Raw genomic sequence first — 113,312 nt, 5'->3', positions numbered from 1 at the left:
AACCTTATGAACTGCCTCAAGCATTTCCTCTCATATTCTGCTTCTCTGTCAGATAAATTGGCATATAAACTAATGAACTTTAGAGAAATTAGCTTGCTGAGACCCTGTTTCCTTCACAATTCCCAAGATTTGTACTACAATGAATTACAGAATTCATTGGTCTCTGCACCAGTACAAAAATTTACATTACTAGCCACTATCAATGCCCTAGCCAATTTTCAGTCTTTTCTTCAAATCAGCTTAACCTGGAAATGCTTCTTGAATGAGTGGAAATTGCAGGGTCTGTTCTCAAATATAGTGGTTTCATTGTATACCACATCAAACCTACTACAAGTTATACTTAGAGTGGATTTTTCTTCTTGAATTTCCATCAGTGACTTCTCAAGAGTTGATTTAAAGACATGAACAATAGCCAGTAGCTGGATTAGTCCTTTGACATATGAAAATGTCAATTATTTTCTTCTTTGGGAAGTTAAGTGTTTCTATAGTAGGACTCTATTCTTGTATCCTGAAAACAAATAGATGTCCTACTGCTAGAGATTGATATGACCGCATCTCCCTGTTTTAGAACTTCTAGCATATTTAAGAAACATCAGAATTCTACCTGCATATTTCTGCTATTTCTAAAAACAATAGTTTGTTCCCTTGGGTTTATACAACATATTTGTTTTATTCTGTATCTAAATAAAAAATGTGTATCTATTGTATCTAGAAAAGTTTCCTCTAAGAGCTTTCTTTTTGGCTGGCTAGCTTTTACTTGAGTTGAATTTCTGAAGCTGCAGAATCTATGTAGCTTTGTAATTTGCTTCTTCAAGTGTTATGTTTTTGACATGAAGAGGGAAATGATTTTCATCTTAATTTTGTGGACACTAGGCAAGTGCAAAAGGCAAGATGCCCTGTTCAGCTTCCAACTTGTAAGGGTTGCAAGGATAAAAATTTTCTAAGAGTTTAAATGAACTAGAAAACCCTTAGGTGCTTCAGAATATCACGTTCTGTACATCCTTTTTCATGACTCTCTGTAATTCTGCCTACTGAAGTCTCATCTCACACAATTTCTTCTCAGCCTCACCTTCTCTCCATTTGAGATCATATGGTCCGCTTCCCAAGTTGGCATTGTTTTCAGCTTGAGATCGGATTCACAGGGACCATTTTTGAGTGGTAAGTTGCTTGGAGGTTTGCTGGTTTAGGGCAGCTCTGGTTTCCAGTATGTCCAGGAACAAATGTAAAGCTTTTGTAGAGAAATGATACCGTGATGTTTTTTATAAAACACAAGGAAAAGATCTTGCCCAACTGGCAATGCCTTATCAGAAGGAAAAAAAGTAAAGAGACTTTTGGAGTTTCCAGGTTAATTTGTGTTAAGAAGGTGAAATCCATGATGGAGAATTCTGTTGGTCTGCAGAGGTAGTTCACTCTGCTTCCTTCCTCATTTAGCCTTTGCTTCAGCTTTCTCCATTCTTGCTGACTCCCCCTCTTTCATTGTTGCATATGCACTCTCCTCTGTTCTGTAGTATTCGTCCATTTTTAGGCAAGTCCATCAGTTTCTGCTGTGCTAGAGCTTATGGGTAGGATGAGCTGTCAACCTAAAATAGACCAATTCTGTTAAGATGCACTTTCTGTTATTTGTCGGAAAACAAGGTGAAATGTGTTGGTCAATTCTACTTTGACATTCTTTCTGCTGCTGTTGCTTCAGCGTGTTGGGGATACTGCATGAAGCCACATAACAGAATGGATAATGACAAAACGAACCTTGCGTGAGATAAATGAAACCTTATAGGGAGAATGTTGCCTTATATGAGATATTCCTGCTTTAGGGAAAAGGATTGGCAGCTTGACTAACTCTCTTGTTTATTTGCTGAAGAAGTAACTTATGACTTGGCAATCTGGTTAATGTGTTCAATTTAGAACAGTATCTAAATACTTGTAAATGAAATGTTGATTTCAATTTTTAAAAAACATGGATTGTTGTTCTTTTTGTAAGCCACAGACAGATGCTAAATCCTTTTGGTTTTAATCTAGTTGTTTCTGTGATTAATATTTATGCTAGCTGTTTACTAGCAATATGTCTTATTTATTTTGGCCTCTGTCCATCTGAATACTGGTCAGTTACTTTTGTTTTCAAACACTGCCTAGCAATGCTGAACTCTGTCCGTAATTGGCACTATAGCATTGTATATTAATTTCTCCAGGGCTGAATCATTTTTTTCCCGTTTCATTTCCTGTTGTTCTTCTCATTTTTGTACTGTTAAGTTACAGTGATTAACTTTATCTGTTTCCTTTCTTTTTGATGCAGACTACCCCGTGGCTTGTATGTGTGTATTTACACACTGCCTTTACTGGAAAAAAATGGTAGTACTTAGAAACTTGTCCAGCTTCATTGTCTTGATCGTAGAATCTGTTTTCACGTTGATAAACTGAAATAAAACATGGTCTTTATATTTTACACAGAGACAGGAAGTTAGAATTCAATTACATATCTAAGTTGTATGAAATAGTATTATAGAATTTTATGAAAATGTATAGAACTTTTCTGTCCTTCAAATCTAACTTACCTATTTAATGGTGGAGATTTTTGCTCCTGAGTCACTCAGTTTGTTCTGAAAATCCCACCTACCAGTATTTGAAGAATTAATAGTTTCATATAACTGCCTTCAAGTAGTCCTCCTCTGTATTTTAAGATAAATTCAGTGAGGCAATTCTTAATGTCTGAAAGTACAGGCATTCAAACTAAGAGTAAAATGATAGAATCAGATTGTGTTATCATCTGCTTGGGGATTGCCAAACCTTACGAATAGTTATATAATATTTTTTAGTTATTTAGATGGTGCCCTGAGAATCATTATTTATATTTATATTTACTGTATTTTTTAATATATTTTATATGTTTATATTTACTGTAATATTTAAGCATACCATTGAAGGCTATGAAGAAGAGAAAAACTGGAACTCAATTATATAGTATATACACTATACATCAACCACTTATCCTATAAATAGGAAATAGCTTTTCTGAATTTAATGTTTTTATAAAGATAAATAATTCCACTTTTTTTTATGATTAAATTTTTGTCTGGGTAGTCTAGCATTTTTATTCCAATTGAGATCTACTTTTAAAAAAGCCAAATGTAATCATTGTTTTTAGTATGACTTGTGTGTCATATGGATGCTGGATGCCAAATTGCTGAAGGTGTTTCCTTGTCTCCAGTTTTACTCATTCAAATTAATAACCTTGCTTTTGCGTTTTGATACTTTTTTATTTTTAAAAGTTGATGAATTATGTATTATTTACATTGGAATTTTTATATTTGATCTTGAAAGATTGTAGTCTGCGATAATCAGAGTAACATGAATTTCTTTAACTCCAGAATGTTCTAGTCTTTCTATTCTGATGATTGGAGGGAAATCTTTGGTTGCTTTTAATAGTTTCTGAATGTAAGCATTTTACATGAAGCTTTGTTATGCTGAAGGGTCTATGTTTGCATGAACAATTTTTTAATAATTGATTTTATCTCAAGAAATGTGAACAGCAGCTTCTTCACCGGGTTTGTGAAATCAGGAGTTTCATAGTTGGCCTTTACATCTGACCCTACTGCCAGATGCAGTCCTTTTAAAGGCAGCAAATTTGCTAAGTCGAAAACGTAGTAGTATCATTTTGATGAAATACAGTACTTTAGTGTCAGAAAAGGAGAATTAGTCAGATCTTGAATATTGGCACACATATTCCTGACTAGTAATATTTACCGAAAAATACCTGAAATTATTTTAAAACATTTCACCAGAAAGATATTATTCCAGATTTTTATTTTTTTTACAGCGAGTTAAAAATATGAATCATAATAACATCATTTAGGGTTTGCCATAATAATTATTTATATATCTTATGCTTGAAATCTGCTCATATCTTATTTTCCTCCCTGGTTTATTATCTTCGGTATTTTAATTTATTCTTTCCCCCTCCTTTTCGTTTGAAGATATTTATCGCTACTAATGTGGTTACAGCTGGTATCACAATTAGATGTCCTATTTAGCAAGCAGAGCACCTGTGCCATATCTTCAGTTTTACAGTAGTTTGCACGTGTAATTATTAAGTATACAATTCTAAAGACAAATGCAAGCTCTGACGCTGGTCTGGAGTTTCTGGTGTTTGGGTGACTTGATGGGAAGTTTATCTCTGCAGGCTAATGGTCATAAAAGTGAGAGCAGCACAGATCTGCATAGTGCCTGCTGCAGCATCAGCTCTGGCAAAATTCCCCCCTGCCCTGCCCCTGCGCTGCCCAAAGCTTTGAACCCTAACGTCCCTGACATTTTTGCAATATGTTTTGCCACCTTCACAGGTGTGCACAAGCCTGAAATTAAAAAGCACTGCTTGATTTGTGCTTCAGTTCCAAACACGCTTGTTGCGATCAAGGGGCCCCTTTTTCTTTTCCCGTTTCTGTAAGCTAAGAAAAGTCACAAGGGCTGGAGGGCTTTCCAGGTACCAGGCATGGCTCAGTGCCACCACATCATTATGCAAATTTAGGGCTTAGAGCAATCTTGATAAATGGTATGTTATGCACGTGTAAATAGTTAACAGTTCTATTTCCTCTTTTTGTTTTTTAGAAGTAACTCCCTTGTGAGCATCCCAGAAATGGCAGGTATCCAGTGGGTTCCTGATACCTTCAAGCAACACTTTCTCTTCAATCAATTATATCCTTAATTTAATGGCTTCTAACAATAAACTCTTTTGGAACCCCTTTCCCAATGGGTAGAAATACGTGCTGCTTTTAAAAGTGTCAGGCTATCAGCTGTGCCAAGAAATTCTCTGGCAAACAACTAATTATGTCCACAGATAGAGCCTGACAAAAAATTTGCTTCAAGCCACAAGTCAGAGGCTTAACCATTCTTTGTGTCAAGTAACTTTAGGGCTGGTGATTTCAGTTAGCTGGATGGGAATGTGGCTGTGAAGCAGCGTCCTTTGTTTGAGACACAGGCCCCCGCTTTAGCCAGCTTATAGAGCCATACGTAAAATGGCCTCTTTGCTTTCACTTAACAGGATGCCGTTCACCTTTCTGCTCTGCTGAGCACCATTTCATGACTTCACAGCCCAGGAATTAAACCCAACACACAAAGCAGCTTTACCAGTAATTGTCCGCAGATTAAATTAAATGCCTGTTCTCGTACAGTGTATCTGAATCGTATCAGACCCACTTCTCGGTTTACGCGCTTGTTCCTGTCAGTAAGAGGCAGCTACTGAAAAACGCTGCCATCCTTGGGAGCCTGTCTCTCAGTGATTCTGTTAAAGTACTGGGGATTTTGTGTGTTCAACATGATGTTAATTCTATTGTGTTTCATCATGAAAAAAAATAGCTTAGTCCGCTAGTGTAACACCAATGTCTTTTATTGATGTAGCTGCTGTCAGTAGCTCTGTTTTATGCTGCGACTTCCAAGTTCCCACTGTCACAGTGTTTGGCAGTTTCAAATTTTGTTTTTATTTTTGTTCAAAATTTTGAGGAATGAGTAAAAATCAGATTTTTTAAAAATCAGATAAATTGGTGTAAAAAAATAATCTTGACTAGTTTAATTAAGCTGTGTCTTTTTCCTTTCACTTTTGTGCATTACATTTTCGTATGTGGAGAGTATAAAGCTATTAATTTTAGGAAGAAAACATTTAAACATAATCAAAGACCCTGACAGTTTCTGCTGAAGTGGATTTATGTATGTTTTTCTTCTATTTTTATTTTCTCGCGATTGTTTACTGTATAACTGGATTGTGCAACTGTTCCAGAAATTCTTGACTCAGAATGTGCTGCAGCCTGCTTTTTGCTTAAAAAATTTGTCTCACCACTGGCTGTCCACCTGGTGTAGCTGATGAATAAGAGTTTGGGGCTCATCATCTTTCTTAAAATTTCACAACCTCTAATTTCTCATTAACAGTATGCTTCGTGGTTGCCAAACTTATCCCACCAATCTTTCAAAGTACATTATCACATTGCTCAATATACTTTTTGCATAGTTTCTGTAATGACGTTATATGTGAAAGTCATCTCACAACTTGAATTTGGTGCTCTATTCTGTAAAGATGCAAAGAGAATATGAACTTACCTTCATATTTGTTAGTGCAGAGGAGTCTGGTGAAAAGTTGGTCCTAATTCATTCAGCCTCAGACAGATTTTACAAATGCCCCTGAACTGTGATGGTTTTACTTGTGAAAAATGCCAAACATCGCTCCTTTCAAAAGAATAATGTAGTCTTGAATGGCCAGACAGCCTTTAGAGTGAGTTGGTTTTTAACGTTAAGGTTTTAATTCCTCCAAGTTTTAACATGTTCTTGTGAAACAGTTTATTGACTGGACAACGCTTAGTCAGTTTAAGAGTAGGTCAAGAATTAAGGTACTTTTTTTAATTGCACCCTGCTTTCCAGTCAGAAAAGGAGATAGAATAGACTTTTGAAAATTAAATGCAGGTTAATTGTTTTCTACTAATGTTTTATTTTTTTAAAAAAAGGATTAAGCTTTTTAGCTGCATAGAATATGAAACTACTTGCTGAAGGAAAAAACTTTTTTTTTATTTTATTTACTCTTAAAATTGGTGGAGAAGATTTCATGCATATCATGCCAGGAGTCTCATGTACTAGCATTATAAAGAAGACTTATAGTAAATGAACTGTTTTGTTTACTGCTGTGCAGTCATCTTCAGACCACTTTTCTTGCCTTTCTTTCAACTAATAATTCTGGAAAAGACTGGTGAATAGGTGGGGAACACAAGGTCCTCTCTGAGAGCTACTGCACTTAAATATTTAGGCAGAAAGACTTTCATTCCAAAATTATGGCAAGTTTTTACAAAATGGTTCTAAAGTGAGAGAATATTGACGTATCCTCTCCTGAACAAAGTGCCCAGATCTATCAGATGAGTATCAACACACTTTAAAGTCAGAATTTGGAGGGGAATATTGCATTACAGCACTGTAAGTCTCCATCAGCACAATGATGAATATATTTTTGTCAGCAACACAGGAAGGACTTCAAGAAAGAAAAGGAAAATATGAAAACTGTGTTTCTACCAGGACTGTGACATCAAAGTACTTTCTTAGAAAATAACCTGAGCGTGTATGTCTTGTGTCTGCAGAACCAGCTGCGTAGTCTCCTTCCAGCGCGTCATTCATATTCACTCAGCCTGGCTTGGCCAAAGGTATCTAGTTAGGAAGCTGAAAGTACCAGCAAAATGAGAACCTCTGAGAACCATTTTGTTACCTTAAATGCCATGCTATCAGGGCAGTAGGTACACGATCACACATGTTATTCTATGCTAGACTTCACTGCATTGCCTTTTTTTTGATATTGCTAACATGGTAGATTTACTTCTTCCTACTCAGTCTCGGTCTGATTCAGCCTTTGTTCTCCATTCACATGACCAGAACTCTCACCCAGGACCTTATCATTTCATGTCTTGACAACTCCAGTCATCTTCGTTCTAGTCTCAACAAACACTGGCTTGCAACATTTGTGTCTTTTTAAGCATTTTCTTGTTATTTTGATGTTCCATTGTTCCCTCTCTTGTACTGTGGGATTATTTGCTTTAACTTTTTAGACCGCACCTTACCATCTCTTACACACTTGAACTGCTGACTGTATGGCATCTACAGTACCAGCCTTTATTGCCCTTTTAAGCGTTTCCAACAAGTATCTTTAAATTTCCCTGTATGCTATTTAATGCATGGTATTAGCAAAAAATCCTCAGTGCTATTTCATTGTCCTTTCATTCCTTTCTAATTGGGACTTCCAAATTCTACTGCAGTTTGACTATATAATAATAGTACTAACTTATCATAATACTCTGCAAAGCATGTGGGAATTCTTGGCTACTACCAAATGAAGCCCTGGGACTAAATTCAACCAATACCAAAGTCGGCATGACTCTTATTAAATACAGTGCAGTTGTATGCCTTAAGTACAACTTATCCATTACAATATTACTTGTATTAAAGCTTACCAGGAAAATGGTAAGGACAGGGAAAAGGACATTCAGAAAACTGAATGTCTCATCCATATCAGTCCATGTAATGTACTTTTCTTGTCAGTAAGTTGATAGTAAGAATGTATTTGATATTTTTTTGGGTGCATTAAGAATAACAAGTAAGTTTTTCAGATATGGTTATGGTCCTTTTCCTTATGCTTGCATATATGGATATATGCTTATAGCATAAGCATCTAATTGCTATTTATTTCCCTCAGGCTAACATTAGATTCCTCTGAGATCCTCAAAACTGCTGCATACCAACAGCTTAAAAACAACAGACACCTAAATTCCCTGAATATTATCTATTCTTTTGGATGCCAAGTTAGCTAAAAAGTTTGCCATGCACAATCAGCTCCTGTGCACCATGCTGACATGCAGCTTGGCAGCTTAGTCCCTTACGGGTTTTAGCACAGCGTTCTCCTGTCTCTCTCCCTCCTGGTAGAGTTCTGTCTGCCAGCACAATGAATTTCTGAGGCTGACGTGCTGCATGTTCTCCTTGCTTGGGTTGGGTTTTGCTTGGAGCTTTGTAACTGTGAGGTAAAGGTTGACATGGCTCAGGTTCCTGGTGCCAAGAGAGGAGATTAATTTGAGACACAGGTAAACTAGGCATGGAGCTGGATCTGAACTGTCAAGTTATCTTCATAGAATCATAGAATGGTTAGAGTTGGAAGGGACCTTGAAGATCATCTTGTTCCAACCCCCCTGCCATGGGCAGGGACACCTTCCACTAGATCAAGATGCTCACAGCCCCATCCAGCCTGGCCTTGAACACTTCTAGGGATGGAGCATCCACAGCTTCTCTGGGCAGCCTGTGCCAGTGTCTCACCACCCTCAGAACAAAGAATTCCTTCCTAGTATCTAATCTAAATCTACCCTCTTTCAATTTCAAATCATTACCCTCATCCTATCACTATACTCCCTGATAAAGAGTCCCTCCCCATCCTTCCTGTAGGCCCCCGTTAGGTACTGGAAGGGGCTATAAGGTCTCCCCAGACCCTTCTCTTCTCCAGGCTGAACAACCCCAACTCTCTCAGCCTGTCATCACAGGAGAGGTGCTCCAATCTTCTATATTTTTTCTAATGACTGGAAGAGTTACCTTCTTCACTTTACTTTCTGTCCTTGATGTAAGGTGCTTCGTGTTGCCCAGGCATTTTGTACCGGTCTCGGGTTCCTGTCTCAGAGTGCTGATTTCCCTTACATTGCAGGACACTTAAAATTAGGCATTGCAGTGTTGAATGGAACAATAACAAACCCCTTTTGTGGATTCTGTCATAAATGCCTTCTGAGAATGAGAATTAGGGTCATATTTACAAGGATCTTGAGATGTCTAATGATGAAGATAGTCAACTAATAGTATTTTCAAAGAAGTATAAGCAGTGTTTACTGTTTTTACATCATTTGCTAATTTCATAGTTTTGTAGGCCGCTCTCCCCGGTTTCTATCTGCCTGTGAAATCCCACAGTTTTGTAAGAGGCAAAATATTTGGGCAATGAGCAAGTGGAAGAGAAACTTATCTACAATTATCTACTTACGTATCACAGCGGCTTTGAACTACTTCATTACATGTTCATTAGTTCATGTTACAGTTGATACCAAGTCAATCCTATTAGTATTTAGTATGTTACACAGCTTTGGAAGTGATAATATGAGAGGCTTCTGGAAGGAAGTAGTTTGTAGCCTTATATTGCTATGAAAGATTTCTTATTATCTTCGTTCCAAGCTGGGAGAAGGAAACCATGGGCAAAGACTCTTAGGGATCATGAAGGAGATTACGTTATTACAGAAAACAACAGTATTTTTGTTAGAAAGAAATGTGCTATAAGCACATAACACTCAAAATAGTAATGGATTGAACTAGTGTGAGTAAATTTTCCAAATAGGCAATGCAAATTCATAAGTACTCTTTCTAATCAATGATAGCACTATCCAAGAAACTATCTCCCATATGCAGTAAATCTTAGCTTTCACTTCTGATTTAATTTTGAATAGTGCATTGTATTGAACTTCTCTTCAGCAATTTAGTTGAGATTTCTGTTTAGCCTGCACAAGATAGTCATGGAGACTGAGTTTAGAATATCATGGTTAATCACTACAGTGGTAGATGAGAAGAGAGAGTAGAATTTTTAAGTCAACAAATGTTAATGTGTTTAATTTGCAAATGTAGAACAGTGTTATATGTCAGTGATTTCTGATGACTTCTTTTAATTGTGAAAGGCCTATAGGAAGGTCATCGGAAATTTAAATACGCAGAGAAGTATTGGACCAAGAATTAGTGTAGGATTGTATGGAAAGTAGAAAGTAAGGAAAAGGTGTCAATAAAAAATGTTGGGATAAAGGCTGTCTGTAAACATTCTGTAATCATTAACAAATGCAGTCTGTGAATAGTCTACAAAGCTTTTATTGTATTCTAAGACTATGCAAAACTGCATTACAAAGTGTTTAGGTATAAGTTTAGCCTATTTAAAGAAACATTCCTTAAGAATATTTGTGATTGAAAACAACATTTGTAGACAATATGATAAATGCAAGAGGGATGTTGTGAAATGGACCTTTATTAAGCTTGATCACTGCAAAATAAAAATCCAATTAAGGCATTGAAAAGATAAAGAAAGACCATCTGTGAGGGAATTTGCCACAAATCTAATGGTAAGCTAATTTTTCAGATAAAGTGGGTACCATACTTTGCAGGGGATGATGCAGAGAAGTTAGAAATAATTTCAGATTGACTATTTGCCAGGAATATGAACGAATTGGATAAAAGCAGTGGAAACAATGCTTGTAGGTCAGTTAAGAAACAAGGTTATAAACACATTCTTTCTTTCTAGATGGTGACATTGCATTCCATCCTGATTCTGAAAATGCTTGAAGCAATGTTGTGGGAAATGTATTTCTTACCCTAAGACATCTTACCTGATTTCTAAAAACCGGTCGTGATCGTATGAACTAAACTTCATTTTGTCCCAGAGATAATATTAGTGTGCATGGCATAATGAGTTTCATGTGATGGAACAGAGGTAGCTTTTGTATTGCTTAACTGAAGACTGTTTTCCACTAAGAATCTGATTCTTGGTTGATTTTGCACTAACAGAGGAAGATAAAGTCTGTTTTGTTAATTTTTTATAGATAAGTTTTCAGGTTCTTGTAAACAAATTCCTTAACCAATAAAAAAAAAAAGATTGTATATGTATAACTTCATAGAGAACTAATTAGGACGCAAGGTTGAGAGGTGATTAGAGTGCTTCTCATGGCCTGGTCAAGGTTAGTATAACAGTATATTGCCCTGACCTGCTTTGTTGCTCTGGCTACACAAATGAGGTTGCTGAGAAAAACTGAGACATTTGCTTAGAGGTTAGCCTAGATTAGATGAACGTAATAGTATGGTATTGTAGGTGCTTTCTCGACTGCTGAACTTTGCCTGTGCAGATTGATGAGTTAGGTAAATGAGAGTTTGATTTGTAGATGAAAAAGTTCCAAAATTGTCCTATTAGTAAAGGTAGGAGATTTTCTCATTACAGTACCTGTGAAAGAAGAAAGAATTGTTGATCTTCTGCAATGTAGACCTAATTTATTCAGTATCTAGCTATCTAATACCTAGCAAGTATGCTTCAAATTCAAAACATTATTTAAATACTATTTAAATCCCACAATCTTTGAGTCTGTGTGTTTTGCAAGAGCAGCTGTGTTCCACATGATCAGGACCAGTAACTCTCCTGAAGTGTTCTTTAGATCTTGACTGACTGGAGGTGATCAGGAAAATTAAAGGTATTAGGACTATGTGTGTGATTGAGGAATTTTAAATCCCACCTCTTACTTGCTGTATATCCCCTTCTCTTCAGTAAGCTTTACTAAAGATCTTTAACTACTTAGCTTTCATTAATATTGTGTATTTCTGTAGCAAAGAGCTTGCTGTGTAGTGATATATTCTCTAATTAGGGTAAAAGGACTTAAAAAGAACAAGTAGAAGGAGCCTGTCATGGGATATAGGAAGATAAAATATATTCTACAAGGAACTTAAGTATGATAATAAACATTGAGATGTATGTTTAATCTCTGTATATAAAATCAGCACCCTTCTGATCACATCATTCTACTTTTTAATAATGTTAAGCCTACATATTTGACATTTTTGTACTTCTGTAGTGGTAACATTATTTCAAGGGTGGCTCTAAATATGTCCCAGTCATTGTAATTGGCTTCTTTATTTTATCTAAGCTTTTTAGGTATAGTTAAATATGTTTCCTATGATAATCAAAACTACAGGTGCCACCTGCCATGGCAGGACTCATAACTAATCCAGTATTTGCTGGTCAAGTGAAAAAATTTAGTCTTACTCTAAAGTAAGCTGCTTAAGTACTTTGTTGCACCCATCTGCTCCTTTTTTTTCTTTTCTTTCCAAAATACACATCCAGACCACGGCTACTTTTGATCCTGTCAGCTATTGTTCATGTCTAACAGAGAGAGAGGTATGTTGCATGAATAACACTCGAAGTTTGATTTCATTGGCCAACACGTGTCTCTTTATTTTAGTATCATTTGTTTTGTTTTGAGTTTCTCTTACTTTCTTGATTCCACGGGAGTAACTTTAGGACACCCTATTGCAGAGTGTCTCTGCTCAAGTTCGTGAAATCAAGAGGCAGTGCAGGAGACTCATTCATTCGGATAAAGCTTGCAGAACTAGTCTCTGAAGCTTTTTCCCCCACAGATGTTTTGCTTGAAGCTGTTTTTAGGTATAGAGCCTCAGTTCTGACCTTTGTGAGGAAACAATGAACGGTAGACAGTTAAAGGCCAAATGCCAACCATATTTGTTCCCTTTTGCAAGACTGCTTAAGTAAATTAAGTTTGCAAGAGCCCTAAAGCAGCACTTAATCCAGAGGTGGCTGGATACGGAAATTGCGCCATCTTTCATAGCAGTTTTGGTTTGTGGCTGGCCGATCTATGAGCCACAGTAGTCAAACTGAATCCAAAAGAGTTGTTGTGGATTAGATTAATGTCACTAAGGTCAGAGGCTGGACCTGAAGTACTTACATGCATGAATCTCCGTTCTTTGTCTTTTACATTTTTCTATATGAAAGCCTGCCCTAATATATTCACCTATTTTATGCTTTTTTCCAGTCCTCAGTGATGATAAGTACTATGCAGGCCTTAATACACACTATGTAATACATGTAGTATTTGTTCTATTCTTAACATGCCTGATTTATTTTAAATCAACCTATTGGCCTCTATCTCCTAAAGCACTTAAAGGATTCCATAATATAAAACCAGTGGATAATTTGTTGGCATTTAGTTAGCGTGAGTACTGGATGTATGTAAAACTGAAACTCAAAGAAAAAGTGTTTTATGCTGTGCTCACCTAGTTTTGATAGCCCAACAAATCCTTTTCTTTAGGAACAATTGTCTTAGAAACGACGAGATATATTTTTCAGTTGGGACACAAATTCTTAGTAATTGAAAAGAAAATGGAAGGGATTTGCTGATAACTGGTCCTGTCAAAAGAGAATTCAAAATACAGGAACTACGTTTCTGCGCTAATGATATAAGATCTGATTTTATAGAAGCCTCTCAGATTTTTTTTGTGTTGGCCTCAAAGATGCCTAGCTCAAAATTTGATGTCAGTAAGCCTACTGGCATTTTACAAGCAAAGATGATCCCTACCAATTTCAGATAAAGCGCTTAAATCTATAGTCCCACAGAAAGACTTGTTTTTTAATAGTAGTAATCCTTTAATTGACTGGGTGACAGGGCCTCTTTTGGGTTCCCTGGTGAGAGGCTTTCTGTGTATAATCTGTTGCAGATGTTTAAAAAAAACACGTTATAAAGCTCAGTAAGTTTTTAATCTTTTCTTTGAACATTTGTAAAGCTATTATGTTCAATACATTTAATGATACAAATGCACTTTATGCAATGAATATTAAGTTGTAGAGTAAGTATTGGATGAAATAAAAGAGTTAAACAGAAGCTAGCAGAAGGTTTTGTCCATTGGGAGAAACAGTGCTTAGAACTGCATATAAAGAAAATACAAATTATTTTGGAAAGAGGAATAGAAGATAAGAATATATGCGTCTTCATTTTTATTCCCATTTGTCACCTAAGAAGACATTTAGAGAAAGTATAAAGCTGCAGTGGTTTTGTGGCTTTTAGACCCCATTAGCTTGTCCTTTCATTGGGCTCCAAACTAGTTTCAGGTGTCCTGCAAACAAGTGTGACATATTTGTAATATTAAAATGTTTACTAATAATATTGTTTGCTATGCTGTCTTTTTGAGCACCTTAGCGTTAAAGTAGTCTAGGAATAACCAGTGTTGGTGAAACACTGGCCCAGGTTGCCCAGAGAGGTGGTGGAGGCCCCATCCCTGGAGACATTCAAGGCCAGGCTTGATGAGGCTCTGAGCAACCTGATCTGGTTGGAGATGTCCCTGCTGACTGCAGGGGGGTTGGACTAGATGGCCTTTAAAGGTCCCTTCCAACCCAACACATTCTATGAAAAAAAAAACAGCAATGTTGCTTGAAACACAGCAGGTTGAACCAACAGAATAATACAGTTATCCTGGCTATCAAGAGCTGGAAATGTTGTATTGCTTTAGGAAATCTTATGCGATATCTGCCAAGCGTGTGATCCTATTACAGTACATAAAAGTGCACTGAATTGTACCTTATTTAGAATAAAGTACACTAAATACCTTCCTTAGAACTTTTTTGCAATGTAAGGTATCTACAGGTAGTGAAAGTATTCTTTCTTCATACTCGTGGAGTTTTAAAGCTCATTTTACTTGACAATTGTTTATTTCAACTGGAAATTCCATAGCCCTTTTATAGTAGGACTGACTAGAGCTAATTTTAAAAATGAAACTTAGTACTTTAAACTCAGAAAAGATTATTGGTAAAATAGGGCAAACATTTAAGAAGAAAAGCTACCATCAAATTTTTAATTTTAGTTACTTTTTGTAACTAAATTTCTGCATTTGTAACTAACTCCTGCATAAGTAAAAATATTGGTATCTCTTTCTGTTGGTCTTTTCAAATATATTTTAAATAAATAAAATATGGTAATTTCTCTCAACATGAATCAAGAGAGAGAGATATATTCAAAAGCATCAAACTTTTGATGCTCCTTACCTCTTCCCTCCTTTTTCCTTTTCACTGACTTCGGTCTTTTTTTTCCTAACCCTCACAATTCTGCATAATAATTCCTTTTTCATTTGCCCCATTATGAAGACTATTTTTCCTTTCCAAAGCAAGGAATCATAAAGAATGGTTTAAAGTCCAACCTACTGTAGATGGCTGGCTGCATCATTAAATCATTAAATCCCTAAAATATCTTTTAACACTGAAATCTTTAACACAAAGAATAATATTAAACTCCTTTGCAATTTCTTGTTGTGATATTTGATGATCTTTTCGTCAAATACTATATATAATTTTGCTCTAGTATTCTTTTTCTGGAATTAGAGATTAATCCACTGTTTAACATTTCCTATTTGTGCTAGATACTTCTGCCAAGATGAGATATTTTAAGAGAAGAAAATATAAGATTTTTATCTGTAATACATATGAGAGATGCACCCGTTTTAGAAGCTATTGATTCTATAGTTATATTGGATTTACAAGTCTGATTTGGGGAAAAGCTCCAATCATGTCAAAGAACTATCAGGAAAATCCTTATGTGAACGTTATGTGCATCTTAATTCAATTTCAAACATCATTATTTCCTAGCTATCACTGAAATTGTTGTTAGCAAAGACTAACAGCTTGCCATGATGGAAGAAAAGGTAAAATACAACTTACTGCACTGTGCAAATATGCAGTGCTGTAGTAAGCATCTGAAAGACGTCGAAGGTTTTCCTGGACAGCATTCTTCTTGCAAAATAACTGAAAAATTTGAGATGCAGTAATTTGAGTCCTGCTTGAGGCTATAATAATGACTATCTAATTCCTCTAAAAATTATTAAAGATGCCGCTAAACAATTTTTTAATGAAACTAAATGCCTAATTACAGTTTTATTAAAACTAGCACTGGAAGTGGAAGTTCCCTGGTGACATTCAGTGACATAACTGACAATGATTAGGAATTTCATGCTATACTCTTTCCTTTTACATTTTTGAGACGTTTGATCTAAATCAAATCTGAATTAAATTAGAATTTAAGCAGAAGACCAGGAACAGGCTTTTTTTCTGAAAATTAATTCTGAACATTAAATCTGTGAACTTCCTTGTTCAGCTTCCTGATCAGTGGAATGGGAATAATACCACGCTGGAAATGTTTTTTAGAGCTGAAGTTTTTGAGAAACCTTGAAGATTAAGTACAAAATATTATTATTCATTGGTTTTGAAAGCTAATCCATGAGCGAAAAAGAGGAGTGAGACATGCCTGAGGGAGAAAATGCTTTTGTCAGGTGCACATATGGTACAAACTGTTCTTTATGTAGAGAGATGGGGCATTATTCTTGCCTGTGTCACAGAGTGCAGGACTTAAGAGTTACAAGTGCAGTAGTTTGGTATTTTGGGTCCAGAGTAAAGGAAATCCAGGGTAGTGATTGTGTTTTGGTTTTATTTTTTGAGTGTCTATCACAGAAGAAAAACAAAGCATAGTGGCTCTTAAATTTTTATGTCTCCTGTTTCTGTCCCCCAGACTGCTGTTTGTCTCATAGAGATTTATCTGAACTGGTTATACAACTCTTAAGATGTTGGGCATAGTCCTCCCAAGTTCTTGTGTCCCTCAAGTTATACTCTGAGAGCAGTTATTCAATGGCATGCTGTCAGGGTACTGACAGACTCTGATTGCCCTAGCCAGCCAGTAACCATCTATCGCTGTAATTTTCTTCTGTGACCTCTTTTCGCCATCCCAGGGGTTTAGAGGCCCGTGGCTGAAGTCAGCGCTGGTGCAGCATAGCTATGTAAGCTTTCATCAGGCAGCTGTGAAACAGTCGAGGTTGTGAGAAAGAGATGTGAGAAATGGAAGGAACTAAATGGTGAGAAAGAGCTGTGAGAAGCCTCACCTGCGTTCTCCAACCTTACATCTCTGCCCACTGGCTCAGGAGCTCCATTTGAACTTGGCTTCTTGGCTTGGGCTGGCACCTGCCTCATTGCCACAGCTTCTCTGGCAATCTGGACTCTTGCCTGACTCCGTTACCATCACTGGACCTGATTTGCCGTTCTTGTTTGAGCAGTGGGGGCTGTGTACCGTGTGGGGGAGGTCACTGCCCTGCCTGCCGCGCTGTCACCCTCGATGCCTGGCTGGCCTTCCCTTACAGAGCAAGGACAACTGGAAATGTGAGATCATCAGGCTGTATTTATTTTGGAGCTGAGAAAGTACTAGAAACATCTCTGACTGCTTATGTCTTTAAACCACCTTGTGTATTCAGGTAGCATGCTGGTTTGCCTGTTGTTCTAAACGCTGCTTAGGTGGGGTAATAAGACTCAAAATAATCTACTTTTTAATCAGGAGGAAGATGGTTTTCTGCATTTTTGTAAAAATACCTGAGAAATATACAAATAGTTAGATTGGCCTGGATGTTTTTGTAATTTAAGTAGAAGCCCATCTGAAATACATGTAAACATAGAAATAAAAAGCATAAAGCCATGTGTATGTTCTACCATAAGTTAGATAGAAAAAATAAAATTTGATATGGAGAGTAGCCGTCCCCCTTCTGTGCTGCCTTAGTGCAATGATCTCAGAAGTCTAAGTGAACAGGAACTACTACTTTGGATGTTTTTCATTCCTATTGACTCATTTTGGGGGAAATTCCATATAAATCAGCATTTTAATTAAATTGTTAAGGTAAATCTTTCTAATATAAGGATAGCTGATTTAATATAGATATATATCTTGTGCATGTATTTTCAGATTAATCATAAATTTATTTTCTGAAAGTTGGAATTCTACATGTTGAAACATGAACTTTTGTTTGTGTGCCAGAAAAGTGAATTTTTGAACTATGCTGCTGTTTGTAGCTGTTAGAGAAGCAAAGTAACAATGTAGACACATGCATGTTTACGAAGGTACATATTGCTTTGAGGAAATGCCAGTATTAATTTCAAATTGTTTGTGAAATATTTCTGTGATTGGTACTGTGGTTCTACCCTTAAGTACTTAGTTCTTCTGGTCATGTTTTATTATTAAACACTGGAACCTGCAATAATTAGACAGGCCAAAAGTAAAGGTAATTTTATTTTACTGGATATTTCCTTTTGCTCTGTTTAACCTTAAATGGAGTAACATGGTAGCATACATTCACTTCACTTCAAGACACACCGACAGGGTCTACTTTTGCTATTACATTGGCTCTTTGTCAGTCTCAGGAAAAGGAAAAGAGAATGCCCACGCTTAACAGAAAAAGGCTGTATCAAGTTTTACACGTCTCTAAACAAAGCATTATTTGTCCTCTTTCCAATTTTTTGCCTTTGTTTTGATTTGTCTTGTTAATGACTCTAGTTGTACTTTTGTATTTGGTCAACGAACACAGTGGATCTCCTTTTTCATTATGCATAGAAGTTTCTCTTCATGCCTAGTTTAGTGAAGCATTGCTTCTCTGGAGTCTCAGTAGCTGTCCTCACTCTCATCAGCACTCACTACCACTTCTCTAAGTCAGTCCTTTACCACCTCCACACTATCAGTATCAGACGGTTTTACTGTTGCCTAGCCTTTTCTACTGACACTGACTCTTTGCCTAATTGCCCTGCTAGGCCTTCGGCTCTAGGTTTCTTCCCAGCTTCGAGTCCCAGTACAGCTCCAGCTTCACATTAACGCACTGCTTCTGTGCTGACCTGTATGTTCCTTTATCGTCTGTTTGCCACATTTCACTCCCACTCTTGGCTTGAGTCACAAGACTGCATGATTTTCTCACACTTTTTCACTTGTTTTTCTGCTTCCATGCCTCACTGATCCTTCTCCTGCTCCTTTCTTTCTGTCTTAACTTTTCATCTGTCTCTGTGTTCATCTGTTGTCCTATCATCAGGAACGTATTCTCACTACTAGCTCCTTGTCCATTGCGAACCAATCTCCCTTATTTCTTTCCCCTCTAAATAATTTCTGGCAAATATGCCATATCCAGCTTTCCTTTTTTTTTCCCCCTCTTTTGTTGATCACATTGACTTGTCCTCATCTTAAATTATCAAGTTGAAAGGTGAGAAATTTGAAACCAACATGAAATATTATTTTGGGGTAGTACATTGTTCATACACCATCAATATGGCCTGGATTGTGTTTCCTTTCAGTCAACAATAAATCATCTGCTGATGTGGATAGGAGCAGTTTTATGCTTTGTATTACTCTAAAGCATGTATTCATATCATGCACTGTTCAGCTGTGGGACTCTTCCTTTGTGTTAGACACAAAAGCAAGTGAGACCTGGACTGCAGTCCTACGTCTTGAGAAGTACACATCTTCTACTACATAACTACACAATAGAAGTTATTAAACATCTGCTCTGATGTTTAATAACTTCTAAATGTCATATACTTTATAATCTGTAAATATTTTCCAAGACATGAATCAGTTACCTTTTAAAGAAGATATGAGCAGATTAGAGAATAGCTGTTGCTATGTGTTCTTGATATTCTTCAAAAACATGCGTAACCAGTAAAACTGCTATCTGTTCCTCTAAGTGTTAAGGCGAAAATTATAATTCTGGTCATAAATTTACATTAAGTTTTAAATACTTCAGAAGAGATAGCAAGTAAAGTACCTCTACGAACACCTACAAAAAAGCTCAATTTGTGCTCTTGAGTAAAATTATTGTTGTGCAGGCCATGCAATAAAAACAGCAGATAGCTGATATGTTGTGGCTTAATTGTATGCATTTGCAGTACTTTTGTGACTCATAGCCTTGTTCTAGAGTAAGTTCCCAGTGAACCATTCCTTTTCATTTTGTAAATGTGTGGTAACCCAGATTCTATTTTAGAAAAGTGACTTTTTAGAGGCCCTCTGTCAATGCGGCATGTTGACTTCAGATTATAATTTCCATGGAGAAATTCTTTAACTACCAGCTCTGCAAACTTGTTCTGGTTACCTGGAGTCAAGGTTGTGCAACCTGCAATAGTAAGGTTCAGACAGAATGGAGATACCAGTCGCAGAAATTGCTTCACACTGCTTGCAGACCTGGGACACTAATTAACAGTTCTGTTAATGATATATGAGACAAAGAAGCTATGTAAATAGATAAGTCTAAATGCATAGAGAGCAGAAGTTTATGGTAGGAACGAACTAATTTTATAGAAACACTTCTCTGACTACGTTTTATTTTATTAGTTTAATTCAGAACAACAAATTTTCCATTTTAAAATGTACCTGACCAAATGAGTAGGGGTAGGGAGAACCTTGCAAAGGGAGAGGGTAAGAGAAAGGCAGAGCAGGGGTACAGGTATTCCCTGGTGGATGATTTTTTTGTACGCACAGCATGAGTCAGTACCAATAGCGGCCTTAAATCTCCTGAATCCCTCTGCTCCTGGTAATTCCACTCCTTACGTGTGTGGGCAGCAGCAAGTAAGAAGATATTTTCCTGTTGAAGAAGAGAAGAGAAAAATCTGCTGGGCTTTACTCAGTGCCACATTAAAAGAAGGAGAGCTTGCTTCCTCGTGACATTACTTGTTACTGTCTAAGCATATTATCCTTAGTGTATACTAAATTATTTTCTTTCCATGTGTCATGGCTCTGAAGCATGGGAAATAATATAAAAACTGGTATTACAGTCTTAGTGTATGAGGAGAGTTTCTGACTATTAGCTGACTTGGCATTGTTTTCGTTTTCTAGCAGACAGCATCATTCCATGGTCAAAAAACAGTTAGGAAAAAATAGGATCAGACTTGGGAAAAAAAATAGGATCACAGTTTATTTTTCTCATAGGTTTGTGTAGGTGACCTAGCTTAGCTGCTGGCATTTCATTAGATCAGTGTATTTTGGCAGAAGCTTTTGTGTCATATAGACTGTTCTGTATGGGATCCCAGCTACTGTGAATTTGGAAAATACCCATAAGTCTTACACATCCACAGACTATTGACACTTCTCATTTTCTACTTGTCCGTGTGCTCAGAAATCAAGTATATTATTTCTCCAAACATTTAAGGACTGCTGAAGAAGTATAATGGCCATTTGAATCAACATCAAAGATGTTTCAAATAGACGTACTGTTTACATCGCAGCTGGTTAGAGAAGAATCCCTGTACATCTGCCATCTGCCAAAGAGGATAATGTGTTTTGTAACCGGCGTTCTTATTAATATTGTAGGCAGCAAACCTTGCAGACAGGGCAGGAAACAGGAATAGGACTCATGGTCTGATCCTGACTCTGATGGTGTTTTGTGTAACCCTGGGAAAATGGCTTGAGCTGTCTGGCCTACTGGCTTCTTACATTGTGTGATCAGAACCATTTTGTACTGTTTCGTCATTTTCCGGTGAAAAAAAAAAATAGCTACATGTCTTTTAAAACATGCTGTGATGAAAAGCTACCTATGAACTAAAATAATTCATGCCCTTGTAGAAAAATTCAGCTGCATCTTTGAAACTTTAAAATAAAGTGAGCCTCACTTATGATAAGGGAAGGAGGGGATCTTGATGATATTCCTGCTTATCGCTTAGTTCCTATCATGATTAACAACAAAGTTGACTGTGATCCTCAGTCTGCTTTTACAGTCACAGTATTGCTGAGGTCTATAAGCTAGCAGAGAGCGAAACAAAACTGGTCACTGCCTTCTGAGCGGACTCTCTAATAACCATTTTAACAGTCCTTCTCTCAAAAAGCAGTGCTTTCCCACAGAAATTTGCAGAGAGCAGAGAATTGCTTTATACTAGTTAGTATTTAGACTGCAGTCCAAGGCTTTGAGATTTTTCATCTAGCACTGATGATATCTCTTTGTAGGTCATTAAGCTCTGTAACCCTAATGAAAGACGCCAAAGGAGTTGTCTGTGAAGCAAATGCACGCTTGCTTTTTGCTGTGGTGTTACGGTGCGCTGAATGCTGTGTGGTTATCTTGAGTGATAACGTATTTGGCAGCGAGAAGAAAATACCTCTGTGTGAGATAGCGGAGAGATATTTTTTTTTAGTGTGAACTCATGTCACCCTTCTTTTTGTAGCTTATTGTCTGTTGATGAATTTTAAAGAAGCCCTTAAGGATTTGGCACAGAATAAAAGTGTTATGCTAGCTTCTCAAGTCAGACTATCCCTTCACCTTACTGCACACCCAAACCTGGTTTGTGTTGCTTGTTTTTCTCTCAGCTGGACTGAAGAAGGAACTTGCATAAAGAAGAGTGAACTGGAAATTTTTAGTATTGTTCTGAGAGTAATTTTCTGACATTCTGATTTAAGATATTTCTGTAAAACTCTCTCCACCCATTACAGGGAACTAAGATTTTTGTGACTGGTGCCACAAGCAGATCAAGTGTTTATCCAGCATTGTAGTAGCTCATGCAGGCTGATCTTCAGAAGCAATCAGTTTGTTCTTATAGAATTAGACATACCTATGATGAGTAGGACGCAGGCTGGAGGTAGCCACTAGTTTCAGTCTCAGCATTGCTGAAGTTTTCTTGTCAAACTGACAGTGCTGTGCTGCTTCTCCATGTATCATGTTTAATAAGTACTTGATCTGTACAATAGGGTGCTGCTATTTGAAAATCAGAAGTTGATTTATATTATTAACTTAAAAGAGAAAATCTTTTTTTCACCTGTGTTTTAGGTTCTGATATAGCAGAGGCTGTTTCCCTTCAGTACACGATGCTGCATGTACCTAAGACCTGCCTTATTTGCTTTTCCATGGCCAATAATTTTACTGTCACTAATTAGGCTCCATTTTTGTCAGAAAACCTGGTGTAAGGGATATTCACTAACCATTTAACAACCATAGCAGATTTACAGTAGCTGCAGTTTTGGCAGTGATATCAATACATTTTCATGTTTTTATCACGCAGTAAATCCTTGTTAGCTGCCTTTGATAGTTCTGGTGTGGAGCATTATGAGGTAAAGAGGGGAAAGAACACCTGGAGCAAGGAGGTTGAACGATGAGTGGAATTCTTGCTTACAACAGACACCTCTCACTGCCCAGGCTTTAACACTGCTATTACCAAAGACTTCTTTGGTGCAGACAATCCAGTAACCAGACAACTCAGTAGCACCATTTCTACTGTTCATTCCAATCTTCCCTCCCAGAAAGCCCCTCTCTTGCTCTCACAGCTGAGGCTGCTAATTACAACTGATACTTAATGCAAAGCAGGTGGACAACTAGGGGAAGGTTTGCCTCCTTCAGCCTTGTTGGAAATTTGGGCTGGTGGCTTTCTACGTAGTGGCTGACCTCCAGTGTTAGTTGTACTGGAAATGTGGGCATTATTGGACTTCACAGCGACAACATCAGAGCAGAGCTCTTTAGGTAAGGACAGGTTGACTGTGCTCTAGCACTTTTCTTTAGTTAGTAGGTAGAAAATGCAACTGGAAACAACTAAAAATGGTAGGATTTAACTTTTTCTAAGTATAAGTTGATAAGCAGGTACTTTAAATTCTTCAGGGTTATTTAGTTCTATCTGCCCTTGACAAGACCTGAAGGTATTCAGTATCTCTGGGAAATGCTGAGGCATTTTAAAGCTAGTCCTTAGTATCTGTGTTGGTGTATCTCTATTAAAATGGCCTTCTTATTGCTATATATTGTGGTAACTTAATTACAAGCATAGACATGTTGCTGTGTTAACTGCTAATGGATAGATTGGTCTCTTCAGATCCATCTGTACTAGATACTCTTTGGAATACTTACTTGCGCTATTTTAAAATAAGTGATGGGCCAGAAAATGAAACTGTTTGTGGGAGTTCAGTAGCTGATCTGTAGCAGCTGTGATTGTTCTGGTAAATTTTAAAACAACCTTTGGGCTCTAATGAGTTTAAATCAAACTCTAAAAGGTGCTGTGCAGGAAAATAGTAGTGCTAAAAAGTTTATATGGGGTAATGAGTCCTGACTTTGTTCTAGAGGTTTCTCGAGGGTTTTGTTCATATGTCATTGAAGTGTAAGTCTCTGGAGACTATCTGCTTAGATTGTGATACCCCTTCAATCTCTTCAGCTTTCTGTATGTCTGATAACCTACTATTAGCATTTTTGATGTTTTTCTTTGCAGTGGTAGCTAGAATTTGGGGACCTCTCTGTGCTGGTGTTAGAGCTTTGCTACATAACCAGTAGCCTTATTGCTGGGCTTTGAAAACAGCGCTGTGTTCTGGAGGGATGACCTCCACTTGTACCACATCCATGCAAAGCTCTCTACTTCATTTTTTGCATCCTTTGGATTTAAGACCTACTTACAGCTGGAAAGGCCTGAATTGCTGGTTTACTTGATCTTGTTCTAATGTAGTGCAGGGGTTATGCTGGTGGAAACACTGCAGTGATGTGCTTATGATTCAAATCTAGGTTATCTGATCTGTAACTGGCATCTAGTTTTGTGGAAGGGGAAAGAAAGGGGAAAGGTTGAAACTCTAAGGGCTGGCTGGGTTTGTCTTCATCTGACTAAAACAATGAATGTATTTTGATTCATTATGACTCCTTGAGCAATATCATGTCCCCAAACTTCTAAGCACAGGAAGATTCTCCAGTACGAACAAGCTCTGGGAGAGCTTTTCCAGTAATGTTTGGTACAAGACTTCACTGATGGTGAAGTTTACCAAACTACCAATACTGTACTAATCCTCTTGGAACATGACAATTATCACTTCTAACATCACATTAATGTTGAGTATGTTCATAAGGGTTTATCATCTCTCCCTCCTCCCCTTCCCTGTTTGAGTAGGGGAGGAGCAAAGAAAATTGCCATTAGCTATTGAGGAGGAGGAATAAAGTGGAATTCCTGTGCTTGATCTTGCAGCAGCTGCTGGTAGCAGGGAGTGAAAAAAAGGTGGTGGTGCTGGGGCTGGGCTGGCTGCTGTTTCCCAGGAAAGCAAAGCTTTGTGTATTCCATGGGAGATGCACAAATACTACATCTACCCAGTCCTTCCATGTCTCTTGAAACTGGAGAAGTCTACAGAGTCTCTCAAATCCCTGATGTTTAAAAAAACAAGCTAGACCCAAGCTAACTTCCCTTGAAACTCTGTCCATAGTGAACTGTATTGTGTTTTGTTGTGTGTGTGGCTCTGGCACTTTTTTAAGGGGCAGTAAAGCTATAAAATTTTTTTCCTACTTCACATTTTTCATGTGATAGGATTTAACATGAAATTCTGGTTTGTTTTACCCTTTGATAGCCCGTCTGAGTGATTTATAAAAACTTTTACAGAGGCACCACCATCTTTGATGCTTTGTTAGGAAGCCAAATCCCTCCAGGTGGCTTAGACAGATGCTAGCACCTTGACTACGCCCTGGTTTGTATACTGTTTTAATAGTTACTAATTACCTATTCAATGTCATTACCACGTTTCTGGTTTTGGCACAAAATTACAGAGCAAGTTACAACAGTCACGCAGAAAGATCACTATGTGTTCTGCCAACAGTAGAAAATCAGAATTGTTAGGGTGCTTGCAAGGTATGTTGAAAAGTTAGTGTGTGTACTTAGCTCTTAGAATGTGTGTTTATTTTGGCCTTTCTGTATTCTTTATGATTTGTTCCTTGACTGGAATTGAAGAACCTGAACAATAACCTCTTCTTAAGTGCTAAAGAGCAGATCTAGTTTGGAGAAACAGCATCTTTTTTACAGTTTGGGATCACTCAGCGAACAAAATGAAATCTCCTCGGACATTCTTCAGAAATCTGTGAATTTTCAAAAGATGTAGTGATGAATATTATTCCAAGATCAAAGTTGTTATGGCAGAAAAACTGATCCCAGCCACTTATATTGTTAGATGATATTCTGTGTAGTAAATTAAATCTTATTTTACTGTGGAAGGGAATAATCCTTAGCAAGATATAAAGGAGAATAAGGGTTTTTTCTTTTCCTTTATCTCCCCCTGACCCTGCTGTACGAGTCGGACCCATTTCATAGCAGGGGTTTTAAACCCTGTTAATTTCCTTGTTCGTACCCCTTTCTGAAAAGTATTTCCGAGTGAACGTCCTGTAGAGGGAGATGGTTTCCGCAGGGCTAATTATTTGGGGCAGAGCACCACGTTGTTAAGGCAGATGCTTCTAGTTCTAGCACTACCTTGTCTGACGCTGCCCTGTGGGTATGTGCCAGTGCTGCACTGCACAGGGTAACCACACATGAAATACCTTTCATTGCAGATTGGGTAGAACATCTGATCTGATTAATTGCATGTCTACAGCAGGAAGTTTTCCTGGCATAACTAAGATGATTAGTGGTGTGATTTGTTTTGGGAGCATAGCTATGCTGATAACAGACTGGTTTATTTTTATAAAATGCAACAGTGGAAACACTAGAGGGTTTTGGCTGGCTTAGTTAAACAGGGAAAAACTTAGTAAGAAGTCAACCAACCCTGCTCTAGTAAGATCTTATCTAGAGTGGAATACTTAATTTTTACATCTAAATTGCAGTTTAGTTTTCAGAGTTCACTTTGACGTGAAAGATGCAATTAATAATTACCAAAGCTATTGTCTGCACTGTCTTTGAGGCAAGAATCCCTGTGCTTGAATTTATCAACTTGTAGACGATTCACATTTTGAAATGTAGCTTTTGTGTCTATGTGTTCTAGTGACTCTTTAATTCCTTTGTCCTTCTTGGTTTACGAATAATCCCTGGAAGAATAAGAGTAGTGCTCACTGAATAAAAGTAAAGGAATTGAGCCCATCATCTATAAAACAAAGCACAGATTCTGGATCACAGGTCTTGAACCCAGCCCTTTCCTTTTACTGCTGCCAGTGGGGAGCAATATGCCTCAATTAGTGCTTGAGGCTTTCCCATATGGTTTTTCTGTCATCTATCATGCTGTTCATTTTTATAAACCTGTGGCTTCTTACTTCTCATTGGTGCTTTGCCTGAATTTTCAACTGAAAAATAGTTAAATACTTGCAAAAACAGGGAGAGAGATTTTGTGTCTGACAGTATGTTTGCACTGCAGCCTGCCATAAGTTTGGGATCAGGTTTTTCTTGGTGGTGAGTGCAGATTAAAAGTTTGTTCCTTATTTTCACAAACGTATTGCATTTTGCTACCCTGTCAGTTCTCCACCTGTTTTCCGAAGCTGGCTTCTAAGCTGAGCCAGTGTAGTCATTATCCTCTGAGAAGTGCAAGCTGAGGTGCCTTGGGAGGGAGGGAGTGGAGAACTTCAGCTGGAGGTTGTGGTGCAAAAGATATGGGAGATACCAGGGAGCTCTAAGCTGGCTCTTCCACCTGCAGGGATGTGTGTGGGGCTGTACGTTGCAGAATGAATTTCCAGAACAGCCCAGTCCTGCGTCTTAATCATCACACTGCAGAGATTTATTTGAATTATTGTGTCCTCAGTGGTAATCCTGTGTGTATCACTGGTGCTTCTGAAAATGTAGCTCTCTTCTTGCACAGGGGGGAAAAATAATCAAAGGTACCTTTTGGCTTTTTCACAATGAATTGTGGGGAAAGTTTGTCTCCCGCTAAGTTCATTGGGGAAATTATGTGGGAGGTCAAGTAGCAACAATGTTTAGCCTTAGGGTTACGGTTATTTTAAATAAGAAAGGACGCATTTATTTTATTTTGGGGTGAGAAAGGGCAATAGCTAAATAGGAGCCTAGGGTAACTCTGGAGTGAAGGCGTATCCTCAGGGGGTCAACACTGCCATGAACACAGGATACACAGTTCTCTATTGTGGTGATTTTTGGACAGTATCCTCTGATTTATGGACTAGTATTCACTATAGGGCTAAATCAGAATGGAAAGTGAAAGTATTCTGAAATGGGAATATATGAAATTCAATGTGCAGGGTAAATAACAAAGTGTGCTGACTTTTTTTTAAAAAAAAAAATTCTTTCCTCTTTTTGGCCTCTCTTTGAATAAAGTTGTCTGCTAAAAACTTCACTTTAAAGCTTTATATTGTTGTAATTATTGTTGAGGCAGTGCCTGTTTCTTGGCTAAATGAAGGCCATGCAGATGTACTTAGAACGCTCCCTGGCTTTAATGGAAATGGGAATTGAAAGTACTTGGAGACGGTACGTTTCTTGTTTTCCAGTTAAGGAAGCTGGCAAATGATGTTACAAATTTTTGGAAGAATTGCGGTTTTACAGACAATGAAAGCAGTAGTTAGAGCAACACAATGTCTAGATAGTACTGCTGAGAACATAATTATGATTGGTTTTCTGTTGTATAACTGATAAGTAATATGAAAACCTCAAATAAATTATAATTGTAGGATGATACAACAAACAGCCCTGAAGTCTGACATTTGCAAGATCAAAAAGGCTATGTGAGATCTTGCATTTTTCTTGTTTAAAGAAACAGTTCCATGACGCAGTAGCTGTAGGCACTGTACCAACCAGGCAAAAATTACTTACAAAGAAACTATCTGGTTTAGAAGTGAGTAACAGTTTGCAATAAAAGCTCTAAAAATCCAACAGAGTTGAGATTTGTTTAAAATGTTGATCATTTGGAGATTATTAATTTCTATAATTAATAATCTTATTTATTTTTGAGTGCTTTATTTTTTTATCATATTTACATCACAAAAAAAAGCCCTGTAAGTGCCTTGCGATTATTCTATATGCTAAGATGTCTTGAATGTTTTTTATAAACAAAATCAGCTGGCTTTGCTTTGCAATTATATGGAAGCAAAGTGGGTTTGGGTTAAAATGTTCCTTTGTAGTATATTTCTTCATGCAGGGTTATTAGCAAATCTTGCACAAGAAAAAATGCATTTTATTTTGATAATGGGAAGTTAGAAGTGCTCTGAGAATTGAAATAAGATTTTAATTTAAAGATTATATACCTACTGTATACTTTGTGTTACTTATGATTTTTTCCCCACTCTTCTATAATAATCAATTTGTCTTCTCTCCATATTTCTTTAAGACAATGATAGGTTCTAGGATTTTTATTTCTGAAGGCATATGATAAACTAAGAGAAAGGACTGCTGTATTTTAAGTTATAGTACTTGCGTACACTAAGTGTTTATCCTAACCTATACATAGATAAAAATTAATTTCAATTGTAATTGTAAAAGTTAAAAAAAAAAACACAAAAAACATCAACTTGAAAATAGTGGGAGAATTGTTATGTGCACGTAGAAACCCTGTATTATATGGGACCCCTGCCAAGTATTTGAGTTTCCCAGGTTATAAGCTGAGGGAAGTGTGTTTTGGCTTTTGTTAATGGCTGTTACTTTTAAAAAGAAACAAAAAAAACCAAAAACCCCCCAAAACTATTTACACTTATAAAGCTTCTGAGATACCCTGATAGATAAAGGTCTAAGGCAGCACAGAGTAGCATAATCTTAAGTGTAGTGTTTAGCTAACTTGTCTGCTTCTCAGTTCATGATGGAAGGTGTGAGTGATAGACAAATGAACTAGGTGTATTATCATCAAACCAGAAATGTGCAAACACCTAGGCTGCATCTTGGTATAGAAGAAGGTAATTTAACCCTTCTTGAACATGGATTTCTAAAAATCTTATTTTGGCTACTCTGAGAGTTTCTGCTGAGAAACCACATGAATCTTTAAGAGGATTAAAATCTCACCTTTATTAGTTGCTGCTAAGGTATTATTTAGTAAGAATTTGAAGCATACTAGGACATGACTCTCTAATAGATGGTATTTTTAAAAATAAAAATACGAAAAACCTCCCCTATTGTTAACATACTTTGTCCAGGCAAACCTTCTATCTAGTAGCATATTAAAGTGTCTGCAGGAAGTGTTCCTGTAAAAAATCGGCCATAAATCTGTACTTGCTTACCCTGTTGCTGATCATTTCATGTTGTAAAATAGGCATGATCCCAAGAAATGAAAAGCTGGGAAAAATGGTCATAAGAGCATTTGTATGTCCTCGCTCTAGCTCAAAAACTGCAGATTTGCTTGTGGCTGGCACCTGGTACAAATGGATTGCTTGTGAGAACAGAGGCATGCCCCCAACGCCTCCAGGAAATTCAAATTATAGCAAGGATATCTGATTTTCATTAATAGTTATTGCTTTTGCATGAAGAAGTTGTTTGTAGCTACTGGCTTCTCTTTGATTAGAATGGAACAGGCAAGTTCAGCTCTTTGAAATTTTGTTTGTAGCTGTTCTTGGTTTGCTTTGCAAATGTTTGCATCACTGTGCGCTCTTAAAATTAAATGAAAATGCTATAATATCGAACAGTGATTATTTTCATAGTTACGTATGCGTATTGGCAAGGAGCCCGGATACTGCAGGAGCTGAGACAATATGCCTATGTAGGTAGGCAGATGAAATACTCTTCTCCAACAAACCAAAAGGAAAATGAACTGACAGTGAAACTTCTTAAATGTTCTTGGCCAAATAGGAAAAAAATACACAAGACTAAAATAGAAGAAAAGGCTATAAAACATAATTTCTGAGACTTCAGGAGTTTTAAGGGAGTGATTTCTCAGTTGCGTGGTGATGGAAGTGCTAATTCTTTGCAGAAGCCTCTCCTAATGCTGTTAAGATAGTTGGGCATCCTGCTGTCCACTTCAAGTTGATTTTTAATGGATAACTTTTGAAAGAGAGAAAACCTAGCCCTTTGTGTAAGATTAGATACCTGTAAAGATAAAATAACTGCTTGAGACCTCCAGACAGAAATTCACAGAAGTATTTAAAAAAAAATAATAAACCAAACACCACAAACAAACAAAACCACAATCTCTGTTTTATTGCAACCTGAAGGTGATATGTCGCCTCTCAGAAGAGATGGGAAGTCAATACATATAAGGTATGTGAGCAGTTTTGCTTACTGAAAGTCTTTCACAAACCAAGTGTTTTCATGCAGCCTGTAGGAATTTATGTATTTATTCAGTCTCTTGTAATACCACAAAAGAATTTTTTCTGGTTTCCTCTACCAATGCCTTTATCTCCTCACTGCTTCTCGGGAGTGGTAGTGAGTATGTGAAGCTGAGTCCAGCTCCAGATCTGGGTTTGAAACTCTCTTGTAATTTTGGCCAAATGGCTTGTGGCTATTGTGCACACTGAAGCTGTTGAGAGCAGCAATGATCAAGCTACAACACAGTTGCTCTGTAACTGTCAGTGCCAGCTCCCCAACTTGCTGACACCTCTGTTACCATATGGATAGTATTTTCAAAAGGATTTGAACAAAATATTAGATATTAGTTGAACAGCAAGATGACTTTCATCTATCATCATTCTGTTACCCATAAGGAACCTCATTGTGGTGGAAGGGAACCACAGTATCTTTCAAATTCATCTAAGTTAATTTTGGGATTTTAATGCTGCTTTTTTCTATTGAGTAACTTATACTGATTGGAGGATGGGAGAAAAAGGCAAAGTCTCCATTAAAACACTGGGGAATGGTGAGGGACAACCTAACAGGCAAAGATCTCCTCAGCATCAGGAGTGGTCTGGAGCCAAGAGAGGACATGTGCTTGCAGCCTGAGACTATAGGCTAATCATACACATTTAGCTTTTCATAAACTGGGCAAATGAGGACTCTTGACGTTTAAGTAGTCCCAAATAATCATGAAAATTACTTCAGCAACTGAAGTTCTGTGTTGCTCTATGGCGTAATGTTGATTCAAAGGAATATAGGTAATGTTAGAGATCCTGACTTTATCCAGTGTTTCAACCAAGTTCAATATAACCACTTCTTAGATTTGACACTTACGTGTTACTAAGGCCTCTTTCCACTTAAAATACCTAGTTTGCGTACACATAAACCTCAGGTAATTTGATGTAGTATGTCCCCCATCATGACTTTATGCCAACATCTACTAGTCCCCTTAGCAATACCTATATAAAGCGTACAACCAAGAACGTAGACTGTAATGCAGTAGTGAAAACTCACAGACGATTATATATTGTGTTCTAGAAGGGAAAGGGTTAATTCATGACAGGAATGCATTTTTAATTTTAAGGAATAAATAAAGGAAACTGTTGGGTCTCAACAGCTGGCCAAGAGTACTCAGAAAGACTTGCAAGCTCCTACAGCAATTAATCCAGATCAAGAGAGGATTAACTTTGAAGTTTAAAATATCCTCCGTGCCTGAGGAGGGACCAGTTTAAAGGGCTCATGAATGGGGCAGATAGCTGATTTGTAAGAGTGGGAGTTAATTTATGGATATGAAATCTGCTTTTTGACTTTGCAGCCTGGACTTTTAGATCTTAATCTTCTGTAGTAGATCAGTAGCCTGGATGAATATGGAGTGAAAAATGTATCATAGATCATCTTAGATTAGTATAGACCATAAGAAATATAAATTACTTGACTTGCTATATTTATTGCCAGAGCCAGTTTTCCAACTTTTGATAATCAAGGTCTCTAAGTAGACCAATAGTAAACTTGAAAAACTTAAAATTCTTTTGGTGTTCTCTTACAATTTTACCCTATTTTGGCTTGAAAAGAGGTTGACTTTCTTAAAAGGAACTTTTGGGGAGAAAGGGAATATCTATAATGAGTGGAATATCTTGCTCATCATAGAGTAAATCTTGGAAACGAACCTACAAGTGTATTGGTAAACTTCATGCCAATTTCTGAAGATTTTAATTTTTCTGGAAATAAAATTACAAGACTTTTTGTTTTAATAAAAAAGCTCGTTGAGATAATAATGTGTATTATCACATCAAGCAGAGCAAGTGACCAGTCATATGGAAAAGATGATAGTTTTTTATTTGACACCCATCTGAGCTTTGAAAATTATAGTGAGATTTTTCACCTTTTTGAGCGGGAAGCTTCCCCCAGTCTTCGTGTTACGGCTTTACATTTTGGTGGGAATATTCTGTTCTCAGTCCTTGCCAGTGTTTGTAAGAGGCACTTTGACTTTTCTATACTTATTTTCTGTCCTAAAATGATGAAACACCTACTGCTGTCTTCCTTCCATCAGCCATGTTGTAAGTAGAGGGAACTAAATCCTCTGACAGCTTTCCCCTGCAGGCTGGAAGTCTCTCAATCTTTGCCTCCCCACACAAACTTCAGGTGTCTTTTTTGACATAAACATATGCTTTTGTAAAACTCTCCTTTGTGCAACTTCATGAAATTATGCCTGTTGTTGTCTGTAATGCCAAGAGCTTCTAATGACAACAGGAAATTGAGGAAAGAAGGTTTGGAGAAAACGCTTGAGCTGACGTGTCTGTACCCTGTTTTACTAATACTTACTGTGTGATCTCCGATTAGGGGGCATGATAGCATTTAGCTAGTCTAATTACTTCTCAACCTGTATGACAAAGGACTGCAACAGAGTTGAAAACGTTTTAAACATCTCTTCACCAGACAGACATTGATGTATCATTACATTAGGCACTGACAACTCTGGTACGTTGGAAGGGAAATGGGAAAGGCATTTAACCTCAGATAATGTGGAAGGGTGTGGGAGATGGGAATGGAGGCGTGATCATCACAGCCACTTCCAATGAAGATCTCTGTGTCATCAAACGATATGTTCCAGACAAATAAAGTAACAAGAATACCAACAAAGCAGGATGCTAGCTTTGAATGTCAAGCTGGAGAGGAAGGTGAGGAAGAAGAGGTTCATCTTGCACAAAAGGACAAAGAGGGTAATTGGTTCAGAAAATTCCTCATGGCTGGAGCTAAATAGCCAAGAGCTTAGGCTAAACAAGATCCTGGAGGAACAAAGGATCTTACTGTAAAATGTAAGCTAATATTGCCTTTTCTTGTTCCATTTTCCTTTTTGTAGGTTGTCATTTGGAGTTCAATGTCCTGCATGGGGTTAGGATGCAGCTACCTGTGTCTGTGAAGCAGGGCATGGGAAAGGAGGAGCTGATGTGTATCATATGTCTGTCTTATGCTGACTTGCAATGCAGTTAGGTCACACGTCCAGATTCAAGAATTGGAACATACTCCTGGAAAGCATAGAAGAAACCCAATGTAGTTACTTCACAGTAAATGAGTCTGTGTATCCTAACGTGCTGTTGTAGGCAAGTGGAAATGAATGCAAACCATAACGAATTTAGGAAGTTCACATTTAAGGGAGGGTGCCCTGGTTTCAACTGGAATAGAGTTAATTTTCTCCCTAGTAGCTGCTGTGGTTTTGATTTAATATGAGAATACTGTTGATAACACATATTGTTTTAGTTGTTACTAAGTAATGCTTATATGAAGTCAATGGATTTTTCAGCTTCCCATAGAAGCTGGGAGGGAGCATAGACATGGCAAGCTGGCCAAAGGAATATTCCGTGCCATAGACATTATGCTCAGTATATAAATGGGGATGAGCCAAGAGTAGGGCAGGAAATCTGCGATCACTGCTCAGGACAGGCTGGGCAATCAATCATTGAGTGGTGAGCAATTGTACTGTTTCACTCATTTTCTTCTATCATTATTGTTATTATTATCTTCTCTTCCATACCGTTCTATTAAACTGTCTTCATCTCAACCCAAGAGGTTTCCTTTTTTTTTATGATTCTCCTCCCCTATTCCAGTGAGGAATAGGGGTGGAGGGGGAAGCTGCCAGCTGGGGTTAAACCATGATGGAGGGTTAGAGAAGTGAGAGTCTTCAGAGCTGGAATTCCCCTGCAGCCCTGCTCAGCCAGGGAAGTTTGGATGTGGGCTGAGCGTGGGATGGGTCTGCTGCTTGGTGCATTCTTGCAGCTGCACTTGCCTTTCTGTGCTTCAGTCTAGGTTTAGGGTTAGGGAGGCAAGGTTTTCTAATCAGGATTCCCAGTGGAGTCCTGCTCCACCTGGAGAGCAGGGATGGAGGCTTGGCTCTGGATGAGGCTGTAGGTCAACACATATTTGGAGCTAGATAAGCACCGCGCACTGCAGTAAGGTTGAGGGCTTTCAGAGATGGAATTGCATTGGAGTCTTGACCAGTCCAGAGAGCTGATGGTGCAGTGTGGAGTTTGAGGGCTGGTATGACTGAAAATCATGTCACAGGAAGAATCTTCCTGTATGCGAATGCCCTACTGTGAGAGAATGAGCAAACAGTTCATGCTTCTGGCGAGATCCGAATTCACACGTAGACAGTTATTACTGTTTCTCATTTTAAAGATCTTTTCTTTTCAAATCTGCATGATAAGATGAATTGAAGATTTTATGCAACTCTAGGATATTTTTTTGTCAGCTGTTAGTGTGTTGAGTGATGTATCTTTATCACCTACTTAAGCCTGAAATTTTGCACTTACTTTTCATGTTATTTATTTTGGATAACATATTAAAGTCCTCTTCTCTCACTAGTTTAAATACAGGAGAACAACTTGGCATTTGTAATAATTGAACTGACGCTTAGGGTGGAATAGCAATTTATTCAGCCCAAGCCAAAACTGGTAGATTTCAAAAAAAAAAAAGGCAGCATCACCATGTAATGAGAGAAACCATGACAATTCATGAATGCAAATCTTTTAAAAGAAAATTCTGCAAAACTTGCCCTGTATCGTGCATTAGCCCCTGGCTGGTTTAATTTATCTGGCACATACTTAACTCTGACGCTAGCTGATCACATAACTCAAAAAAAGGGGAGGAAAAAGCGTATCATCTCTGCACCACTGTTTTTATATCCATACCCCTTCTGTGTCATAGAACAATATGCTGACAGATGGTACTTAGTCACCTGTTATGTCTGTTGATTATATGCTTTGATCTAAAATTTATTTTGCTCGTTTTGGCAGTTAAGCTGTTTCTTAATCCATTGATAAAACCTGCTTAATAAGCACTTACCAAACACATTGACATCACCAGAAACAGACTGTGTTGGTGAAATCATGACGTGATGCCTGTAAACCCAAAAGAAGCCTTGTGTTCAACACTTAAAGCAAAATGCTTTCTTTTGAGAAATAAGTAACAAGGAGTTTTATTCTTGCTTTGCATGGATAAATCTGATGCTTCCTTTTATTTGTTTGAAATGTATCAACAAGAAGACGACGGTTCAAATAGCTGCTTTCTTATGAGGAAGTTGTATCTTGCCATGCTAGAAGTTTACTTTTCTCTGTGTTAGGACTATTTGAAACAATACTTGATCTTCCTTAATTATGTGTGTAAATATAATTTTGTTGTCATGAAACAGCTTTAAGAGAGCCATTACCTTCTGTTAGGGTGGCTCACTGTGACTAAACAGAGCTGACAGTTTGCCACGAAAGTGTAGGTAGCTAAAACGTGGCGTGCTCTTTTGTTTTATTTGGGCTTTTGTTTGGTTTTGTTGGGGTTTTCTGCAAAAAGGGAAAGCTTTCTGGGTTTTTAATTTGAGGGTCCTGTTACTCATTAAGTTCCTTTGGTAATGGACAGTGTGACTAATAAGAACCAGTTACAATAATCTTTTATATATAAACCTTGGCAAGGGGGAGTTATAAATTTTTGATATCTGGAGGACTTTATTGCATTAGCATTTTAGCAAAATCAGGTCTTTCCTATTAAGCTGCATGACCATCTCTGGCCAACTCATACTGTCACCGCGCTTCCTTAAGAGGGTCACACAGTGTGGTTTCACTTGCCATCAGTCAGCTGGCAATTCCCTTCATCCAATTACCACGGCATATTTTGTCAGCGTGGAAGCAGCGTCTTTTGCCAGCTCTGGGAGCTTTCCAGTCTTGCAGACTTGCAAGGCTGCAGCATAGGAAAACTGACTGTCGTTTAGCGTTCTCTTTGCCTGGCCAGCTTGCTTGATGTCCTGTGAAGGAGCATTGGAGAGAGCCTGGGTAATTAATTTAAACTAGGTGGGTAAAACTAAGTGGCATGATACTATAAGAGATTGTCTTCTCTTAAAGCATCTATCCTCAAACAAAATACTGAAGTTTCCTTATGAAAGCTGTTAGATTCCCTACAGGGAAATTATGTTTATTTTAATGCAAGAAATACAAGTTAATGGAGGAGATGATTATAGATGTAATTCTGGAATATTTAATTGTGAACCTGACTAAATAACACATTGAGATTTGCTACTTAGATTCTCATTGAGTTGTGTTCAGAATCACTCTTCTGTCTTTGAAACTAAAGTGTCAAGGAAGTTAGTACTTATTTTTCTCTATTGCCCCTGTGACTGTTCCCTTGAAAATAGGAGTATTTTTATAAATTTTGCCCTAAATGATTATATGCATGAAGTACTTATAAGCACCAAAGTTTCTGTAACTTTATCTTTGATAAAGCAGAATCTATTAAAAATCCTGAGCAGAAGTTAAAAATACAAGTTCAAATTCAAATATCTTTTTTAAATTTAAAAATGTGCTATTTTTTCTTCTTTTTTGGTTTGGCACAGGAATGGCTGATTTTAAAATATAGGCTAGAGGACTACTAGTTAAACTGTAAAATACTGAGAAGCATGTTAAGGCATGACACTGTTGCACAGTTAACGATCGTTCTTTTTTGGCTTGTTGCCTCTAAAGATGTACTAAAAAGGGGAGGAGAGGGGGGTGAAGCAAGCAATTTTGAGCTTATTAAATAAATAAAGACAGGTTTAAAAAGAAAAGGAAAACAAACAGAAAAACCCCGACACCCCCCCCTCCCAAAACACAACAAACACAACCCTCCAGAAAATCCCCAGCCCGTGGAAATCTATAACAAAAATACTCCCCAAACACAAAAATGCTGTTCTTCATCAGATATTTTTGCCTGTCAGACCTGGGGACATGTGAACTGCCAGACATGCCATCTGTCACGCCGCCCTTTTGGTGTTTGGCGCTGCCAAGAATGTTTGCACAGCGCAGAGAGTGTACAGCAAGGGGTGGATGAATGCTATTGTGGAATTATGCTTACTTGAATCTTTTTTTTTCTGGGAGGAGAAAAAGGAATTTTTAGGTATGTATTAGGAGAAAAAGTGATGTGTATTTTATCTTAGGATGTTCTCAATTGAAGAAAGAGAATCGACTTTGGGGGGATGGGGGTTGCTTTCTTCTTGGGAAGGTTTTGCGCTTCCACATGAGGTGATGTGAAGAACATGAGAGGAAAAAAATCCCCACAGTTTAAACAATAGACTTCAGGTATTGTTAAAAATTAGTAGTTAGTTGTGATAAATGTTCATCCTCTCTGTAGTGAATAAGTGTCCATTAGTTTGAATATTAAAGAATCTGATGTTTAATTTCTGGGTGACAATTATGCATGTTTAAGTGGTGTAAGAAGTGAATATATTGGGAAGGCATTTAATAATTTAATTCAGTTGGGTTTTATTTTCTTTCTATCCTTACTTCATTTGTGAGAATATCCCAAGAAACAGTAGGCTAGGGGAAGAGAGATTTTCTTCCTTCCCTGTCTGACACTGCTTCTGCCAACCTCCCAGCTCGTCTTTTGTATTCCTTTCTTTGTTAGGACCCTTCTCCCACTTTCACCCAGCTGCTTCCCTACCCACATCCACACTAGGATCTTCAGTTGGATCTGTCCTCTCTCATGCACAAGAAATGTTCGGTTACTGCTTCCACCTCTTTTCTTTCCCACAGTTCTCCAAAGGCCCGATGAGCATCCTTTCACATACCATTTCACAACATCTCTCCGTTCATCGTGTGACACTGCCCGTGCCTGCTCTGCTTCCCATTGCTGGCACTGCAACGCTGAATTTTGCTACCCCTAGTTCAGGTTGCAAAATTAAACTTTGTCTATGTGAACATGAATCAGTTCTAGGTGTAGCAGAACTCAGCTCAGCTTTGATATTGCTGTGTTTCAGTGTCCACAAAGTTAACATCCTCATTTAGAAGCTGCTGTAGAAAGACTCCCCAGTGAGCCAGTCCTCAGTTCACAGGCAAGGAATTAAAAGTTTTTCAGGGCTTCAGATGAAGCCAACTATGCAGTAGTTTTATATGAAGGATCTTAATGGAAGATGCAGTCGTAAATAAAACAATCAATGCAGTAATTCTGTATTAGCTAGAACTGTTTTTCTTGATGAGGTTCCCACATTCATGGAGTTTTAAATGTTTTAATGTTCATGTTTTGTAGATAAGTTGTCATGGTTGATGTTCTGGCATCCAAAAAAGATGGAAAAAATTGTGATCATGGTACAAACTAGATTATTAGCTAAATGTTACTGTGAGAATTTTACACTTTGACACTGAAGTTATCATCTTGAATTGCACCACTGGCAGTCCTCTCAGATGACTGAGCCAGTTCACTTTCCCAGCGTGTCCACAGACTTAAAAATAGAATATCTTGTCTACTACCATCTTCTGATTAGAAAATACTGGTTTGCAGCTGTAAAGAAAAAGAAAATGTTTAAAATTCAGATTGGAAACACATGTTCAGCTGGAGAGACTACTAGGATAAATTCAACAGCTGTGGATTTGCCATAAGTTTAGGATGATGGTCATGAAAGCTTGTAGTATTCCTGGTTTGGTTTTTTGTTTTTGTCATTTGGGGGTTTTATTCCTTGTAGATAAGAGGATTTTAATAATTTTTTTTGTTTGTGGGGTTTTATTTTTTTCCCTCTTTACAACAATAGTGATAACCGTGACATGCTAACAGGAAAACTGGTTGCAATGCGCATGCTAAAGAGGGAGGCCTGGGCCAGGAGTCAAACATTCCACATCAGTCTGCAAGATTAAAATGTTTGTAGTTTAGCATTTTACACAGTTTTTATTGGAGCCTATCCAGGTATTTGCATGCAAAGAATTATTGCTCAATGACAAATTGTGTTGATACAATCTAGTATGTCGGGAAATTTCCACTCTAGTATGGTCGTGTGCCAAGTATGATACCTTTTGGGAATAAGAAAATAAATGACGTACTTCGACCTCAAAAGATAAGTAGACAGCAACAGCAATTTTCTATAATTTTGGAAACATCACAGTTTCTGTATCCCTAATTGGAGGCGATTAGCATTTTTGCTCGTTTGTGCTAAGATTGTACTACAAAAAAGCTAAAACCATAAACCATCCTTCAGCATCTGTAAAATATTCCTCCTCTTATGAAGAGGAGTCTCTGCACAGATGCCTACCTGGGCTAGTTATATTCCACGGTGTGATTCTGCAAACATAGTACTCTCTCCCTAAGCAGTTCAGATACCACTGTGAAATTTGCTTTGTGGATGTTGTCTGCAAAATTGGCATCTGGCTGCGTGGCAAGTCCAGTGTAAAAGCTGAGGGCTGGACTGTTTCACCACGTTCATCATCTGTGTGTGCTGGAACCAGTTTCTTTTCAGAGCAGGGACTGTTTTTTCCTTAATGCTCAGGAGATACTGTGTGGACACTGTTACTCAGCTGCAAGCTGAGTAACTGCTGGTTTACACAGTATTTTCAAAAGTATTCTAGCACATTGTTGGAATGATAATCAGAGCTGCGCTAAATCAGAATAGTTTATTTGGTAACTAACCAGAGCTGGCATTAGTTGACAAGAGAAAATGATACCTGTTATACAGGAGCTGGTGGGCTCTGGTAGCTAACAGTTTGCATTTTAATTCTGCTCTTCTCTTAATCTTGTATATTTTCTACCGTGTAAATACTATTTTGGAGTTTGTTAGTGGACACTTGTTTCTCAGTCTTATCACCTCCCAGAGCTCTGCTGCTAACCGTGACAAAGCTACTGAAACTTCTTGGTGACAGTAACCCCAGTCCTGCAGCAAGCACAGCACATCTGGTAGTACAGAAAGATAACTTCATAAAGCTTCTTCCAAACCTCTGGGTAAGCTGCAGTGCTATAAGGAACAATCTTATCTGAGGTTTTTCAGGCAAGGCTGGGGCTCCACCGAACACGCTGTGGATGGTGAGAACTGGAAGAAATTACCATGTTCTGGATTTTAGAACCAAGTATGACAAATCAGGCACACAAGGTCAGGAGGTTTTTGCATGAAGTACTTGAGGTCTGCAATGAGCTTGCCTTAGAGGTAGTGCTAACAGGTTTCCTAGAGTTTGTCTCTCTAACTGCCTTTGCAGCAGAATCTGTGCAGGTGAAACTAAGCCTGAAAGAGCTGTGTGAAAACGAAGTCTACTTGTTGTACATAACGGTAGCATTCTTTTGCCTTTTAGATAATATAAACACTTCAATGACATAAAATGCTGGTTTTTAAGTTGACTAAGAGAGGAGGGATCTCACACCTCTCAAAGTTTTGAGGCTGAAAATTCAGTTTTCTTAACTGTATATGAGATATCTGGAATTTCAGTATTAACTCCGATAGGGACCTTTCAGATAATTTTATTCACTTGTACTCTTCACAGATGTGTGTCTTTTTTTTTTTATTTGGCAGTAAACCAGTTCCAGGAACAAGGATTAGTTTGTGTGTTTTGTAAAGAGATTACACTTACCACTTACTGCATTTCATGTTTATGTTGGAATACTACTGACATTACATAGTAAGTCAAAAAGGCTTAACTTTTAAAATGACAGCTGAAGTCTTAACACCCAAAGCTCTTTGATGATTAGAAGAAATGTTTTCTCTTGAGGAAGAGTGATATGGGAAAAGAAAAAGGTGCTAGTGGGATTCAGGTCTCTGTCAACAACTTAATTACACAGCTCGCGGTTTTTAGTCACCGTACTGAAGTCTTGCTTTGTGCGTAGCTTTTATTTACTTCCGTTAGGTTATTTTGTAGTTGTTACCTACTGACCACTAGGCAATGTCACACTAATGTAGTAAATAATGATGTTATTACTACTTAAAGAGCAGGGATTGTGGGGTTTATTTTGCTTTTGGTTTGGTGGGGGTTTTTGGTGGGTTGATTGGTTATTTGGTGTTGGGGGGGGTGGTTTGGTGTTTTTGTTGTTTGGTTTTTTAGACGCAGTGAAGGGAAACACTTTCAAGGTAAGTTCTTATGAGTTGGCAGGCATATGATTACAAACATTTTGTCAAGTCCTGTGTAAGCTCCTACTTTGCCTATTCTGTTCCTGTGTGATGAGTTTTCTTTTGTGTACCAGTTTGAATGGTGATAGCCCTGTATGTGTTTGGTCCCATGGTTGCATTTGTTGACACAAAATATTGGCTCACATGCCTTGTGAGGAAAAGATAAGTGTCTTTGGTTTCAAGGCCTAGCTCTGTTTCCATGGAGCAGGTGATAAACACTTAACTTTTTAACCTGTTCAACACCTTTCTTAAACTGACCCACCAGCATATGGGTAGTTTCTCTACTTGGCATGAAGCACTTCAGCCATTGTAAAAATCCCAGAAACAACTAACAGAAAACTAATCTATCCATCTCTTGGGACACTGTTGTTAAGCAGGGGTTCTTGTCAATCCTGCCTACTTCATGTCTTATAGTCCTGAAAGGCTGGAAATAACGACATTTAAACCCAGTGAATTAATTTCTGTTATAACTAACTAATACATTTTAAGTAGCTTACTAACAATTCATTGTCATTTATTAACATACTGAACTCCACAAACAGTTTTATCTATTTATAAACAGGATGTAAAGATGCAGCTGCAGAAATCTGTCCAAAGATAATGAAAATTGGTCAAAAATTGAAAGAAAAGGAAAATAATGAAGTTTTACTTTGTTTAGTAGTTTAGAGAAACTGGTCACTCTTGTCATTGAGTTGACATGGGCACATACAACTTTCATTTTCAGAGACTAGCCAGGGTTGCGTGTAGCACAATGTATTTTCTAATTCATACTGTCCTTTGAACTGTGTATTTCCTTTTTTTTTTCCTTAATTTTCATTGCCTCTTTTCCTCTGTTTCTTCACTTCTTAATATCTTTTCTCCAACTCTTTCTGCCCATTTCTTTCTCCCCTAACTCTTATTTTCACTTGTTACTTCTCTGTTTCCAATTTCACACGCTGGAAGCGCTGCTGGAGTAATGTAGAATTCCCGCAAAATAAGGTCCAATTTCTATCAGAGACTTAATTTCTATTTCCTGCAAAATAATGGTATTAAAATTTGCTTTAAGGATATAGAGTATGCAACCAAGTCACACGGACCTGGAGATCAGGAACACTTCTGATCTAGTCCTCTTTTGTGATATGTTGGTGTATTCATGACTTGAAAGAGCGTCCTCTGCCTAAGGAAAACAGTTGTGTAAAGGCCTCTTTGCCATAGCAAAACCATTGTGATCCTGCTGCTTGGCCTGTGCCAGGGCCTTGGAATGCCAGCTGCTGCTCTGAGGGGGTCAGCATATAGGCAGAGGCACCCCAAAAGCCATGCTTGGTGCCCAACCCTTCCCATCCACGTACCTCTTCAGCTGGCTCGTCATTGCTCTCAATTCCCTTTCCTCTTCCCATTCCTGCAGGAGATCAGGCTGGCCCAGTCCCTTATTCTCATGGAGGCTTGCTTCTGCTGCAGATGCCCTGAGATGATTCTGTTTGTGTCAGTTGCTCAGTGGTTTATGTGAAATGAGTTACTGACCTTTCTGCTTCCTTAGAGGCAGATGATTACTTCACAGCTGACATTGCATGGTGTAAATAACATAGCTGAGAGCTGTAAGAATTGAATGAGTGCGCAGGAAAACTCGGTGAGCTTTCAGTTCAGCCCAGGGTGATGCAGCTGGTGTGTGGCTTTCAGAAAGTCCTGACTTTCCTTCTCTTCAGCACTAAGCAGAGGAGTTCTGCTGCAGGGGTGAACAGCCTCACACCTTTTTCTCCAGAGCATGTAGTCAATACCCATATGATGAAATAGAGCATACGATCTCCTTGATCTATAGATGGCATTATACAGTACTGCCACTAGTAAGGATATCTCCATGTGATATTATTTTATAGACCTTGTTGCAGGATATTTCAATAAGAGGAATAATCATTGGTTTGGGCTGACTCTTAATATCTATTTTTGTTATGGAATGAATGACCTGCTGCAATTTCCTGTCAATATACAACATATAGCAATCTCCTGTACAGTTACCTGTACTTTCCCTTGTACTTCTGCAAGCTCTTTTCAATTACCTTGCTTTCTGAAGACTTTTCAGGAAACAAATCTATTTATACGCATCTACCTATACACGAGGAAAAGAAAAAAATCTATGATGAACTGAAAACCAAAAAATCCTCTGTGCTCTAATAATGAAACAACAATAACACAACAGTTTGTGTACTGCAAAACACTGCTGCTGCCACTTGTTACTAAATATTACGGAAGGATGCTGAAGGGGGTACATAAACTGAAGTCAGTTATTTTTCAATAGTAGATCTCATAGTATTTTTCTTGGCAATCATACTCATCCTCCTCTTTCAGATCATCTTTTTTGGTCTTTAGACAAATAGCTCTGCTGCTTCAAGATACACTTAGTTATTTAGTGGGCTCTCTAGTAGGAGTTAGCATTTCTTGCTACAGAAGTTGGTAATGTTTTAAAAATTCACCTCAGTTACTTGCTCCTAAGAAAAAATTCTATTTTTGTTGCTCTATTTTTCTTCCTACTGTGAGATTTTTTTTTTCAGTGATTCATATCTCTTTGGAAGTATTATTGGGTTTCATCTCATACTTCATTTGCTCTGCATTTCTCATAAGCTTGCAGTGGGCTGAGAGCTTGCTGGTTTCAGAAATGTACCAACGTTAGTTTTGCATTTGAATTGGTTGCTGTTTACAAGCCAAAAGCTAAGAGGTGGCTACAAGAGCCTCACTGTTGTATTTGTGCAAAGAATGTTGATTTTTGTGGTGGTGTTTATGGGTATGGTGGTACCAGGCTTATTTGTGTGCACAGCGGAGGCTACACCAGTGATACAGGACAAGACCTTCCTGGAGTTATAAGGCCTTTTGAGAAAAGTTTACAGCTCCTTTCAGGGCTTAACAAAGTTGCTCACATGTGAGAGCTTTACCAGCAGCAACTTGTTGGAAGGAACGCAGATCCAGATGGCTATTGTGTAAATGTGAGGAGACCTTGTCTGAAAGGTTGTTAAAAGGAGAGAAAAATTAGAAGAGGGAAAGCAGGTGTTTTAGCTTGTCCTCAGTTCCAGGGTTGTTTATACATATGAGAGAGTTGTCAGTGAGAAACTGAATGTCATAATTGTGACTAAATTTTGTCATGTCATAGTTGTGACTAAATGAATTTAATTAAAGTTATTTATTGCTCTTTCTCCCTGCTCCCACAAACACTTACTCAGGATCTTTATGTGGCTGTTAAAGGGTCATTAGAGTGGAAAAGACAGCATATGTTTTACTCTCCTAACTATTGGGGGGAAAAAAACCACTGGCTGTAACTAATAAAAATGCCAGGTTTTAGGTACACTCCAAACCACTGGGGACATGTAAGTGAACACTGATGGAGAAATGGCTTCAACTTGCAGCTGTCTGTTGGCTATAGTCCTTACTTATCAGTTCATTTTGATCATAGATGTTTTGAAGGAACTTTTCTTATTACTACATCTTTTTAGGATTTGTTGGAGGGAAGATACCTACTTTCTTGGAAAAACAAACCAACTATTTTTTTAAAAGAACTACTTAATTTCATCCACTAATAATCTTATTTTCCGCTCGGGTGAGCGTAGTTTCATTTCGAGTAACATATCGGTTGCTACTTTGACCTATTCAAGAAAGTGCCTGTGTGTGCACATCACACACAAATAGCTGTGTCAGTCTTGAGGCAGAATATCAGGCCTTACTTTCCAGAATCTTGGAATTCTAGCATGGTACTCTGTCAGCCCTGGTCACAAAGCTGAAATGATTTCAGAATTTCCATTATATCTGTATTGTTGACAATTATTTTTCTCCCTGCAATATGGAGAATTTGGATATAAAGTCTTTGTTCCAAAAAAAACCAATTTGGTGAATATTGTATTTATTTGATGTTGAAGAACAAAAATTCATAAGTAAATAAAAGAGCTATAAGAAATAATTTTTGTAATAGATTTCTTAATATATTAAAAGGTTTTAACAAGCTGATTTACCTGGTTTTGGCTTTATATACTATACTGAACTGATGGAGAGCACCTGAAAGTTGACCTTGGGTTTTGTGTTTTTTTTTTTTAAGGAGTGTACATTCTGAAAGCAAAGTTTAGTCAATGTTATTTAGTAGCAAAGTAGCTTTGCTTTTTCTACAAGTGCATGGTCTTCCTCTTCATGGCTTGTGGAGCAGGCTTTTTGTGGAGTTATCTTGTGACAGCTGTGGACTGTAAATGCCAGGTTACTGTTCTTGGATTTGAGTTAAAACAGTAGCTTCCTTTCACAGATTTAGTCTCACTCTTTGTTCCCGCTTATCTTGCGTGTTTTGTATAGGGCAGGTGGTTGGGAAAAGGAGGAACAGCTTAAAGTGTGGTCAGTATCTATTGAATTAAAAAAAAATTACCCTTATCATTTAGATGAGTACAATTAAAGCATGTTACCCTGTTTAGATTTCGACTGGTTTGGGTTGAGCTGTGCAATGTGTAGCTGCAATTGTGCTGGACTGGAAGTATAACATTCCCTGAGAATTCTAGTTTCAGGTCAATAACCTTGTGTCTGTACAGCGTATAAGAATTTCAATGCATACTATTTCATTAGTCCTTGGTAAGCTGAAATCAATATGGGTTCTTGAACTTTTAAGCAATATACGGTATAAAAAAAAAACACATGCAAGGCAATCTCTTGGGGGGTTTCTTTTTTGTTGTCACTTGAACTATATGTAACAAGAACCACAGGAAAAAACCCCAGCTCTTCAAAGAACATATTCACGAATGCTCGGTGTGATTCAGCATTACTTTGAAGGCCAGGGCAAAAAATACCCTAAAAGTACAGGGGGAAGGAGGGAGGTACACAGAAACATGATTGTATCCAGTCATTTGAGATAAATGTCAACAGCTTCACGCTACACAAGTCAGGTATTTGTGTCATAATGCTTATATTAAAGAAAAACAAGTGTTTTCTTTCAGGATGAGAATGTATACAAGGTATAGAAGGATTAAATCATGGCCTACATCTACTATTAAAAAAAAAATATATAACAAGATGAAGCACTCCTTGCACTGTCTTATTGTTTGTATTCCACAGACAAAAGTATTTCTATCTGTTGATGTTAAAATAAATAATGTAATTTGATTTAGAGAAGCACAGTGAATTTAAACAAAAAACCACATGCTGTTTATTGAACCTTAAGTGTTGGAACCTTTCAAAACCTTAAGTGTTGAGGAGGTGAAAAGTAGTTAATAGCAATTAGAAGAGAGTACTCTTCTATTTCAGCCCTGCACTAGCAAACTTGGATACTGTCATTTGAGCAGAGAGAGAGAAGAGGGGTTTTTACTACAGTGGCTACTACACCATATAATAGTGTCAGTTTTGCTTTTTGTTTGGTGTTTTTTTTAATTAGTGTGATTTTTTGAATCCTTTTTGTTTGTGGTATTCCCTCTTATATTCGTGCTATGCCCTTTGGATCGTTATTCTCCAACAGATGAATGTACAGCTTGCATGTCTGGAGCAACTGTGAATCTTTAACAAAGCTGTTTTTCTTAATCAAGTGAATAAATTTAAAGCATGACATTTGTTTGACTATAAAGATAGGTGGTGTGAAGTAGTGCTGAATAAACTTGCTTGCTTCTGAGTAACTGGTGACTTCCCACTGTATGCAAGGTATGGAGTCACAGGAGAGCTTTTCCTGCAGACCATTCTTGTGCACTGAGCCACGTAGAGTTTGGGCATCTTCACAGCAGTAATTTCAATAAACATCCATATGCTTTCTGAATGTGTATCCGGCATTCTCAAAGGGGATATGAAAAAAGAGTCCACTTCCAGCTTCTTTGGAGTGGAGTAAATATCAAAAGGAATTTAAGGGGAAGAGAATGTTAATGTGAGTCTGCAGATGCAACACTTCACATTGCATCTGTGATTCCCTATCTAAAGTCACTGTCCTATTGCTGCAACTTTTTTTCTATTAATTTCCTGAGAAAATGTTTTTTCCAGAGTTAATGCATGAGATCAACTCTGGAACAGGTATTAAATTTTCTGTCAGTCAGTAAAAAGTCACTTGCTACTTCAAAACTTATTCTGCAAGCTTAGGGAATTTAAAAAAAAAAAAACAAAAACAAAAACAAACAAAACCAAACCAAAACAAAAACCCCCAAAACCCACTTGAACTAGCATGTTTTCTTCTGTGAAATATTAGAAGGCAATCTGTGGAAGCTCATACTGTCCTAGTTGGAAAAGCCACATGATTTTTCTCATACTAGGGCTTTGGCTTGTTCCTGGAATTGTTTATCTCTTTCTTATATATGGAAATATTTGAATATACTTTCTCTTGTTTCTCTTATTTTTAGGATGAGTTGATTCACCATCATCTCTTTCCCTGGAGCTCACAAATAGTCTAGGTAGTTTCTTAGAAGAAAATTTAGTTCTTCTCAAATAGTAAATTATATCTGTATAGATATTCAGATGGTGCTTTCTGGTGTTTGTCAGTGTATGGGAAAATATGGGATCCATAAATTGATAATTAAGAGAACTGTACCCTATCTTTGATTTTTGGAAAGTGGAGAATGAATGACTTCACTTCCCTTGTGAAATTTGTCTGTTCTGTAACATAAATGCTTTCCCTAAGTTACTCGTACTACTTTGAGAAGAAGGATCGAGTAGGGACTTGGAAGGGGATTCAAATGGGACTTCAGTGACAAAAGCACCTCACAACAGCGTAAACAAATACAACTTTTGTTAATAAGGTAATCATTATGATAGTCAAATGTAATGAATTGCAAATGCAGTTGATCATAAAGTGTAAACTTAATAATTTCTAATAACATTTATGAATAATTTATCAGAAAGTCCTTTTGTATTTTTTTGTATATTTAGGTTATTTCTTTTTTGGAAGTAAGAGGTATGAGTTACTAATGTGTTCTTTAAGAAAATTAATTTCTTTTTCATGATGATTCCAATCTCAATGGTATGAAAGCAATCGAGATTGTATTGTTCATATCACACCCTTCCTTTATGTGCTTTCCTGTGTTTAGAATTTCTCACTACTTTCTCTGTTTAGCATTCAAAAATATTACGTGTTTTTCCAAACTGACTGCTGTAATGCAGTCTGAAATATTATTTTCTGTATTGGAATGATATAAAATAGCATACATATGTTTTCCAAGTGCCTTGCAATGAAATTGCTGAGCACAATGAAAGAAGCAAACATCAGAATTATTTTTTTCCTTGCAGACAGACTTGAACGCGGAAAGAAAATGATAAATTTTGGACAGGTTGGAAAATTAAAAGCAATGTGTGTGCATGGTGCATCTCTTGGGTTTTTGTTGGCTTTTTTCCCCCTTGTTCCTCACAGAGTCTGCATCTAAGCATTAGTTATGTTTATCCTTTAATCCTGCTGTCTGGGTTTGTTTATGTAAGATTTTATTATATAGCCAGGGTGGGTAGTTAAATTAAAAACAAAACTGACCCTCAGCCATTGCAAGAATACCTAAAACAGATTACTTCGCATAGACAAGTTAGATTTATTCTGAATTCATTATGTAAGAGTTGGGTTCCACATTTTCTGAGTCAACATGAGACGGAAATTACTGCCAGTTGTGTCTGCCTTTTACACCGAGCTCTCTAATGTATGAACAGCAAAATGAGGAGGAAGAGCAGCTGTGTGCTTATTCTATAAGTATTACCTTAAAATAGAAACTTGCTCAATGACCGTGTTTCGTTGCTCAATTAACTAAAAACACTATTATAACTGAATATACTTACTACTGGCTGTGTACAAATCTCACCCATTAGGATTTTTGTTGGTCCCTGGTAATGTTTTCTTTATAGAAAACAATTAATAGATACAAGAAGCGTAGGGCTTGAGTTAACAAACATGAAAATGATAACATTGTGAGTGCTACAACCCTTTTTTTGGACACAAAAGCTATTTTAATAGGTATAAATTAATTAGGGATTGAATGTATTTACCTTGAAATAATTGTTGGTAGTACAGCTTGTTCTGTTAGAGCATTGTAGTTTGAGGTTGGGTTCCTGGTGCTTTTCGGCATGTTTTTGGTTTTTTTTCCTTTATTTGATGAATATGCTGAAATAGACTGGAAACAACCAGATTGCCTCGTTGTCTGGACAATGACTGAAGTAATGGTTGTGGAAGTCACTGATGATTTCACTCAGTGTGCATTTTGCATTCTGTACTCCATAGGGCAAGTATGAAAAAAAAAAAATTGTGGTGGGCTTGTCCTGATGTGTGCTAATAGGAGCTACAGATTAAATTCATCCTAGTTTAAAAGACCTACATGAGGCTTATTCATCTTTAAAATCCCACTTAAATCCTGTTTTAATGCCTTAAGTAGGATGGGATGACATCTTGGCGGCCGGTCACCAGTGGTGTCCCTCAGGGCTCAGTTTTGGGGCCGGTTTTAATATCTTTATCGATGATCTGGATGAGGGGATTGAGTGCACCCTCAGTAAGTTTGCAGATGACACCAAACTAGGTGGGAGTGTTGATCTGCTTGAGGGTAGGAAGGCTCTACAGAGGGACCTGGACAGGCTGGATCGATGGGCCAAGGCCAGCTGTATGAGGTTCAATAAGGCCAAGTGCCGGGTCCTGCATTTTGGTCACAACAACCCCAAGCAGCGCTACAGTCTTGGGGAAGAGTGGCTGGAAAGCTGCCCAGCAGAAAAGGACCTGGGGGTGCTGGTGGACGGCCAGCTTAACAGGAGCCAGCAGTGTGCCCAGGTGGCCAAGAAGGCCAACAGCATTCTGGCTTGTATCAGGAACAGCGTGGCCAGCAGGAGCAGGGGAGTGATCGTGCCTCTGTACTGGGCACTGGTGAGGCCTCACCTCGAGTACTGTGTTCAGTTCTGGGCCCCTCTGTACAAGGGGGACACTGAAGTGCTGGAGCGTGTCCAGAGGAGAGCTACCAGGCTGGTGAGGGGTCTGGAGACCAGGTCATATGAGGAGAGGCTGAGGGAGCTGGGCATGTTTAGCTTGGAGAAGAGGAGGCTGAGGGGAGACCTCATTGCCCTCTACAACTACCTGAAAGGAGGCTGGAGAGAGGTGGGTGTTGGCCTCTTCTCCCAGGTGAATAATGACAGGACCAGAGGAAATGGTCTGAAGCTGCGGCAGGGGAGGTTTAGATTCGATATTAGGAAGAATTACTTTACTGAAAGAGTGGTCAGGCAGTGGAACAGCCTGCCCAGGGAGGGGGTTGAGTCACTGTCCCTAGAGGTATTTAAGAAATGTGTAGATTTGACACTTCAGGGCATGGTCTAGTGGCAGAGATTGGTTTTTTTGTGTGTGTATGGTTGGACTCTATCTCAAAGGTCCTTTCCAACCATGAAGATTCTATGATTCGATGATTTAAATGATGTCTAATATAGGCCCTTTAGGGGAGAAAATGACCCTATAGGTTACTAGAAACATAATGTTTGGCACTTTCATTAAGCTATATGTAACAGGATTTCAGGGCCACTGATGGACTAACTTTTTGTGAAATCCTAACTGTATATTCTTTGAGTAAATGTTACTTCCACTTTCCAAAAACTAAAGGAACTCAAATGGTTAAGTGACCTAGCTTAGCATCTTAAACAATGGACGTTGCCAGCTGCATGTATTCTCTGACTACTCCCTATGGCTCCCTACACATTTATTTAATTTCAAAATTTTTTGTTTTGTTTTAAAATAATGTTTTTGGAGGCTTTTTTTATTGCTGCTTGTGAAACACCCACAGAAGCAAAAGGCAAAGTAAATTAAAAAACACTGCAGGAGAAAAGCTGAAATCAAAGTTGTGTGAAGTGACTTGTGGGGAGGGGGGGGAGACACCAAAAAAACCACACACACACCCCCAAAAAAAACCCAAAACAAAACCCAAAACAACAGGGGAATCCCCCCACCCCAGCTCACTCGCTTTGATGCTTCTATCACTGGTTGCATATTCATGGAATTGGTCATGAAATATCTAGGTGGAAATTTCAGTTTTTCATCTTGAAGTGATGCAAAGAGGTTAAAAATCCTAGTGATGACTCTGTAAACCTGAAAGCAAAAGCTTAGTGGAGTTCTACAGTTATTCTGGGCTGTGGTATTAGTCGTATAGAGGAGACATAAGCTTATCCTGAAAATATGTTTTCATTAAAGTCATGTTTCTTTGCTCGGAGTGGAGCAGGTTTTTGGGGTGGTGTGGGTGTGTGGTCCTGTGGTTAGAACAGGAGAATACAAGCAGGACAGGAACTCTGACTCTGCACCAGCTCTGCCATCAACCCTCTGTGCAATCCTGGGCAAACCACGAAACCTCTGCTCTTCATTTTGCCCATTCATACTGGGTAAAATGCTGATTTTGGAATAGGCCAAGAACCTTAATTAACAGACATTTGACTTGCTTGAGATTCTTGGAGAAGAGGTGCTGTGGAAGTTTAAAAAATATGCATAATTATTCACTGAGAGTACAGAGCTTTGCCAGTATCCCAGCACAGCTATGCAGTGAAAGATACTACATTCTCTTGCTGTGTCAAAAGGAGGTGGGTTTGACTTTTGAAGGCCAGAGTGGTGTTTAATTTACAGTTTTAAAAAATGAAATACTGAGTCACGCATCTGTACACTGTAGTATTATTATTATAGGCTATATTTAGGATTATATTGAGTATTTTTGTCAGCTCACAGTTGGTTTATTATAAAGTAAGTCTAAATCAAATTAATTGCTGTCACAAGCTTTTTAAGGTGTGGTATGAGTGCAGATTTTACTGAATTCTCCCCTTAGGCAAAATATTTATGTTACTTAATTATGTGTAATAATTTTATAACTTTTTGCTCATCATCTTGGGAGCACTAACAAACAAATCAGGACATATGTTTGTCAGAAGCGTGGACTGACAGAAGAAGAACAAATCAGTGGGTGGGGACATGCAGGAAATGTTCTTTTGAGGCTTTATATTAGGAGAGATTTGAATTGCAAGACTGACTTTCTGCATCTGAAACCATTGCTGAAATGAAGAATCAAGCTTGAGGCATAATTTAGGGGAGGGTAGTTTTAAAGCGATGCAACAGGCCTACTAGGAAACTGGGAGTCTCCAAAATGATTAAAAAAACGAATAAAACAAAAATCTGCCAGAGTAGGTGGGCTGTCTTTATTTTTTATTTTTTTTCTCCACGTAGTATTTTGCTGAAATGGAAAAAAAAATACATTTAACCACATGCTCATTAGACATTACTTTGGTCGATGCATAAAATGAGAGGAAGGCAAGGTCATTACATCAGCCAAGATGTAATTTATTTGGTCTTTGCTAAATACAAATCTTGTGTGCATGGCAAAAGGGTTGCTGATACAGATGTTCAAATGTGATTGTAAAGCATGTATTCTCCATGATTGCCTCTGCTAGTTAATGAGAAAAGTGTGTTGCTGATTGTCTTATAAAGTTGGGCTATAAGTCATTAAAGTTTTGAATTCACAGGAAGTCTAGCTTCTGTATGGGCTACCACTTGTGATATCTATGTTTGCATCATGTATAGCAGTTGAAAGTAACTTGGATTTAGAAGGCTTGCACTCTGTTTCCTCTGTGATAACAGGAACTTACAGTTTCAGTTGGTGGTCAAGCCACTATAGGAGGCACAGTACATTGTTGTGAGTAAACACTGGTTAAAGTGTACCGTGTTTCCCTTGAGGAGCTTAAAACTGAAAGATGGACTGACAAACTACAGGCAAGATAACAAGGTGCTGCAGACAACAGGCTGATATAAAATACAGATGTGTTTGCAAGAATAAAATTGGGGTTTTTTTCTGTTTTGCTTTGTTTCAAAGGCAGCCGTTCTGTTGATGCTCAGGAGTTCCAGACCAGGACAAGATGAGAGCGGGGATGTCAGAAAAAGCAAATGTTGAGAAAGGTGAGTGTTTCATGAGCTCTTGTTGCCTGACATAGATGGCAGGGTCTCTTGCATTGCCCAGTCTAAATTAGTTAGACCAATAGCAGTTCCTCAGAAGATCTGACAGCATATAAATTTACTGACTGCGTTTTTACAAGCTGTATCTATTTAAGACATGGCTTGGTTCGTTATGATACACCAAGTTCACTTATAGGTTCTATTAAATCCAATAACTTGCTAAGGGGATCCTCCATGGCTCGAGTCCACTGAAAATCACAGCTTTGCCAGAGTGTGATGTTTGTTCAGGAGAAGTTGGAAGGGAACCAAAATCAAGTCTAAAGTTGGGATTTTCTTGATACGGTGAAATATATTCCAGATAAACTAAGATCTACTACATTTTGAGGAGGGGGATAGTTTTGTCTCTAATTCCTGTGGAACAGGAAAAGTTCTCATACCCTTTTGCAATCTGAAGTGTAAATTTCCAGGTATTTGAACACATGCAGTCAAATAAATAGTAACTTTAAACTGTAATTTCATGCATCCTGGATCATCTAGATCATCCTGGAAAAGGGATATAATTTCAAAGACCTACTTAAACAGTGGCAAGCTTTTGAGATACTTTCATGTAATATCTCTAATGTCAACCAAGAAACTCAAGCAAAAATCTTCATAGAGAAAGAATACAAGGAAGGCCAAAATGTGAAAAACTGGTTGGATGGTAACTGACCTGTGTCTCTAGAGCTCTGTCTTGTGCCAGTGAAAGGCAACTACTAGGAAACTGTGTTTAACGAGAAGCCAAAAATTCTTCTCTAGTTGTGTGTCAGGTTTTTAGGTGGAGTTACATGAACCAGTTTGTCACTGGCTCCCTATTGTATTCTTCCAACCTTCTCAATAATCCAGGCTATGAATTATAGATTATTTTATAGCCATTGTTTCAAAGAACTGCTTATCCCAAATAACTACCTGCAAGCATGCTGATACTAATTGACCTAAAAAAAAAAGTGCATAGATATGACCTGAAGAAAGCAGACCTCTTGGACTGCTGTCAATCAGGTTACATTAGGTAATATTTCATTGCATTACATCAATTGTTAGGAAGCTTAGGATGACACCATTTCCTAGGGCTTAAATGATTAATTAGAAGCTTGGGTTGAGATATAAAATTAAATATTTGTACTAGTATGGTCAGCTTTAATTTTGCTAACTGAAATGGTAATGGACTGCTCTGTAAGGCCAGACATTCCCACCTCTGGCAAAAGTGGAAAAGCAACTGGTATGCAGCTCTTCAGCAAGAGATAAAACAAAACCTAATTGCTTAAATAATGCTGCAGTTATATTTGCAAAATATTTATAAACGACCAGACTGTTTCCCTTTTCATTTTCATTACAAGATTTAAAGATTTTTGAGTGGGCTTTTTGTTCTTCTTATCCCTTTACTTTTATATCTAATACATATTTAAAATGTATTTAATCATCTTTATCACCATTGAAACTTTGGTAGAACTGAGTAAATGAAGATGCTGTGAACAAAGCTGCTTTTGACCAGAGTTGTAATTAGCTGTGTTCCCTGGATGTTAACAAAAATAAACTAAATTTGCAGCTAGGCTAAGTATTCCTTTCCAGTTCAGAATTTGAAGACTTTCCTATTGTTGCACAAAAATTTGTAGATAAAAGCACCTCCAAGCTGATTTCTCCCTCCTTTAGTCCTGGGTCTAGCCTGAGTTGGGCCATGGGATCCTGTGGTTATACTCAGTACAGTGTGGCAGTAGCCTCGATTTTTCCAGTATGGAAAGGCAAAGAAAAGCCAAGCAGGGGAAAATCAATGAAGAAACCTTTCATGTTTTATTGAGGCCTATTAAAGGGTGCAAAACACGGGAGCCTTATGTCATTTCCTGGGCGGTTAATTTCTAATGGAAAAAAAATAATGAAAGTTGGCAGACATGATATTTGAGTTACTTCTACCTATTTTTCATTTGGCCAGCAAGAACTTCTAGATCAAGGAATGTAACTTTCAAAGCAAGTATGTTACTGATTATTTTTTTTAATATACAAAAATGTGATGGTCCTAGTCACAGGTTTTAGAGGTGACATATCCAAGCAAAACTTCGGACAAGTTTATAAGCACACTTTTTATGACTACGTAGGCGGAGAGTGGCAGCGAGGAGCTGGACAAAAGAAACAGTTTTTTTTAGAATAAGCAAGTCTGAAGCCACAAAAGTCACAGCTATGCTGGTGAAGTAATAGTTTACCCCCCTGAGGGCATTACCTTATACTGAGTGAGGATTGTGTGCTGCTAATGACTGCTGTAAGAGGAACGTCCTTTATGAGAGGTGGGGCTTGGTAGAGCTCTGAGGCAAAGTCTCTCATGTTGGGGCCTCTGTTAGACCATTTGCTCTGCATCTCCGGTGGGCTTGCTTTTTCGCGCTGACGTTGATAGTGTAATTTGGATGTTGTGTGTCCCACCTCTATGCTTTTGATGCTTGGGGCATTAGAACAAGAAGTTTCTCCCCTACCAAGGTGGGCACTGGTGGTGGTGGCGAGTCTTCCAAAATAGCTTTCTATGACACAAACAAAGTTCCTTTTCCCTGCCTAATAGTTTAAGTGAAAAACAACACTAGGTGGGGGTCGGCAGGTATTCTCCCTGTCATACTGAGGAAGGACAGCTTATTCCATTCAGTCTTCCCTCCCCCACAATATCTTTTTTCACAATTACTAGTATTTTTTTAGTGCTAAAAGCTACCTTGAGATTCCAGGCAGGTGTAATTCAAATACAATGTTAAATCATGCTAGATTATTTGTTCCATAGTGCACCACTGCACAGTTTAAATAACCACTGAGGTAACATACCAGAAAGTCCACGCTGCAGAAATACTGGTGATTTTTTTTCAACTAGTAGTAGTTAATTTGGCTGAACAGTTTCTGCCAGACTGCCCCAGAGAAATTATCATTAACAATTAAAACAACAATACTCATGCTAGCAAAGACATTTTCAAATATCAAGAAGTTACTTAACTATCAATTATGCTTCATTAAGTGATTCTTGATGAATTCATCAGCTAAATTAAGCTTCATTAAGTGATCCTTGCAGTATCCTTCAGAAATGCTATAATTATTTCTCTTTTAAATACGGGGAAACTGAGGTAGACAATTCAGGTGGTTTGCTAATGGCCGTGTACAGCATTCACTCTATAACCAAAACTGAAGGCTAAGTTCCCAGGGCTTCTCTTCTGGTATTAAAACCACTAGCCCTGATTTGATACCCGTTTAAAAAAAAAAAAAAAAAAAAAAATAAAAAATGCAGGTAGGGTGGGGACGGGGACAACAAACTGAGAAAACCCAAACACACACATCCCCCAGGAAAAGCACCCTTCCATCCTGTTTTACAAAATCTTCAATTTGACTGTGCTGGCTACCCAAACAATGCCTGAAAATGATTCCATTTAAACAAATATATTTTAGAAAGAGCTTTGATACCTGATAGAAGCTAAAACAAACTTTAGTTTTTCAGACCAAGTTTTATTAGTGATAGTTTTGCCATGTGTAGGCTCTATGGTATAAGTATGTTTTACAACTGTTTCTTAGGCTGGAAATGCAACATCTTTTCTGTCAGGAACATTTCTGTAAAGTATGCATTTTGCCTGTCCACAATTCAGCACAGTAATGCATCCAATTTATTTAAAGACTTCTAAAACGCCAGTGGCTAGATAAAAGCACCCACCGCAGAACTTGCCTCCACTTTAGTTGAATGACCTGCAGAACTGGTAGTATAAAATAGCTGAGAAATAGCATCCTAAACTTGATTTCCCCTACCACCCCTTTCAGATCCTCAACTCACTGTAAAAAGGTGGCAGGACTGAACTTGTGCAAACAGGCTGATGTCTTTCCGAGTGTGGCTGAGAAGCACAGGGAAAAGGATGAACAGAGTTTCTCTAGCTCTTGCATAACTGCATCAGGCCCATCGGTACATGCTTCCCCCTGTCCCTGGGCAAACTGGGGCAGAGGAGCAAGGCCGTGACTCTCATGGCTCAGCCAACAGTGCTAGTATTGCCTTCTGTACATGCCTTTGTCTGTCTTCAAGCACAAAGAAAGGTACCCCTTGCTGAGAATGTATTTTAAGAGCATAATTTAACCCATAAATGAAAGCTGATTGTGTCCTTATACAGTGATTAATACTGTTCTCTGGAGCAGGGGGAGGAAGCAGCCCTTCAAAGCCAAGTCATTTCATCTCAAACTTTATTGAAAGCGTATAGGAACGCGATTCTTACTGTCACCTAGTTGTGGTGTCCTCTAAGACGTGACAATTGTAAGCAAGCAGTGCTAGCTCATGGTATGTTGGTGGGTTTCACTGCTGCTGTTTAGTTGGACTCTGTGACAGGCCGCAGTGAGTGCAGAGAACAGGTACCTCAGTACATGTAACAAACTATTATGCATACAACTCTTATACATAAGACAAAACAATACTGTTTAGAAAATAATAATCTATAGGATTATATTATGGCACAGGGCAAGCGGATGAATATGTTAGTTGGAGCTTACTTTACTTTTTGAGTAAGCAAAGACTGTGCTGGTGTTCTTGTTCAGCTAATACGTAACTGACAGTCATGGCTTTGTTTTGAAGAGCAGAAAAACAGTAGTTGATTATTTACTTAGAGCAAACTTTCTTAAACTCTTAATCTGTTGCATATCCGATAATGTAACACATTGCCCTTCTGTAATACATAGGTAGGTTAAACACTGCAACTATCTATAGGTCGTGTCCCTTCCTTTCCTGAGGTAACTCAAATTCTCTTTTGATAGAGTAATAGCTTCCTCTCTAGCATGTCACAAATTAGTTAGCTTTCTTTGCGAACAGTCCACCTCTGAGTATTCTTGCACACGTATATTTCACTGCTTGATGTGACAGGTTTTGTGCCAAATGCCTTGAAACTGGTGATTTATGGAGTAGCCCTTGCAGGGCCAACACATACAGCCCTCTCTGCCTCCCTGTGAAGGGGCAGTGGTGCTCCACCCTTCCCTTTCTCCTCGTGACCAGTGTTGCCTGTTGCTGAAGTTGTTCTTGCTCCAATTGTTTACATGTAAATAACTTGTACACTTTGTTAATTAATGCAGTTGGTGTAAGGCAGGGGCGGACACCAAAACTCGTTTTCTTCTAAGTGTGAAGGAATTTTATTTTCCTTGGAGCCCTAGGGTGTTTTATTTGATACTCTACAGTGTTAACATCTCCATATTTCGAACATTGCCCTTCTTGCCAGGGTGTTTTCCTTCAATACTGATGAAGGTAAAGTATATCTAGAAAAGCGTATCACTTAGAAAGAAGCTGTCTGAAAGACAATGAAATATTTGTAGGCTTATAGGCAGGTTGCTGGATTGGTGGAAGGTCTTGATTGCTGAGGCCCTCACAGCAAGATACATGCCCCGTATTTGAAAGATGGCAGATTTGAAAGATAAGGAGAGTCTCATGTGTGCTTACTTGGAGAAGAAGTTTGAAGCCCCTTTCTAATGGGGTGCTTAGGCTGTTAGGTACTGTAGCTCCTAAACAGGCTTTGAGTATAAAAGTTGGTAGTTCCTATGACTGGTAGATGGAGGGGTGGGAAATCCAATAAATCAACCTACAAGCTCTTAAATGCTGAATCAACAGCTAAGCTTCACACAGCCCCCTGTGCTGTCAGTAGCAGTAAGTTCTTCAAGTACACCTCATGGTGGGGTGATTGGTGTCAACGCAGGACAAGACTGCAGCCACCCCAATGTCTCTCTGTCCCCAGGCCGTGGTCCCTGTGGCCACCCCTACAGCTGTGCCTCCTGTCTTTGGATCCCACCAGGCACATGTATTCTGTTAAGTCATGTGTCTTGAGACTTTTCATCTTCTATTTCATTCTGTGCTCAAACAGAATCAGTATGGCTGTAAGTTGAGGGAGTTGGATCCTAGGCCTAAGCATCTGTGTAGGGCTTGATGGCCTCAGGTCCGAATAGGTACCTGCTATGGTTCTAACTCTTCTCACTTCTCACTCTATCATGTCTTTGTTAGCGCTTGATTTCAATGAAGGGAAGGACAAGCTGAAGTACTACAGAAAAACACAGAAATTACTAGTATCCTTCTGCGTGAAGATACTCCAGATGTAACACTTGTACATCAATATTGCCCCTTTGGACCTTGTAAAAAGGCATTTAGCAGACCTCAGGTCCTCTGACTTGTATAGCTAAGAATGAAAACAGTGAATACTAAAGATCTGAGGTGTTTCCTCACATCTGACATCATGCAGTATAATTATTACTGCAGCAAGTAAAAAAGCCAAGATGGATGCAGCTTTCCTATTTGAAAGGAGCAAAATGTTTCCAGACACAAGTAGTAAGGCTTTACACTTTCTTAAGGATTCTGGGATAATGCTCTATGCCTTAGGAAGCATAATGTGCTCCTGGAAAGGCAATGCAAACTTCAGCAACAGCCATCAGGACTAAGACAGGAATGCTGAAATCTACAAGGGATGTCAGAATTCTGAAGGAAAAAAAATACCAAATGGCACTTGTTCAGCCACACTGCTGCATTAGTTGTCTACTATTTTGAAGTAGCTTGAACTGTAGTTTATTAATTGTCTGTATTTCTTTGCTCACTGTGGTTCCACAGCATCTGACACTTGATCTTCAAAGGCTGTTGGATGTCAAACTCTCTGATGTTAGGTGAAATCATACTGCTTTCATCTCTTATATTTCCACCATATACAGGGATCCAAAGATGGTATGGTTTAAATGACATGAGTATGCTTCAACTAGAAGCTGTGGAAGACGTTTCATAAGCTTCAAGAAGAGGATGCTTTGCCTCCAAGAGACAAAATGAGATTGGCTTGCTTGACCTTTCCGTGTTATCAGAAACCAGACATCTGAATGCTAAAATGAAGTTTCAGTTGGTTTCCCTACCATCCTTTGCTTGAGTCAAGGATGTATCAAATCGATGACGTTGAGCTATATAGCTGTGAACAAATAAGCTGCTAGAGGACTGTGGAGAAAACTTGGCAGAAGTCCTAGTTTCTTTCCACTGTCTATTTCCATTTCTATTTTAGAAGGAATTAAGCAGCTGGTGTTTTCCATCTAACTAAAACTAGGCTTTTACACGTACCTCTACAGTGTAATTTTGACTTTATGAAAAGGGAATAAGTTATGTTGGCATGATTCTGGTTTCTGCTGTTTAAAGCCAGGCTTGCGGGACTAAACTGAATCAAAACAACTTTTATTTAAAATAGCTGCTTGAAAGTCCAGGTTATGAAGAGGTATGTGGTGTTATTTAAATGTCTCATAAATACTTGGAGATGTTGCAAGAGCTGGTACAAATGCCCTCAAGTCTGACAGGTTGAGTTTGCTCTGTTGGGGGCCTTGAAGAGCTGTCAGTCCTTTAAGTCTGACTGGATTGACCTGGGAGTCTGTGAAGATCACCCTTAAAAGAGAAATAAGCAAAAATATATTGTGGTTGAACTCTAAGGATTAATTGTTTCAACAGATCTAGTTACAAACGCAGGTTCCTTCTTCCCCTATTACTTGTGAAGATTGTAGGTCTGAGCAGTTGGAGACTAAGAGTAAAGCCTATATTTTTCTCCTGGATGGGCTGTGGGCATTTTCCATGGCTCATGTATTACAGCTGAGCTGTATTTCTTCCATAACGATTTAAGAAAAAGGTTGGAGGATGTGATGTCGCTTGCACAGAACTGTAACTTACCTAGTCGTCATTGCGTGTTTACGGAAAGGAATTCTTTCAATGCCTTAATTCCTAAGGAGCCGCAAGTAGTAAAGACAGTAATAAATTATGTTTGCTCAAAGTTTACTTTTAGTTGAATGTTTATTGAAAGAAGTAAACTGAAGAGGGATTATCAAGTACCGACTGTTGTGGTCTTAAAAAATGCTAAAAGCAGAAGCGTGTGACCCTTAAAAACCGTGATTGAGAAGAAGAGGAAGGCTTTGCAGCTGGTTACACAGTGGGATGTTGCTCTGTGCCCTCCATTTAAGCATTAGGTGGCCACTTACAAAATAATGTCACTAAGCTTCTGCCCCTGTGATCGTGGAGGCTTTGTTATCTTATTACATGACTTTTAAGGAAACAAAATGCAAAAGAATGTGTGAAAGCCTCCTCAGTGCATCTCTAATGATCTTTTGTAGCTTCACAACTTTTCAAGGACAGGCAGACAAAGGCGTCCCCTCCTGCCATTGTGCCTGCTCTCAGTCAGGAAGCACTGGCCGGGCTGCCACCCTCCGAGAGAGACCTGGGGGTCCCAGCAGGCAAGGGGATGGAGAGGTAACACTCTGGAAAAACTGATTGCCATCCTCTCTGCAGATAGGTGTGCACACATATGAGCGTGTTGGACACTACCTGTTGTAAACTAGGCTTTGACATCACTGAATCTATTAATTACCTTTAAAAAAACAAACCCCAAACCTATAAAAACTATCTACATGTCTATACTTTAGAATTAAAGGTGTATTGCATATTTGGGGGAGTGGTGTGTGTGTTTATTTATTCCCCCCATAGGCATAGTGTTGATAATATTTTTCACTAGTTTTTAATGAAGGCAGAAAAGTTTTGGTGTCCGTAAAATATCTCACAAAAGCTAGCACTCTGTAGCTTTTGGTCGAGTAGATGGGAGCAGGAAAACGAAAGTGCTTGTCTCGTTGTCTAAACTGAATGAAGTAAAAAAAAAAAAAAGTAAGCAGTGAGAGTATGGAAAATGGAAGAGTCTCTAAGCATTTTCATTTTAATAAACCCATGTTAATGATATTAGAAAACATTGAAAATGTTATTATACAGCTAAGGTTACGATTTGATTCTATTAACAGAATAACATGTTCTGAGTAAGAAGACTCAGAACATAATTTTCATCACCTTGTTTGCTTCTTTTTCTTGGAAAATAATTGCCGTTAATTTCAGGAAGGAGTTACCAACTTCAGTTCGTTCTTTCTCACATAAAAAAAAATGTAAGGATTGTTTTGTGGACTTTTGTGGAAAAATATGGCTCTGTCCAGATCCTGCGTTTCCAGTTAAAGATTTTGGAGGCAGTTTTGTCTGCATAAAGCCTGTAGAATTTTGATTGGTATTTAAAGCACAGCTATAAAAAAGAAAGATTCATTCTCCTACTCATGTACAAAGCTTACGTGCTTTGATTTGTTGTCTTTTCTCCAGAATCTGAGCCTTTTGATATTGAATATGTTATTAATTATACTTCTCCAAGTGCAAATAATTTTTTTATACAACTTTTTAATGCAAAAAGGTAGAAATTAGTTCTAGATAGGTGGTGATTGTTTTAAGTGCCTTGAGTTAATTCTAGTGAAGATAACGTAATCATTTTTGGGGTGTTTTTAAACTGAGAAGGAAGACCAGACCCTGGCCTTAGCTCTAAAGAGGCAAAAAAACTTTTCATAACTGCATTTAATGTGTATAGTTCACATGAACAGTAATTATGGATTGTGTCTATAAAAATTCCACCTCTTTATACCTGAGTAGAGAAGGCCACTCCATCCAAAGCATTCCCGTTCTTCGCCTCTTTGAATTAAGTTAAGAACATGCTGTGAGTTGTATTTGATTAGAAACTTGATGTGTAACCTCTGTAATGACTTTGGATTTTTTTTTAAATTACAGTAGAGAAAACCCAGTATGACCTGAAAAATTTTGTAAACTAGACAATCCTTCTCTGCTTCAGTCAGATAAAATAAATTAATATATCCTTCACATCCTAAGATATGAAAAAATTTAAAATAGTTCTGTTTAAAAAAAAAAAAAACAAACCACAAAACCAACAAACTTTAGCTGTTACTGTAACTTCAAATCTGGCCATTTTAAAACTAAAATATCCTACTGTAAAGCTTGGCTTGGAGCTGTTGTTTATTACCTGACAGTACAAGTGCAATGTAGCATCAAGACATCGTTGTTATCAGTAGGAACTGGCATAGTTATGGCAACCCAGGCAGGACCTAGCAAACAAATACACCTGCATTTCTTGTTTTTCCTTTATAGAAAGGTGCTGTGCTTGTTGGCTGGGTGGTGTTCATTGTACTAGGAGTGTCAGATAGTGACTGTGTATATCTTAGAAGAAATCATCTCTTCGAGTAGGTTGTTAGTTCATCGCCACCATGGTATTCATGTACTGTTAGAATGATAAAAGCTAACCCATCCTCACTCCTACGTACTGCCTTCAGAGTGTTTTGTCTTGCAGCTTCTTAAAAGTTATTGTAAGTACATGCATCTGAGGGGGAGGGGTCACTAAAGGAAACCCATTTTTGGTCTCTTCCAATTCTTCAGCTGGATTTCAGGCAGTCACCGTCTCCTCAGGAGGTAAATGAGATCTGTTCTTATGGAGCGTCTGCAGTCAGTGCAGCCTGAGATGCTGGGCAAAGGACTCTCACGAATAATGTTAGGTACCTCTCTGTCCTGCTGTTTCCAGTAACAAAAAAATGGAGGAAGCATCTGATACTGGCAGAATCTGTTGTGAGGAGAGGAACAGAGAAGAATGATTAGTCATTGTTTTAATGACCTTTGAGCAGGAATGCATTTGGTGTTCAACTGTGAACTGGACCCAAGATGTACTGAGGACAGTCTTGGAGCAGTATATCCATGTGGCATTGTGGATACTAACATACCATAATTTATTCTGAAACACGAATGGTACTGCTGTGAGGTAACACTTCTAGGTATGTGAGCATGCAAAGGAATAAATCAGAAATTAACCCCCTTTCTTCCAGCTTTCTGAGTGGTTGATGTCAGCTTTTTCTCCCCACGAAGTAGGGGAGCAGATGATGCTGTACCTGCTGTGGCTCTACCTCCACAAGCAAGCATGGGCAGTGGTGGGGTGATTGCCTTCACAGGTTAGCAATGGTGCACTGAGGCAGGTTAAAAGTAGACACACCATGGAAAGAAAAATACAGATCTACTCTTTCCATTATAAAATTCTGCTCCTCTGAAGTTCACTTCCCTTGCTCTTCCTTCAGTGATAGGGCTGTAGGCCCTTACCTGCTGTAGAGCTGTAGGTAGGACATCGTGTAGCTGCTCTTTGCAGTGTTACCAAGAAAACTCTCTAAAACATAAAAGCCTTAAAAGACCTGCATGAGACTTTATCCATTTATCTTCATTCTCATGTGTCACTTAAGATGACTGGCTCTAATACTGGTACATCGAGCTTTAAACATTCTCTTAGATAGACTACACGAGGAAATATAAGTATGATAACACCTATTGGTTTATCTTACTATTAATTCAGTTTTTTCTGTCTGACTGAAGTATTTGTGGCAGAGATTTTTTACCATCTCATCTAATCCCCACTGATAAATTATGAAGGCTCCTGCTAGTAATCCTTTGTTAGAATTGAAAGAATCTCTGCCAATTCATTATTGATTTGCATGCAAAGATGTGCAACAGCTTCCCTTCAGCGCTTGATTCTCCGAATTATATAATATATATATTATGTGTGTGTGTGTGTATATATATATTTGCCACCTAGTTACCTGCAGATATGAAGACAATGTAGTATTCTGCTACAGAAATGTTAATTAGAGTCTGCAGTATGGTGTGTGTGTTGTTTTTTTGAACTAATGTTTGCTTGCAGATGATCAATTGTGACATGTTGTGACCTTCCTTAGGTAAAGTCAACACGTACTTCATACTACTGTTTATAAAATCCTCACTGGTCTGTAACAGAAGTGCCATTCATTCTCTTCAGTTCGTCATGGCTAGCCTGACAGTGGAGGGCTTTCACTCCTGTTTGTATGGCCGTCCCTTGTATACAACTGCTAAACAATGGTGCACCAACTGCAGTAAATGATGTGATCCACTTATAGTCTGAGCCACCAACAAATATATCAATTTTAGTAAATATTACACTTAAAATGCCATTCGTTGTGCTAATGAACTCAACGTGTTAGTGAAGTTGCTGCAAACATCAGGCTTATTTCCTAGCTTTTCTTATATACATTAAAGAAGGTTCTTTAATGTGTAAAGAAATGATGCATAAATTATACAGTTAACATTGTTAGTGTCTAAAAGTTAGTTTCCTGTTTCACACTGAGGTTTTGATGCATCTCTGTATTCATGTGTGCCATTTAATGCTCTATTGAGCAATATTAAAATACCAAATCATCCAATAATACAAATCATTCAGCAATAACATCTAAAGCCTATTCATGTTTCATTGAAACCAGGTGTTTCCTGGCTTGTTTTTTGTTACCAGTTGCATGTGATGCTTTTGACTTCTACATTACACCTATTGCCGTTTGTATTTGAGTGATACCGAAGGGAACACCCAATTTAGCAAAAGTGGAAGAACAAATTCAGAACAATAGTAATGAAAACAGTCTTTATCTCATTTTCAGTTCTTGAGGTGTTTGCACATGTTTCTTGGTGTTCTTGCTTATTGCCTTCCTCCATGCTCCTACAGATTCATAGGGTTTATTTCATACAGAACCAGTAATATTAAAATATCAAAATCGGCCACTATTTCTGGGTTTGTTACTATTTCTCAGGAGTCAATCAATAAACAAATGAAAGCTTTATCAACCTTCTTTACAGTTGTTGAAATTCAAAGAGTATTAATATCTACAGAAAAAATTTGTTCTTTGAATATTTAAGCAAAATGCTTGGGACCAGGCTCTGAAAATATCTCACAGCAATTAATGAGTCATGACCTAATTAAATGATTTCCTACTTCATTTCACACAGCCATGACCCTCATGACATCTCCGACTGTGACATCTCCATCACTATTTCCATTTAACTTCAGCCAAGAATTTGGGATATTTGTCATAAGGGAATAGCTAAAGGAGACTTTATCTGTGTGATTCTTACCACCACCAAGTCCACTAGTGTCACGTTCCTGGTATGCCTAGAGGCGCTCAATGTAAAGTGGAGCTTTTATAATAATTAGGGCAGCAGAAGAACAATGTATGTACTGTGGTCTTACAAAGACCTCTTTCATTGGACTGTAATATTGTACATTTTGCGATGTCCAAAGGGTTAAAAGTAGCTGTTTTCTACCCCAATAATAAATGAAAAATTTTAACGAGAAATTTCTTATACATCCATTTTAGTGTGAAAGATCTTAAAAAAAAAAAAAAAAAAAACCAAAACAACCAAAAAAAACCCAAAAAAAACCAACAAAAGAAACACAAACAAACAAAAAAAACAAACCACAAACACCCACAAAAAAAACCCAAACCACCACCCCCTTGAAACACTTTGTCAAGCTGGTTTTTTTTTTTGTTTTTCAAATTGAATATTTTTATCAGACTTGAGAAAATTAGCAGGATGAACGTTCTGAATTTGTGTTCGTGCTTTGCATCATGTAGCAGGCTTTTTGTTTCTTTTGCATGTAACTTGGCATTCTCTCCCTTATTCATTCCTCTTGTTTTTCCCAGTTTCTTTCGTTACAGTTACAGCCATTTGTCACATTTGTTTATTTCCAGAATCTGCAGGAATTCTAGGCCAAAATGTTATCTATCACTTTTTTTCTTATTGTCAATGTACAAGCATTTATTCCTATATATCCATTTTTCTTACACTCAAGTTGAAAAGAGGTTTATTGCTTTCTGCTGGATGCTGTAGTGTTAAAGTGCTGCAGTTGAAGGGTATAGGGTTGAATGTTCTCCTGGTGCTCTGGGCACGCTGTGGGGAGAGGCTATGCAGCACTGAATGGCTTCATCTTGGGAGATTTTAGGAGTCTTGTGCTGAAATTTGGGGATGCTCTTGGAAAATGTTTCCCTGGGTTCTGGTCAGCTGCCTCTTGAATATTTTTTTTTCTTTTCTTTTTAGGGGCTGACAAGTAACACACCTTAAAAGTAACACTTTTTTTTTTTTCTTAGGGTGTACTGTGTGTCTGATATTTTTCCTTAAACTATGAAACCTTCTCTTCCTACTCCCCACTGTAGACTGTTGGGGACCTGTTTGACTCTTTCCCTCCGATCACGCAGTTTGAACACTGTGCTATTGTACCAGACTGTCAGCTTTCGTGCAGTGTTTTTCTAGAAGAAAGCCTAAATTATTCCAGTGAAGCTCGTTTTCTGTTTGCAATGATGGTTTGGGGTTTTTTTCTTAATATAGAGCCCTTTAATTGGGAGACCATTGATTTCACATACCTGTTAGTGCTGCAGATGTAAACACCCAGAAGAAAAGTTTTTTTTAACTGGCCTGGAAATGATTTTGTGGGAAGACAGTCAGTTCCTGTGTGTGAAGGGGTTCATTCAGTACAAAGAAGAAACTTCTGTTGTTGCTTTTCTATAACCAGAGACTGAGAAATGAGGGAAAACTTATGGATCCAATAAGGAATCTGAGACACTGTCTGCTAGTCTTAAACTATCTCAACAGACACTCGTATCTATTCTTCTTTCTCTTTTCCCTCTTGACAGCTCCCTGCTCACTCAAGAAACTATATTATGATTGGATTCCATTAACTTGCATCCTCTGCTACTTCTCACAAGGTTTGTCTTTTCTCTGCAAGCATCTTAAATAGATGAAAAATATAATTATAAGCAGGAGATATTGCTTGAAAGTGATCTGATGTGAATGGACTTAAAATACTGCACGTCAGTGTGTTTGTGTCAATGACTTCTGAAGTGTTACAAATAAGCGTTTTTGTGACAACAATGTAAATGCAAATAAATACATCCTTCAGGTTCAGTGGAGACCTTATATGCAGAATGCTTTGGTCTTGTCCCTTCAGGATATCCTGCACCTTTTCCCCTGACCTTTTGGTTACACGGCGTTTGTACGGCAAGGCTTGCAAAAACAGGGAGTTGTGCGATGGGGAGCATGGCCGGCTGTACGCGCACAGGCTGCTCTGCATCTCTACGTGGAGGGGAATTCTTCTCCCCTTCTGAAAGGGAGCCTGGTGCATAGGAGTGATTTGAAAGACTTGCTTTATATCTTGGAAGGCCTCGCCTACGATTTGCCTTGTTTTGGTAAAGTAGGTACGTTAAATCTGGATGTGTAATATCTAAAATGCTTTGTAATTAATGCTTAATGATATAATTATATCAAAGCAGTTTGAAAACAAGATAAAATCAAGAACACTATGACAAAACATTGATTTCTAGATGAGTTATTTCATGCTCCTAGTTTCGTAAGCATTTAAAATGGAGCTGGGGGGGCAATTGTCTGTTAACGCTTCAGATCTCTTCTAGAAGTAATCTTTTCAAGCAGGCCTGAACTTCTCTGCTTTTGAACGCTAACTACTGGAAGTTGATCTTCATTATACTGCTCCTGTATTATACAGGTTGTTCTAGGAATTGAATGTCAACTTAGTGTCCTGTGCAAGACATTTCTGTGTGTCTACCTATTTTATTGTAGTAGTTGAAAGGGTGGTTGTCTGTTTAAAATCCTTTCCACTGCTCTTCTATTCAGAATCATCTTGTCCTTCTGCCATGTCAGATGGTAAGATTACAGTTCCCGGCCATTACCAAATGAAAGGTATTCAGACAAGTTGTGGACAGTCACCAAACAGAGGAACAATGAAATATCTGTTCCCTGGGTGGGAGCACAGGGATTGATCCTCTTTCTTTTGTCAACTGGTGGAACACACTAAGCTCTTACAATTCAGATTTTCTGTTTTCTCCTTTGTTACTAATCTTTTAAGTATAGCAAGAAAGAAGCTTGCTTAGAGACTTCATCTACTGACCATGTCATTCTTAGACTGACTAATAAATCTTTTGAGCCTGTTAACATATTTGCTTATGAGCATTAAGGGGAAAAACAAAAAGTACTAAAAAGTATTTAAAAAAAAAAAAACAAACCCAAACCTTCTAATTTCCAGAGTACAAATCTTTGAAAGGAAAGGCACTGAAGCTACTGCAAGAAATTGGGTTATATTGAGAAAGAGACTTACCTTATTCAAAATGTGGTTATTTTTTGGGGTGTATCTTTTTGCATTCTTATGAGCCTGAACCTGTACTCACCAAAAAAAACTGATTCTTTTTTTTTTTTTGCCATTGACTTCAGTGGGAACAGATTAGTACCAGTAAATATTAGAGCAGTTATGTAGATTCCATGATGTTACTAAACTAAAAGAAGTTCAGTGAGTGAAATATATTTCTGAAGTTTTCAAAAGCTTAAAAAATTAAAAAAATCTCAAAATAAGTGTATTTTATTATGGTTGTTAAGCAGAGCTAAAGGGTGAGCACTAATGGATAATGAATCCATTAGTGGCACTTAAATCCTTCACCAGAATTTTTCAAAACAAAACAACTTGGAGAAAAGAAATGCCATATATTCAAACGAAAGCTTTTCTGTTTTAAGTGGAACACTTTCTTGTCCTGAGCAGTTTTGGGCTTCCTCCTTGCAGTCGTATCGCTTAAATAGATTATGGTTAATGTAACACTGAATTTGCACTAATTAGCTGTCTTAATTTTACGTTCAGCAAAGCCTATTGGCACGGAGAATAATCAGCCTGTGCAGTTCAGTGCCCTCAGAGGTGCTCCCAGCAACCTCTAAGTAACCTGAGAGATGCTTTTCTTTTCCCCCTACAGGACCTGTATCAGACTTAATGCAATTAACTCTGTGGGCTTGGGGCCCTTGGAGGAGCAGAGCTCCAAGGCTTCTTTAGCGTGCGGGCAAACTTCTTCTGGCACCTCTGCTCTGAGCCAGACTGTGCTTCAGAGGTGGTGTATGAGGCACTGGGGGCTCTTGTGTCTTTCAGTCTATCAGTCTTTAAAATATTACCTGGTTTCATGCTAGGACATCTTAGTTCTAATGTATTTTTATCATCAGAAACCCTCAGTGAGTTAGTGAAGTGCTGTTTCCTTTCAATACAGGAGAACTGAGGCATGAAGAAGGGGCTGCTGAGGTGAGTTGCAGAATCCCGAGCGCAGCTCCTCATGCGGAGTGGAGTGTGTGAGGGGACCCTGCTGATCAGTTGGTGTGCACAGCCCTCCAGAGAGCCATTAGGAAGCATGGAGTGAGGGGGGTGTGTAAAACCACACCTCAGGGCGTGTGAGTGGGAGAGGAGGAGTAGTCCCAGCTTTGAAGTCTCATCCAGAAAGCAGGTTACCCAGGTTTAGGTCCCTCCTTTGCCTAAGGGGATCCAAACCCACTGCTCCCACCTCCTTTCGGAGCTCCTTAATCTTTGTGCTATGGGCTGCTCTTGGGTGGCAGTTACCTCCACCCTTCCTGCTGAAGCTGTGCCCACCAAAGGTCCTTGCAAAAGATCCCTGACCTTTCCCTTCTCCCGTGCCTTCAGCGAGTACCAGCAACTGCCTTATGTACCCGTTCCTTGTTGTAGGCTGACCACATCCCACTGTAATGGAGGTGGTGGTTAAAGTTGGCCTGAGCAAGCAGGGTGCCAGCCTGTGCTTAAAGGCCTCCATGAGATGTGTCATGGCAGCTTGGCACATACACTTTGGAAAAAAACCAAACCAACCAACCTGTTTACTAGCAGCACAATATTGGATGAGGTCCTTCAAGCATCTTTTTTGTCTTGAAAAGGATATGAAACAAATTTAACACCCCCCACCCTGAGTTTCAAAAGGTTAAACATTTGTTGGGAAGCACCTATGCAAGCCTTCTGACTTTTGGCATATTTATACGTGTATAGATGTGGCTTTGATTACTGTGTGTTCCTTATTTTTCAAGTGGAACCCTACACTCTGAGGCTAATTAATGCCAGTGTGAGAAGGAAAGGCATCTAGGACTTTGTTGTTCTGATCACAAAGTTAATGTAGGTCTCAATACTGAACGCTTTGGATGGGTCACTGGATGAAAATTGATGCCATTACAATTTGCTAAACCATGACATTTAACTCAGCATTTATACACAATGTCACAGCTCTTCTGGCTGATATTATACACTTGAGCTTTTCATCTGGAGATCTAAGAATGCTATACAAAGAGTAATTTATTCGAACTTTCCTGTGTCCTGAGAAACTTCAAATTGCAGCTTTTTAAGAAATAAAAGTAATAAAGTGTATTTTCTCTAGCAAGTAGTTCGGACATCTAACCTTAACAATACCCTAGCGAACTTCTATTTTTGTTTGTATTGAAATAATTAAATACACAAGAGAAATACATAGTTAAGGAAAGGTCTTTTGTTCCTTCACAACCATCCTCTTAAAATCAGAAGTTAGCAGTTAATTGTGAAATATTCTGTCTGATTTGTGTTGGCAAGAGCCAAATGTTTTTCATACAAGTTGCATTTAATTCACAACTGAGCCTATGAACGTGTATCCCAGCCTTTTCCCCAAGGTTGTGGGGGTGCAGAGTAACGCAATAAATTCCTTAATAAAAGGAGTTGTTGTGCCTTCTTGGGCTCTTCTTGCTGTTACTTCTGTATTAAAACTCAGTGATGTTTTGCATAGTCCTCTGAGCACAGCCTGTTTTCATGACTAGAGCTCCTACGTGTATAGCATGGATGCAAATGTTCAAAATGAAAATACGTTTTGATCATAAGATCAAAGTGCGTCTGGCGTAGAGCAACTAAAGGAGCTGGTATGCAAACTCACTGTCACGAACATCTCGCCTAATGGCCAAAGACTGATCCCCTTCCTATGGTCAGGGAGGGGAAAGGCAGGGCTTGTTTTATAGAAAACTGGGTAGGGAAGGGAGAGGCCGCTGCTTCTTCCTTTTTCCTTGGAGCTGAGTTTATTGACATCCTTAAATGTGAAAAAGGGATTTAAAGATTTCTTGGAATTAATTGCTAAAAATGTATTATGCTAGACTACTGTGAAGAGACTGTAACCCACACAGCCGGCTTGCGCATCCACCTGTTTTTTCAACTCTGCTTTTCATGGGTTGCAAAATAGTGCACAGCAAAGATACTAATTCAAGCTGTGTTAGGTGAAGGAAGGAACCCAGTTCCAGAGTCCAGGATATATCCAGCCACTAGCCCCTTTTGTTTAAACTACATTAATATTTAATTTTCAGCTAGTGTGTTGAAATTGAACTAAGTAAGAATTATAGATTGGTTTTATGGACCATAAATTCTACGACGGATATATCCTAGAGATTGGCTGGGAGTAGTGCCAGTAACAGCACTTTCTTTTTTTAGGTGAATCTTCATGATTGCTTTAAGAGCTGCCACCTTTGTGTCATGTGTTACAGTAAGCCACCATTGTTCATCATAGAAAGAAATGTTCATAATTTTACAGTATAGAAGGGGAAAAAAAATATTTTTTGGCTAATACCATAATCTGAACATTTGGAATCATTAGAAAAGTCAATGATAGTCCTAAGCCATGCATTTCCCAAGATGGTGAATTTGAGAAATGCTCACTAAGACATAATATATCATCCTCGTAGTTTCCTGTGGTTTCTTTCTCAACCCTTGTGGGAATGAAGTTGTGAGACTAAGCTGCAGACAGTGCTACTCCAGGTCTGTAGCTCAACTAAGTGCCTGGTAAATTGCTCAGTTACGTAGTTCTGTTCTTGGTTTAACAGCAACAAAGTGGAGCTAAAAAGCATCTGAATGAATAATTAATGTACTCCTATAAATGTGGAATCTCCTAGGGAGCGTCTCTATTCAGAAGAAGAAATATTGGGCCCGATTATTACTATGGGGCTTGTACTGTTGCACTGTGCTTTTCCAAGGCCTTGAATTCCTGAAGAAACATGGAGTTTTGTGTGAGGAGTTCCCCCTCCTACTGCTTACCTTCTCCCAGGAGCTGGCTGCCTGCTTCCTTCCCCCCTGCTCCCAGTCCCCCGAGGTCACTGGCACACGGTGGAGTTTGAGCAAAAGGCATGCTGAGGGGACTGGTGCCTTGTGCTAAGGCCTGGAAAAGCAGGGGGCAAAGGGAGAAAGCAAATATAAGTAGCAGGGAGAGAGCATGCAGATGAACGCAATTGTGTCGAGAAGATGCAGCCACGTGAAGACAGCAGATGTTATCACTGCTGGCATGGATACTGGATGAGCGGATGGAGTTGTTAAGTATAGATTATATCTTGTAGCAATTCTCACGACTCCTAAAACACGTCAAAATTGCCTGCAACACAGTGGATGATTTATATAAGAGATTAATATATTTCGTTTGCCTAATAAGAGACCTTGCCAAGATGCTGCAGCTCCTCTATGTCTTGTTTTGGCTTCCCTATTGAAACAAGATGAGGAGGAGGGTATCTGTCATTGTAACACACTCATGATGAAATGGTTGGCCCCTTCGGCTGCTCCATGCTGGGAAGGGAGACAAAGTCCTTGGGCAAGCTGTGTTGGATGCTAGTTAGCAACAGCTCTCCTTTGTCAGAAAAGCCAGGACTTTTTTCAAGCACTGGAACAATTAGCTGATGAGGTGCCTAATAAGGAAGGAATATTTTGAAACATGTTAAAACTGATGCTGCTGCAAATCCCACTCTGTAGTGGCCTTTTTCCACATCTCTTTCCTTGAATGCTGTCGTGCAGTTGCTTGGGAAGAGAGTAATAAGTGCCCCAGTCAAGCTGTTGGCTACTCCTTGCTTTGTTGCTGTTCAAACACATTTCTTCCCTCATGGCTTTTCTTCAGAGCAATGGGGCTTCTGCTTGCTTCCCAGAAAAAAAAGTTATTTCTCCACTCAACCTCAGTTCTCCTCTCAGCCAGAGGGAATGAAACACAGTCTGGATTTGGGCATGTCTGCAGTATAGTTTCACCTTGAGTTAATTGTTTGCTGTTTAGAAAGGCTAGTCTGGACACTTCCTGAATCTTTGTTTTCAGGCTATAAATGTTTGCAGGTCATGCTGAAGATGAGGATGTATGAATTTTCTGTATATACAAAATTGACTGGACTCCCATATATGAATATGTGGTGATATGTTCTTACCTTTTGCTGACATAAAGTTTTGGCAGTTTTTTCTTCTGTGAAATATATACTGGGCTAAGAGGGGGTTTTTTTGATGATTCTGGCAATCAGGTTTGGCTAGAAGTCCACTCAACAGTAATGACTAAGATTCTTCTCTTCCCTTTGCCAAATGATAGAAAAAAAAAAAGGCATATCAATGCCTTACATTTGTGTATAAGTGGATTTCTTCTCTCTGTATTGCTTTACCAGCATAAGATTAATGTTAAGGCTTTCTGTAAACATCTGTTCTCATGCAATTTTGCTCCATAAACATCTCAAAACTCTCAATGTGACATATCTTAGGGATCTGTGTGTGCATCTATCTTTCCCACTTTTATCCACTGTAGTAAAGTCAGGACAGGAAGAATGACAGAGGATAAAATGGCACATTATGCGGCTCAAGTTGCGCCAGGGGAGGTTTAGACTGGATATTAGGAAAATATTTTACACTGAAAGGGTTCTTAAGCATTGGAGCAGGCTGCCCAGGGAAGTGGCTGAGTCACCATCCCTGGAGGATAGACATAGTGCTTAGAGAGATGGTTTAGTGATGGTTTTTGTCAGAGTTAGGTTGATGGTTGGACTAGATGATCTGAAAGGTCCCTTCCAACCTAGGCAATTCTATGATTCTCCAAAGTCAGATTACTATTCAAGTTTGCTCTGTGTGGATGCATCTTTTTTCACAGTCGTGAATATTAAACCCCTTGAAGTTGGTGGAGTTATGGGTTCTAGCTCTTTTGCAGGGTAGGCTTATAACAGAAAATAAATACATAATAATTATTCACTTCCTTGGCCAGTATTTGAAGTGTGAACCTTAGATATGGGTTTGGTCTAGTTTGTATTACAGTTACTGATATATAATTTTTATTCAGTGAAATCATACTTGATTAGTTTATGCCAGTAGAAAAAGACTGGGCAGGACCGCAGAACAAGGGCCTGTATCAGCCTGTTCACTATTCTTGGGTCCACTAGCAGCGAATCTGTGAGGTAGTGTCAGGAGCATAGGAACTCAGGCGGTAGCCCCACTTGCACCCTCTGCCCCTCTGTCTGTCAGCAAAGTGGGGCTGTTGCGGGGATCTGTTAGTGATCTCATTTGTTCAAGGTGCCAAAGCAATTCTGTTATCAGCGCTGACACTCTGTAATGTTAATTACAGTAGGTTAAAACCATTGCAATCCTGAATGCGAGATTGCAGTGCTGAGGTTTTTTCCTTGATCAAGGGCATTGATAGGTTTCCAAAGCGAGGGAACCAGGGATCAAGCATTCACGTGCAGCCTTGTTTCTTCTGGCTACCTTTGGATATATCTCATTCTGAGCATCCTGGTGGAGCAGTAGAGCTAAGCTTATGCCTTTAGTAGTGGCAGCTCTTGACTTGGGTTTAATTCTGTGAAAGTAAATTGGATGCGCGAGCACTTCTTAGAAGTCAGGAGCTGGAACAATTGGTTGTTGGGTTGGTTTTTTTCTGTAAGTTTGACATCTGCTGAGGATCAGCTAAGTCAGGCAGCTGGATTTGTGGAAATCTAGGCTTTCACAACAAATCTTTGCTTATCTTGCTCAGTTACTCTGTGGACCTGGTCAGATCTGGCACTGAGGTGTGTATGCTCAGCAAGGAGAATACTACAGTGTTACAAATGTGAGCTTTTAAAAAAAAAAAAACAGTTCAGTGGGACAGTGCTGACTTAATTCACTTTCTACCCATATATTACCATGACCTAGAAAAGGTGAGCTTAGGAAAGATCCTAAATATTTCCATGCTTGTCCTCAGCCTGTATTTTAAGCAGAACTGGATGCAATTCTTCAAAATTGTGCGAAAGTCACCAGTGGCAACTCCAGACAGGTTTCAATGTATGAAATTGCAAAAATTCTCCATGCAAAATTTTTCTCCTGTTCTAAACCAATATGCTTCTCTTCTTGTTAGTTTACAGCTTTAAGTATCAAAGGCATAATGTTTGAATTATGTAGCATGGTTACAGTTTTCAAAAAGAGTCTAAGCAATTTTGAACTGTTTTCACATGTGATTTTCGAAAGCAACAATCTTTTGGAGGACAGGTCTCACTGGTAGTCCAAGACACTTAAACCTGCACCTCTCCGAAAGCGGGACTTGGGCTCTTAAGTTGAGAGGTGGCTTTCGGTGCCTTATCCACACCCTCTTTCCCCTCAGCCAGTCTCGCAAAGGAAGCCCCTGCGGGCACACTCTGGGGTGGAGGTGATGTTTGATTTGAAGTCAATGACTGTCAGTCCTGCCAGACTGGTTGGCTTGTGCTAATCCTTTTTCAGAAACAGGGCCAAGCTTAGGCATGATACTGCAAATGGCGTGATGTTTGCTTAGCATCAAGAAAGATGTCTGAATGCAGTCGCTTGGGGACTACTGTTCTATTATTTTTTGAAATGAGTAATTGCTTCAGAGTGGGGGGTATACAGGATAATGCTATTTGCTGAAAAGAAAATTAGGCGTGGGTGTGCCCAAGTGACAAGTGAGCAACAGACTTCTCAAACAGCATTGGAGAATGTCTTCTTGTAGGCTTATATTTGCTTATGGATAGACTGCATTCAGATGTGAATGTATGACACTCGTGAATGTCATGGAAATTTTAATGTTTGTACCTTGGGCTGGAATTTGACCCTTATTACTCCTACTGAAACATGCAATGGATTGTTCAGCTGCGTTTCATACCCTTAAGGATTAAAAAAAAAAAAATCCAACTGAAAAAAAAAAAAAACCCAACCAAAAAAACTCCACACAGACAAAAATACATTTTTGGCCAATGTTAATGTACTAAAAGTTCTTTCTATTAGAATGCTGAATGTAGTTGAATCTTTTAGCTTTTGCACTTGTACATGTTTAGGCTCGATTTGCCAGTGAACATAATAATAGATTATTTAATTAAGAGTCATTTAATCTGAAGACTGATTACACGCTGCTTACAAACATTCCACACTGAAATTAACTTAATTTTTCTCCTTAGTAATTTGAATTTGTACTTGTCCTTCATTGACATACTTTTCATCTACTGATGTCTAAATGATATTCATAATTTAAATATGGGATCAGGAAGAAAAATTAAATCAACCTTAGTCATCTTGTGTTTGACTGAGCAGCTTATGAACATGAGTTATGAATTTTTGCAAATGTTATGCTATTGGACAAAGTTTTGGGGAACTGTGAGGTACAAAGTGGTACTTTTGAAGCCTCTTTCTTCAATTTGAAATGTATGTTAATATGCAAAGAATTTCTTTATTCCTAGAGAAGTCTTGACTACCTGTCAGCTTTAAAGCAAAAGATAGAAACAAGGCCTTTTTTCACTATGTGATCTCATCTTCTCATGACTGAGCAGGATTTTAGTTGTTTTGTTCAATAATTGACTACATCATGATTAATATGTATAGTTGTATTAATCATGTTCAGTTAATCAACATCTAAATACACTTATTGTACTTGCAGTGGTTTTTAAGAAAGATTTTGCAAGGCTAATCTGTTTTAGCTAATGTCTCTGACTGCTATAAGAGGAGACACAATCCAAAACACAAAGCTGCAGGAAAGGGCATGTGTATGTCACATAATATATATATAATGCCATATGAAACGCTGAAAGCAAGTTCCAATTGCACCATTTTCTCATGACTCCCATTCCACAGCAACCTGATCTAGTCGATCCCCTGCTCATTACAGGGCAGGTTGGACTACGTGACCTTTAAATGTCCCTTCTAACCCAAACTATTCTATGATCTTTTTTTTTTTTTTTTTCCATCTAGGAAGTAAATATTCAGGGCCCATTCTTATTAAAGCTCATAATTCAATATCTAAAATACTTGCAGACTTCACCACTAGGTTTGGTGCTTTCTATTCTCATCTTTGATATTATTGTTTTCGTTAGAGATTTGAATAAAAATGGAAATTTCTCAGGTTAAGTATATACTGTGTATCATGGCTACTTTCCCACATACAGACTTTTGGTGAGGGACCAAATTGTTTGGAACTTGTAGAGCACTAATCACAGTGGGTTCCTAGACAACAGAGCTAGCCATAATGTTAATTTGTATTATATAATAACTAGGGCTTTCATCTAGACAGATCAAAAGATACATGATAAAATATTTGGAGTTGTTCCTTTTAGGCACTAGCGAAAGATATGATCTTTCTAAGTATTGAATATTTGTCTAATAAAGCCTCTTGTAGCAATACAGATCTCCATAGCAGTGCCCTTCAGTAACTTAAAAATACTCCATTTGTGTTTTTTAAAGTAAAGCTGAGAACCTCAGGACTGAGCTTAGTTCAAATGGCTGTACTGGCAATAGTCTGTGTGAAGGAAATAATCTTCTCTTAGGTGCCATAGCCACCGATACTGATTCTGATACTCCTTGTCACCTGAATTTTCCAGCTGTAGGTGATCATAGAATCATAGGGTTGGAAGGGACCTCTGGAGATCATCTAGTCCAACCCCCTGCCAGAGCAGGGTCACCTAGAGCAGGTTGCACAGAAACGCATCCAGGCAGGTTTTGAATGTCTCCAGAGACGGAGACTCCACCACCTCTCTGGGCAGCCTGTGCCAGTGCTCTGCCACCCTCAGAGTAAAGAAGTTCCTCCTCATGTTTAGGTGGAACTTCCTATGCTCAAGTTTGTGCCCATTACCTCTTGGCCTGTCCCCGGGCACCACTGAAAAGAGTGGTGATGGAAAAGGAGAAACATTCACATTGGCAGCCGTGTCCCAGGCAGAACAGCAACAGCTAGAGAGCTCATGTGAGAGAAACCTGGGTAGACTTCGGAGTGTTCCCCACCCCCTGGGTGAACCACCTTTGGCAGTCAGTCTTCCCAAAGTGTTTTGCTTTTGCTGGATTGGCAAATTAAAATAGAACAGCCTTGTCTGAACTTTCCCAACCAACTCTCTTCTCCACTGTAACTCATGTGAAAATTAATTTGCTTTTCATTGAGGCATGTTTCAGTGCACTGATTTGGCTGTTTTGAATGAACAATGTGAGTATCCCAATTTCTGATATCGCGTGACAGGTATCTCAAAAGTTAGGACAAAATTCTGTTTGTGTTTCTGTGGAGCTACTGAAAATTTGCTAGTGTCACTTGAACCAAATTTGAGAACTCTCCAGACTCATAATTTTGAGTAGTGTATAACACCAATGCGTAACAGTAGTACATAGAGAAAAAGATGAATGGTGGAGTTGAGGCCCTAAGTGAACACAAGCATCGTTTTATTATTTTTTTTACTGAGTTACAAAACTATATATTTTCTAAGTATATCTTGCTAACAACATTGAAAACACTTAATTGGAAAATTTACACATGGACAGATCTTTATAGCATTTGTGGTTCTCCTTGTTCTGGAAAGAAATACAGATATCCAGGAGATGGTGAATAAAACACAGTTATAGAAATAGCAGCTATTTATGCCACTAACATGTAAATGATTCAAAAATCTTCCTCAAACCGTAAATTCTTAGAGCACAAAATTATAGGCTTGAGACTATTAAGAAAGGTGGTTATGAAATGTAGTAGTCTAGTACAATGCTATACTAATACTCGTTGACCTCCTGTGTTTCTTCAATAGCTTGAATAAGTCTCCACATGTTACCTGGTATACGGCTCCCGTGGCCGTAAGGGGTGGAGATGAATTTATACCTCGTCTTTTGTCTGTACCACATCACAGGCTGGAAGTGTGGGTCTAGCAGAGAGGAAAATGGATTGGGAATTGGGAGAGTTGGCTTCTGTTCCCGTCTTTGTTACTAACCTGCTGTGCACCCAGTTCAAGTCACTGCAGCTCCTACGGCTGTTAACTCGATGATGTCTGGCTTGTCTGTCTGTGCGGTGATCTCAGCAGAGCAAGGGCTACCTCGTCCTGTGTCTTCTAAAAATACGTAATATAATAACTTGCTATCTTGTGTGGTCCTATTGCTATACAAATGCTAATAAGAATGATATTACTTAGCTCTAGCTGAAAATGTTGTACAAATTAATCACTGGGTTAACTGGGTACGTCTTCAGGGTTTCTAACTTGTCTCCTTCTACAAGCAGATTCTGATAACCTGGGCAACACAGCAGAGCTTGTGCCCTTTTGCATAGGCTGGTTGTCTGGTTACCCATCATTGAACTACGAAAACGTCCATTCTTCAGTTTTATAAGTAAAAGAAATCCCAGAATACTGGTGTGAAAGCAACTCGGCTGGAATGACTGTGACTTAGCAGTTATAAGCCTTGAGTTGAAAGTGTGTGGCAGACGAGTTCTGAACAGGCAGGTAGGTATCTCTCACCCTTGTTATTTGCAAAGATGAAGCCCAATTGCTAATGACTGGAGGAAAAGAAAAAGGCTTGGAAATTCTGTGGGGAAAAATATTGGAAGGAGGAGCAACGAGAGAGACGTTAATAATGAAATATATTTTCTATAAAGGTAAACTATTCCTTTAGGCATACTAAAGCCATAGGAGTTGATAATTATGGAGGTGGTTTTGAAGGTGAAATGCAGAAAGGAGTGTAAGTACAGGTCCAATTAATATTGTCAAAACATGGTAATTGTGTTCGTTAACTAGATTAAGTGATCTACACGTGAATCACTTCAGTGACACATGGCAAGAGACTTTAAACAACTGAAACTTGAATCTGGCTCAGTTGGCTTGTTTTACACAAACTAGTTTGCAAAACAGAAATGCCATTGCACATGCTTTGCGAGCTGGCTTGTGTAAACTGGAGTGATAGGTCTGGATTTGCTTTTACCTTAAGCTTGCCTGTTAAATTAAGCTAAATACCCTGTTTACTTTGTGTCACTGTTTTTGGCAAATCATGTAGGTAAACACTTGGAGCAACATGACAAGATCCCAGATCGTAAAACGGCAGCTAAGGCTTCTAGGAACGGACTATACTGGGGAGAAACTCTGATGATGTGAGCTATGGATCATCTAAGGAAATGCTCATTCCTCCATATTTACCATTTATAAGTTAAAACAGAAGGAAAAAAACCAACTTGAGAGTGACATTTTATCCTCAAATTCTCAGCACTCTAGCCTATTGCAAATTCTGCAGTCACTGGCCTTTACAGCTGAGCTAACAAAACCTCAGGAAAATCACAAGATTCTCTTGCTCTCTCTTTCCTCCTGCTCGCCTGTCTGCAGTGCTGATCCACTGTGAAGATCCCATGGCATGGACTCCTGCCCCTGCCAGGCTGCTGTTTGTTAGATGGTTGTAGTGAAACAGCTTGGAGCACAAGATGCGCAGTGGTTATCACAGGCTCTTGAGTTTTCCCCCTTGTTGATTCCTGCTGCCTGCGACTTCCCTATTGTCCAGGCTTCTTGGTGGTTTTCTGTCCTTCCTTGCTCATTCCCTTCAGTTGCCTCCTCTCCAGTTTGTGTTTCTTGGGCTCAGTTCCGTTCTCTCCTGACACAGTTCCGTTCTCCACGCTCCTGTCCCTGTCCATCCCCAGTTTGTTTAGGCAGTGCAGAAGCAGGAAAGTTTTCCGTCCCCACCGGACCAGAAAGCAGCAAGGTCCGTGCTCGTTACTACCCTGACCAGTTTACAGATCACTCTAAGCCAGAATGCCGTTTTCTTACCTAACTGTACACCTGACAGGTAGGGAGCAGGGGATGCCATTTTTAAAAATCCGCACCCTGAAGTCACTAAATGTGTAAAAATTAATTCAAAATAATCAGATGATCAGGTTTTTCTGTTTCACATTGGAATCATCTGCTGAAGATCATTAGTTACCTGTATCAGGGCTAAGAATAAGTAATTTACAATATGCTGACTTCAAACCTGCCTCTTCCTGTATTGGCCTGGGAAACACATTTCTAATCAGCTCATTTCTGTGGATGGGGCACAGCTGTATGTAGTGTTCTCTGTGTTACAGATACAGGACACCTGGAGCTGTGCATGCTGTATCTTCCTTTGAAGGATGGCAAAATTTGAGTGCCTGACCCTCTATTACCTGGTCAGAGTAATATTTTTTTTTTTTTTTTGAGACAAAGCAGGAAAAGTGGGAGATATAGAAGTACAAAATGCGCACGGACAGGATTATAGAAAAAGATGATAATCATGGCTTTAAGCTTTTAACCTACTGGTGATTCATGAGTCATCCGGTCACTTCAAAGAGGAAACTTATAGGAGAATTATGGAGAGACCTTATGGTGAGAAAGTGAAGAGCAACTGTGAAAGAAAGGGAAACAGAAAAAAGCTAGAAGTTTGCAGTTGAAAGCAAATAATTTGCTTCTGTGCTAGTGGTAGGAAGAACAAGCACCGACATTTTCAAAAGGTGATCCACATCTCTCTTAATTTCCAAAATCACTTTTCATCTGTTCTTAAAATACGTCTATCAGTTGGAGATTCAGTGGAAGGCAGGAAAAAAACCCAACAACTCAACTATTAGGCTACACTGATAATTAAATGTATAAACTAATAGCCTGATTACACGTAAAAAAAAAAATACACTGTAAGAGATTAAAACAAGGGGATTACGTTAAATTGAAACAGGGATTAAATATTTTTCCTAAAGGCTTTTAACACATTTTCCAAAGACCTGCTTATGAGCACAATTTGACTGATGAAAAGTATTTCTTTTGGAGATAATAGACTAAATAATCACATAATTAAGCCATGCGAAGTGCAGTGCTTGTAAGCCGATGATAGTATGTTTCAGATATGTAAGAGCTCTTTCTATGAGTCACAGGGGTTTTTTTGGTTGGGTTTTGGGTTTTTTTCCCCAGTAAACTCAATAAAATCCCCAAACTGACTGACCTAGCAGGATTGTGTTCTGAGATGACTCTGTAGTGGTTTTACTGAGCTATTAAAGGGGAAAGCTGATTTGAAACCATTCAGAAAAAGGAAGCATACACACTTCAACGTTAGGGGAACTGAAGCACAGATGAGTGAAATTGTTAAATGTTTTCATTATAACAGTACCTAGAAGACCTCAAGTAGATTAGGCCTCTTTCTGCCAGATGGTGTACAATCACACAGTAAATATCTTCATCAAAATCTTATGCTCCAAGGGAAACAAGATACCACTCATTACTCAAGTTATTCTTCAAACCAGGTATAGAAACTGTATCTCCCTACCCCACTGCTCCACAGTAATGTTCCCCCCAGAATATCAGCTGCGGAGATGTGCTCCCTCCTCCTGTGAGCAGTACTTGCCTCAAATTAGGAGAAGGGGAAAATTCGGAAGGTAACTTGGAAATATGTTTGAAGTTTAAAAAAAAAAAAAAAAAAAAAAAAAAAAAAAAAGAGGCAGGCAAGAAGGGAGTTGAGCAATGGTGGCATAAAACAGCTGGTGAGAGTATGTCCTTAATCCGTATGACATGTTACTACATAAAGAACTACAAAAGTACTGCTGAGATTGCCATGTACTACACAAATAATGAGTTTTTGCCAAGACGTAGAAAGAAACTTACTTTCTTCAGGTTTGTTACTAAGTGGGATCCTAAAACTGAATCCACGGAGTCTCACCAATTTGAATGAGACTATTAATGAGATTCAGAGAGGATGCTGATGAGTAGGGGAGGTTGGCAGGAAGGAAGAAGTAAGCTATTGGGAAGGAAATTATTTTTTCATGGAACACCAGTGGGTTTCTGGAACGCTTTCAGAACTGAGGGAAGGGGATTTTAATAAAACTTCCCAAATAAAGCTTAAAGTGTAAACAAACTAATATGTAGGTAGTGTAGAAAGCCTGCAGAAGTTATATTTTAAGGGTGTATTCTAATGCCCTGGTAGAGTTAGTATTGTACATTCTAAGAAATCAATGGCCGACTCAGTTGTGTTCTTCAGCGTGTGAAAGGGTGTGACAATCCACCCTGCATGGAAGGTTCTGCTCTGATGCATTTACACAAGTAGTGTATTAAATTATGCAAGCGGTATTTTTTAAAATACTATTTGACAATTCTGCTTGAAGATATTTGGCTAACTTGCATATAGAACCAAATTTTGCTTTGAGTTTATTAAGCTTTCCCTTTCTGTTAAGCTTTCAAGTTCATTTAGCAATGTGAGTTTGTATAAAAGAAGTAACGTCCGTGTAGGCTCCCTGCACTTTGCGATGCTCATTTCTTTAAACTTCGTGTGCTAGCTCAGGAGCAATAATATCAAGTGACTTCAAAGGACAACTGCTTCCAACAATCCGCAATGGCTTGTATTTCAACTCAGTAACCAGCATAGCTCACCAGACCTGTTATTTTATTTCAAGGCCTGTGCTGCTCTTTTCATGTATTGAGCTACAGTCCCAGCTCAGTGCAAATGAAAGGGGAAGGGGGAAGCCCAAAGTTGTTGTAGAATTTGCGAGGAAGGGAGGTCTGCGTGCATGTCTCTTCAGACATAGGCACAAAGACTATTTTTAAAGTAAACCTGGAAAATATGTTTCACGCAAGCAGTCAATAATAAAGCTTGATGACATGTTTTCCTTCTCTCACACCCACTTACTGGCTTCCCTCCTTCAACTGTATCTTGTCTGAAACCAAGACTGTAGGTGCTTTGGAAAAGGATCTGTCACTATAAATCAACCAGACTCTGATTTGGCTGGCTACATGCTGCTTTAGAATAAATGGCAATAATTAATAGGTCATTCATTTTGCATGTCAGTGGTGTTCATTACAGTAAATGTATTTGCCTCCCCTCCTCCCTCCCTGTTTAAGGCATCAAATGATATCCCTACAAAGTGCTTATTCAAACTGGCAGATCTCTTACATGTGTTTCGGACTAGAAATATATTGAATTTGACACAGAGCCTTCATTCTGATAATATTGTTTGAATAGTGGGTTTCTGAAACAAGGTCAAGGCTAAAAGCCTGGACTATCTGTCTCATTTTGGGTTTAATATAGGTGAATGTAATTGATGTCAATGAAGCTTCAGCTCCAGCCTTAGTCTTTCACCGGAAACCTTCTCTTTAGACTGTGAGGGGATGTTTACAGTCTGAACTAAGCTTTTGCCAACAAGCAAGTCAGCATTGCTTTGATTTCTCATTTGTACCACCGTACCTTGTCATTGGTATAAGCGTTTGCGTGACTGTGCATTGAGACACATCAGGGACTAGCCTAAGTTAAAGCGCATCAGTTTTTTTCCTGATCTGGTTCACAATCTGGTCCCACAAACTCTTGTATAGGCATGAAAGAAAGTGCCATGTAGGGTCAGCAAAAATGTGGCTTAGGGCAGCAAATAGACAGGACTTGTGTTAGTAGTGCTTGATAATGCTTGTTTAAAAGGTGCCTGAAACTAAGGCCTGATTCAACTCTGATTTTGTCTCCTGGACAAAACTCCCTTTGATCTCTGTAGGTACTGTGTCTAAGAAAGGCCTGGTGGCCTTTGTTCTTGATGGTTCCTTTGAGAAGCAGACAGGGTGTTGAATAAATAGGGCAATGTGGTACTATACATAGATTTATCTTAAATAGTTCATAATTTTGTTAGGTTTTTATTTAATTCATGGCTACCTCTATCTGATTGTCTGGTTTTAGGATGAGACAAAGATTAGACTGGATTTGACTCTGGAAGATAGAAGAGAAAGGTGTTTAAAAAAAAAATAATAAAACAGGTGTTGGTTAGAGCTTCCACCTCTCTCTTGGCAGTGCTGGAAGGTAGACTTCTGTCATGATGTTGGTCGTGGTTTTTCTGCTGCTCTTTTTCTCTTCCATTCTCTCAGAACTGGAAAGGAGATAAAAAATCCTGCCCTTCTACCTGTGATTCTGAATCAGCTTTCCTAGTCCGTGGTTATGTGCCCAGCAAAACCCCAGAGCCAAATTCCCTGTCAAAGCCAAGCATCTTTTGGCTTGTCTCTATTATCTAAGTGAGGATATGCAAGTCCAGAAGATGGGAAGGGAGAAATACCTGGTCCAATGCAAACAGTTATTTCCTCTTGTATACTAATGTTTTAATAATGGTTTGAGAGAGATAGGGATTGGTGAAGATGTTTTAATTCAGTCTGCATACAGGAACAAAAACTGAGCCCATTGCAATTGTAACTGTTCAAATATCAAATAAATATACTCAGTTTCACCTGCACAATATAGGAACACATTCAAATATGTGCTCATAGTAAGTCACTGCAGCACCCACCAAAACCTTGAGACTACGGTGCCACCTGTAGTGTTCTCACCCTTGTCCTTATGGGACAGGGGCCAGCAACTCAGCAGAGTCATGATCTACTGCAGGACACACATCCTATCTAGGGTACCGAGAGGCCAAGAGCAACATGGTGCCCTACAAGTGTGTCCTTCAACAACCTAGAGCAAAAGTGGTTTTGTCCTGGTTTTAAGGCTTTTCCTAGCTGAGGATGAGTAGACAGACTTTGCTTTGCAACTCTGAATTTCTTGGCTTCCTTCACCTCGTGCTTCACAAAATACCTGATGCCTGTATCAATAGTATAATGGTGTATGGCCTGTTGCAGCTTATTTCTATAATGTGCTTGCTTTTTATTTGCTTGGTGTGGCTGATGGGAGAACTTACGTAAAGCAGTTTCAGGTTTATTGCTTACATCAGTCACCGGAGAAGCTATCAACAGGTACTTGCATCACCCACCCATTGCATCCGCACTGGCTAATATAATGCAGGGCAACAACATGACTCTCCCACCCCTCAACTTAATTCTTCAGCTCTACTTCCATATATTTTTAATTGCAGAATGGGGTGAAATTCCTCAGTCTGGACATGTGCCAACACTTCTAAATGCCACTACACTGCCCTTGCAGTGACTACATCTGAGGAACACACACTCTGTAACTTGTACCTGAGGGAGCCCCTTGTGCCACCAAAGTGAGGGGACAATGCTGTCATGAGACAGACTGGAGAGGTCTGACTTGGTGTATCTTTCTACTCACTTTGCAACAGGGTAAATGACACCACAAGAAAACACAACATCCCAGACCTGTGAAATATATATATATGTATTTTTCAATCACACTCAATTGGGAACACTTATTTAGTTTTATTAAGAGTTTTATTAGCTCTAAAAATAGGTTCTTAAATATTTTCCAAGGTTGACTAAAATATGAAAAACAATCATATAATCAGTGTTTAAAATAAACCAGTTTGTTATAACTGAGACTGATTCAGTGGCATAACGTTTATCAAGAATGATAGCATACAGGGAATTGTACAGCCTCAACAAATCCACAGACAGTATTTCTCTGATTGCTTTCAAACTGACCGGTTGCAGAGTCTAGTTGTCTGTTGCCCAACAGAATTCCTACCAGCAAGAACACTGCAAAAGAGTGGAACCCGGTCTTCGGGTGAGAAAGCTGTGAGGTTTTTACAGAAAATAAAGAACTGGTCTATTGGTGTACCCCTTTTTTATACTTTCTTATCGTTACATGAAAACTTTCATAAATAGCCTTACATAAATAATAATTTCATAAGCTTTAAAAAGTTCACGACGTCAGTTGGACCTGACTAAACATTCTCTGGTCTCTAACTGCTTAAACTGTTTCTGCAATTATTCTGGAATACAAGAATCCTTGATGTCTCTTATTGTAAGAGCAGATCATATCTTTTTGGTAAGAGTTAAGCTGCAGAGGAAGATTTGGCAGTGAAGTGAAATGCATGTTACAGCTGATGCTGTATTTTTTTTTATTGGTATAACTGAAAAGATTAAGCTGTAGTGCAGGTAGGGCTTGAGTCATGCTTTTATTGTTGTGTCTCTTGGCCTGATATGAACTATATTATTAAAAACAGTAGCTCAAGCTGATTCTGTACTTTGTTTATCTACAGCCAAGCTCAGCCAAATATCAGCTAGCCTAGTGAAAAAATGTAGTTGAAGGCTGTGTACATACAGGCACTGCTAATTACTTTCAATGACTGTCAAATGAACATTGATACTAATATATTTCTTTAGTATGCCTTTAAACAAAGCACTCTTATCTATGCATAAGAAAAAGCACTACGCTGAGCAGAGTTAATACAACATGTTAATCTGTATTTTGATTTAGTCTGTTCTTTTTAAAAAAAAAAAAGTGATTTATCACCCCTTTTCGTTGCCAAAAGGAACTGCAGTACCTTCCAAAAGCTTTCGCCCTGGGAGATCCCGGTGTCAGTTTCAGTAGTATTTACACCTCTTTTCCTCCATAGCTTTTACGCGACCAGCAGCTTTAGTCTCAGTGACTTTTTGCACGTAAAGGCGCCGGGTGTGTTTGTAAATGACAGCCAATATAACCCACCATCTGAATTTGCAACGCTGAAAAACTGTTAAGGAGATAACTGATTTACCCTCCCGAGCCTGCGTCCCGGCGTTTTACTCGCAAAGAGATTATCCGAAGTAGGCTATGCTACAGCGGGGATACCGTGGGGAATCGTAGGATTAAAAGGCCCGGCAAGAAAACCTTCGGAGGGAAGCAGGCGGCAGGATTTAAAGTGAGAGCAATCCCAGACGCGAATGAAACAAAAACACGCTATGGGTTTCTCTTCCTTAGATAAAAGTACCGGCGAGCCAGCCTAAACGCTGCGCGCGGACGACTAGTTAGAACAAGTTTAAACTCAAGAGCTAAAATTAAAATGTTTCCTCTGTGCGACTGCCTCCTGCCCCGGGAGTTCTCCCGCCTGCCCGCGGTCCTACACCTCCCGCTGCCCCGGCGGGCTCGCTCCTCCCGCACCGGCGGGCGACGGGCCGGGGGCGGGGGGCACCGGGCAGACACCGCGCCGCCCGTAGCACGCCCGGTTTCGCTGCGAGCCGGGCCGGAGCCCGGCCCTCTCCCCCTGGCGCTGCGGGGCCCGGCTGGGCGGGCGGGCGGGCGCTAGACGAGGGACTCGCAGACGGGCACCGAGTCCGAGTCCTGGCTGTGCATGGAGCTCAGCCCCGTGTCCGAGTCCTCGTCGTTGTCGGCGCGGTCCTTGCGCAGCGCCCGCGCCTGCTCCAGCCACCCGGCCGCGCTGCCCCCCGCCGCCGGCCGCCCCCCGCCCGCCGCCCCGCGCGGCTCCGCCGGCACCTCCGCCACGTCCAGGGTGCCCAGCGTCTCCAGCAGGCGCTGCAGCTCCCGCTCCTTGTCCTCCCACGCCCGCTGCGTGTAGTCCAGGTCGGTTTTGATGGCCTCCAGGTCCGTGCTGAGCTTGAGGCCGATGTAGAGGCTGGTGCTCAGCTGGGTCTTCACCCGCTCGTGCTCCAGGTGCAGCTCGCCCTCGCCGCCGCCGCTCAGCTCCGTGGTGTCGCAGTCCGTCTCGGCCAGGCCGGGCCCCGCCGCCAGCTCCAGCTCCTCCCGACGGCGCTTCATCCAGCGTTCGTTGAGCTCCTCCTGGATCTCGGCGGCCAGGTGCTCCAGCAGCTCCTCCTGCTGCGCCCGCTGCTCCTGCAGCTGCAGCACCTCCTCGCACTTCCTGGCGTAGTCCTCCTCGGGGCGGCCGGCGGCGGGCTGGGCCGCCCCGCCCGGCTCCCGGCCCGGCTCCGGCTCCCCGCCGCCGGCCCCCACCAGGTAGGTGTCCTGCACGTAGTTGACGCCGTGCCGCTTCATGCGGTCCAGGTGGATCTTGGCCTCGTACCTGTCGATCTCCCGGTCCAGCTCGCGGAGCCGCTGGATCTGCTGCCGGATGGTGTGGTCCTGCGAGAGCACCAGGTGCACCAGCGTCTCCATCCTCTCCGCCGACGAGGCCTCCCGGGCCAGCGGCTGCTGCCGCTTCTTGTTGATCTTGGCCAGCTTGCGGAAGGCTTTCCTCACCACCCGCCGCTGCCGCTCCTGCGTGAGCGCCAGGCTGGCGCGGGCCGCCCCCAGGCCGTGGCCGGGGCGCTCCTTGCTGAGCACCACCCGCGCCTCGGCGCTGCGCGGCCCCGCGTTGGGCAGCGAAGCCTCGCTGCGCACCAGCACGAAGCGCACGTTCTCCTGCTCGTCCCCCCACGCCACCCAGAGCCGCAGGATCTTCGTCTTGTTGGGCAGGATCCGCTCGAAGCCGCGCCACTTCTCCACGATGCAGTAGGAGTGCGGCGGCCCCGACAGCATCCCGCCGCCGGGCTCGGGCAGCGCCGGCCGCTGCCGCCGGTGGTGGCTGTCCTCCAGCAGCACCCGCACCACGTCCGAGCAGGTGGTCCGCCGGGAGAGCCCGGAGATCAGCTTCTCCTCCTGGCAGATCCACACCGAGATCTTCCGCTCCTCGGGCTCCATCGGGGGCGGCTGCGGGCGGGCGGCCGGGGGCCGCCGGCTCAGGGCTGGCCGGGCAGCCGCTCCATGGGGAGTGCTCCGGGGAGGCGCGGCGTCGCCCGCCCGTCCGGCTTCAGCATGGCCGAGATGCCTCCCCGCCCGCGGCACCCCGCCCGTGCGCTGCGCTCCGCCGGCCGCCCCACCCCTTCCTGCCCGGTGCGGCGGTCCCCCGGGAGGGGCCCGGCCCGGCCCGGTGCAGTGCGCAGCCTGCTGCGGCTCCCGCCCGCCGCCCGCGCTCTGGCGGGTCCCCCCACCGCCGCCGCCGGGTTTTCCTCTCTCACCACGTGGGCGCCCCCCGCGGCTCACGCCCCGGCGGCGGCCGCCGGCCCGCGGGCAGCGCCGCCCCGGCAACTCCGCGCCGAAATCCGCCGGCGCGGAAACTTCAAGGCAGGTCCGCCGTCGTCGCCGCGTCCTGCTCTCTGCCCTGCCTCTGCCGCGAAGAAGCGGCGTCGAGGGATCTTCCAAACTGCCGAGGGACAAGAGCGAATCCTCGAGCTTCAAAGCGAAAGCCAGAACTAGTGAGGAATTTCCAGTTTTAGTAAATCATCCGCCTGTAATTAGGAAGTTCATGTTTGTAAAGCAATTCGCAGATGAAATATGCAAAGGACGGGAATGTCTAAGTGTTATTAAAATACTAGCTGAGCCAGATTTTAATGGGAGCTTGCAGTGTACTTTGATGGGAACAGGATTGGTCTCCGAGCGTGGATTAAAATGAGGAGATGTAAAAAATGGTTGTGGCACTGATTTTCATGGTGCGATTGCATCACGGGGGTTCATGGACCTATGCTTTTCTACATGGTTAAAAGGTATTAAAATGGCTAAACGGGCTAAATGCTCTAAAACCTGAAGGCTGATCTGTACCTTCTCCCGGATTTTTAGAGCCAATAAAATTGGCATGCTGTGTGGAGAGGATTTTTGTGTGAATAAGGTTCGTGTCCCAGTCAGTGGAACAGAACGGAGTTACAGTATTGGAGCCTAACTACTGTAATTCTGCTGTTTGAAACAGTGAAGTTAGAGCACACAAAATAGCGAATTAACAATTCTGCAACCTAATGTCCTCCTTTCCCCTAAAGCGCACAGGCTCAGTGTGGGCAGCTGCTGCTTTAGCTTTTCCTGTATTTACCTGGAAGGAATAGTCTTGGGGAAGACAGCCTGCCTTCCGCTCTGGCGACATAAGGCAGCTAATTACTATGGTGATTTCTGCCGTGCAGCCTCCTGTCCCATGAGGAAGTGGGCTGAGGGACCACCGAATGCCAGCATTCCTGGAGCTGAAGATCACGCAGATCATGTGCCTGCTGCTAACGTCCCTTTCCTGTATTATTGTAGGTTAAATGATTCCAAACCAAGGTGGCCACTGCACATTGCAGCGAGTGCACGCAAGGGAGGGGTGCTGGTAACAGGCTGAATTTTGCTTCCTGACCCCAGTCGCCTTACATTAAAGTTGCATATCCCTGTCCAATGGTAAAGTCTGTCACTGCTCAAGTAATTTTGCTCTCCTGATGTGTCAGAAGTGCTAGATTGCTATGCATTCTTTGTATAGAAGGAAGCGTTTGCTGATGGAAGGTTATTCCTGAGGTGTGCAGGCTTTTTGTTCAGTGTGTCGATTATGCCTAAAAGGATCATTCACTCCAGGGCAGAGGAAGGTGGGCCCAGCAATGGTAGTCCTGTAAGAGAACAAAGTGGCCTTGACAAAGGGGGTTGTAAGGACTCTGGGACAAACCTGACAGCTAACGCTGCCCCAGAATGATAGGGTGTTGAACAGGAATGGGATGTGCGATTCAGTCTTTGCCTCTGAAAGGACCAAGATAAAAAAAAACCTCCAGGAAAGTAGGAATAGAAAAGCCTTGTTGCTCTTACCAGGCTGACAGAAACTTGGAAATTCTTTGTTGTCTTCTGCAGAATCAGGTGCAGCAGAAGCGTTAATGAGACAGTGAGAAATTGTCTGACTCCTTTACTGGTGGTTCTTTGCCTTTCCCGTTTAGTTCTGATCTCATTTTATATGTATTTCCTATGGGAATGTCTGATCCTACTTTGTTCTGGCAAAGAACAATACAGGAAGAGCAGGGTGTGATGTGGAGAGACATCTTATGCTTCCCACAGGTCAAGCTGCTCCAACTTGTCTGACTGCCTGTATCTATCCAGCACCCAAGCCTGGCTTTGTGCAATGAAATTGGAAGGTGATCGTTCCATCTTTCCTTGACCACATCTCTGTGTATGGAAAACTGGCTCTGCTGCCCCAGCGAAGCCCCCAAGGCAGCATTGCCAGAGAGAGAATGAAGATGTCGGTACTTTGGTTGGAGGCAGTAAGATTAAGATTAAGGAGACAAACACTTGACTTTGGTAGGGTAAGCCTATCAGATGAGTATGTATATAATCTGTGGTTAAAAAGCTGGCATTAGAAATTTACATTGTTAGTTCTCAAGCTTAGCCCTCGGGAATTTTGTTTCAGGCTGTCTGCAGACTCAGGAAACTGCCACCAAAGCTTCAAAAGTTTGAGAGTTTAAGTACATAAGCACCTATCTGAAGCAAAGTTTGGGCCCTGCTGTGCTGAATCCCAGAAGACAACTGAATGCATGCAACCCTTTGCCTTTCCTCCAAGGATCTTAAACCATCCTGCAGAGGAAGATAGTGTTGTTATCTCATTTTTACAGATGCTATGGCATAAAGGAGTCAAGTGCCTCGCCTAAGGTTATATAGCGAGGCAGTAGCAGTGTCACAAAGTAAATCAGGTTCCTTCACTCTGGTGCCATTAGTCACTGAACTTGACTGCCTGGTGCTCTGCCTCCTTCATCTCCTTCTTTTAATTATTCCATGAGAAAGGGAGATGAGGAAGTATGCATTAGTTCAACAACTACAGAGGGTGATAAAATGAAAGTGCAAACTCAGCAGATGATATATTCTGCATCTCCATGAGGCAATAGGAGGCAGTGGCATTAGAGCCTACTTCAGACATCTACCTGGCGAAGGCAAATCTCCTCCTTCAGTTGACTGTGCCTGCAGACCCGCAAGCCTCAACAGTGACAGGCAGAGAGGCTGTGTCATTCAAATATCAAATTGGAGGGAAGGACAGTTGTTCCTCTCTTCACTCCCTTCCCCACAGAGCACTGATATATGAGGTCTTCTGCAATTTCTGAAAAGAGTGTATCGCACAATTTAAAGCTTAAAATGTAATAAACATCATCTTCTGTAATCCAGAGGCTGTTTCTGTACTGCTGGATCAATGCACAGCTGTCAGCAGGCTCTGCTTCTGAAGCGCAAACTTCCTTGACAGAATGCTATCCAGAACATCACTGCATAGCATCTGTTTCTATGATTTGTTTAATTAATTGCAAAAATACAAAGTTGATGATACTCTTAACAGCCGCCTAACCTCTAAAAGGAGATTTATGAGTTTAACATTTTAGGCTGTGTTGAAAAGTCCAAGCCCAGGTAGAGTCTAGTTTATTTTTGCCCACCGCAGAAGAATTACAAGGCCGAGTGTTGGGAAATAAGCTGTATTCTGGCATTTCACATGAAGTTCATGAAGTTCTTTCTCTTCTCTTTTTTTTTTTTTTTGAGATGTGCAAGTAAATTACCAAGTCTTTTATGATAAGAACAGCATTTCCCATTATAGGGTTGGATAGTGAGGTGTGTCTGTTTCTTTTTTTTTGTTTCTTTTTTTTTTGAGCTGAGCTACCAGAATGAAATTGCAGCCCTGATATTTTTAATAAATAAAATGATGCAAAACTTGTGAATACTTTGAATCTAAAACAAATAAATGAAAATGGATTTTCTGCTTCCATAATTCATATACCAGGAAAGTGGAGGAAGTCTCCAAAAACTGTATTTGAGACACAGAATTAATTCCTTTCAAAAGCATTTAAATGGACAAAGTGTAGGGATTCGGATTCAGGGTATTTTTCTGTTTTTCCACAGTGAAGTTGCTTTTACTTTTCAGATCACTCTCAGGACAATTTAGTTATTTTTCCTGAGGTTACAGTTCAAAAGAATACAGTCTAAGTGAGATGAGTAAAGGCAGGCTGCAACTGGTAATCTATTGAGCCATCGCTGTCTGGAGAAGTTACTCTTTGTTGTGATGCTGAACAGCAACACTGCTTTACCGGCTCCACTTCCTATGTTCCTGTTAATCTTATTTTGTGAGGTTTAGCTGTTGGTCACTTATACTTGCTGCTTTCAAACATTTTGCCTCAAGAAACATTGATGAAGTCAATACACAATTTGACTGCTAGCATTGCAGACTTCCGTAACGCTTGCTTGCCTTTACAGATACATGAATAGTGGAAGGTGCTATTGACCCTATGGGTCACTCTCTCACGGATGCTTTTTTCTTTTGTACCTAGTTTTTCCTGAAAGTATAAAGCTGAATAACCAAATCATGTTGTGAATAACCAAATCATCCCTAGTTAGCATGCATAGAATGAAGCGTTTGAAAAACTACCTATTAGCAGGAGTATTCAACTTTAGTCAAAATAGTTCGTAGGCTTAGACTTTTATTTCAAATAAAGTTGTTTAGGTTGTATCTGAACAGCTTTAGACATAAGAGAAAGCTTCTTGCTTTCAGGTTTTCTGTTGAAGCCACTGAAGGAACTGGCACTTTTGATAAAGATGACTTTTAAGGAGAGTAATGAACTCTTGATCTGCTTCTGTAAGCTACAAGCTCTGTGAACGTTTGATCCACTTCCTTCCATTTCTTGCATCTGATGTGTACTGTCTTGCTTCTGAATGCCCCCTATGCAACCAGTACAGCTGACATATGCAATCTGGAGTAATTCTTTGCTTCACATTGCTGATGATACTTACATGCTTGTGTGATCCATTTGGGAAGACTGTGGTGTGGTCTGTTTGAATAATAGATGCCAGTGCTGGGTTAAGCTGCTTTGACTACTTTATCCAACTTCTTCTTTTTTAATGTGCACACACCCAAACTACAAATGGGTATGTCAGGAGGAAACTGTCTTCCAGTGAAATCAGTGGGGGCTGCATGGGTAAATCCCTTTGCAGTGCTTTGAAAATGCAGGCATGTCTATAGACTACCATTAAAGAAAATTATGATGATGTATATTTATATTACAGTACAGCCTGGAAGTCTTGATGTGCTAGATGTAATGTAAATGCATGGGAAGAGACTATCCCTGCCTCGAAGGCTTAACCAATGTCATGCAGCACGTTAGGGGCACAGCAAAGATCAGCACTAAGAATTCCGATTTCCAACTTCTCATCTTTGAACCGAGCTTTTAACAGCTTGTTTTTGTTTGTTTGTTTATTATGTGCTTACAACTCTTAGGATGAAAAAGAATCCCTCTCCCTTTACACCCTATGTTTCAGATTTTATTTTCTGACTGAATGCTATTTAGCATAAATGAAAAAGAGCAAAAGTAATTGAACAGAGCAGAAAACAACTTTTTCCCGTATAATGTACATAATAGATATGCAAAGCTTTGATTCTAACACTAGTATGCTTTGGGGGAGAATATGAGAAAGATCAGACTCAAATGATGGCTATAACCTTCTTACTCCAAAACCATTAAATGTATTTGAAAATGGTTCAGTATTACTCTAATAACTTAGTTTTAGCTTAAATACTTAGTCTTCATTGATCAAAAAAGGAATCAAGAATTAGGTGTAGTGACATTCCTTTCCTCAGCAAACGTCCTTAGTACAAATATGACAATTTTTATTATTTAGCACTTGTAGATTCTTTGCTTAAACAGTTCTCTTATCCCTCGAGAAAATGCTTGAGGCTCTCACAGTGATTGTTTCTTCAGTTTTGACCATTAAGCTCAAAACAGATATACTAGGTCATTCATTATCTTATTGAGATTATCAGGAAGGCTTTTAACTACTTTGGGGCGAAAATATTCTTGCTGACTTTTTTCCCCTACTAACTTGTGAATGTCCATTAGAATATACCTTCTCTTCTTCCCGAGTAAGTATGCGCTGTGGCCTCAGTAACACAGATGATACAGGCTTTCCCATATAGACACTCAGATGACCTCTTTTGCAGGTCAGTCGTATATGTATGGAAGGGGCTTGAGCTTCTCGGCCTTAATGGGGGTGATGATTAGTGAAAAGTTCTCCTGTTGTTTTTTCTGTACAGGTCACGTAGAGGAGCTGCTCTCACTCTGGTGGGATTGATGACAAAACTCGTGAGAGGTTTCACTGGCAGTTGGCCCTAGAGTGCTGGTAGTTGGAAACGTTAGTTAGGCATGAAACAAACATCTGTTTTCATGCTGGCAATGTGAGTAATATGGTTCCTCAACATAACTGCCGTGAAGAAAGAGGCCCCTGATCAACCTTGGCATTGCATTTTGGCAAGCATGTCCGACTCGCATGTGCTCACAGGTATACTGTATGCACTACATTTCTGTAAGGCAATTCTTGCAGGTACAAAGAAAGGATTTGAATTTAATTATATATTATTTGAGCTGGAAAACAGTTAGTGACGTACGTTCCTGTCTGTGACTATGAAATGTGTATTCTCATTACCCTACAAACACATTCACTCAGAAATTTGTAAGAATCAAAAGTTTTGTGTGCAAACATAGGCTTTGTCTGTATATGTGTGTGGATCTCTTTTGTGTTTGGATTTAGTGACATCCTTTTCTCCAGTGAAATACATTGCAGGGAGCTTTCTAAAAGTGTCAGAAACCACCCTGAAGTGAGAGATGATAAAATCAGAGTGTATTATTGCAGTAAGATGCTTTGTCAGATTAGAATGAGGACAAAGGAATTCTCAGTGTTGGAATGAACAGAACTTTCAGTATTTCCAGTACTACCGTGAAGTTTTTTGGTTTTGAAGTCTGTCCTATAAATGTATTTAGCAGGCAATCTGTTTTACCTGTTCTGTTTGTAGGATCAATAGTTGATTTCAACTTTTATAGTACAGACTTATATTCGGATAAGAGTTTAAATATGTAGCTATGAATCCATGTGTAAGAAGTGCAATTTACTTTTCATATATAATGAAATCCTTACTGGATTAAGACTGTGAGATTATTGCATTCTCCAGCCTCATTCTGTCCAGCTGTGGTCTTTCTAACTCTTTGCAGAAAACATTCCCAAAGCCTTGCTTCTGAACTGTTGTATTATTACCCCAAGACATTTGTATCTTTGACCCATTTCTAAACATTTTTATTTTGTATTCTTGGTAGATCATCATAGTACTAGCCTAAGTTGAACAAAGCCTTTGTGAGTAGTTCAAGTGAGTAAATAAAATTCATAGATGAATAAATAAGGGTGCTTTACAAATTATTTCAACAAAAGGTAATGCAAAAGGACTTAAAGAGAATATGAAGCTGGATATAGACTGTGTATATTCATGTGGCCCCCGACCCCATTCTGACATTAACAGTGGCAGCTGGATTAGGTCCAGAGGCCAGAAGTCTCTTTAGAAAGAAAGATTATTTCAATGATGCTTTTCTTTCCCTTGAGCAGATATGTCTTGGATGGGTTCCATCAACAGAAAATAAAATGACATGCAATTTAAGCTGGTGGAAAAATTTGAGTGGTAATACGCAATGTGAGAAAGGAACCTCAGTTAAAGTAATGTGGAAAAAGCCCTGGAGTTGCATGCATGCAGCAGGGAAATAGAGTGTGTTATTCTTTGAAGCATGGCTTTCCTGAGAGTCCCAGGAAGACGGTGTGATCTAAGGAAACGCTCAGTTTCTCTCAGGATGGCCCAGCACAGGCCTGAAAAGTAACATTGTAGGAGGCACCTGAATTGTTTAGCACTTGTTACATTGCTATTAATTATTTTTTTCTTTATCGTTTTCCTCAGTTTAATAAGATAGCATGATCCCTAGCTAATCCATAAGTATTAAATTGTAATGAAAGCAATGGAGAGATGACAGCAAGTGCAGTACAAAGAAAATAAGAAAAGAAAAATTCCAGAGATGTCAAGAAAATCAGTTGTATCTGGCAGTTTCTGGAGTTTTGTTTTAAAGGAAGTGACAGCAACATTGATAAAAACAAGAATTGACACAGCGCTGTAAAATATAGTGAATGATCCTGGCAGAAGTGGGGACTATCTGGAGCTGGTGTCCGTGTAGTGGCAACCAAGTTTTTAGAAGGCCTAAATCCTTGCAAAACCATGCAGATATTATGTGCAACAAGTGAAAAGACTTGTTAATAATGTGCCTGCCCTTCTGTATAATGCTGTGCTTTTTGCATAAGAGATTTTTCAGGTTAGCTTACAAATTGACAACTGTATTAAAAGTGAGATTGTATCTGCCTCATTTACTTGTCACTCAGGAAAGAATGATACTCCATCCATCATCAGCTCCTTGTGCTGCAGTGGGCCGCTGCATTGTAATTCTCTTGTTATTGTAAAGAGCCTCCAGTCTTATCCTTTACTTTATAAACAATTCTCAGGGAGCCTCATGGGGCTTCTGAGGTGGGTGTAGGTTCTGCTGGCAGCTGATTACTCTGGATGCCTTGCATGCATTTCTACTGAGTGCTTGTAAAGTCCGTTGTCAAAAGCTGACTATTCATTGGGAAAAATAACACCAGCAGGCCACATTTACAGTGTTTCCTGTTGACTGGCCATTAATGACTGAAGAGTCATAATTTTTTAATGATTTACTGTTTCCCAACTGAAAAGGCTGCTGTTGTAATGGAGCATATGTATTTTACATCTACTAAGGATTTGATACTTATGTATCACTAATTAGTACATATAAGAGTAAATAAAGTTAATTTGGGTCGTTTTTATATGCAGAAAACAAATGAGTCTCTTAGTTCTACTAGGAATATTCATCATAAATCAGATTTTTAGTAGCTTAAAGTAAATTAACTTCTTAAAGCTATGCTGACTTACGTCAGCCTAAGATTTGGTTCAGACACCCTTTTGAAGCTGTATTACCTACAGTTTCTTGTTCTTGTAATTCATGGCAACCTTTGAATCCTGTGTACTTTGTTTTAGCAAGGAAGCTTAACTTGATTTATCATGAGAAAATGCACTTTTAACTCTAAAACTTTGTCAGCTACTTGTTTTTAAGGAGATGGCACTGTGTAAACCAATACTATTTGAACTGAAAAAAATCTTAACTACAGATTTTAAATCCCACATTGTTATGACAAGTCCTCTATTCTTTTCAGTCTTTTATTCCTCCATTTCCTTTCTATCCTGCTTGTACCAGCATCAGTCATTGGTTTTGGCAGTGTTTCTTAACACAGATACGAGGAACGAAAGACAGCCTTTGAGCATGGAAAGTTAAGTGACTTTTCTCCATCTTAGAGTTTTAGCAGTCTTGACAGCTTGAGGTCTGTTTTTCCTAAGGAACTTGTCAGTATTCAATGTACTGCTCATAGATAGAGCTTCAGAGCTGCTTTCTGCTTATATCCCTGTGCTTTGCATATCCAGTCTCCTAACACCCTTCTTGACCACTGCTGTGCCTCATCTAGCTTCACTGAACCACTCCTACTCTGGATTATGAAAAGTGCTATATAAAAATAACAAAGAAAACCAATCATTTTAAATAAAAAAAAAAAAACCAACCCATCACTGTGGGTTTGTTGTTTGGTTTTTTTTTTTAAAGAAAAAAAATGAGAAAAAGAGGATAGGAAAGGAAGCCTCACATATTTGGCAGAAACCCTAACATTAGTAGCATAGAAGCAGTGTCAGGAGTGAAAAATAGACCTTACTGAAAACCCCAGGAGGATTATCTTCTCAATGAGTGAAGGCTTGATCCAGAAAGATCTTGGGTTGCTGCCACAGGCTTCAAGGGAGGCTGGAGGTGCCCAGAGCTATATGGCACAATCCTCCAATCTTCATAGCCTAGGAGAAGTTCAGGTCTCATCCTTCCCGTATTAGAATACATGCTTACTCATACTGCAGCCCAACTTAGTGATATGAAGCCTTTTGGCTAACAGTTGAAAGGAAGCTGACATCCTATATTGAGGTGTTTGACAGCGAGATTCTTAAAATACAGCAGGCTAAATCCTGAGAGATGTAGCCCACCTGCAGCTCGGTGCCCTGGTATAACACAATGATTGGTGATAGAATCTAGAAATAGAAATGTCTCGGTATCCACAGAGCTTTCACCATCTTTATGAGAGTGGATTTGTATGAAAAATTTTAATCGAAGAACTGAAATGCATGAAATTTTTTGAGTAATTTTCCCAGACTTTCTGTTATATATGGTTTTCTTTATTCATAGGCCTAATTGTGGTTTCCAAATGACGGGTCAGAGGCCTTCAGGTAAGTAGAGCTCTAGAAAGGTGACAGCCAGGGCCAGGGTCCTGTCAGGCTGATTACTGTGTAGGCACATAGTTAGAGATGTATACCCTTCAGGAGTGGGTCTAGCTAAAGGTATGCAGGAGAAAGAGAGCAACTACACTTCCGTTTTACAGAGAGAGAAGGAGGATGCAGAAATAGACCAGGTAAGTTTGAAAATGTACTGGCTCTGGACTTCTAACTTATGCCTTTGAAAGCCAGCTCTTCAGTGGTGGACTTGCCTGAGTTGGAGGGTATTGAGCTGGTGGCCCCAGCCCAGGGCACAGAGGGTCAGCTCTGTGCCCTGACGCCAGAGATGCCATCACCTTCCCTATTTCTGGCCTCACTGCACCACTACCAGCCGTGACAAGCTGGTGCGGGCCAACTAATGATGAAGCAGTGACTTCCACAACCATTCCTTTGGGGATTACTGCCCTTTAGTGGCCTATTTCTACGATGCTGTAGCATCTCCCATAACTGATGTGCTGCAATTGTCCATCCCGCACCCAGGTGTTTGAAACCTGAGTTTGTTTGATGAGTGGAGGGTGGTGTGGGCAGGATGAAGGATGAATATGGATGTGTAATGGAATTGACTTGAATTCTCTCTAGCGTTATTTGGCTCCTGCCTCTCTTTTCCTTTTCAATCAGTACAGTAGAAAATTCTTTTGAAGAGAGATAATTTTACAAAGTGCTGAGTTCAGTGTTCCAGAGCCTCTGGCATTCAGCAGGAGACTTGCATGCTTTTAATCTATCTCCTGTGTTCCTATATTAAAGGAAATGTTTTCAAAGTGATTCGAGCAAGTTACTTGTGTGAAACCTGTTAACACATAATAGAATATACGCGTGTAACAGTTATTTCACTTTCAAAGTTTGCCCTTAGGAGCAGAAAAGATTTCTCATTGCTAGAAATACTTTTTTTCTTAAAAAAAAAAAAAAAAGAAAAAGAAAAGAAAGGGGTCCTGTATGTGATTTTTCATTCCTGTCTCTCTTCTGCTGGCTTTAATCATGCGAACCTCCCACCAAGGTCAAGGGGAGTTCTGGCTGATTTACAGACTACAGGAACTGGGAAATTGATGCAGAGTTAGCGACTGTCTCCATAGGACTGAGGGGCACAGTGGAGGCAAGAAGCAAATCTTAAACCCAGGAACCTTCTCAATCATTACCTCTTTGCCAGTGTTTCACTCCTTGAGAAGATCCCCACTATTTGAAGGGAGAATTCTTTAAGAGATCCTGCCACACGATTGCAACATTCTCCTGTCAAAGAGCTGATCTTGTAACCATGCGTTTGGGCGGGTGAACGCTCCCATTTCCCAGTGGGTTGGAGAATGCTGAAGTGAGTAAGTCACACAGACAGTTTTGATAGGTTGCCGTCAAGGTGAAAAGTGTATCTTAAGCATGCATGTATGATGTTGCTTCTTACAATTTCAGTTTTGCTAAGAAATGTGATTTCTTCAACATTTTATCTCTACTGAAAATAGATAAAATTTCAGCTATGACAAATTTTAAAACCATCTGTGGAATGGTATCTATCCATGTGGTGTGTTGTGGCAAACCCAAGCTTATACCTCTTTCACAGAAAGGTTAGCCACCTCCTATTACTGAAGAGCAGCTGACATGCACTGATCAGTTCCCAGGTGAAGCAGCAGTTCACAGCTTCCATGGTCTGTGGTGTCCAAGACAACGCTAGGACCTGCATTTCCAGGTGGGAATGCAGGGCGTGAGTGGGTCAGGGTATGTGGGGAAAGAGCAAAACGGGCTGGGAGTAATGTGGGCAGTATGAATTTTGGGAGGAAAGGATTCCTGGCTTGTAATTATTAGGTGAAATGAGAGGCATGAAGATCTTGGTATGTAGCATGAGGTAAGAAGTTAGAAAACGGAGCACAAAGGAGTTGTCAGTCATAAGTCATAGAGAGTAGAGGATACCCGATGGGACAGTCATGGAGTAGCAGCCTTATTTGTGTCCATAAAAAGTATGGAACACTAGCAGACAACTGGAATTAAAACATGCCATTGTTTGTTTTCGTTCGTCATTACTTCCCATCAGGAGTAATTGAGCAAAATACGTTTCTTTGTGGTGACTCTACTGCTCAGTCCTGCAAAATCTCAAGAGTCGGTGTCTGTTGAGCCAACATCTGTTGTAGACCACATAACTCCAGCCTGATGCTTGAAACCCTGGTCTTTTCTGCTCATTCAGTGAATTTTTGGGGACCAAATGCCTGAGAACTTCTTAGGTAGCCCTAGCTTTTAGCTAAGACTTTACTGATACTCAGTGCTTATCAGGATATCATTTGTTCTGTATAGTATAAATATGCAGTACTAGGCCAATCTTGAAGCGCTGTAAAGTTTGCGTCCTCTTTAGAATCATAGAATCATTCAGGTTGGAAAAGACCTTTAAGATAGAGTCCAACCATAAAGTTTAATTCCCTTAAGCTGGTGGAAACCTCTCTAGAGATACAGTAGCGGGGAGCAACAGTGATCAAGTGTGGCAGAGCATGTTTGCTATTCTGCCTTATTCTTCTGTTCTGACAAACTCCCTCTGCTTCCCTTTACCTGTCTGTACTTAGCAGCATGCTCCGCTCTGGGCTTGTTTCATGATGGAGCAGGGGAGGCTGAGGTCAGAGGTTTGGCTGTATCAAGAGCAATGTGACAGAGTTGTGTGTGAGAGATGGCCATTCAGGGAATGAACAGTTTGCTGTCTGCTCAGCACAACGTGACACTGTTGCTGTGATTTTGGTGTAATCATAGGAGAAAAGTGAAAGGTCCACAAACAAAAAGAAAAAACAGAACAAAAGAAAAAAAACAAATGGGAGAGGAAGGGATATTGCTAATAACATTCCTGCTTGGGAAATCAGACTATGATCTTTTGCTGAGTGGGGTGTATGCACCACCATTTAACTACTTTTGCATGACTTATTTGACATTTCCAGTTGGATTTGCCCGAATGTATCTCTAGCGATAAAATGTGGCAATGTAACTTACTCGTCCTCCCTCCTAGAAAGAAAAGCCCACTGCTGATTTTCTTATTTCACATTCCATCAGTACGTCTGCTACTGCCCTGCTTTGTGTAGAAGTAATTTTTCTGCAAGTCTTTTTCATCATTAGAGTTCCTTCTAGTTTGAACAGCAGCTCACACTGGTTGGGCTAAGATTTAGGCCAGTGAAGTAATAGGATCTCCTTCCTAAAAGGATATTGAGGGGAAGGATTTCCCCCCTCCTTCCTTCCATGCTGTTTGACCTGGCACCTACGTCCCACCTTGCTCTGCTCTGCATTGTTCAGCTGCTTCTGCAATACACTGATGCACTTGCTGTTGTTTTATTGCTATTTTTTTTCTCATTGGCTTACTATGGGTTAAAAATGGGCAGCGATTTGTTCCATTTCAGGGGTCAAAATGAGTTCATGCAGTGTCAGAGAGAACAATGTCACTCCATGGCTTCTAGATGATATCAGCCTCTTGCCGAGCCTGCTCCGAAGCCCGGTGGAGTCACTGGGAGTCTGGTGGTGGCTTGGTCCGATCCATAATCCTCCTTTCACTATGGAATTAACACATCAATTCTTAGGTCTGTGTTTCAAAGTATATTAAATGTTATGAATTGTATATCACAGACTATACTGGAATGGCTCCAAATGTACCTTACTCCCACTCATTTTCTAATTGTCTCCCAGCTGGGCCTTGGGCAAGCTCCGAGCACCACAGCAGTGTGGGTGGCATCAGTATGTCTCCTCCTTGTGGCAGTAGGCACCAGCTCTGGTTGCTGCTGTTCTCCATCCCCTTCTAAGACCACTAGCCAACAGGTACCTTCTGTCTTTCTGCTCAGAGGGAATTTCACTAACTTGGTGAAATTGAGGTTGCTAAACTGCTCTCTGTTATATTCCAAAAGTCATGGCAGTCTGGTGAGGTCCCCACTGGCTGGAAAAGGGGAAACATAATCCCCATTTTCAAAAAGGGAAAGAGTGATGAACCAGGGAACTATAGGCCAGTCAGTCTCACCTCCGTGCCTGGTAAGATCATGGAGCAGATCCTCCTGGAGGCACTGCTGAGACAGAAGAATAACAAAGAGGTGATTGGGTAAAATCAACACAGCTTCACCAAGGACAAATCATGCCTGACAAACCTGGTGGCCTTCTATGAGAAGGTCACAACATCAATAGACAAGGGGAGAGCAACTGATGTCATTTACCTGGACCTGAGCAAAGCCTTTGACACTGTCTCGCATGACATCCTGGTCTCCAAGCTGATAAAATATGGGTTTGATGGACTGACAATTCAGTGGATAAAGAACTGGATTGACAGCTGCACCCAAAGAGTGGCTGTCAATGGGTCCATGTCCAAGTGGAGGCCAGTGACAAGTGGAGTCCCTCAAGGATCAGTACTGGGACTGGTCTTGTTTAGCATCTTCGTCAGTGACATGGACAGTGGCATAGAGTGTACCCTCAGCAAGTTTGCCAACGACACCAAGCTGTGTGGGGCGGCTGACGCACTGGAGGGAAGGGACGCCATCCAGAGGGACCTTGACAGGCTGGAGAGGTGGGCCCATGCCAACCTCACGAAGTTCAACAAGACCAAGTGCAAGGTCCTCCATCTGGGCCGGGGCAATCCCAAGCACCGATACAGGCTGGGCAGTGACTGGCTTGAGAGCAGCCCTGAAGAAAAGGACTTGGGGGTGCTGGTAGACGAGAGGCTCAACATGAGCCATCAGTGTGCGCTAGCAGCCCAGAAGGCCAGTCGTATCCTGGGCTGCATCAGGAGAAGTGTGGCCAGCAGGTCGAGGGAGGTGACTCTCCCCCTCTACTCCACTCTCGTGAGACCCCACCTGGAGTACTGCGTCCAATTCTGGAGCCCCTACTACAAGAGAGATATGGATGTGCTGGAACATGTCCAGAGAAGGGCCATGAGGAGAGCTGGAGCACCTCTCCCATGAGGACAGACTGAGAGAGTTGGGGTTGTTCAGCCTGGAGAAAAGAAGGCTCTGAGGAGACCTTATAGTGGCCTACCAGTATCTTAAGGGGGCCTACAAGAAAGCTGGTGAGGGACTTTTTAGGATGTCAGGTAATGGTAGGACTAGAGGGAATGGATTAAAACTAGAGATGGGACGATTCAGACTGGATGTTATGAAGAAGTTCTTCACCATGAGGGTGGTGAGGCACTGGAACAGGTTGCCCAGAGAGGTGGTGGAAGCCCCATCCCTGGAAGTGTTCAAGGCCAGGCTGGATGGGGCTCTGAGCAACCTGGTCTAGTGGGAGGTGTCCCTGCCCACGGCAGGGGGGTTGGTTTAAGGTCCCTTCCAACCCTAATAATTCTATGAAATATATTCCTTGAAGATGTGAATGGGAACTGCTTTCCCAGGAGACGTGGTACGTGGTGCCCCACAAAGCCTTAACTCAGTCACTGTCCTTCTGATACTGTTGATTTCCTCAGCAGTGTCCGCTGTAGATTGTTGGATGCACACAGTATCGCATCTCTAATTTCAGATTCCTGACAGAGTTTTGTGTCTCCAGTCTGCAGCTACGTCCCCAGTCTGCTCACGGTCACTAACCGATCCTGCCTGCCCTCGTGGATGCCAGCAGAGCATGAAAGCTGTGATGCCCTGTCTTCTGTGTGGGTCTGTGCTCTCCCACCCTCAGGGACCCTCCCATTTCCATGCAGCTCCAGCGGGCTCTGTCACGACCTGCCACTTCTCTCACCCGCGCAAAGTCCCAAGCGGCTTAAAACGCGCTTGCCGGTCACTGGGCGGGACGGCTCCCGGCGGCTTCCCGCTCCCGCCAGCCTGCAGCCGTGCCCGGGGCTGGGGATGCCCTGCAGGCCACGGCGGTGGCGACCCTTCGCCGGGCCAGCGGCTGCCGCCGACGCGCTTCCTGCGCCGCCGCTCCCCGGTCTCTGCTGCCCCCTGCCGGCGCGCGGCGACGGCCGCTGGGGAGCCGTTGGGTGACCGTTGGGATGTGAGGGGGCGCGTGCCGGCCGGGGTCGCCTCATCGCGGTGTCCGAGGGGTGCTGCCTGCCGGGCGGGCAGCGGGCCGGCAGCCACCCGGCCTTGCCCTGGGCTTTCCTGAAGGAAACGCGGCGCTGCTGAAGCGGCCGGCAAGGGCAGTTTTGCGTTGGTCGGGATCTGGGCTCCAGCCAGGAAGCCCTTGGCCGCCCGAGTGCGAGGGAGCCCTGGTCTTCACCAGTGCTTCTGCGCAGTGCTTGCTTTCACTCAGGTAAAAAGCATTCGGTCTCCTCCTTAAAATCAGAGAGCTCCGTTTCAGCCTGTCCAGCCGGAAAAATCTCCTGCATATCTAAATTCCTGCCTGTGGCACCGTGGTTTACCTTAGTGTGCGTTTTTGCCTACTTCTGCGTCACCAGAATGCAGGTTGCCCACTTCGCATTCAGCTGAGCTTGGGTAAATCTGAATCTTTACAACAATTACAGGTTGTTCAAAAACAACAGGAAAAATAGTTTCCTGATGTGACATTTTCCCCCCAGAATACTTTTCTCTAACAGATTCCTGAGGTCTTCTCAGGACAACGGGTCCTTGGTTTCATTTTCAGAGGTTGAGCAAGGTAGAGAATCAACCAACACACAGGGAAAGAGAAGAATGGACAAGAACGGCTCCTGCTTGTGCTGTGAGGTCGCGGAAGAGCTCCAGAGCCAGTCTCTCATCACAGGGCCCCAACAGGGATCATGCCAGCTTGGGAGGCTCTTTGTTATGGTAGAGTTTTCCTCTGTAACCCAGCCTGGAGAAAGCTATGCTTTGTCTTCAGTGTATCTTCACATTACTGAAAAGAAACCTTTAGCACAAACCGTATCATCTTCTGGCATCAGATGATAGTTTGGTAAGCTAGTACAAGAGTTAACTAAAAAAGCATAGTCTGCACATTTTGATCTGAACTCTTACCTCTTTACCAAAGAAATTTATTTTGAGACCCTGTAAAGATGGGTGACTGGCTACAGGGCTGCATGTATCAAGGAAAGGTCAAGACAGTCATGACAGTACTGGAGCCCAGCTCTGCCAGATCTCAGCACCAGGGTCCACCCACACGCAGCAAATCAGCTGCAGGTTCCCTCCGCTCCATGATACACATATCACACGCTGGCAGTGGATAGATTTGCATACGTTTTACTGGTAATGAAATTAAATTAAATTAAATGGAATGTAAAAAGAGGAAAACTAATTAAGTGTTGTAAATATGATTGCAAGAGAGAATTCATTCATTAAAGTACTGAGAAGTGAGGCAAATTCTTATTTACAGTAATTTACCTTGTGTTTTGCTGTGAGGATTATAAATTTAGTTGCAGACTGCTCTGATGGTAAGCTGATTTGTATTTAGCAAGGTGTTACCTTTAAATCAAAGTGGGCTCTTGAAATTAGTGAATTACATATTTAGAGTTAAGGACGTGATCAAATATTTTGACAGCCAATTTTTCTGGTTTTCTGTTCAGCATCAGTGGGAATTTTCTATGTGTTGAAACTGAACTCTATGCTTCTTATTGCTCATCATGGTTAAAGGAAGTGATTTTACTCTCCTAATCAAATCTCTTACTTCTGAAGGTAGCGTGATCATTTCCCTGCATTAGCCATCAAAACTGTTTGTGCCAGGAGCTGGATGATAAGATCCGTCTTGCAGTCAACACCTCATGTTGTGGAAAGGAGGAGTACCTAAAGAGATATTCCTATGGGATGGGCAAAGGGTCCAGAAAGTGTCTTTCACAGTAAAATTTGGACTTAGTGGTTTTTGCAGAAGCAGCCTCCATCAGTTTGGTTTTCTCCTCTCCATCTGCAACCTTAAATATTGACCATAGTAGCTTATTAAGGCCAGAGATGGACTCTAGCTATGGTGGTAATAAACAGCTCTAACAGCAGAACGTCAAGGAACACTATTATTCCTATTTCTTAGCCCCTTTGACATCTAGCTTAGGGGCAATCATTTTTATATAGCTCCAAGTTCAGTGTCCCTAGGGAGTCCTACGTAAAAGGATTCAAAAGAAGTTTTACGATTTCTCCCTCATGCAGTATATCTATGTTAAACCTGGGTATAGCAAAGTGCTGTTAGGATGCTTCTTAGAAGTATTTAATGGGGAAGCATTAGAAAAATCTTTCTTTTGTTACAGAGCAGATGAGGTTTTCCACCATTCCTTACTCATTCTTCAGATCAAATACAACTTTCTAAATAACCTTATTTAGAGTCTTAACTCAGAAAATGACATATATTGAGACCTGCAAAGATGTATCAAATGACTTACTGTCTGCAGTCGAAGACTTGTACTCTAGTACCCCTCCCAAATACTCAATTTTTTCTCTCACGTTCATTATATATGGTGTACGTTATTTCCTTCAGGCACATAAACTTTCATCTACCTCCAAATCCATCTTATTTTGTGGCAGTATATAACACTTGCCAGTGGACTTACCGTCAAATAAAATTTACTTCTCATATTTCATATGTTGTTGTGGAGAAACACAGAACTTGGCAACTGTTGTAACTATTTAGGTATAGTACTCCACATGGTCATGGAGTGCCCCTTCCTTTAACTGGCCCTTTTACTGCTTGGTACTTAATTTTATTTAGTTTTTCAAAATGAGACAGGAGCTAACCATCCCTGCAGTGCTCCATTAGACTCTCACCTCTTCTAAGACTTTGCTGCTGATCTTTATCCTTTGTTTATAGAGCTTCTGCCAATTTTCCATCCTGTGACTGCTTATGTCTGAGGCAGTTTGAGTACAACAGGGAGCTGCTGTAGCAATTGCCTTAAAATCCCCAAAGCAAATGCCTGTTGTACTCATTGCATCCACTAATTTTGCAATCCAGTGGAAGTGAATTTTGTGCAACAAGATTTCTTTGCAAGTGCACATTGTTTATTGCTTAGAGTTGCAGTCTTTGCTAGATGATTTGTAAATTTTGGCTCTAGGTATTTTTGATATTTTACAGGTGTCTGAAGTAATTGCGAGGATTACTGGTGCTGTACTTGCTTCATTCCTTTGTGGCATATACTGCCGTGCTGGTAATTTCTTTAGCGAATGTTCCAGTGACATTCACAGTGATGTACTTCGGGGCTGGTGGCATTTTTAGGAACTGACATTAATGTGAGGTCAGAATTTCATCCCCTGGTGTGTGAGTGTTTATTTCCTGTGTATTTTACAGTATATTTGACCTGAAATAGCTTTGTATTTGAGGCAGAACTCCCACACTGTTGTGCCTATGGTCTTATCAGCAGTTCTGATTCACTGGTTTTCTTGGTTACTCTGTTGGGTGTTTTTTCATGACTATTTCACAAATGGTCAGATATAAGCAAAACAAGCTTAATAGGCACACAGACAACAAAAATCCCTGCTGTTATTCATGATCCCCCCACTTGGAGAGCTTCGATTATTTAATAGTATTTAGGCTCATGTACTGCTTTTCATCTCAAAGTGCTTTATAAGCATTAACTAATTAATTCCTATTACTGGTAAGCAATCTATTTTTTTTCCTATTCCCAACCCCATCCTCTCTCCACCCACCAAGGCATACAGATCAATCTCTAGACCCTTCACTAGAATTGGAGCTGGAGTGACTAAGCAGTAAAAATATTTGCATCACAGGTTTAGCAATCTGGTCTGCCAAAAAAGCCACTCACCATTTCCTCGGTATTCAAGGCACAAAGGTTACCAAGACTGAGTATAAGTTACATTGATTCAGTGTCACTAGAGAAAAGTCTGATAAGCACAGCCCTTGAGGGCTGGTTCTTTAATGACAAAGAAGCAAGAGGTTTCAGCATGAGTTTTGGAAGTTACAGCTGCCATTAAGAATGTGCATATTTTAAAATATTGAAAAATATATCAGTCAAGAACATACACAGGGGCATCTTCTAAAAGTCTGGTAGTCTTCTGTTAGATTGATTCATTTGATTGATTAGAGTGTTTGTTTTGGGAAGACTTTGATACTTTGTATGTATTCTGTCCCCATAGCAAATACACCTGTATGAAATACAGATGTGCATCATCTCTTCAGTTCCCTGCATTAGGTGGTACAAAGGCAGAGCTTCCCCTTTCACAGCAGTCACATCTTTTGTTTCAATGCAAGTGGCATTATGACCAGCAGGAGGAGGAAAACTGACTGAGGGCACAGCCTCCAGGTACCAGCTGGGCGTCTTTGGTCTCAGTGTAGTGTTTGTTCATGGGTTCCCATTAAATATAAACATCACACTAGGTAGGAATACCAGCATATAGAACGTAGCAGGATACTAAGAACTGAACAGTGCTACACAGTGTGTGTGTGTGTTTGTGTCTTAAGGCAGATGCGGTTTCATCATGGCTGAATTGATACCACTGCACATCAATGTAGAATTCCCTTTTCTGTTTTTTGGAGGGTTTTTTTGTTTGTTTTGTTGTTGTTGTTGTTGTTGTTTTGGGGGGGTTTGGTGGTGGTTTTTTTTTTTTTTAAAGTAGAAATTCGGCATTGCCAAATTAAACTTGCATAACAAAAACTTCTCCTTCCTTCAAAAAAAGTCAGTTTTGTCATAAAAGAGCTGACTATCCTAAAGGAAAAATATTTCCTATGGGTTTGTTCTGACATTGTATCTTATCAGAGCTGGAGTTGGGGACGCCTGTTTCCTGCTGTCTCTGTTCTTTGTAAGATGACATCATAGCTAGGGATGCCTGTGATGCAGCTGCTTCTGTGCACTGTGAGGAGTCACCTGGGTAGTGTGGGTTAGGGAAGAGAGTGGGAGCACCATTGCTGTGAGGTGCAATGGAAATGTTTCCTAACTGGAATATTTCAGAATTAATTTTTTTTCGTACCGGTGCCAAACAAGCTAACTTCTTCACTGTGCCAACTTTTGCCTTAAAATAAAACATTCTTAATGAGGTCTAAAACCCCTTTGAAAACCTCAATTTCATACCCAGGAATGCAGTGATATTTTTGCATGCTATTTCCTGTATGTGAGGAAGTATTTGGGTGTCTAAAACGTGAGCAGCTGGCTGCTGTATTATAGTTATCACCTCTACTGTGCGAGGCCAGAGGTAACTCAGTGTTAATACTGAAATAAATAGGACACCCTCCCCTCTCACCTGCCATGCAGTGCTAATATATTAAGTAAATGTTTGACAGTAGCATGATATTATGTCATTTAACCTTCAGGACAGCAGTGAGCAGCGTTTAACCGGTCTTCATGTAAGTCTTGTTACAAAACCTAGCAGTGGCTAGTGTGGCTTTTCCCACTAGAAAGGAGTCAAACACAGCACCGTCAGTTGTGCTCTAGCCATGCCCTCCTGAGGGGCAGCACTTAGCATCCCTATAACATCCAGAGCAGGGCTAAGGTTGATAGCCTGCTAAAAGGGAAGGAGGAATTTCAGTTGTTCCTTCAGCAGTTTCCTGTATATAGGTGTGAAAAGCCATGAGGGATGTGATCCTTTTATCCCTTCATTCAAAACTATCAAAGCAAAAGATGCTGAAGAGGCTGTCCAGATTTCAGCGTCATCAGGACCCTTCCAACCATAGATTTCAGCTTCCCATTTAAGCAGATAATCAGACTTCAATATCTTAATTTATCTGAACTAGAGCATCTCTATTAGAAAATGCAACCAATTTTGAATTTAAAATTTGTAATGAGGTAAAATCCATCATAGGTCTTGGAATAGGTTAGGGTATAGGTTAGGGGCGGACACGCTGGGAAGCAGCTCTGAGGAGAAGGACCTGGGAGTCCTAGTAGACAGCAAATTATCCATGAGCCAGCAGTGTGCCCTTGTCGCCAAGAAGGCCAATGGCATCCTGGGCTGCATAGGGAAGACTGTGGCCAGTAAGTCGAGGGAGGTCATTCTCCCCCTCTACTCTGCACTGGTGAGGCCACAACTGGAGTATTGTGTCCGGTTTTGGGCTTCCCAGTTCAAGAGGGACAGGGAACTACTGGAGCGAGTCCAGCGAAGGGCAACCAAGATGATTATGGGACTGGAGCACCTCCCTTATGAGGAAAGGCTGAAAGAGCTGGGACTCTTTAGCCTGGAGAAGAGAAGGTTGAGGGGGGACCTGATTAATGTTTACAAGTATCTAAAGGGTGGGTTTAAGGAGGACGGAGCCAGGCTCTTTTCAATGGTTCCCAGTGACAGGACAAGGGACAATGGGCACAAGCTAGAACATAGGAAGTTCTGTTCAAATACACAGAAAAACTTCTTTACGGTGAGGGTGACAGAGCACTGGAACAGGCTGCCCAGGGAGGTTGTGGAGTCCCCTTCTCTGGAGATTTTCAAGACCCGCCTGGATGCAGCCCTGAGGGATGTGCTTTAGGCAATCCTGCTCTAGCAGGGGAGTTGGACTAGATGATCTCTAGAGGTCCCTTCCAACTCTGAAGATTCCGTGATTCCGTGAATGTTTTTCCCATACTTGATTTTGAAAAATGTAACATTTCTAATGTGAATATTGTAGGGTTTTGGTTCTCATCAATGTATCTCTTTGTATTTCTTGTTATCTTCATATAAGAAACTAAAGCATTTCTTCTCAGCCGTTTTAGTCATTCTCACAGCTCTCCACTCTCTTGTCTTCAGTATATCAACTGATCTTTCTTCACTTCTTAGCACTTGAACTAGGTACCATACAGTTGCTACACTAATACCAAATGTAGTAGTAATGTACTCCTAGGCAAGGTTTCTCCATTTCAACGTCAAGGCATTGCATTCACTCTTTTGCCCCACTGTAACAGCTTGTATTTAACTAAGTGCCCATCACACACCAAGTCATTTTCAATTTCATTGCTTCTTAGAATTAAATCTTTGGTCTGTAGCACCAGGAGTCAACCAGTAGGAGTCTTGGGTGGTACAACCATGTTCCAACACCTAATATTG

The 113,312-nt window shown here is 40.1% G+C and overlaps 1 protein-coding gene and 1 long non-coding RNA gene across 2 annotated transcripts; one reads left to right on the top strand and one right to left on the bottom strand.

Annotated features, from left to right (window-relative positions):
* The first annotated feature begins 23,213 nt into the window (after positions 1 to 23,213).
* On the top strand, positions 23,214 to 97,533 carry LOC141742809 (uncharacterized). Its single transcript, XR_012586885.1, has 3 exons — positions 23,214 to 23,343; positions 53,411 to 53,493; positions 96,406 to 97,533. It is a non-coding gene; the product is annotated as an uncharacterized LOC141742809 (long non-coding RNA).
* Positions 87,119 to 90,537, bottom strand: RASSF10 (Ras association domain family member 10). The gene has a single exon (XM_074586094.1). It carries the CDS (start codon positions 90,270 to 90,272, stop codon positions 88,917 to 88,919), a length of 1,356 nt encoding a protein of 451 aa, XP_074442195.1. The 5' UTR covers positions 90,273 to 90,537; the 3' UTR covers positions 87,119 to 88,916.
* Positions 97,534 to 113,312: the final 15,779 nt, after the last annotated feature.

The sequence above is a fragment of the Larus michahellis genome, chromosome 4 (genome assembly GCF_964199755.1).
Source record: "Larus michahellis chromosome 4, bLarMic1.1, whole genome shotgun sequence".
Lineage (NCBI taxonomy): Eukaryota > Metazoa > Chordata > Aves > Charadriiformes > Laridae > Larus > Larus michahellis.
This window is presented reverse-complemented; position numbering and strand designations above follow the sequence as displayed.

Coding starts and splice junctions, on each gene's coding strand:
- RASSF10 (XM_074586094.1), bottom strand. CDS start 90,272: ATGGAGCCCGAGGAGCGGAAGATCTCGGTGTGGATCTGCCAGGAGGAG.